This window comes from Populus nigra, chromosome 11 (genome assembly GCF_951802175.1).
Source record: "Populus nigra chromosome 11, ddPopNigr1.1, whole genome shotgun sequence".
Taxonomy (NCBI): domain Eukaryota; kingdom Viridiplantae; phylum Streptophyta; class Magnoliopsida; order Malpighiales; family Salicaceae; genus Populus; species Populus nigra.
In genome coordinates, this window is record NC_084862.1 from 10,136,046 (window position 1) to 10,280,224 (window position 144,179).

Sequence of the window (144,179 nt, forward strand, 5' to 3'; positions counted from 1 at the left end):
CAATGACACAATAGACAATAACTTTTAGACACCAGAATCAGTCGCATACACCACTCGAAAACAGTAAAATAGTTAACATTTGTAATCTTTTTTTTAATCAAATTATCCCTTTACCATTATGAAATGTGTTGTCAAATGATTATAGATTGATAAGTGAAATAGGAATTCATATCCCTGTATTAGGCCACTCATTAAAGAGAGGCTGAAAAAACTGGTTTTCCTACCTCATAGATTCTGATGAACTAAACTCCCTTCCATAAAAAAAAATAATGTCATTAATGTTGTTTTGACGGTGCATCATCAACAGTTTGGGGCTCAAAATACTGCAATGTCCGTAGTTATGGGTTAGTTTTGAGGAAAAAAACAGCATTTCTTGATTATGGCATAGGTTTTTTTTTTAATTAACATGAATGTCCGGGTTAGTTTGCGTGCACCTCGACTAATCTCACGAGCCCTGAAGTTAACAACCATGTAAACCTCTAGTGGCCATCATATAAGCAACCACAGGGCTCGAATCTAAAACTATAGAGGGAGCAAACCACTTAGTTCCAAGCTTTTACTATTGGGTCATCTCTTAGATAATTGATATATGGTTTTTTACATGGACGTGAAATGTGATGTGTTGACAATTCATAAATTAAAGATTCAAAACATAGAAAGAAAAATAAATGTCAATTTTAAATATTTAATTCATGAATTGTGAGCACCCAAACAACATGAACTCAAGCTCAATTTAATTATTTAATTCATGAATTGTCATGAGGAAGTAGCATGAGCATTTCCTGGTCTAGAATTCATAAAGACAACCTATCCTCTAATACCAATTTTATTATTATTATTTTGTCAAAGTCACATCCGTCAATCCATTATGATAATCCATAATGAATTGAGGCATGCGTATAATAATTTTTCCATATATTTCAAGTTCTTGTAATTAGAGTTTGGTTTCCAACTTGTCTTCTCTTTCCAACATCAAAAAATTTCAAATTTTGAATTTGTTTTCTGTTTTCACAAAACCTTTAAATTTTGGATTTTGCACATAACTATACAATTTTCATGTATTTTATTATATCATGGTAAATATATAAAAAAAATTAATTGCTTAATAAATAAAGGTATTATTCAACGTCTAACCAAAAAAACTAGTTACTAATGTTATTAATCTAGTTAGCAATTTTCAATTTCATCTTTCTTTAACTTTTTTATTTGTTAGTTTCGGTACCTACTCTTTTAACAAACTTGAAAAAAATATTAATAAGTTATTTTCTAACTTAATTTTTTATGGCATAGCCACTAGAAAGTAATTTCTAATTCATTTTCCATGACACTACCAAAACATCAAAAAATAATCCACTTTTCAAGAATCTATTTTCCATGAAAACACTTTAAAAGAAATTGATTTTCAACAAATAAATAGGGCCTTAGATCTCATGATCATTTTTATTGTATGTGAACCACTCTACGAGCATTGTTTTATCAAATTAAATCTCCTTATAAAAACGTTTAACAAAGTATCATTTGAAAAAATGTAGTGTTGTAATGATAAATAAACTTGCAACACTTCAACTAAAAGGTCACAAATATGAATGGGAAACTTCAAAATTTTCCAAACTACTTCATATGGATATATGAAATGGCATTTAAGGTAGGCTTGTATCTCATCGTGGTTTTATTTTTCTATAACCATTTGAAACCTATCAAATCCTTTACTCATATATTTGAAAAAAATATTTTATCACCATTGATTATAAACAAATTTCTACATTGATATAAGCGTTATATTGAAAAAGAAGTTTTTTATTATAAAGCACAATATAATTATTTTAAAATCAAGTATCTCATTTGAAGTTTATTCCATTGTATCATTATTTAATTTGGGTAGAGAAACAAAGTGTTTTCTTATAAGGTCATAGAGATCATAATTTAGCTCTTCTTTTAGAGGTTTGTTCTGTGTAAATTTCTACATTGATTTAGCTATTAATTTGCAATTAGGCATAAGTAAATTATATTTGCTTAGAAATGTTGCCAATATATTTAACAATATCTCTAGCTAATAAAGAATGTAATTTTAGATCTTATGATTAAAAAAATATAAATTTAGTATTCGATATAAAAGTGCTTTATCCTGTAATAATGTCATTATACATATAATGCTAAAAATTTAAAAATAATGATTTTGATTAGTAACTTCATAAAATAAAATAATGCTAACAAAAAGTTGCCACAATTATAGAGATGAAGTTGTTATAATCACCTTTTATAACGTTGTAGCCAATTCTTTATCATTTTTAAATAGGCCTAATGCTTTGCAATATATTGTTATTTTGGATAAAAAATACCTTCAACCATTTTAATATGGTTAAAGCTCAAGGCTCCTTTTACATGACCAAACATGAGTCGTATAAAATATAACTCTTTAGTAGTTAAATAGACATAAGCAGTTCTACTAATGGATCTTTCTTTTGTTTGAGTGCTCCAAACCTTTTTGTTTTAGATCCCAAACATATTTAAATAGAGATTTTGAATAATAAAGATTTCAAGCATCATGATCATTTTTGTTACATATGAACCACTTTATGAGCATTATTTTGTCAATATTAGATCTCCTTGTTAAAAGTTCAACAAAAGTATTATTTGAAAAAACAATAAAGAGTTGTAAGGGCAAATGAACTTCCATAGTTTCAACTAAAGGATCACGAATATGAATGGAAAACTTCAAAAGTCTTCAAACTACTTCATACAGACATATGAAATGGATGTTGAGGTATGCTTGTATTTCATAATGGTTTTGTTTTGTATAATCATTTGACACCTATCAAATCCCTTGCTTATATATAAAAAGATATTTTATCAATATTGATTGGAAATAAACCTCTACATTGATATAATCATTGTATCCAAGAAGAAGCTTTTTATTATAAAGTATAACACAACTATTGTCAAGTCTAATATCGTCTTTAACAACAAAGTTTTGAGAGGAATCACATCGTTTATAACAAGCAAAGCCATTATCATCAAAAGTTGTTTAAGATTTAAACCATTTAGAAAAATATTTAGAGTAGTGGTTAAATTTCATGTATAGAGAGTTTTCACCACATGATCCACGTATCATAAATTAAGAAACAATGACATAACAAAGTGGATTATTCTATTTATCTAGTATTTTAGCTTAAATAATTAAATCCACATCTTTTATTGTTCAACACTTGGAAGTCATATTTGAGTCAAATACGAATATGATAATGAGAAAGGACTTTTTTTTTTTAAGTCGATGGCCCAAATATCTATTTAAAAGTATATAGAAAAATATATTAAATAATTGTTTTTTTAACAAAAATATGAAAGAAAAGGCTTGAAAATATTTATAAGTAGAGATTAAAAAGAGATAGAAAGGAGCTTACTAGCAATGATATTCCTAAAAGGTTTTTTAGATTTAATATAGAAAAGCATGTTATTAAGTTTCACTCAAAAAGATAGGATATTATATCCTATTTGTCCTCATGTTTATAGTTTCTTTTATTTTTTAGTGTTATTTGAATCTCATGACAATTAAGATTGCAAGTAAATTTAATGAATAAATTTGGATTACCATAAGTGCGATAAACTATCATTGTATCTTGCTACAATTGTGTGGGTTTTTTTCTTCTATCTCACATGTTGAATTATCATTTATATTCAGAGGGATTTTAAATCTTAAACGAGCTCTTTTACCACCAAATAATAACAATAAAATGATTTTGGATGAGGCAACAACAAAAAAACAAATCCTTCAGAGTAGATTTGGTTGATTATAGTAAGCCATAAAAAAGGTTTTTCTAGTGCCATTGTACCCATTAACGTAAAATAGATTTGATTTTTTAAAAAATGATAACATTGATATCATAACATATATATATATATTTTTAATCATTGTTTTATTTTAGTAGAGAAATATAGTGTTGTTTCTTGAGATCATTGAAATCATAATTTAGCTTTTCTCTTATATTTCTATTATATGTTTCATCCATTAATTTTATGTTAGGTTTAGGTAAATTATGTTTGCTTAGATATGTTGTTGATGCATTTAACCATATTTCTAGCTAATAAAAAATGTAATTTTAGACCCCATGATCAGATATATGCAAATTTAGCATTCAATGGGAGGCTCTTGATCTTGTAGTTATATCATTGTGTATATAATGCAAAAAATAAAAATAATGATTTTGATCAGAAACTTCACAAAATAGAATAATGCTGATAAAAACATTGCCTCAATTATAGAAAGCTATTATAATTTCCTTTTACAATGTTTCAACCCATTCTTTATCATCTCCTAAGAGGCCTAATGCTTTACATGCTGCTTAATATGTTGGATAAAGAATACCTTAAATCATTTTAAGATGGTCAAAACTCAAGGCTCCTTTTACATGATTAAGCATAAGTCGTATAAATTATAGCTTCCCTGTAGATGATAGATATAAGCAATTCTACCAATGGATCTTTATTTTGTTTAAGTGCTCCAAACTTTTTATTCTAGATCCCAAACATATTTAGATAGAAAATTTTGAATAATGAAGATTTTGAGCACCATGATCATTTTGTTACATATGAACTACCATGTGAGCATTGTTTTGTCAATATTAGGTCTCCTTATCAAAAGTTCAACAAAAGTATCATTTGAAAAAACAATGGAGAATTGTAAGGATAAATGAACTTACAACATTCCAACTGAAGGATCATAAATATGAATGGGAAACTTCAAAAGTCTTCAAACTACTTTATATAGACATATGAAATAGATGTTGAGATATGCCTGTATTTTATAATGGTTTTTTTTTCTATAACCATTTGACACCTATCAAATCCGTTGCTCATATATATAAAAATATTTTATCAGTATTGATTGGAAATAAATCTCTATATTAATATAATCATTGTATCGAAAAAGAAGGTTTTTTTTATTATAAGGCACTACACAACTATTGTTAGGTTTAATATCGCTTTTGACAACAAAGTTTTAAGAGGAATCATGATGTTTATAACAAACAAAGTCATTATCATTAAAAGTTATTTAAAATATAAATCATTTAGGAAAATGTTTAGAGTAGTTGTTAAACTTCATATATAGAGAGTTTGCATTAGCTTCACTATATGTCCTATAGATCATAAATTAAGAAATAATATCATAACAAAATAGGTTGGTTTGTCTACTTAATATTTCAGCCAAAACAATTGAATCCACATCTTTTATTGTTTGACAATTACGAGTCATGTTGGAGTCAAATAAGAATATGACAATGAGGAAGGTCATTTTTTTTTGGAATTCAATGACACAAATATCTATTTAAAAGTGCAAAGAGAAATATATTAAATAATTTGTTTTAACAAAACCGTGAAAAACAAAAGATTGAAAATGTTTATAAGGAGAACAAAAGGGATAAAAAGTTGCTTACCAATGATGGTATTCCCAAAAAGCTTTCTAGATTTAATAAAGAGAGCATATCATCAAGCTTCACTTGAAAAAAACGAGACACTATATCTAGTTTTTCTTTATGCCTATAGTTTCTTTTCTTTTTTAGTGCTATTTGAATTTCAAGCCAAAGAAGATTACAAGCAAATGCAATGAATAGATTCAGATTACCATAAAAGTGGAAAACTACAATTGTATTTTAGTAAGAATTGACCATATATCTAATGCTTTTAGTTAAGAAAGAGAGAACAACGATTTTTCCAAAATTAGAACCATTATAATCACATCTTAAAACTACATCATGGATTCCTTTATAAAGTTTAGTCTTTAAGGTACTTTGGTTCTTTTTTATATAATCAAGTCGATCTTCTTTCACGTTGAAAAAGACATCAACGAAAAATCATTATAGCAAATGACCTCATTTTAATATAGTACAAGCTTCATCATTTATATCCTGAATTGAATGATATATGCATAATAAGTATGCATTGTTATGCGTCATATTTTTTGTGAGGGTGAACAATAATTTTCGTTGAGTCTTGTATCATAACAAAATCCATCCTCACCTCAGGGGAAATAAAAATGGGTATTGAGATGACATAAAATTTGGGTGCAATTTGTATATTCATTGTAGTGAATTAGAGCAACTTTCAATGATGATATCTCATTCCAAGAATAAATCATCAACATTGCCAAGTACCAAACTACCATGATGTAGAATTTTTATATTGCTTTGTGTTGTTATTCCTTCTACCAAGCAGTTATAAATGCAATCAATGCTATTAGATAAATGTTTTTTTTCATTCAAAATAACTTTACCAACTCATTTATTGAGTCTAACTCTCAATAAGGTTTTTGACAATAAACATCTAGTGGATTCTTCTATTCTTCTCCACTAAATATAGACAATCTACTAGAAACTTCATCCATTGTATCATAGATATAAAACAATATAAATCTTGGTTGCTCCTTTTCTAAAGGAAGAAGTAAACCCATTGGATAGAGGTCATGGCCATTACTTTTAAAAACATATGAGTTTGACACACTATTAACAAAATGGTCAATTTAGCTCCTATTGATATAAATGCAAATATGTTAATTTAAACACAAATATTATTGTGAAATGTTCTAGATATGGAGCCATTATCTAGATTCAGTAAATAAACTAAAACTAGAAGAGTTGGCTGAGATTTTGGAAGCTTAAAATTCCATGGAAACATCAAGATAAAAATCTTGGGTAGTAATGTGATGAGGCAAAAAATTATTCTTGAAGCCAAAAAGTGTACCACAATATTTACATGCAAAATTTTTATCTTCAAATCAATGTATTCACCATATGGTCCTATAAAGCGACTATATATATATATATATATATATAAAGGATGAGATTGGATGGGTAAAAATTAAGAGTGAAATGATCAAAAATAAATTGGAAAGTTGCAAATTAAGTAATACTAAAGACAACCAACAAAGAAGAACGGAAACTATGAAAGAAGAAGAAATTTTTTTTAAAAGAATATTCCAAACTCTTACTTGTTCGATTCATATGGTAAACATCTTGGTCAGATGAATAGCCTAGATTCAAAGTCATATGCATTCCACACATGTTTTCATTAAAAAAATAACATGTTATAAAATTGAACATTAGATTGGTGTCGCTGACAAATATTTAAAAAAATAGATCCAACCTCAAACATTTGAAAAATAGGAGAAGAACCAAACCAAATGTATAGTTTTATTTCTGGTATTGTATCTAATTCCACTAGAATAGTTGATGCATCATTCTGAATTAAAAACAACATTAAAAGAGCACAAGAAGGCTCGTTCTACATTTGAGATTTCATTGATGTTTTTTATTTTGATTGGAACATCAAAAACATAAAAGTGGAATCTAAAATAAAGTTTGGATGTTCAATATTGAAAGTTGTTTAATTAAAGATAGTTGGATGATGTGTTGAAATTTAAAGAAAAGAGTGTTGGGATAAAACTGACAAAGTAATAATAGAGGGTTTGGTTTCTAAAGGATGTGAAGTCACATGTTTCTATAATTAAAATCAAGATTATAGGTAAGCCTATGTTTATAAATGACATTAAACAACATCAAACAAAGTGGTTAAAAGGACTTACTCAAGTCCTGGTCTTTGGCTTGGAAATTAAGGCTTCACTTTGTTCTTTTTCTTGAAATGGTAGAGGATTCTGAAGTTCAATAAGATCAAAATTATTTGAGGATCAATCTTAGGTTGTGACATTATATATAGAAGTGTCATGAAAACATAGATAAACAACAAACCACGATAAAAAAAAATAGTTTGTAATAATTGTCTTACTAGAGCCTTTAAAAGCATGACTTTTTCTCAATCTAGTGGAAAGGTTGGTTAGGATTCTTCTCTTGCTCTCTTACTTACATGGTTGATCATAAAAGAAATTTAATATTGTGTCTTCTAAAAGAGCATTATATAAAAAAAACCCAAGGTTTATTAAAGATATTAATAAAGCTTAATTGATGACTCATATTGAATAAGAAATTCATTATTTGGCAATTATTGAGATGGTATTTTGATACCTCAATAACTTTTCTTACTTGGTCCAAATTGTTTAAAAGCAATATGTTTGGACATCTCTTATTTAAACCATACAAGATAGGGAAATGTAAGCCTCGGAGGATTTCCAATTATGTAGTCAATAGGTGAGGGTTTTAAGACTTGTAAGAACTAGAATTGTGTTTTAGAAAGGATCTGTTACTAGTATGAAATGAAAATATTTATAGGTTAGGATGTTTTTCCAAACTATAGTGTTTTTAAACCTCTCTATATTTGACTTTTGGTTCTCTTGTAGAAGTATTTATTCAGGCCTTATTTTAGTTGATGCCAAGGGGTATATAGCTAAGTTATTCCTATTATTGAGGTTTAGAAAAAATTCTACATATTCTCTAAAATAGTGTTTAAGAAAAGAGGATGTTAGCTAGCTTCTTCTCTTAAAAAAGAAATTGAGGTTAGGGTTCATTCTTATTTGTTTACCTTATAAAAATAGGTAATTGGTCATGCCTAAACCCATTTGAGTATCCCATTTATGTTTGAGCTTGCCTTCACACCTGGTTTGACATTTCTCTTAAGATGCTATACCTCTATAGATATGACTTAAAATAAAGGTACTTAAAACTATAATCTTACCCTCTACTAAAACTATTGTTTATCCCTATAAATATGACTTGATGAGATTTTTTTAGATTTAAAGCAAATTAAGTACTTGCATACCTAGTATAACATGAGGGCTGCATGTTATCTAAATGAGAGGGGTCAATGTCATATTTTCCTTTTTTCATGAGTTTTGTAAATTATAGTGTACCTTCAACTAAGTCTTTAAAAAGACTGGTTTTAATTCTATAGTTTTATATAGTTCTTCACTAACTAAGTAAACACCACCTATTATGGCTAAGTCATAAAAAGTAATGTTCTATAATTCATACTTAAATATAAAGGTGAAGCTGGATTTAGACAAAAACAAGGAAAGGGCTACCAAAAGCTCTTTGTTAGGTTATGATATAACCTTTGATAATTGAATCATAATAAAAATCTTTTGGAATCTCCATTATGTGCTGAGAAAGTGTTGCATTCTATCCATCTTTTTGATATAATTTATGAGAGAAACATTCAACTATAATAGGATATTCTTTTTCCAAGTATTTGAATTTACATAACTATCTTGAAAAGTGATTCTTTCTTTTTCAATGTCCAGGGCAAAGAAAAAAAAATCTTCCCCATCTTTAGGTAAAAAAAAATCTTCCCCATCTTTAGGTATTATTCTCATGGAATGGTTCAAAACATTCCTCTTTTTGTTTTTTTTACCTTAAGTAGCACTCATAATAAATTATTCAATGTAAGAAAATCAATCTATAAAATAGTAGTAGTAGATATAAAGGGCTAATTTTAGAGTGAAACTTGAACTTACCATTCTAATCTTAGGAGGAAAAGAAGTGCTTAGGGTCCTTGATAGAAATATTTATAGAAAAACCTCTAGGGCTTTTAGAAAATTTAGAGATTTCCAGTAACATATAAAAAATTAGGTGCAATTTAATAAATTAAAATGTCATTTCTAAAATCCAAAGCACATATACTTTTTAAATTAAGTTTATTGGCTAAAACATTTAACACAACATATATGTTTTCAATCATGGTTGACCAATTTTAGATGAATAGTATTATTGACAACATCATACTTAGTTAATTTGATTAATCAATTTTATACAAGTGTGATGAGGTTAATATTCCTTCATTCAAGAAATAAAGCAATATAGAGGCATTGTTTATATCTAAAATAAATATACAAATGTCAAATATAGACAATTATGATTTCTCACCATAAAATAGAAGAAGAGAGATGAAATAGAATGTGAATTGAAAGAATTGAATGAGCTGAAAAGGTCCTTAATTATGTAGGGAAATTGGAGTAGTTGACTAAGTAACCATAAGTTATTATTGATAAAAAAAAAAAAAGATGTGATCAACCAATAGAGTTTAAACGACTGCACAACTAAAAGAGGCATTCCTATTCAGAGCAAGAATCCTTATAAAATAACTAATCAGATGTTAGAGATTAGACTAATGATGTGAATCTCGTGATCACGTAACTCACAGTCAAGATTGAGATCTGATTCTAGAAAGCCAAAAGAGGTCTGATAGAAATGTGACACGATGAAAACCTGTCTCAAAACACCAACTCTATTGAAATAAAATCAAATGACACCACATGACACCACAAAGTCATTTAATATTCGATAAATCAAATTCAGTTCGTTCAAAAATCATAAAATACAAGAATCTCTCTCATACATTAAACTGAAAAGTTCATAAGTATTATTCAATGAAGGTGCCAAAATTTAGGCTTTACATGTGTTTGAATAGTTCTAAAAAATTAACCATAAAGGATCTATCTTTGTGGGCTGAATTGATCCACTTACAAAAACTAACTCAAAACCTTTATTAGTAAGCCCAAACCCTAATCCAAACAAGCCTTGAATACTAACTGAAAATAAAGTATTAATTAAGCCCAAACAAGCCTTGGGTTATAGCTAACAAAATAAAAATAAAACCTATAAGTCTAAGTCTTGTTTTGTCGTGAAAAAAGAAGAAGAAAAGAAAACATTATAGGTATAATACAAGACTTATTTATGGTCTATATTGGTGCCGAATAATCCTAGGAACTAAAGGAGTAGTTGTAACCCATTTGGTTTTCAAGTTAGAATAGGATTTTAATCTTAACCTTGTATTTATCCTTTTTTAAGGAAAAAGATGTTGCATTTAATACTCCTTTTTGCCATCACATTTGTTTCCTAAGTTAGCTTGGATTCCTCATTTTCTTTAATATGTTTTCTCCTCACCACACAAGAAAAATAAAATAATAAATCCTAATATTTAAAGAAAATGATTAATTTTCCGCACATAAAAATAAATTCAAAACTAGTTAGGAATCCACAAAACACATGGAAACATCATAAAACAAGGCTGATCGAAACCGATACAAAATTGACAGCTTTGTTGTTGAAATTTCATAGTCCAAATAAGGGTGGAGTGGTTCCCTCTTGCACATGGATTAAATGTAATAAGGCCTTCTCTTGATGCTTTAAAAGATCCCCAAGTTTAGCCAAGGTCGAAACTTGTACAACTAGTCCATTGAATGCTTTTTTCAATGCTTTCGTTTTGGACCTTGTGATGGCCTATTTGGAACATGTAATGATTCCTTGGTGTTCATGGGTTAATCCAAATCATCTTCTTTCTTTTTAAAAATATTCGACTTCGAATCAACACCTGTGTCAAACAAAGTAAGATCAACAATATTAAAGGTAGCACTAACATCATACTCACTTGAAAGATCAACTTTGTAGGTATTGTCGTTGATCCTATCTGAAACTTGGAATGGACCATCAACATGAGGCTGTAACTTTGATTTCCTATGGTTAGGAAACCATTCCTTATGCATGTGTACCCAAACCGAATCACCGAGTTGAAAAACAACTTGTTTATGCCCTTTATTTGCTTTAGAAGCGTATATCCTGTTTCTTTTCTCTATTTGTAGTTGAACTCCCTCAAGGAGTTATCTCACCATCTTTGCTTTATTTTCACTATCTAAACTTATCATTTATTCCAAAGGCAAATGAATTATGTCCTTAAGAGTTAGTGGATTAAACCTATAAACAATTTCAAAAAGAGAAAAGTTAGTGGTCGAATGCACAATTCTATTATAAGCAAACTCAAAAAAGGCAAACATTCTTCCTAACTTTTTTTATTCTTTTGAATAACAACACATAAAAGTTGTGATAAAGTTCTACTCACTACCTTAGTTTATCTATTTGTTTGAGGATGAGAAGTTATCGAAAATAAGAGTTTAGTTATCAACTTTCCCTATAAAGTCTTTTAAAAGTAACTAAAAAATTTAACATCACGATCTAAAACTATACTCCTAGAAATGCCATGTAAACATACAATCTCCCTAAACAATAAGTTTGTGATATGAGATACATCATCAATCTTATGACATGCAAAGAAATGCATCATTTTAGAAATTCTATCAACAAAAAAAAAAATAGAGTCTTTACCTTTTTTTGACCTAAGTAAACCTAAAGCAAAGTCCATAGAGATATTTACCTAAGTTTCAGTAGGTACATGTAATGGTATATAGTCCATATGATTGTACTCTAGATTTTTTCTTTCTACATACAATGCATTGTTTACATATTCGCCGCACATCCCTTTTCATCTTTGACCAATAGAAATATTCATGTAATATATCTAAAGTTTTTGCAACCTTAAAATGACCCATTAAACCACCCTCATATGTTTCATGAAGAAGCAATTCACGCAAACAACTAGCAAGGACACATAATTGATTTTTTTTGAATAAGTAACCATCCATAAAATAAAACTTACAAAAAAGTTGAATGCCCACATGCATTATATATTTCAGAAAAGTCAAAATCATTAGCATACAATACCTTCACATATTCAAACCTTATCAATGTAGTACTCATAATGTTTAGAAGAACATACCTACGTGAAAGTGCATCAACCACTATATTCTATTTGTCTTGCTTATACTTTTTTTATTATTATCAAAATGTAAGTATATTAATAGATAAAAAATATACAATGTAGGAGAACCAGCAAGTTCGTATACAATGATTTACAAAAGTAAGGAACAAACTCCCTAATAAAACTTTACATCCAAGTCAAGGGAAGGAAGCTAACAAGCTAAGTTTAACAGATAATGGTTATGTGAGGAACCATAAATTACAAGTTTCCCAACCTAACACAAAGCAAAAGTCAAGACAAGTAGATGGTCTGGGCACCAATTAGAGCAGGAAACACAAAGTATATCAAACTAGGATGCAAAAAACACATGAGTACCATGCAACACAACAAATCTTCAAGAGAAACAGCAACAACCAAAGACCAAGAAGAAACATATATAATGTGGCTTGAAGGGCTGTAAACCAAAGAGAAGACAACTTTCCACATGAGAGTTCATCCAGAACAACCACCAATAGAGTTAGCTGACATTAATTTAAAGGTGATTGCGCTCATGAAAGTGCAATATCATGTAAAATAAAACTTGAAATCTCTGAAATAGAGATTCAACCAATGTGCAGAAGTTCTCAAAGACTTTTTTATTCCTTTCTTCCCATATCAGGTAGACAACAATGCTGAGGGAGACCCTTTTCATTTCGACAATAACGTTTTTCCCCTTGAGATTGAGGCCCTAAACAACATTACTAATGGTGGTCATACCCCTGCAGAGCCGAAGCCAAGATTTAACCTTCGACTACAAGAAGGATTTCCAACTGCAACCAAAGAAAAGGTGACTATGGCTTTTCTCATGATCTTGATAGAAGACATAGCTAGCATTAGTATCAACAAAGTGCAACCTGTTTCGAGTTCTCAGCCTCCAAAGTAAAGCAAGCCAAAGGATGAAACTATGTCTTGGTAAACACTAAGGTTCCTAAACAACCTTAATCCATGACACCGAGGTTCCTTTGGATCTCAAAAACTCATAAGCATAACCCGAGAAAGGCTTAGAAATATTATCCCAACTTTGCATCATGAAGATCACTTCTGATTGTCCCCCGCAATCTATAAGGAGCTGATCTCGAAGAGTAATTAAGGACTTCCATAGGGGAGAGGAGGTTCTTTAAAAAGGAACCAACCAGATAGTACTATCCTGCAAGTAAAAATGATGCACCCATCTAATCCATATCGAGTCAGTTTTTAAATGAATATTTTATAGCTGCTTTACAATGAAACAGTTGTTCTTAGCCTTAATGTTATAGAGCTCAAGGCCGCCCTCATTCTTTGGCAACATATGTTCTTCCAGGCTAATAAGACAGACTTGCTTTTAGTTGTGTTACCAGTCCACAAGAAGTTCCTACAAATGCATGTAATTTGGTTAATGACAATATCTGGCATACGAAAAATGCTAAGCCAAAATTGCACCATGCTAAAGAGAATAAATCTAATTAAATCCAAATGCCTAGCATAGGATAAGTGCTTGCCCATCTAGCTTTGTATAGCAGATTCAAGTTTATACAGGAGGGGGGAAACTAGCTAGTAAGAAGCCTGTGGGAAATCAAGGGAACACTAAGGTATTTAAAGGGGAAATTACCTTTAAAAAAAAGGAATTTTAGAGGATACCCTGTTTCATATTGCCTCTAACTCCTTCAAAATATATGAAAGATTTCCCTGAATTATGCAACTGCTCTAAAAGAATCCGAATAAAAAAATGTCATCAGCAAAAGCAAGGTGACAGATGTTATGAAATGCACACTTTAGGTGATAATGGAAGCCTGGCTGTTGAGATGCTATCTTCACCATACGTGAGAGATATTCCAGTAAATTAGAAACAAATAAGGAGAGAGAGGATTACCCTGCCGAACTCCAAACCTCCTAGGAAAAAACCCATACAGGCTGCCATTGATAGCAATAAAGAAAGAAGTAGTTTCCACATATAACATAATTAGATGAACAAAACGCTGAGGAAAACCCAGCAGATGAAGAAGCTTTCTAAGAAAGACCTATTGCACTGAATCAAAAGCTTTCCTGAAATCAATTTTTATGAGGCACCAGGGAGAGGATCTCTTCCTGCCATAATGCTTGAGAAACTCTTGAGCCAATTTAATGTTATCAATCATATTCCTCCCTCCAAGAAAAGCATTCTAAGCTGGACCAATAATGTCTTGTAGGGCATGACACAATCTATACTTGATTATATATAAGGAAAAGTCTCAATGAATTCAACCTATTTTGCATGTCTTCTATTTAACTTACATTGTCCTTTCAAATGTTTCAAGGACTCATGATCTGAATGGAGTACAAACTTTTTTGGCTTCAAGTAATTCTACCATGTCTTAAGTGTTTTTACCAAATCATATAATTCTTTGTCATAAGTGATATATTTCAAAGTTGCTCCACTTAACTTCTCACTAAAATAAGCAATGGGTCTTCGATCTTGTATTAACACAACTCTTATTCTTATTCCAGATGCATCACATCCAATCTCAAATGTTTTTGTAAATTCAGGTAAAGTTAAAACAGGTGTAGAACATAATTTTTATTTTAAAAAAGCAAAAGTCAATTCGTATTTCTCCCTTCTATTTAAACTCAACTGACTTTTTAACAACTTCATTAAAGGGTGCAGTTAATGTATTGAAATCTTTCATAAAAACCCTATAAAAACTAGCTAACCTATGAAAACTCATTACCTCACTTATCAATTTTTATGTAGGCCAATCCCAGATGACCTTAATTTTCTCCTCATCCATCTCAATACCCTGTGCAATTACAATATAACTAAGAAACATAGTTTTCTCCATGCAAAAAGTACACTTCTTAAGATTAGCATATAATTTCTCACTACGCAACACACTAAGTATATTACATAAATGATCAAGATGCTATTTTAAATCCTTGCTATAGATCAGAATGTCATCAAAATATACAACCATAAACTTACTTATAAATGCACGTAATATATGATTCATTAAGTGCATAAACATAGTAGGTGCATTTGTAAGTCAAAATTGCATGACTAACCATTCATACAAACCATACTTAGTCTTAAATGCAGTTTTCCACTCATCACTTTTTTTCATCGTAATTTGATGATACCCACTTTTCAGATTAATTTTAGAGAAAATATATGATCCATGTAACTCATCTAGTATGTCATCAAACCTAGGAATGAGATGTCTATACTTTACTATTATATTGTTGATGACTCGACAATCAACACACATCCTCCATGTTCTATCATTTTTAGGCACAAGTAACATTTACACAAACTCTCATGAATGTATCTCTTCTCCATAAGCTCATCAACTTGCCTTTGAAGCTCTTTTATTTTCTTGGGATTACTTCTATATGTAGTTGATTAGGAATCATAACCCTAGGTACAAGATCAATATGATGTTCTATTCCTCTTAAGTGTGGTAATCTGCTAGGGATATCTTCAAGAAACACATCTTCAAACTCTTACAATAAAGAAATAGCAACACTAGGCATAACATGATCAAGATCATTATTATTGAAGTAAGTCTCCTTATACAAAAGTAAGTCATTAGCTTATTAGTGAAAAATATAGACTTAATCACACTCTCTTTAATATAAAAATTGAGCTGTTTCTTTATTTTTTCCACACAATTCTCATCACACTTGTTGACTTTCTTCACTATCGTTGTCTTACCTCCATTCTCGACTATATTTGAGTGTTTTTGGGTAATGGCTGAATGGTCTGATTTGTTTGGAGTGGCCGAATGTTTGTTTATATTTGGATGGGTGGTTGAATGGGTTGTAGTAGTGTTTCAGGTTTTGGTTGACTCTGATGATCTTCTCTCCCCTTGTTCTTCACCTTGATTTTCTCTCCTCATAGCCTAATACTCACCTTTTAGCTTTATTTGATCACCATACACCTGTTTAGGTGTAAAAGGTATAAGAGTGATAGTTTTACCATATTTTTACAATGGTATATCTATTTTTAACCCTATCATGAATTGCTTTCCTATCATATTGTTATAGTCTCTCCAATAAGATGTGACTTGCTTACATTGACACCACACCACATAAAATTTCATCAATATACTTTCCAATACAAAAATAAAACTACAACTTGTTTAATCATTTTCACTTCACCACCACTATCATTTAGTCATTGCAATCTATAAAGTCTAGTATGCTTAACAATACATAAATTCAGTTTACTAATAAGAATAATACTAGCCATATTAGTACAACTTTTGCTATCTATAATTAAAACTACATATCTTATTTTGTACATAGAATTGCATATGAAAGATGTTTTCACTTTACTTATCAATGTTATCTTCTTTGACCCGAACTTGAATGTGTGCCTTATAACCAACGACTCCTTAACAGGTAATGCCAATTCATCCTAGGTACAATCCTCTAATGGTGGCATGTCTTCACAATATGATTTGTCACTCTTAGATTTTACATCACCATTAACTCTCGTCACTATTATCCTCTTGTTTGGACACTCTAAAATGTAATGTCCAAGCCTTTGACACCTGAAATATTTAACATCATGAGTACATTTAAGTTGAGTGTCAGATTTACCTTTAAATATTATTTTATTTAGTACCACTCAAAGTTTCTTTGGTCTTTATTTTTTTTAATATTAGCAAGCATTCTTTTTGTAAAGCCTATCATAATTGATTTTTAATTTAAATTTTATTATGTTTTTTTACTAAGAACATCTATTTTTGTTATCTTATAATAAGTAAAAAATAGATTTTTAAAATAGAGTTGTTAAACTCAATCGCGTCTATAACTCAGGTCGCGGACTTATCAGATTAGCTTGAGTTAAAGTGGATCGATCCAATATATTAATTATATTCTCAATGTAAAAAAGATGTCAACTTGAATTTTTTTAAGTCAAACTATTTTTTTTATCAATCATTTAAGATGAGTTTTGATTTTTCAAGTTGATCTGGTCACATCAATTCAACTACATGATTTAATTTGAAACCGGGCTAAAAAAATCAAGATATTTCAAGGTTGACCTATCAATTCAAGTTTAACTATATTACCAAAGAATTTCCAACTACAATGCTATAGAATTGTGTTATTCTTATGGTTTTTAAGACAATTATATAAAAAACTATTATAATATCTTTTGCAATAGTAGAATCTTGTATAAAAAACAAATAAATAAATAATTCAAACTTTTGTTATAAAAAAAAGAAAATTATCCCCTTCTTCTTTTTTATATTTGACTCACATATTAAACTTTTGTTGTGGATGTTTTTCCATCTAACGGTTTTACCATGTTAAACATTCTTATATTTCTTATTTTTATTTTTTAATTGCTTAGTTGTAGTGTTGATATTCTATTCGTGTGTATAAATTATAATTATTTTGTTGGATTATTGATTTAATAGCTTAACATATTACTTAATTATACGGTTTACTATTTATAATTATTATACTACTATACTAAAACAACTAGGATTTTTATAGGGCTTCATTGTTTATATACACCTTATATACTTGTTTAATTAGATTGATAACAATTACCAAACAAATTAAGGTTGTCAATTTCATTACGGTAGGTGTTTTATTTTTTCAATTGGAATGAAATGTTTTGGTTTCGAAGTATTTCAACGTGCCGTTTCGGGATTGTACTGTTCATATATATATTCAACAAGCATAATTCAAATTCAAAATAAATTAATTATAAATTATGCAATACAACACAATGTCAAACAAATATAATTTTAAAATTTTAAATATTCCTAAATAGTCAAGATTAAATAGAATTTTAACTTAAAATAATTCAACTTAAATAAAATACCAAAATATTATGAAAGTAAAATGTTTTAACACAAAAAAAACATAAATAAAAAATCATCTCCGTTATTAACATAGAAATAAGGATCTTGATCTTGTGATGATATGTAGGGGAAGTCATCAACTAAACATTTCAATAGTTGATCATTTCTACCAAGCTCATTCTCGTTATCAAAATATATCTCTTCATCCTCTAAAGTCAAAGTAGACAAATATGCTTTAATAGTCTGCCAACTTATATCCTTTCCAACAAGAAGTCTATGTTATTCATAAATTCATTCATTCAATATGTCAATGTTATCAAGGCTAATGAGATCTAAAGCATCCCTTGGTTTACTCAAATTCCTACAAAATATAAACATGAAAAAAATACATAAATATAAACCATATATATTATTGATAAATCTAATTTTCAAATATTATTATCATTGTTAATGAAAATAGTAATAATCATTTTTAATATTATTATTAATATCATTGTTATTGAAAATAGTAATAAAAAAGAACTTTTTATACCTGAGTGGTTTAATTAATCAAATTGAACCGGGTTCAATTTGATTCAATGGCTTTTCAAGCCCAGAACAGAACATGTGAAATGAAACCAAAACATTCCGGTCGAAATTTATCTGGAAAATCCAGAACGGACCGAGATTTGAAATGAAATGAAAATTTGTTCTATTTTGTTTTGTTTTTTGAATTGGTATGAAATGTTTCGGTCATTTCAGATAAAATAGAACGGAATTGACAACCTATCCAAACATGAAAACTTCACTCCTTTATATATTTATTTATTTTATTGACACTTTAAATTTTTTTTATCAGATTCGTTTTTTTTTAATTTTGATATGATTTTATAAAATTTTATTTAACTTTTAATTATTATGTATATATAAAAATATCAATATTAACAATAAATTATTTATACAAATTTGATTTAAATTGATTACAAATATAATTTTATAATATTTATAATTTTTTTTAGTTTTCAATAACAGATAAAACAAAATAAAATCTACAAGAAATCAAAATCAAGAATATTTATTGAATGAGTGGAAAACAGCAGTGCATTCAGAGAAACCAATGGTGGAGATTTAAAAATAAAATAAAATGAAAGAGTTTTGGTTAGATTAGCATTTTGCAAGAGTATTGGCCATGTTCATATTCTAAAAACACTAGAGGAGGAAATCTATACTCCTCTCCTCCCCTCCATCGACTCAGTAGTCGTTAATAAAAAGACAAGCGAAGTAACGGAACTACAGCTCTAGAGAGACAGAAAAAAGAAACAGAAATGGATCATCATCATCATCAGCAACAGCAGCAGCAGCAGCAGCAGCAACAATTGCTTTTACAACAACAACAACAACAACAGGTGCAGCAGCAGCAGCAGCAGCAGCAGCATCAGCAGCAACATCAACAACAGCAACAATTCCTCTTGTTACAGCAATTAACGAAACAAGCCCAACAGCAACAACAAGCTGCTGCTATTTCTCGATTCCCATCGAATATTGATGCCCACTTGCGTCCACCATCTATTCATCGCCCACTCACTCTTCAACAACAAAACCCTAACCCTAACCCTAACCCTAACCCTAACCCCACCCCCAACCCCAACCCTAATTTGCAGCAGCATCAGCAGCAAGGTTCCAATTTGGGGCAAAATGCGCAGCATTCACAGAAGCCGCAACAGCAGCCGCAGCCGCAGCCGCAGCAGCAGCAGCAGCAAAAGGGGATTCGGCCTCAGGTGAACCAGGTGGAGATCCAAATGGCTTACCAGGATGCTTGGCGTGTTTGTCATCCAGATTTCAAGAGGCCATTCGCTTCTCTTGAAGATGCCTGCGAGAGGTTTTTCTTTCTTTTTGTATTCCCTCTCTCGTTTTTGTTTTGTATACAACTCAAATTTTCATTTCTATGTGTGTTTTGCATTTGGGTATTTCATTTTCTGTCTGGTTGTTGTGGAATGTGGGAATTTGTTTATTTATGCGCTTTTTGGTGATACTGTGACTTTTTTGTGTAATTGTGATGTGTAATGAGATTGAGATTGGGATTGATAACATTTTAATAAGCAGTAATGGTGCAGTTGCCTTTTTGGGTTGGATTTTGCTGCACTGCAACTAGTTAAGTTGAAAGCATTAGAGTTTGATCACATTTCATGTGGCATGATGCAGCAGAGAACCTGCATTGTTTGACCATGATCACCTAGATTACCATTTTGTGTGGTAATGTGAGAATTGTTATTTGGTTTGATTGTTCAAAGATACAAATGTTTTTGTCGGAGATCAGTTCTTGATTATATGATTGATTAGAAATTGATAGACTTTATACGCATAGACGGAATAAATTGATGGGAGTTGCCATGTGGCGCTTTCATCCTGATGATCAGGGATGCTATTTGTGCTTTCACACTTCATTACATGTGGCATAGAAAGAGATTTAATTCTTCATCACGGCTTCCCAACAAATTGAAGATAGAATTAGATATAAGAATAATTGTTATTTATGTTGTTTGGAATGTATTTGCTAAATGGCATGTATTTGATATGAATTTGATGAGATGGATGGGAGTAAACCAAGGGAAATGTTGAAATAGAAATGATTTTCCAATTTTATCTTGTAGGAATCCAAAGAAAGTTTCTCTAGATTATATAAAACAACTCTTTTTGCTAGCATCTTATGTTTTCTCTAGAGGTTCTTAAATGATTCTATAATTCATGTATGTTTATAGTGACTTATAAACAGTACACAACGATGTGCTTCCTAACACTCCCTCCCAACCTTCATTTATGCACAGCGAAACAAAATGCAAAAACAATATACATCAAATTTATGTTTGCATATACTCTGTAAATTACAGAAATTCAATATAAGAAATCTCTTTGGTGATGTGTTGCTTCCTCAACCTGTTCTATGCACAGAACATCTGCTATCCTGTAGTCATATATATATTTGACGTCCTTTTCTCAAACCAGGGGGATATATTTTATTATCTACAACAAAAATTGGTCATCTTATTTTATTTGTTGTTAGTGGAATCCACCTACATCCTTTGATTTTCCTCTTACTTTGCACTCTTTTGGCATTACAAAGTCGTGAGCATTTTTTTGTAAGGCAATACTAAGTGGTTGGCATGAGTGAACTTTGTGTTTTATATTTGTATTGATGTATTTACCTTGGAGTATCTAGTTGAATTGCTTCAATCCCTGGCTCCTTGAGCTACCAACCATATACAGGTTTAGTTCATTAAAACTTAAAATCAAGTGAGGGGGAGGGGATGTGCAGGAGAAGACAGTTCATAATACACAACAGTTTTTGTTGATTTATTGATCTTTATGATTTTTTTACCTAATTCATGTTAGGCGTTTTTGGCAGATAGTTTTTCAACGCAATATATGGGTGTTAACCCCCTTGGAACCTTCTTATTTATGCTATTCCAGAACTTTTTTTTATGATGTGAAATTTCTGTTATTCTAAATTATCTGAGTCAACAAATGGAAAAGGAGTGCCAATAGTTTCCTTGTCTTATGAAACATGTACACCTGCAAACTTCTAGTCTTTCACTTCTATATTTCCTTGTGAGAAATTAGATTCTGTTTAGTGTTAGCCTCAAAGATAGGTTAGTAAGCACTCTGATTCAAGGATTAACATTGTGATTTCTAAATTTTTGTTTGGCAAATTGATGAAATTTAATGTTTTCTTTTTTCAATCAAAAGGGAAAAGAATTAAGGAAGTTATGGGAGCCCTCCATTACTTGTTGATGGCACTTCTCCTAGACTCCACTGACTTTAATTGCGGTTTGTAGTAGTACAGTTCAGCACCACTAATTGAATGAATAATTACCACTATGGCTTTCAAAAGTTCTGCATTCATTTCATCTTTCCCCTTGCACAACATATGCAGATTACTGCCTTACCATGTAGTAGCAGACTATGAGGCAGAGGAGGATGATAGAATCCTTGATTTAGACACAACAGGTCAGATGCCATCTCGTTCGCAGCAGTGGGATCATAACATTGCTGCTAAAGTTGCTGAGTTCACAGGCACATTTGAGAAACAGGCCTTAGCCTTCAACATAATAACCCGCAAGCGTTCCTTGGGGGAATTCCGATCTGAAGAGAGATTGATGATTGAACAGGCTCTCCTCCAAGAGGAGAAGCGACTTTTGCTCAATTTGAAAGCTGAAATGGATGCCAGGGAGAAGGCCAGTCGGGAGGCTCAGTTAAGAATGGCGGCTATGTTTCAGGCCGAGCAAGCTCAGGCAGAATCACATGCTCATGCTGAAATGATGTCTCGAGCCCCGATAAGGGCAAGTGCACTCGGATCGCAAGGCAACAGTGTTCCGATTGGTCATGACATGGGAGAGCAGGAGCATGGTGTTAACCCAGATGAGATGATGAATGGGTGGGGAGGCAATGCCCTGAGAGATGAGAAAGAGCCTTCTGAAGATTTCTTGAATGATGAAGAAACTGAAAATGGGAACACAGCAGTACACAGTGAGTGGAGAGAAGTGGGAGAATTTGATCTAAACACTAGATGAACCATGCAGAAATATTGGCTGGAAAGAATGCTGATAGTCGGTTTCTATCTTCATGGGATGAGAATGACTGAATGACACCTGATTTGTGATTCTCTTTCTGGAAACTATATCCAGCTCCAAGGCAACCGGGTAATACAATGTTGTAATCTAATGTTCTTCCATGGCCATGTAAGGCAAGCTTGTTCAAAGCACTTGTAAGAATCACCTCAAAGTACCCTCGTGTATATTTAAGGGGGCAACACTATTTCCATGCTAGGCTAATTCTAAACGTTTCCAATAATTTCAGTGATTCTTATGGAAAAGGTTGGTGTTTCTGTTTATTTCTTTGTTCCTTTTCTTCTCCTTGGTTATTGCAGATGTGTCATTCGACGTTTAAAGGGGAATTATGGGATATGAAAACTTCCAGTTTCGTTTAAGGGTGTTTTGATGAAACAGGACTGATTTTGAAGTGTCTGAATGAAACATGTAATGACAGAAACGGGCGGTTCACTGGTTGTGTGGAATGATGAGTATAAAGGACGCTTTATTGCTTTTTGACATCGGTTTGATGCCGTACAGCAATGAATTGAAAAGGAGAAAGAAAAAGAGAAAAAGAAGAGAATACGAGAAAAAGAAGAGGTCGAAGACCAGAGAAGAGACGAGAAATATACAATTAAATAATATAAAAACAAAGCTTGATGAAAGCTAATATTCCACTGAAATAATATGAACAATGCTCAATAACAAAATTAAATAGCAGTCCAATAGAATTGACTTGATTGTGTTCCAAGTATTGCTGGTCATCTTTAACCATACAAATGTTGCATGAATTTGATGTCTCCACCAACCTTTTCAAGGTTGGAAACACTCGACCTTGTGAGTATAACTCTTCGTAGCTCTAATGAAAAGTTTTTATTCATATGAGCTTGCATGAGATGTGATTGCTCCTGGATATTTCTAAGTACATTAGTTTGAGTTAAGTCCATAATAGATATAGATTTCATATGAGCATGTAATGGCTCCTGAATGTTTCTAAGTGCATTAGTTTGGGTTAAGTCCATAATAGATATAGATTTAAAGTTGGATATTAGATAACCACAATGCAAATGCATGCAATATAATTTTAAATATGTTTTTATACAAAAAATGAACTATCCATGTATCAATCAAATATGAATAATAATGGTTCATTATACATTTTCAACTAAATAGAGAAAATAAAGCTAGGATCAACCATCAACTAGTAGAATTGATCATTGCCCAAGAAATGTATAGTCCACCAAGGAGATTATGAAGCGATCAATCATAAAGATTTAAGTTCATATGATCAGTTATAAGACCAAGTTTTATTTAGAAAAAGACTTAATCTTCTAGTCAATCACATGAAATCAAGTCTTATTTAGAATAAAACTGAATAAGATTTGATCTTTTAGTTGATAACATGAACTTAATAAGTCTTATTTAAAATAAGTCATCAATAGATTAAATTAGAAAATATTATAAATTAATTAGAATTCATATAAATGCTAAAAAAAAAGATGTATTGGTAAGAATATAGATTGTATTAGGATTTATAATGTAAATTCCTGAATTGTGATAGATAGTTTATATAGGTCATCAAGATTAAGTTTTTAATAGTAGTTTGTCCTTGCTAAAAGAAAGGAGCAAAGAACAAATAGCATATTGATTAATGATTCAATATGCTATTTGTTAATGAATTAATGATTGATCAACAAATTGGCATATGATTTATCATCAAGATTATTTATTAGATTAACAGATTTGCATGCATGATATGATTAATTTGTTAACACCATAACAACTTAGTAATCATGTATAAAAATCAATCCCATAAAAATATCATTATTATGATTAAGTAATAGTTAGAACGTGCATACAAAGGCCGATCTTATGGCTATGAAAAATAAGACAGCCACTCACCAATACAGGGACCAATTGAGTAGCTCTTATTAGACATGTCATGAATGACTCTTCATTTACTAACTCTTCCACCATTCTTAACCATTCTCAAAGTCATTGCCTTTACTAGCTTTTAGAAGGTATGATGACATTCCTACATCTTCTACATAACTTCTTTTAAGGGATTAATAATGTAGTTAAATGGTCACAATCAGTATAGCCAAACTCTAGTCAACCACTAATATTTTCTCTTGAAATAATGTTATTTTATTAGCAATATAAACTTGTTTGATGCTAATTAAAAGGTCATCCAGTTAGAAATGGAGAATACAACAAAAGCAATTTACCATAATAACATTATGGTAGTCAATAAAATTAAGTAGTCCATGATCGACTAGTTTGAATACACACACAACCAAAGAGATATAGTCTTATTCAATATAGAAGCCTTAAAAAAATAACTAATTCACATGTTTATCAATTAAAAAGGAATTTAGCTTGTACTAAGATTCAATAAACCTCACTATTTAATACCAATAATTATATTTAGGATTAGAATTATTTATGTAAATAGGATTCAAACTTTCTAACAATATAAATAGAGCCAAGTCTACTATAAATGATGGCCGACCTCACATATTTATTTTCAATAAATTTATGTATCTTTCTTTTTCCCTCGTAAGGTTTTTTATTACTTTCTTTTATTATTTTCATTTATTTTCTACATTTTAATTCCTACAATATTTTTTTTCCCTTGAGATCCAATGCTTTTTTTTTTTTAACATGATGGTGCTTTTAGAATAGGTCAACCTTAATAAAGGTTTTAGTTTTGAAGTTCCCCCTTTATTTAATTATAGATAGTTGTCGTCTTTCATAAGTTCAATTCTAAAGATATTTAATTAGCAACACACACACCTCTATTTTAGATGCTTTTGCTATCTTAAGAGGGATAAGATTTTTTAAAAATTACAAAAGGCTTTTCCATATATTTTGACCAGTTAACTTTGTAGACTTTTATGATAGAATGTTGTATGTGTTCTATGATGGCTTGGATGCTAAGTATGTTCATTTCTTACCTTAGTAGCTCTAAAATCTCTTTAATAAAGTTTTTTCCTTGTTGATTATCTTTGAAGTTTTCTTTTGAATTTGACATTTTTCATGCAACTATAAGATCATCTAAAGTATCTTAAAAAGAAGATACTTTTTGTTAAAAGATTGCTCAAAACTTTATAAAAGCGAATCATACTAACAAGAATGAATTATCTTCTAACTAGAGATAATGGAAGCCAAGATAATTTTCTCAACACCCAAGTCTTGCTCGAGTCTTATTGATAAAAAAAGATTAGCTTTTGAAGGGGTAATAACTTAAGTACTTTAATAGTTATTCTTACTGGATGGGAGGAGGCATAATGGTTGGCTCTAATTCTTTAATGGTAGGGGCATGCTCTACTCGATTTCCTTTTATATCTACTGTTAGAGAATAATATAAATTATATTCTGAAACTTCACCTAATAACTTAAGCTTTTGGGGTGAATTGACTCTTTGACATGATATCAAAGTCTTAATGACTAAATGGTTACGAGTTCAAATCTCACCATCCCTTTTTATTTGATAAAAATTAAACACAAGGTAAAGTGAGCCTGTGCAAATTTTAAGTTCAAAAAGCTTTCACTTAAAGGGATGTGTTAGAAAATAATATAAATTATAACCTAAAATCTTATTTAATAACTTAAGTTTTTGGATTGAATTGGTTCTTTGTCATCTACTTTTTTATTTTTATGACACGATAGTAGTAGCATAGGTCCATTCTTATGCATCAGGGAAACTATAATACTGACAACCACTACTTTAAAGCCTATTATTTTAATAGTCGTGTTTTTACTAAAATCACTAGCTGACGAGGATGAAGTTAACATTTCTTCCAGGATCATGTATAGGTTGGCTTGAGAATAGTTAGCGGCCAATTAGCAAAACTCTGAGGGGTTCTTCTTCGTGAACTAGAGGAGGAACATCCACAGGTTTAAGTGACCAATGTAATGATGAATAATGGGATCTAGCTTTGGCACTTGAGGGGATAACTAGAGAAGTAGGAGGAGCAGTTGCAGTTGCAGTGATTGAAAACTCACCCAGTAATGGAGATTGAGACATAGTATAAGAACTTGTTAGAATGATAGGAGCAACATGAAGAGAAACTCTAGGAATTGTATAGAAAAGTCTTGTATAGACGATATCCATAAAATTTTCTTCTCTCTCTCTCTCATCTCCAACACGCGCACTTTTGAACAAACACGTAAAATGCATCAAACATTCTAAACTAAGTTATGAAAGAAATTCTGGAAAGAAAGGAGAAAAAGGAAGCTTCTCCCAAAATTCAGAATGTAGAAGTAAAATCAAAGAAAAGAACGAGGAAACAACCAAGAATACACATCCTACCAATGCCTACAAAATATTAGGGAGCTGTGAATCCAATCTGTGCTGCAATTCCATAATCTTCATGGAAAGCTCTGACTTCTGCTCCTTGTAGCTCTGCAACAAGTACTCTTTCCCTTCTATCACTTCCTTCAACTCACCTACTTCTCTCTTCAGCTTCTCAATCCTCTCGACATCTCCCCTTCCCTTTTCCAATGACTCAAAATTGCTGTCTCCATCAAGATATCCATTTGCATGGCCATTTCTTGCCTCAGATGGCCATGTTGTGTTTGCTGATGGTTTGTCATTGATGCCCACATGTTTCACACAGTGATCAGCAATTGCCTTCCTCAGCCTCTGGATTTCCCTTTCAGAATCAAACAAATCCCTGTTAGCTGCATTGATCTGTGATTGCAAATTTGAAGCAAGTGTCAGCTGAGCATTGAGCGAATTCTGTAATTCCAGAATCTGATCCTGCATTTCCAGTATCATGTCGTCTCTCCTCTTCAATTGCTGCCTTAGCTTCTGTATAACTTCTCGTTTGCTGAAGATGTCAGAACCAGATTCTGAGACACATGGTGAGTCAGAGCAGTTTGAATTGTGGAATGGCTTTGGTGGCAACTCAAGGCGATCAGGAGATGATACCCACATAACACCATTCTCCTTGGTGAATTCTGCAGCAGGAACCGTCACCAAAGGTAGACCAACATCGGATTCAGACAGCATCTGGTCGTTGGACTGATGCTTCATATCTGCAATGCCTTCATTCCCTGTTCCAAATCCAAATTCACATATAAAATACAGGGAAAAAGTCTTCTGATAACATGGATACCATTATACAGTAACATATTATATGATTGTCAAAAAAAAATAAAAAATACTCAATGTAACAACTTAACTATGTCTCAAAACCCAAACTAGCTGGATAAAGAACAGTGATCTATTTTACACTATTCTGCATAAGGCACTTCTTGTCTCTGGATCTGTGACATGGCAAAGGAGTATATTTTTTGGGTAGATATTTCATATCTGCAAATACCTTGATCCCCTATTCCAATCTACTGTCAATTTTCTGAGGACTGACATCCAATGTTTATTCATCTTTCCCTCATACTAAAAAGAAAATCACAAAAGATGGGTTGCAAGAAAGCATTGCAAATTTAGGGGGGAATACATGTCAAATTTATAGGAAGAGAAGCATGGACCATGATACAAATATTTTGCGCCTTATCCCTTATTTGTGCCTTATCCCTTATTTGTACGGGAAAAGGAAAAGAATTGCTAGACAAACAAGTGTCAATCCAACAGAGAAGAAGGTAGGATATGTCCATCATGTCCACATAGGATATGAACTGCAATGATGCACGCACAAAAACAGACAGTTTACTGTTCATCATTTCCTCTCACCTAATAGTAACATTACTATCTCACAATCCCTCCCCTGTTCCACAGTCCAAGGCAAGTAAACAATGAACATATATCCAGAAGCTGAAGGAATTTGAAATGTAGATGCAATGCAATGCAATGTCATTATGCAGCTACAACTAGCTAACCACCTGAATCTATAAAGCCTGTTTGACATTGTGGCGGTGATTACTTTTCAAAATATTTTTTGCTTGGAAATACAACAAAATAATGTTCTTTTTATTTTTGACTTTAGTATATCAAAACAATCTATGAGCACCGAAGAAAATTAATTTGAAGCAAAAAAAAAATATTCAAAATTTTTCAAAAGCATTTTTGCACCGCAAAAACAAACGGTGCGGCGCATAACAAGATATCCAAAAAACAAGGAAACCAAACAGAAACTAGCAAACATTTGAATTGAAGTATCAATATACGTTCTCTTTAACCCTTTGGCAGCTTGAACAAGAAGAATTGTCATACCTGGAATGCAGTTGTAGCAACCATCATCATCTTGTGTGAAGGAATACATGTTTGAATGCATATTGCAACGTGGTGACCTCCTCCTGTCAGATGATTTCACATTCCCTGTATTGTTCAAACTTCAAAAGTTATGGCCAAGTTCATATTAAAGGAATCTAGCTGATGCTATAAACAGTGCAACACCTTTCAGACTATTACTAGCATTTGCCTGTTGCCTTGAGTCCAGTGTCTGCTTGAGCTTGTAACCAAGGCGAATTGACAATGTACTTAACAAGGCACCACCTGCAATAAGAATCCAATTTCGTCCCTCCCCCTGAAAATTCTGTGCCTTCTGACCTCTAGAAGTCCCATTAGTTCGTGGTTTCATTTTAAGAGCAACTAAGAAGCTTGAGATCACGCTGGATCATCCAAATACAACCTACATTAACAATGCATCAAAATTCCATTGTTAATTAAACAAACATGATAGGAGAAATCACATCAAGAAACAACAAGATTACTAGGTTTCAGCATTTCCTATACACACGTGTCATACAAAATTAAATGCATATGTAAACGCGCATGCTTGTGCATGTGTAATTCAATTAAAGCAAAATGAGAAGCACAAATCAAATATAACAACGACAAGATGTCCATAAATTAAATGCTAATAGTAGTTCAATACGATCAATGCTATGTTAAATGCCATGCCATCAGCACTAGCCTATAAAGCACATATCCACATACATGGGCCTCCAAAAATCCAACCACATATACAGTTCCAAACATATTAAATGTTTGTTTATTTATTTATTTTCATCTTATGCTGGAAAGTTCTCAACTAATGCTTTAAACTGTGACACATGTTCTGTCAAAGTACCAAACACGCAATAATACACGAGTAAATGGAGCATACATACTGACCTACTGCTTACAAATTGCTACACATTAAACACATCAAGTTCCTGACAAGCTAGAACATTTTCCAACTTCCAAAAGCCAAATCCATATGAATACTCATATTTACATTGTTTTAGAAAACAGTATACCCTGGATAGGACCATCCTTACCTTAAGCCAATCCTCACCCGGAACAACGAATTTTCACACTTGCAGCATGAAAAGACCATGTAGCACATAACAAAAGCCTCTTGTGTGCCAATGGAGGAGGAGAAAATAGAAAAAAAAAAAAGAAAAAAAGAAGAAGGAATGGCATGCTAAGGCTTGCATGTGTTTTACCTCATAATTGTTCTTAACAACACTCCAAACTTTGCAAATATTCATCTGCATCATCTATGGTCTATCTTTTCTATTTCCAACAGGACATTTTTCCTTCATATTTCAAATGCCAATTCCCTAACATCCCTCATCTCCTAATGAACCACGCAATCTGCTCTTGACATGCAAGATTGACGTAATCTAACATACAGCTAGATGTTCTTAAAAACCCTATTGGTATTCACTTCATAAAATAGAGTTAAAACCTTATTCATAAGATTGGATTACCTTTAACTGGCTACGAAAACAAGCAAATGACATGCACAGCACCATGAGCTATTGACATTTGAGCACCCAGGTTGACATCCCAAGCATCAGATTTCTGATGCGAAATACTAACACTACAAATGCAAAAGCAGTCTATCACTTTTATTACATTCTTAAAAAAAAAAACACAAAAATTTTATTAAAACCAACAAATATGACATGATTAAACGGAGAGAAGTGAGACAACATATCTGTCGGCTTCATACACAGGGAAATAGTAAATATTACTGAAGAACGACGGACACTTCATTTTCAAAAATAGGCTTGATATGCGATAAACCCATCTCAATCCAAATAAAATTAGGAGCATCAGCACCTTAATTAATAACAAAGGCAAGTAGACACTTCATTCTTAAACCCAAAAGAGAAACAAATGAAAAGAAACAAGAGGCAATCAATCCGTTACATTACAAAATCGATAATCGCAAACTGAAAACACAAAACAAAACAAACCTCATTCAATCAAACAGATTAGGGTTTACTCATTTCTCTTAAGAATCCGTTGAAACCGCCCTTTTTAACATCTTTTACCATTTCACACTGTTTTTGTTTTTTTGTTACCCTCTCCACTAAAATGTAACGCCAACACTAAAATACCTGACCTCACATGAACACACACTCAACCAAAAAAGACAAAAAAGGAATTGTAATATTGTTAAAATATGTTGTCAAATATAATATGTTGTTAAAGTGTATACTAGGGTATTAATGTTGGTAAATTATAAATAAATTGGAAGGAAGTCCAAAGGTGGGGGAAACTTGACAAGTTTAGATCACAGGGAGATAAAAGTAGGAAAATGAGTTTTCATACTATTCATTGTTTTAAATTGTATTAAAACTTGAATTCAAACTCATTAAAATGATTTTAGAATGATGAAATTGGAATGAATGTTTTTAAAAACATAAATGTTGATTTTTGGCTATTAATTCAAGAAAAAAATAATGATAGGAATCATCATACTAAGTGAAAGTGTGCTACGTTCAAGGTTATATAGTGATATAACTTGGATAAAAGGGGTTGGTTTAATGAACTTAAATATCTAAGGCCCCGTTTGTTTGCTGGAAAGTAGTTTTTTTTTTAAAAGTGAATTTCGGGAAAGTGAATTATTTTTTGATGTTTGGTAGTGTAATGGAAAATAAGTTGGAAAACACTTTCCAGTGTTTGGTTATGTTATGGAAAATAAGCTGGAAAATAACTTATTAATGTTTTATTTTTCTCAAGTTTATTAAAATAATAAGGAACAAATCTTACAAATTAAAAGATTGAATGAGAATGAAATTGAAAAAAAAATATAATTTCATAAATTATCTCAAATAAAATAAATAATAATCAAAATAAAGTTAATATAAAAATTAAATTTTAAGAGATGAAATTGAAAAATAAATATTCAAAACAAAATATATATAGCAATCAAAAGTTTGAGAATCAAATTTGATATAATCAGCAAATAATAACATTTCTAAATTTTTCACAACTTCCGGAAAGTGTTTTCCGCCTAAAGTTTCCAGGAAAACACTTTCCTGAAAACCAAACCAAATTTTTCTTTGGCTGAAAAGTGTTTTTCGTTGACCAACTTTTCTAATGGCAAACAAAGATATGAAAGTTTGAAAAGTGGTTTCCCGGAAACCACTTTCCGGAAAACAAACACAACCAAAAGGGAAAACACTTTCCTGGAAACCAAGCCAAATTTTCCTTTGACTGGAAAGTGTTTTTTGTTGACCAGAAAGTGTTTTCCTTTGACGGGAAAGTGTTTTTCTTTGACCGGAAAGTGTTTTCCGTTGATCACCTTTTCTAATGGCAAACAAACACAGGAAAGTTTGGAAAATGATTTTCCATAAACTACTTTCCAGAAAACAAACATGGCCTAAGAAAAGAGGGGTATGTTAAGTATAAAAATTGGTTAGATTTGGGTGCATCCATGTTAGCTAATGTGTTTGAATGTTTGGTTATGCATTATTATATGAATAAAGGAACATACCTTAAGTAAATAGTAGATGTGGACCCTTAAAGATGATTATGATATTTGAAAAGTAAGGATGAACATTAAATCCTATGAGTTACTTTGTTATTGATTTATAAACATGAGTTAAATGAGATTCAAAATAAGATCCCTAGGTCATATTGATGTGGTTATGGTGGATTGTAACCTTGAAACATGAGAAGCTGCTAGAGTTAAAGAACAAATTGGAGCGCCGAGATATATTCAGGCTCCAGGTAGATGTCCAGCACCTCGACTCTCAGAAATTTCAAATATCATTTAAGTAATTATTATTTCTTGTAGTGTTGTTTATGAATAATGAAATAATTGTTTTGTGAAAAGAACAAGTTAATGAATATTAGAAAATGCAAAGTATGTGTTAGTTATGATATGAGTTATTGGAAGGAAATACTTGCATGAGTGTTTAATGTGAAAAGTCAAAACGTGATGATAAAGGTTGTAACTGAAATGGTATAGATAAGGTATGTTAGTGGACGTTAAAAAAAGTATCGATTCATAGAAATGAAATGTATGCGTACATAGCGAAGTGAAATTATGTATTCACAATATAAGCGTTAGATTTCAAAAAGGAAACGTCATACTTGGTAGTCAAAATTTAGGCATTTTGAATGGGTAGTATTGCAATACTTGGTTGTAAAAGTAGGCATACAAAGAAGAATGATTACGCATGACTTAAAAAAAGGATAATAAAAATGCAATAACATGATTTATGTCTAGATTCAAGACAGAGAAATTGTATAAGTGTAAATACAAAAAGGTATTGAGTAAATAATGAGGTGAGAATGATAGGTTTTGGGTTAGGGTAACCTAGTAAATATATAAGTTGTTATGATGAATAAGATTTTGCTTTAAGTGGGATGATTTGTTGGGTATGTTACCAAGAACGTGTGGAGAACTTGGTATAAGAGGTTTAAGAGTGATGTTTCATTTGTCTTCCACTGTATGGAGACTAATGACATTAGTGGTAACTAATGATCAACATTGTTTGATTAGTCTAGCACTATATGGAGACTAATGGCATCGATGGTTACCAATGACAAACATGGTTTGATTAGTATGACATTGTGTGAAGACCAATGGCATCAATGGTTACTAATGACTAACATTGTTTGATTAGTCTATCATGATGTGGAGACCAATAGCATTAATGGTAACTAATGATTGACATTGTCTGATCTAATTAACCATATGAGTAGAGGCTAGTTTATTAAGACCCCGTTATATGGATAAATGATTGATAGTAAAAGTATAAATGGTCTAATGGATTATCGATTAACCCAAGGATAATATGATGGAAGTCATTATAGGTAATGTATATGAAAGGAAAAATCATGTAGTGACAGCAACACATGATATAGAAGTTAAGTAGATTTGAGGAAAATAATACATTGAAAATTAAGGGCCATTATGATAGCTTAAGAATGTCAAGTTAAAAAATTTATGTGAAGGCCAAATATAGAAGATATTGGACTGTTGAGAGATTTTTGATGTATGAAAGTGAAAGCTTGTATGTTGGGTTATGTACTTAAATAAAATTACTTATTGTATGGAAATAGATAAGCATGATTGTAGTATGTGCAAGGTTTAAACCTTATAGAAAGTGCATTAATGAGTGAAACCTTTTTAATTGAGTTAATAATTTGAAATTGAGTAAGACTCTGAATAGAATTATGATAATAAATTATTGAGTTAATAGTTTTGGTCCTCTTAATGCTGGAAAGGTTGTGGAAGTGGAAGGGCAGCAGTCAAGAGTAACTAAGCATCTACAAGCTCCAAGAAGGTGCTCTGTACTTTTTGTACTGTTATAATAATTCCATAAGTTTTGTAACTGTAAATTCTTTAAATGTGAAATTGTATTTTTCATATTAATAGTATAAAGGGTAAAAAAAGATGAGTTAGATGGGTTTATAGGCATTCGTGAAGAATGACTGGACTAGTTGATGTTTATAAAAAATAGATGAATTTTTGGATAATTAAATAGGGTAGTCAGGTTCATTGGTATTCTTTAGAAGGAAAAGTTAGAGTAAGAATATCGAGTAGAGATCAGTCGAGACTAAGTTGACTTTGAATACATTGACTACGTGATTAATTGTTGAATTTAAGATTTAGTTAGAAAAAAAACAAAGAAAAAAAGGAATTAAAGAATACTTTGATTGAATATTATATGCCTTTTAATGTTGTACTAACAAGTAAATACATTTTAATGTTTATTGTTAGATTTTAAGTTCATCATGAACTTGTCGGAAGTAGCTTAAAGTTGTATTATTACTATTGTTTAACCTTAAGTAATGGACTTTGTACTTTATATGATTGGTTATGTAAAGTAATTTGAATTGAATGTAATATAACTTATCACTTGATGATATGTAACCTAAATAGTTCAATTTTAAATGTATGTACTTAATCAGTAAAAAACACTTTTAACTTGTATTGTTATGTGTAATATTTCTATAAGCTATTATGATATTGTTTTAGATTATTGGGAGGATTGATTGTGAAGAGTTGATGATGATGAAAACCATGTGGTTATCATGTTATGGTAAAATAAATGATCCAAGATGATTGAACCAAGAATTGAGAAACTATTTAAGAAATGTGCAGCTGATTGTTGATAACCAGTTGATTTTAAACATTAATACTATTTTGAAAATGAATGTGGATATATAAAAAACTAAATTGATATATGATGTGTTGCACAAACTGGTTAACTGTTTAGGATTATCAAATGATTTGATCGACTGATTGATAGGAGAAGTAGTGAAATTAACTACCATCTAATTCAGTCGATCAAATAGATTGACCGATTAATTGTGTCAATGCAAATTGGTCAACTTTTTTAACCGACAGTGAACTATTATTATTTAAAAAAATATTATTCTAGTTTTCAATGAACCATAACTTGTTATGAAGTATTAACCGTTCATGCACTTTAATTCATGCAATCTCTCTCGCTTTCTTTATTAGTATATCATTTTCCTTTTGTAGTGCAACTTGTAGCAAATCACTTTTTTTCTCAAGGTTAAAAGTCTTAGTTCTCTACATTTTACTTGATTTTATGAGGTTATGATGCAGGTAGAAGCACAATAAGACAACAACATACACAAAAAGATAGAAATTAGGCAAAATTAGGGCGAAAATACATAAAAACCTAAAACTTTATTTTATTTTTGAAATATCAATTTGATTAAGTTTGCCTCCTAAAGAGGTTTACAATGTCTTTTATAGGCTAGGAAAATCGACTTAGACTAGGAAACAAAATCAGAATCCTAACTTATATAGAAAATCAACATAAAATCCTAAAATAAACAATAAATCTAAAAATATCAAGGAAAAATAACAAAATTGGACCAAGCAACAACTTCTTGGCTTAATTCTAAAAACTCTAATGGTCGAATAAGCAATAAAGTGGTTTTTTTTGTAGGAAAACAACCTATAGAATCTCCAGTGAAAACTTGAGCCTGATCCAACAATCAGTTCTCTTGTTATCTCCATTTTAAGTCATTATTATGGTCTGGCACGATCTGGCCTTTTATTAGACCTATACAAGTCTCATCGGTCTATAAAAATATTTCTTCGGCCATTCATAAAACATGGTTAGGATAAGTCCCCATATAACTGCTTAAAACCCCAAATTTCTGCAAACCTAGTTACATTAGTTTGTTACCTTCTCCTTTTAAATTTTAAGTTCCTATTGTGTAATTTCTCCTTTTTAAAAGGTAGAAACCATTAACTAGTAGCATATTGATTAAAAGAATATCTAATTGATTAATAAATCAATACATTTGGTGGGAGAAGATTAAACATTTGTTATAGAAACCAATAATTATACCTCCAAAGAAAAATACAAGTAAACTCATCACTACTACACTAGATGAACAAGCAGAACAAATAATGGAGAGAGGCCAACTTCTTAGCCATGAAAAGCCTGGCAATCCACCATCTCTTGAAAATTTGATGGGTTAACTAGTAGTAGACTTGCCTAGAGATGAATCTTTATCATCTAATTCACCATTACAATATAAAACTACTTTTAGACACACCTTTAGCATCTCTATGCAGTCCCTCACATTTTTATCTATTTTAATGGGTCAACACCATTAATCATAGATGGGCACATTGGTGTATTCAAGCCTCATACGCAACCATATGCATATCTGTTTTATAAATCTAATGGTAATGTACAATAGTCACAATCAGCTATGGTAAGTTCCTAAATAGTGGAAATTTCATAAATAAAGTGAGAAAATTCCTCCTAATTTTTCCAAGTAGAAGCTAATGACATTAAAAAGAGAAAAACATGAAATTGTGCTCTTCTTTCTTCATTTTCCTTCAATTCCTCACAATTTTTAGTGATAAAATTGGGTTTTTGGTAATTTCTATTAAGGGAAGCTAACTCAAAATAGAGAAAAGCTTGTATAGAAAGAAATGATGAGTTTGGGTGTATAAAAAGAGAAAGTTTAGAATTGGAAGAAAGGAAAAAAATTCTTGAAATTGTTCCAAAAAAGCTATCAAATTTGATTAATTAATATCAGTAAAGTATTTTATTTCAACTAAATCCACTTCTTTTCTTGTTATTGTTTAAGAGATTGAAAATTACTAAATTTAGGGATTTTAGGGTTTATGTGATTTGTTAGGAGACTAATGAATTTTTGTTAATTATTGATTAATTATAACGTGTATTACATGATTAAGGATTCAATTAGAGAAATTGAAGGCCAATCATGTAAAAGTTAAAAATTTTACTGGCTAACCATAATTAGAAAATTTAGGAGAAATTGAAAATGTGATTAATTTATATTGGTTTTGGTATTTAAATTGTAACACATGAAAAATTATACATGCAAAATAGCTTCCTTAAGCCTTGACCTCGGAAAATCAAGGTAATTGTTTTTCCACAGAATGAAAGACTTTTATGGTCTAATTCTTACAATTTGATCTCTTTCATTAACCATATATATATATATATATATATATATATATATATATATATATATATTAGGAGAAATTGAAAATGTGATTAAATTATATTGGTTTTGGTATTTAAATTGTAACACATGAAAAATTATACATGCAAAATAGCTTCCTTAAGCCTTGACCTTGAAAAATCAGGGTAATTGTTTTTCCACAGAATAAAAGACTTTTATGGTCTAATTCTTACAATTTGATCTCCTTTCATTAACCATATATATATATATATCAAAATCAATTATAATTTGATAATTAAAAACTTAGTTTACACATTATTTCCTTATTAGCATATACATATGTTACACAAATCAACTTAACTATTCTCAACTTCTTTGTTTATGTCCAATCCATTATTTGAACCCTTCACACCAAATTTATATAGATATATTTATATACCCCTTTTAAAAGAAAGGCAACTAGTCAATTCAAGCGTATCTTCACTTTGTAAAATCTTTGGCAAACAAAATCTCCCTCATAGATCACCCTATCTCTAAAGATAATCTAACGCTCTACATCCTCAACGGCTTAGGAACTGATTTTCATGAAATTGCAGGTCCCATTCGTGCACAAGAATGTCCACTTGCATTTGAGGAACTTCATGATCTCCTTATCAATCATAATGTATATCTTTGTCGTTGTGAAACCTTCTCTCATCAACTAATTCCCTTGACCAATTACATGCAAAGTTCCAACTCACTATTGTAACACTAGAAATCAAAGAGACAACAACAAAACTCATGGCCCACATCGTTTTTCCCCTAAATGTGTGACCGTATGGACCATACTGCAAAACATTGAAATCACATTCAATTAAACACACCAACAACCAATTGCACTTCCATCTCACCAGCACAGGACACAAAATGGCTTATAGATTCAGCAGCGTCTCATAATATTACCGGTGATCTTGCTAATCTATCTTTTCACTCCGAATACAATGGTAGTGACAAAGTTGTCATTGGTAATGGTTCTGGTTTGCATGTCTCTTATATTGGCTAACTACTTCTTTACTCCCCTAACTGTACTTTTCATTTATATAATACTCTTTGTGTTCCTAATATACAAAAAAAATCTTATATTCGCTCATCAATTTACTCGTCAAAATCATGTTTTTGTTGAGCTTCACCCCTCTCTTTTCTTGTAAAAGATCAAATCACAGGAGCAGTTCTATCCCAAGAAGCGTGTGAAAATATCGTATACACCCTTCCAAAGTCAATGGTGAACTCTTCTCCTACAATAGTTGCCAACGTACATGAAAGAATCTTCATTGATGGGTGGCACAAACGTCTTGAGCATCCATCTCATAAAATGATCACTCACCTTATCAACTCCTTTTTCCTTCTCATAATAAATAAATAAAAATCTTTCTTCGTGTTCATCATGTTCTATTAATAAAGCTCACAGATAACCATTTTATCAAAATAGTCTCTCTAATCATGCTCTCCTTAACTTACTTTACACTAATGTGTGGGGTCCCTCCAGTGCAACTAGTATCACCGGGGCCTGTTACTATCTCATTTTTGTTGACCATTTAACGAAGTATATTTGGTTTTACCCTATGGAAACAAAATCTAGTGTTCGCACAATATTTCCCTAGTTCAAAAATCTTGTTGAAAACCAATTCCAATTAAAAATCAAATCTGTCTATTCATATAATGGTGGTGAAATTGTTGCTTTAAAACATTACTTTACAACCAATGAAATCAGCCATTACACCAAAACCCCTCATACACCGCAAAAAAATGGTGTTTCTGAGCAACATCATCATTATTTAGTAGAAACCGATCTTACACTATTACATGATGCCTCTCTCCCGCTATAATATTAGCCCTATGTTTTTTCCACTACCACATACCTCATTAACCATCATCCAACACCTCTCTTTCACCATAAATCCCCATTTAAAATTTTATTTACACAGCCTCCAAATTATCATAAGCTAAAAAGATTTGGCTGTCTTTGTTTCCTTCTCACCTGACCATATAACACAAACAAGTTACAACCAAAATCTATTCCTTGTATTTTTGTTGGCTACTCATTAACTCAAAATGCCTACAACTGTCTTGATCCCCTAACCAACAAATTATATCACTCTCGCTATGTTCTCTTTAATGAAAACAAAAATGGTCTCTCTTTCAGCCAAATATCCATCTCCCGCCCGACAAGTGCCTTCTTTGTCCATGGCGATTCATCATCACCTCCTGAGCCTTCACTAGTGACTTCGGCAAGGGCACCCATTCTAACCGCATCCTCAAGTAATAAATCTCCCTTTTTCTCTTTTAATTCCTGTAATCTCACATCTACATCTTCACTTCCAGAATGCTCTGTTTTCAATAATGTTGTGCCATCCCAATCTCAGCTGCATGTTTTTTGTCACCATCATCATCAATCCTCTGTGTAGATTCCCTTTTCTTATCCCATCATACCATGAACTCTGCATCTACCCGTACTCACTTAATGGTTACCAGATCAATGAATAATATCTATAAACCCAAACAGGTTCACACCACCATAAAACACCCCTTTCCTAACACTGCTTAACCAATTTGTGTGGGACAGGCTCTACGTGAGCCACATTGGAGGATAGTAATGTATGAGGAACTCACAGCTCTCATGAGACATGGTACATGGGAACTGGTACCGCCACCTTCTTATTACAAACTCGTGGGGTGTAAATAGGTTTATCGGGTAAAAGAAAATTTGATGGTTCTATAGCTCCGTTTAAAGCACGACTGGTTGTAAAAGGATATAATCAATGATCTGGATTGGACTATAATGAAACATTTAGCCCTGTTGTAAAACTTGTCACCATTAGAACTGTTCTCACCATGGTTGTCATGAAAGGCTGGTCATTAAGGCAACTAGATGTTAATAATGCTTTTCTGCATGAGAAACTGCATGAAACCGAGTACATGACACAACCACCAGGGTTCCAAGATGCAACTAATCCACATCATGTCTACAAGTTAAACAAGGCAATTCATAAACTTAAGCATGCCCCTCATGCTTTTTACTCTACTATGTTATTAGTTATTATGAATCTAGGATTTCAAAAATCAAAAGCTGATCCTTTATTATTCATCTATCACAATGAAACTGTTTTGTGTTATCTATTGGTCTATGACGATGATCTGGTCATCACTGGAAGTAATTCATCATTTCTAACTCATGTGATTCATAATCTTGGCATTCAATTCTCTTTAAAGGATATGGGCACTCTTCATTACTTCCTGGGATTGGATGTCATACCAACAACAACTGGGCTGTTTCTATCTCAACACAAATACATACGAGATCTTCTCTCCAAAACCAACATGCAAGGTGCTAAGGATGTATCCTCTCCTATGTCCACTACAATATAACTAAAGATTAATGATGGAACAGCTCACTGCAATAGCACTGAATTTTGAATTATCATCGGTGGTTATAATATATATCCCTTAAGTCCTGATATTTGCTTTGTTGTTAATAAATTGTCACAGTTTATTCATCAACCCACAATCACTCATTGGGCAGTTGCAAAAAGTCTTTTTTGTTACTTGGAAAAAATGATTTTCCTTGGCATTCACATTAATCATCAATCATCCTTTGTTGTTACCACCTTTGTTGATGTTGATTGGGTTGGGAATTATGATGATCACACTTCAACTTCAGCTTACATTACCTTTCTTGGGTTAAATTTTAAAAAAACAAAGCGTCGTCGCCCGATCGTCAACTGAAGCTGAGTATTATTCTCTCACCACTGCTACAGCTAAAACTATATGGTTGTTGTCCCTATTCAAAGAACTTTATCTGCCAATCAACGCTCCACCATGACTACTAGCTGCTAACGACTGCTATGTGATAACCTAGGAGCCACACACCTCAGTTTTAATCCAGTTCAGCATTCACGGATGAAACATATTCAAATTGACCTCCATTTTGTACGCGATATGGTTTAGAAGAATATTCTTAATGTCCATCATGTCAATACTCACGATCAGCTAGCAGATCTGCTAACCAAGCCTCTGTCGCGATAACGTTTGCATTATCTACTGCTCAATATTGGCTTAGATGATGGCTCATCCATCTTGCGAGAGTGTATAAAGAAAATCATCGTAGATCAAGCATATGATTCCTTGCCTTGTGCATAGAATCATGAAACCGTCATGCAAGCCTAACATCAAGCCTGTAACATCAAACAATCCTTAGTGTAAATGCAGTGTAAATATTAGGCGTAATCTCAGCTTTGTTTCTAGATTAAAACCTGCAATCCTGTGTGTGTGTGTGTGTGTGTGTGTGTGTGTGTGTGTGTGTGTGTGTGTGTCAACATTAGTATTATTCCAAGAGTGGAAAAATATTATTTTAAAGATTATCAAGAGCTTTACAAATCTCTAAACTGTTCAACTTTCATCAGAAGACTCATTTCTTGACAAACATAAATGATATCATATATTTTTCAGTGATTCAAGTTTTACACTTAACAATTTAAAATTCTTGTTCTTCATACCCTTGGTCATTTAACGCTGATTTGTTTTATGACACTTGATTTTAGTTGCATTATCATTATTTTAAACTTGTTAAATAATATCAGCACCATTACCCCATCGTTAATATATTTGCATACCCTATCATTAAAATATTTGCACCCTACTGAGTAAAAACATATTCAAGGTTTATTTCACCTTTCAGCTTAGTTGTCCATTGCATCACATGATTGGAATATTATTGCATTTCTTTTTCTTTATATACTCATGTTTTAAAAATTTTGAACAACCATTACTTTTTTTCTATCTGCGACCTTTGTCCATTTGTCCTTTTTTTGTCATATATTCTTATAACAGTTCCTCCCCTTTCAAGAACCAGATAAGGTTATCTCTAAATAGCCTTAAGTTATGCCACACAAGTCATTTTAATTAATTTTTGTATTCACTTGATTATGTTATCATAATAATCATAATTTTTTCTATAAAAAAATCTATACAATACAACCTTACCTTATACTTTATTTGACTTCTCAACACAGTCATGGACTTAATCCCTTTTTATCTCCAAGTCATCCTTGATATGATAGCATCATCTTCCTTATCATAGTGGTCGTCCTTTTTATTACTTTTTGAATTTGCTAAATTATCTACCTTTTCATGCATTATCTACCTTTTGAATTTGCCACTAGCCTATTTTCGAGTACTAGTCCCATTACTGGGTAACTATTTCCACAACATAACACATTATTGGGCACTAGCCCTATTATCGGGTTACTAGTTTCACAACATAACCCATTACCAGGTAACTAGTTTCCAAATATAACACATTAATGGGTGTTAGTCCCATTACCGGGTTACTAGTTCTACAACATAGCTTATTATCAAGCATTGACCCCATTATCAACACTTCAACCACTAAGTATCATTCCATATTTATTGTTATAACCTATTTTTGGGTTCCCCCTCAAATGTACCTTTTTCCTTTTAAAAATAAAAAAAAAATCAAAATCAAAATAATAACAATAAAAAAACTGGTAACTTAGTAAAAGTAGGTTAAAAAGGGTTTCAAATATATAGAGGAATCAAGCTAAAGTTTTGGACAAAATTAGGAGCCCAATCGTACCCCATTGTACCCAAGACTGAAGAGATAATGCAAATTCAAGGTGAAATTAAAAGATTATTGGATGAATCTGTATAAAAATTAAGTTTGGGGATAAAATTGATTGAAATTAAGGATAAAATTGCAAGAAAATCAAAGTTTAGGGTCAATTAAGGGTCAAATTGAAGAAATTCGCAACCAATGATCTTTTTTAAAAAGGCGATAAACATCAAGGACTTAATTTGGTTGAAAACAGGGGTGAAATTGAAGTGAATTGAAATTTAAATGGTCAATTGAGGATCAATTTGTATAAATTCAAAACCAATGATCAAAATGTAAAGGCGTTGAACTTCATGGTTGATATATGAGTTTGATAAGGGTAAAATTGCATAAAATTAAAAGTTTGGAGTCAATTAGGGATGCAATTAAAAGAAATCAAAAGACAAAGGACTGGATTGAATTTTAGTCAAATCCCTAATTAAAACCCTAAATGTGTCAAAATGACGTCGTTTTATTTAAATAAAACGGTGCATTTTAACTAAAACGGTTTGTTTTGGTACAAAACGATGTTGTTTTGACCAATAAAAAAACAAAAAGAAAAGGTGTCAGACGACTTGTTGTCTGGCCACTATTCATCATTTTCAACCTTTTATACCTGAAAATCTGCTCGGGTGACTACTTTTCAAGGGCATTTAATGCCTCGTCTCTCTACCAAACAAGACATTGCTCTCATGACCTGACATCATACTATACCTTAGTGTAATTCTTGTCGGTTGATCACCTTCATAGCTGCCTCGACGCCCTTTAAAGAGGTTGACCCAATTATCCTTTGCAGCCAAATTTCACAACTTGTGATGATGAATTTTATCTAATAGTTGGGATCTTTTCCATTTGAATTAAGGACCAAGATTTATTCCTAATATAGACCAGATCCTCTTTCATTCCCTATAAATAGAGGTGAATTTCGTGCATTATGGAAGAAGAAATCAGAAGTGAAGAGATAGCCAAAAAACCATTATTTACACCATTTTTTTGTCCCTCTCAACTCAACCTTCCCACATTTCCTCTTCACCACCAAACCATCTCCCTATCATTTTTTCCTTCACCAACATCAGCCTCCTACACCAACAATTGTACATCTCCTTCACCAGCTTCTCTCTTCCACTTCATCCACGAACAACAATAACAGTAGAAGAGATTCTTCTTCATAGCAGTAACAAGAGCACCAGCTATCTTTCTAATAGTCTCGCCAACCATCATTTCTTCCATCAAAGTCTCCATCATTCTCACATCAAACCTCCCAGCAATGAAAACCAAAATATGAATTATAATTCAAGTTCTGCAGTTTACTACACAACTTAGTCATTGAGTTGGGCCAGTGACTAAGTTGTGCAGGTTGGACCCTCAACCCAACTTATCTTTTTTTTTAAAAAAAAAAAGAAATTATTTGGCTTTCAGTTGACCCAACCTAACCAGACTGGGATTAGGTCTCAAGCCCGATCAGCCCAGCCCCTTAGACTAAGAAAGTGTTTGTAAAACACACCTTAATGTGTTTCCTTTAGTTTTTAGTTTGTCTTTATTTTAATGTTTAAACAAACAAGCCTAATAAAAAGCCGAAAAATTCAAAAAAATTCAAATACCATTTTGAAATTATTTGTGGGTTTATCGCGTGTTTTTCCAATAATTTTGTCTAATATCATGTAATAGACTTATACTATAAGACATACCCAATATTAAAAATATTTGATTTTTCTCAAAAATTTCAAAAAATCCAAAAACATTAAAAAAATCCCTCATTTCAAAAACACAAAAAATATTTTGTTTTCGTGCATACGACTAAATTCTAAAGGTTTTTCATGCATAATCTTTATCATGTTTTATAAATGCAAAATGGATATCATAACCAGTTTATGATTATCCATTAGGATTTAACCAAAATCTCAAAAATCCACAACAATTAGTCTTTTAATCGGAGTGTTAGGATTTAGTTGAAGACTTTAATATTTATGAGTATAAAATTACACTGTAAAGTATACCATCAAGTATTAAAAATAAAATAAAAAATAAATGCAATGTTAAAATTAAGACCTTAGAACGATTAGGATTCAATCTAACAAGGTAGAGACTTCCTCATGAAGAGAGATCTGCTTTGAACTGTAGATTGGACCGACAAATAAAAATGTGCCTTAGATTAATAATCAATCAACAATGTAGCTTACCATAGGTAGGATGCACTAGGGGTGATATGTTTTTTCCTTGCACAACTAGCCCCCTTACTTAGACTCTCACAGACCAAAAAGTTTTCTAACGACCATAATACTAGGTAATGACTTTTGAACCCTTTAATTATAACTTTATAATTAAACCCAAAACCCTTTCAATTCCAGGAGATAACTCCATCATTCGACGTCGTGCACGTCACGACACTTATCATATACTTAATTTAACTGTTTCATCATGTTTCCCACACACAACTTCATTTCATTCCAAATATTTACCATGTCCATCCAACTCACAATCACATTAACACATACTTTTACTGTATCCAATCCAATTTACAATCTCATTAGCACATAGTTTCATCAAATACAATATCAAATCATAATCATATTATAACATAACAATTTTGAATTTTATAATTAAAAATTATATTTAATTTATAAAAATACAAGGTGTCAAGCACCCACCAAGAATATGTGCACGTGTTGCCACTCCATGCCATTGTCTAGTCCCCACAGCCTCTCTTATACCTCAAGGGATTCAATTTTCATCAATAATACAATCAACATCACAACTTCATTTAATTCTTATTTAACTATTATTTTCAAACTAATCACAAGAAAAATCCTTAACATCTCATACTCTTACACATTTTCATTTTCATATTCATTCTTATATATTCCAATGTCAAAATCATAACTCAATAGCAATTCCAATAAAAGATTAAAAATTATCTAATTCTGGTCGATTTAGCCTAACCAACCCAAAATATTATTTAGTGTTTTAATCATAACTAAAATTGTAAAACTCATTTTTGGGCATAAGCACTGGATTAATAAAAGTGGTAAATTATAGAATTGAGTATTAGATTAATAAGAATTTTATGATTGAGTCCATGATATAGATAATTGAATTAATTAATGCCTAACCTTTATGAAAGATAAAGACAAAGATTGTATCAACTAAGGAGAATGCATGGATGGGTAGATAATTTAGCAAATTCAAATAGTGATAAGGAGGATGACCAGTATAATGAGTAAGATGATGTTATCACATTAAGGATTGCTTGGAGATAAAAAGGGATTAAGTGCATGACTATGTTGGGAAGTCAAATAAAGTATAAAGTAGGGTTGTATTGTATGGATTTTTTTTTGTATAGAAAAATTTGTTATTTAATGTGATAACGTAATCAAGTGAATATAAAAAATGATTGAAATGACTTATATGGCATAACTTGGGCTATTTGGGGAAAACCTTGTATAGTTCTTGAAGAGGGAGGAACTATTATAAGAGTATATGATAGAAAAAGGATAAATTGATAAAGGTTGTGTATATCAGAAGTACTGGTTGTTCAAAATTTTTAAAACATGAGTATATAAAGAAAAAGAAATGTAATAATATTCCAATCATGTGATGCAATGAAAAACTAAGTTGAAAGGTGAAATAAATTTTGAATATGTTTTTACTCATTAGGGTGCAAATATGTTAATGATGTGGTAATGGTGCTGATATAATATGACAAGTTAAAAATGGTGATAATACAACTAAAATCAACCATCATAAAACAAGTCAGCGTTAAATGACCATGGGTATGAATAATGAGAATGTTAAATTGTTAAGTGTAAAAGTCAAATCACTGAAAAATATATGATATCATTTATGTTTGTAAAAGAATGAGTCTCTGTCATGTTTATTTTTATATGGATAATGTTGCCTATTAGCATATAGGTGGAAAAAAAATTGTTTATTCGATGACATTATAAAGGTATAGAATATATCTATATAAATTCAGCGTGAAGGGTTCAAATAATAAATTGGATGTAAACAACGAAGTTGAGAATGATTTCAAATAATTGATTGGACTTAAACAACGAAGATAAGAATGATTAAGTTGATGAATGTAGCATGCATATATATATATATATATATATATATATATATATATATATATATATATATATATGTTAATAAAGAAATGATGTGTATACTAAGTTTTGATTATCAAATTATAATTGATTTTCAATATATATATATATTGCTCCCTAATAATTGAAATGTATAAATTATAATGAACACTGTGTTTGCAGGTTGTTTGTTTCCTTGTACTCTAGCTTAATAAACGGAGATCAAAGTGTGAGGACTAAACTGTAATAGTTTTGTATTCTATATAAAAAAAAATTACCTTAATTTTTTGAGTTTTCAGGCTCAATGAAATAATTTTTAAGTGTATAAATTACAAAGTATTACAATTGACAATAAAGCTCCTTAAGTAGACTTGTAAAAGGACAACAATGAAGAAGAAGGTGATAGGAGTGGATTAATGATGACTAATCTAGTGCTTAATATTTAATAATGATGTGATCAATACTATGATAATATGCGTAGCATTTGTGATAGTATAATTTCAGTATCAAAAATATTTGTTTGTAGTAAATTGAATGTATTTGTTAAGAAGGTAATGAAATAAAAGGAAATGAAGGTTAGGAAACCATATAATGATGGTTGTTCTTAATAGCATGCAAGGATGAATCGAAGGATTTTATAGTAATAAGAAAGTGAATGAACTAGATAAATTAGGATTATATAAGTATAAGAAATCAAAGATGGATATCATAGTTGAGATTGACAAGGTCGTGAAAGGTACATACATAATAATACAATATGGATTATTTATTAATAATATAAAGATGAAACTTTAAAACAACTTTAGTTTGATATTAAGAACAAATACATGTGGAAAATTTAAGGGTTTTTTTTTAAGGATAATTTGCATATGAGGATTGAATAAGAAATTTTAAATTCTTTATGAAAAGTCACAAATTAACTATTTTTATATTAAAAAACAAAACTTCCAACCCAACTATTAAATCATACTAAAATTTTATCTAGATTCTGTTGATAAGTTTTGTCTTGGTTAAAAATTTCGGTAAGATAACTCATAATTTAAGCAGAAAACTGAATAGTTGACGTGAAAAATAAATATATGAAGGCATAAATGAGGGACATGATTGTGCTTTCCCTTCCTTACAGTGATGGCGAAGCAGCATGGTTCAGAAAAGAAAGGCGCGTGTCGTGAAGGCGCTCCCGTAGCTCCCACCAGGGCCACACATGCCAAGTGCCATTACCACTGCCACTAGAAAGCTATCAGCTTATGCAATTTTCTGTCCACGAGCTTCAACAAGAGCAACCAATTTTACTAACTAGGACTCCAGCACATACACCAGTACTCTTGCTTGCTCTTTGGGTAGGAGGCACCAGCAATGTCATCAGCTGTAGTTGCAGGAACCACCTCCACTTCTTGCTTTGCCACCTTCAGCAAGAATCACTCCCTTAAAACTACCACACCTACCTCTACGAAAGCATTCATTTCCTCTCATTACCAGGTTAATTTTGCCCAAGTCTTTTATCTGGATTTGTGTTTGTTTGTACTGGTAAGTGAAAAATATTAATGATTAAGTACAATTCATCTCTTTCTTTCTCAATAGAAAAGCAACTTTCAAGGCCTATCACTTCAAGATGGCAAAAGGGGTTGCTCGGATATCTTCATGCCTAACAGCAGCTGCAGTACTTTGATCAATGTGAGAACAGGGCTTCAGGTCACTGCCAGAACAGCTGGGGCTGCAAAGACAATTGAGGTTGAGGTTGACAAGCCACTGGGTCTCACTTTGGGTCAAAAGTCTGGCGGTGGTGTAGTCATAACTGTGAGTCTCCTTGTAATTGTATTCTATATTTTTGTGTTTCTGGTCTTTCTTTTGTTGCTCATGAAATTGACATGATTAATTAGGGCGTAGAGGGGGGTGGGAATGCCGCCAAAGCAGGGCTAAAATCAGGGGACCAGGTGCTCTACACTAGTAGCTTCTTCGGGGATGAACTTTGGCCTGCTGATAAGCTGGGGTTTACTAAAACTGCCATCCAAGCAAAGCCAGATTCTATTTATTTTGTTGTTAGCAGGTATTCTTTCCTTACTCCTCGTTTTTTGCTTTCATGATTCATGTATTACATATCAGTGATGGTTTAAAACTAACGAAACATCTCTCTTAGAAAGAGATTACAGAACATTTATGTAAGATTCATCAATTAACTTGTGGGAATCAAGAAAATAAGCACTCATTTACCTTAATTGCAGTGTTTTTTTTTTTTTTTCACTCCAGTTAGCTGGACTGGTAACCATAAAAATTAAGTTTTTTTTTCTATAAAAACAAAAAAAAACTCTAGGCTTCTAGCATAGAAGGTAGTGTTGTTTGGATTGATGACATGGAAAAAGACGAAAAGATCTTCATGGGCACCAAGTTGAGTGAAGAGGCAGCACAGGTAAGCTAAGAAGGATTAATTACGTTTGATGAAACAAATATTATAGAAAAATACGGATCAAATTAATTGCAGTCTCTGTGTGAGGAAGTTCCTAGTAGCAGGTGAGGGATCAATTACAATAATGAAAGCAAGTAGATATAGACAATGGCATATAGCAAAAGTGAAAGATAATTGTATATAATAGATATAGGGATTAATTTTTGTAGAATTAAGACTCGTCTTTGTTAGATGTTTGGATTGGTGCTGAATGAAATATCTCATGTTTGTCTCGTAAGCAGTGATTGCATTCTTCATATAATTGTATTAATCTATCTATATAGTATACAAGGGCTGAGTGAAGAGAAGAGAGCCAACGACGTCTTTGTTATTAAGGGTATGTTCATCCCACTTTCAAGCACTAGCAAAGCAAGTTTTGATAAAGAGTTCTTTTTTTTTGCTTCAACTCGGGAGCTTTCCGCCCTGACTTTTTTTCCGTAAGGTTTTATCAATTTCAAGCGGTAAGTCAGAGAATTCTGTAAGAGAATTGCTCTTGTAATGATAGATTGTGGTAATATGGCTGCTACATGCTGATTTGCAATCTATGTCCGACGAAGTCCCAGTTTTTAAACTAAACTTTGATCAGATTGTTTAACTCCTTTCCAAAAATACCAAGAATTAAAACATGTTATATGCATAGGAATAGGGCTGGAATAAAACATGCATAAGCTCATAATTCATTTTGCTGTAGTTATATGTGTTTCAAAACTGACAGTAGGTCAATCTTTATTGCAAAACAGAGGCGCAGAAGTAGATGTCAAACGACTGCCTAAGCGTCCTGCTCCTCCCCGCTTTGGAAGGAAGTTGACTGAGGCTCAGAAGGCATGCTTCTGTTTTTTTCTTTATGTGCAATTCCATATATTCCTCCATTTCAAATTTAGTGTGTTGATGGTATGAAATTACTTTTTACTGTCATGTCGATGAACACTAATGGTGTAAAGCTCTTTGCAGGCTAGAGCAACTCACATATGCATTGATTGTGGATTCATATACACCTTGCAGAAATCCTTTGATGAGCAGGCACGTTTGTCCCCTTTGCATAGAGAAAGATCTTACATTTTTCTTTTTCCATCTAAAACATTAGCACATTGCGTAAAAAAGATAGCAGAAAATAGATTTCTGGCAAGAAGAGGTTTTGACCAAATAAGAACATGTCAATATAAATGCATGTACACAAATTTATTTGTTCTTTTCTTCTTGTTTATGCAGCCGGAAGCATACGTATGCCCACAATGTAGAGCGCCAAAGAAGAGATTTGCACGATATGATGTGAATACTGGAAGAGCAGTTGGTGGCGGATTGCCTCCTATCGGAGTCATCATTGGGCTAGTGGCTGGCATTGGTGCAGTTGGTGCACTGCTTGTTTATGGCCTTCAATGAGGCAGTTGCTTATTATAACCTAAATTTTATCTCCCTTTGTTTTTTCCTCTCTCAAATTTTACTGTCCAGTCTGTTTAATCGTAAACATCAAATATGCCATTAGTATTTGTGTTACCAGAGAGAGTTCATGTCCTGGGATATATTTTTTTTTTTTCTGTCAAATCAACTCAGAATTACAATTTACAATTAAAAAAAAAACTAAATATTTGGCCTTTTTGCTCTTCATCAATTGCAGATCCTCTTCTATTTCACTGTTTTCAAAGCCAATGTTTTTCTTATTGGTCCTTGAAATTTTGATCCTTTTTTGTTTTGATTATTGAACTTTATTTCTTTTCAATATATCATTGTGAATTATGTTGACATGTTTTTATCTATTGTTAAATGTTTTTATTTTCATGTTCTCATCTACCCAATATATCGTTAAATATTCCAACATTTAATTAAAGAACAATTTTACAAAATGAATTTTAGGTTTTACTTGAAAAAAAAATTTAAAGATCAAGGATCAAGATAAAAAAAAGTTCAATTTGGTCCCTCAAGTTTTACTTTTTCATATTTGGTCCTAATTCTTTAGGATTTTTATGATTCTCTTAAGATTTTTCTTGCATTTTAGTCCATAAATGTCTAGATAAGAGAGAGAAAATTCTCATATGGAAAAATTATGGCCACCAATAACAAACAATTTTGGTGTTTTTAAAGTTATATTTAAGAGAAAAACTTAATGGAGGTGGATTACAAGACTTTGTTTTTTAATTTGGTTTGACTTTGAGTGTTTTGAACAATTAAAATGTGTTTTGTAGTTATAAATGAATGATTTGAAGGTCTATAAAATTATTATTTTTATGTTTTGGGGTCGTTCAAATTGGGATTTTTAGAGTCTAGAAGTTGAATTCTAATTCAAAAACTTGAGTTTTCTTGGATGATTGAAAAATATTTGTAGTTCGTTTTATTTTAAAAAATATTTGTTGTTATTTAAAAAAATACACTTTTTTTATGAAAAACATATGTTTTGTAAAACAAAAGAAACCAATGAATAAGAAAAGGAAGTTTTGATTAGAAAATTATATTTTTTATTCCTTATTTCAGGTCAATATTTTTTTTTGAATTTATATTTTAATTACCTTCATTTTTTTCTCAATAAAATATATAAAAAAGGATTTTTTAAAACAAAAAATAATTATACGAACAAGAAAAGATAATTTTGACTAAAAAATATATTTTTTCTCTAAATTTTAAATCATTGTAATTATTATAAACCATTTTTATTGTCATACAACTGGAAAAAAAAAACAGAAAACTAACTATGTTATGGTGTCAAATATTCATATAAACATATATTTTATGCTTCTTATAATAAAGATTAACTTTTCAATTTAGTCTTTAATTAGTGGTTAATAACTTTTTATATGATTTATCAGTTTATATTTTTTTTAATTTATTTTATAAAAATCACAGACTATCTTTCGTTCTCATAGACCTCTTGTTTTTAATTACAAATTAGATTGGAATCATATCTATAATATAACGTGGGGTACACTAACTAATTTAAGTGATAGGAAAACAATGTTTTTAATGATCAAAATGATTACTTTAAAGTTTAAACGATTTTTGTTTCAAATGTATTTTATTTTGATCTTATTTTCATATATACTCATAATTTTAAAATCCAATTATAAGATTGATCCAATGTAAGGTCTAGGTCATAAATTGGGATAGTCAAACCAGGTTGACTCCAATTTTATTTAAATCAATATCATTTTGACTCAATTCTTTTTTCAAAAAAAAAATTAATAGGTTCTTGATTGGCTTTTACCTAAATTAGCTAGGTTTCAAGTTAACCTATATTTTTAATCGAGTCAGGTTGGGTCAATCATTTTTTTATTTTTTTTAAAATTGAATCGATCCAAGCTCCAGGTTAACCGAATCCCCAATTGACTCATTAGGATGGTCATTTTTTTATAACTATGTATATACATGTACCAATAAAAGTGTTGAGTCAATATTTAATTACTTAAATTCATAAGGACTCACAACCAATATCAAGTTCACCAACCATTTTTTCCTCTCAAGGTTTATTAGGTTTCCCAAAACACATACATGTAGCAAAAACTGTAAATATAAAAAAAATTTAAGAGTTTCAAGAATCTTGTTAAACAAATCTAGAGTTATTTAGGGTTTATGCAAAGATAACCTGAAAATCAGATGTTCTTTTCGCCTTTCAATATTTGCTTCAAGGCTGGGTTGTTGCAAACCACAAGTCATTCAAATATTCAGTCTCTGATGATAAATTACATGAACCACCAGTTAAAAATTTTCTAAACCTTTTCTGTTATAAATAACCATTAAATTGAGTTTATTACATGTTAGAAAAGGCTTAGATATCCTTTAAGCCTTGAGAAGAGAAAAGAGAGGGAGAATAGCGTGTAATTATTCTTCTCTTTTTTTTCCAAATTCATGGCATAGTTGGCGGAGAGAGGATGATAATCCTATTAAAAATCTACACAAACATGTGTGTTTAGAGAGAAAATGAAAGCTTAGAGTGTTTTGGTGAGGGAAGTTTCAAAGAAAGAAAAGCAAGAGGTTTGTTCTTGATTCTGTTAGAATTAACCATTAAATTGAGTTTATTAGATGTTGTAAAAGGCTTAGTTGTCCTTTAATTTCATCTTTGTTCCTTAAATTAGTAAAGGAAAATAAAAGCCCTAAAGTTGGTAATTAGTTGTATAGAAAAGAGGATAATAAAGTTAGTAGGAAATTGAAGGCGAAATTGTTAATTATGATGTAATATTGTGTTGTTATTGCTTCGAGAATATAAATTGATGATGAAATTGTTAATTAGGGCAAGCCTTTGTGTTGTTGTTATTTTGTGAATATTAATTTATGATAAAATTGTTAGTTAGAGCATGAATTTTTGTAAAATGTGTGTTATAATAAGGAATCATATATAAAATCTTGGTTATGATGATTGTATATTGAATTGGGATGTGTTGTAACATTGTGATATGTTTTGGAGGGATGGATATGTGAAATTTCTATAAATTTTATGGGTTAAATTATTGCCCCTCGTGTGTTTGATAAAATGTTAGACATGGATTTTTGTCATTGAAAAGTGTAGATATTTAGATATTAAAATTCATCAATGAAAAGTTTAGAAATTTAAACAATGAAATTCATCGACAAAAAGTTTAGATGTTAGGTTTAGCTGATGAAATAGTTAGATATTGAATAGAATTATGTAAATGATTGATGTAATGTATAGATATTGAATCATATTATGGAAAATGGTTACATGTAATGTTTAGACATTAAATTGGAATATGAAATTAGTTGATGAAATGTTTGGACATTGAATTTGAATATGGAAACAGTTGACAAAATACTTAGACATTAAATGGGATTATGAAAATGAATAAAATAAATAAGAATTAATGAAATTTGTAAACAAAAGTGGCATATCTAAAAAACTTTATTACAAAAGTGGAAAAATGATATGTATGTGTAGTTGTGATAATGGTTGGAATAAATCTGGGTATTGATTTGGATACCTTCTTCAATATTACGAGGGTGACACAAAAAAAAAAGCACAACAAGAGCACCAGGTAGGTGTTTGTGATCTTTCTTTTATTTTAAAAAGTATTTTTTTTAATTATGTAAATGTGAATATGATGTGAGTATACGAATGAAGAATCGGTGAAAAGTAAACAAATATAAAATCAATGAAAGTAAGTGATTGAGAAATAGAGGCGAGTAAGTGAATATAATGCCAATGTGAGGAATAATTATGAGAAATAATGAGTAAATGAATTATAAGCATAAAAATAATGAATAAATAAAGTAAACAATGAGTATAATTAAATATGATATGTGAATGTGAAAATAATACCATATGAAGTATGCTTTCAAGATGGAAAAATGGTATCAAATGAAATATATTTTCGGTACAGCAAAATGATACCATATGAAATATGCTTTTGGGATAGGAAAATGTTATCAAATGGAATATTTCTTTGGAGAGGGAAAATGATTTGTAAATTAGTTGGTCGCAATGGTAAAGGCTATGATTTGAAATTAAACCAACTGTAATGAAAGGGTTTATATGAAAAAAAATTATGCCAGCCATAATGGCTGGGGTAATGAATTATTATTAAGACAACCACAATGGGAGGCCTATGAAGTGTTTTTGATCCGAACCCAATGACGTGGGCTAAAAAGTGAAGATAACTTATTAAAATGACAGAAAGCCAAATAACATTTTGAAAACTTGTGTCTAGATAACTTAAAAAGGTACAAGTTAATGTTATAAATGAGAACTTAAGTGAGAATGTGAAGGCATGTAAAGTAAAATAAAAAGTAGGGAGACTTAATTGTTGATTAATAGAATAAAATGAACTGATGAATGTGGTTTACATAAAGTATTAGTCACGAATATTGAAAAGAATCAATGAATGTATAATAAAAAAAAATACAAGTTGTATTTATTGAAATGACAAATAAGGTTGATGTTTAAAGCTTGAGTTACGGGTATCGAGTTAAAGCATTATTAAGGTTGGCTTAAACATGAGTTAACTGCATAAATAGATTTAATGAATCCATAATTGAGTTAAAACCTGAGTTATAGGCATTGGATGGATTAATAAACCCAAATAATGAATTAAAACATGAAGCAAAGACTTTGATTCATATTGATGAATCCATGGTTAAGTTAAATCACAAATTGCAGGCATTAAGTTACAATAATGAAAATGACCAATCTAGGGAAAAACTTTTGATCTCCGAAATGAATTATGAATCCAAAATAAAGTATAACTATGAGGGATTAATTGAATTAATGAATGTGATTGTTACAAAATGGAAGTTATGGTCATTAAGAGAAATTAATGGATTCAGAAATGAATTAGGACATGAATTAGAAGTCTCAAATCAAATTAAAGCATATGAATTACAAACACAATCAACTTAAAGCATTGGTCATAACTACTTACTGAAATGGGTCAATAAAATAAAGGTTTAAGTATTGGATAATGCAAAAGAAATTATTTATGCGTCAGTAAAGTTGGATGGAATTGATTAGTGATGGTAATGCATCCATAATTACCATCACAGAAAGTAAAAGAAAGTGATAGAAAATACTCTGAACCATAAAATAAATATTATGGATAAATATTATAATATCATATTTAAGTAAAATGTTTAAAATTAAGAATGGTAAGGTTACAATTATATTTGAAATCTGAAGAAATTATGGTTGATACAAATAATAAAGAGACTAGTATGGTGGGACAATATTTTAAAAGCTCTTTTGAAGGATATCAAAGTAGAAATGACAAATACTTTAGTGGTATATCATGTATGAGAAAAGGTAGAAGGAGTATATTTTAATGAAAAGAATGAAATCATAGTATAGTTGAATATACCTATGAAAAAGGTCACTAGTTTTAGGGATTATTACTAAAGTTGTTAAAGATTGTAGTAATGAATAAGTATATGATAAGATCTATGATTATGTGTTTGTTCTTAAGATCACAAAAAGCTATTTGGATTAATGGATACATATATGCTTATTATGTATGTGTTTTTATAGGCACATCCCATCCAGCACCACACCATGATACAGTGTTATTACTTTACTCAGTTTTTTCTTATTAAGTAGACTTTGATGTAAACTAGATTTTGTTAGGTAAATAACTTTATTACATATGTATTTAAGAACACCATATGGATTGGATAATAAACCATAAAGGAAGGATGAATTATCTTTTATAGTGGATATTGTATGCTTTCAAGTAAATGTTGTAGTTTTTATTATCATGAATATAAAGCGAGTAGAAATATGTTTTTAATGATACTAATGGATGGTGAGCTGGAGACTACCTTTTTTATGACAAGTTGTTGTTGGGATTTGTTGGTAGAGCTTTTGTATAAGTGAAACTTTGCCAAAATTTTATTGAAATGAATAATTTATTATTAGATATTCATGTATGTTGTATGATGGTGTCATAAGTTACGCGAGAAATTGATTGGAATAAAATATGATGGAATAAGATAAGGACAAGGCGACTCCAAAAAAAATAAAAATAAAATTAGCCTATTTTATATAAACTGGACCATTTAAAATATTCTTAAATGATATCAAATTTCTAGACGTTACAAAAGGTACATATTATATCATCACCGATCCATCATCAACATAACAAGTGATTGGCAATAATGATAAGAAAAGACACTTAATGAGTGTAATCAATCCATAAATGTTTGTCAAGAAAGTGGATAAGAAGATGGAATTAGTATTGTGTTGTCAACTTTTTTTTGTGATTGAACTTAAATCATTTTTATCCTTCTATTTAAAAAAATTGAAACTTTGATAGAATCACTTCTTTTAAGAAATTGTATTTTTTATGCCTTATTGTTGCTAAGAAACTAAAATATGTTTATGTGAAAATAATATTTAGCATCCACGATTAGATAAATTTAATGACAAATTCATTGATCAAATTCCGAGATATATCATGCAAATGCTAGGGGAAAATATTTTTTTTTTGTGGATCTTAAAATCTCATTTTTCATCTTTTATACATCTTAAAAGTGTAAAGTCTTGATAATCCATCTTTTTTAACCTTGGAATTACCTTTTTCCATACCAACAAAGCACCTCAAAAGGGAATTTTTGCTTAAAAAATGGTTTGATAACTTAAATAATGATAAGTAGTATGTATTCGGATAACCTCGTAACCCTTGAATAAAGCTAAGATTTATCAACATGAATAAATTTAGATTTAAGATAAAGAAAGGTCACTTTTGGTATTCTCTTCACTGAGATCACCCTCATACTAAGAGCATGTTTCGGTTGTTTTTAGTCGATGAAATTCTCTAAATAGAAAAGAAATGAGAAAAAAATATGAAAGGGAAAAAAATGTTACAAGAAAGAGAGCAAAATAAAATGATAACAAAAAGTTCTGTAAAGCGTCCCTAACTGAAAATAGTTGTCAATGATGAAAAATGAGATAAAACTTAAAGAATTAAGGTTGTAACGAGATCAATCATCAGGATATTAAAATTAAGGTAGAAAGTCTAAAAGATCTTAATGGATAAGAGATCTTATATCTTGACACCCTTAAATACCTTTTGAGCATTATATATTTCATTCTTTAGCACACATGAATCTTGGCTTACATTATGTGCATTTAAAAGTGTTTTATAATAAAAAAAAAAATAATTTGATCTTGTTGATGAGTGTTAATCTTTAGAAGGAGAAGAAAAATGTTTTTCAAGTAAAATCGTGAATTGTTTGTGTGATGAAGCTTTTTGGGAAAATAGATATTTTTCTTTGTTAATATTTTTTTTTCTATTTTGTATTATTATGCTTTTCTGATTTCTTTTTCTATTTGAAGATAATAGTTTTTCTAATTTATTTTTTCTATTAGGTATTACTGGGATTTTAAGTTTTTCCTATATAAATAATTGTAATAACCTTTTGATAAGTGAGATGAATAAAAAATGATTTTTTAAAAAATCTTTCTATAGTTATATTGTTCTTCATCTTTAAGGATTTTGACTTCCAACGAACCCCGTCATTCTTCGCTTCTATCTGCATTACTTTTTATGGATGTGTTCAGCTGGTTTTCAAGGAAAGTTCTTACACTTGAGGTTCCTGTGATGGGAAGGATTTCTATCATCCTGTGGGCAATCTGGTACTGCTGCAATCAAAGAGTGTTTCAGGACAAGTGCATAAATAACAATGACATTCTTGAGATTGCTGTGTCAAATCTCTCTTGATACCAGGAAGCTAACAAGAAGCTCAATCCATTTACTTCCGCTTCCTGCAATCAAGGGCTGTCTAGATGGTTGCCTCCTGCAGATGGTTTTATAAAGATGAATTCGGAGCAGCACACGTTGCTGTGGTTATCATCAAGGCAGAGTTATGTTATCTGTACTGTTAAGAACTTCATGGTGCTCCTTTATGTATCAAGATTGCAAGGAAAGGAACAAAATTGTTAGCGCCATTGTTGATAGAATTTCCAGCTTTATTCGACTTAGATTTTCAGGAAACAAGAATTCTGCAGGAAGCTATTGTATGTAAATCCCAAATATGATTCTCTTTGCAAGAGCTGGAACTTTCAGTAGTTTGCTTTTGTTTATACTTTCATTAGCTGTTGTCCAAGGTTATATTGCTAACTGCCACTGTTTATGTCTCGTTTTGCCTTGTCTAGAGCTTCAAAGATCCAGCTATGGCTGAATGTGGTTATGGATCAAAATTATACAGAGAGTTCAATATCACCAAGAATTGAAACTAGTGTGTACGGTGATCTTCAACCCTAGAGTTGGGAAAAAAAAAACTAAAACTTTCTTAAAAAATGCTCATAAATACATAGGAAAGCAGTTCCTGATATAAGAGGAGTTCAGGACAGATGATGATGCACTTGTACCAGATCTGCTGCCAAGCAATACACACATGGTAGCACGATAATACAGATTACAAATGAAGTAAGAATAACAGAGCACAAGAAGATAAGCAGCCTCATTAAATTTTTTTATAAAAAAAATTAAATAAAAAACAACTCCAGCTGATGAATGATGTCTACTTTTGAATTATTTATTTGCTTCCTTCACGCACTCATCCTTCTCTTTCAACCACATCTCTGCAAACTCACAATGCTTCCATGCCTCGAACCATGGGCCACCACGAGTATAATGTATTGCTTTAGGAAATGTTGTTGTGTCACCCTCCACAACTTTGTTATGACCCTCCAGGAAATTCCACACAAATGGGATGGAACCAATTTCTTCGTCCTCAAGCCATTGAAACCTATGAAGGAAAGCACCAGTTTGGGTGTTCACAACCTCAGGCGTCAGAACCTTGTTCTTCGGATGCCCACAATTGTACAGCACCATGGAAGACCAGTTCTTCCTTGGATACACAGTTTGCACCGCCCCGTCCATTTTTGTGGTCTCTTTCGGAGCATAGTCATGATGCACACACATGATGGCATACTTATCATCAATCAAATCCCTCAATTCCTTAATGTCAGCTAAGTAGAGGAAATCACAATCAACAAACATTGCCCAACCATCATAGTTAGCCAAATGCGGGGTCAAAAAACGAGAAAAAGAGAACTCTGTGCTCTCAAGCTGGCCTCTCTCACGCCAATACAGGCCTTTCGTTCTAAGCTCTGATTGCACAATGGGGGTGATGTCGACAGGGATCGAGGATCGTTTCAAAATAGAATGGCGACAAACCTCATAGGCAACATCTTCACATGGATCGTAACCCACAAAAATCTTGAAGGGCTTTTCATTCGTAAAGCCTCCGTTGGCAGTCACTGAATGCACCTCCCCATTGGTCGCGGTCATGGTCACACTAGCTGGCTCTGAACTGTGAATCTGAATCAGGATCGCAGATATGAGCAAAACAAACAAGCAAACAGTTTATAGTAGCAATTACAACTATTTAGACCAGGCAGACATATCATAGATCTGTGTAAAACACCAATCAAACAGTTCATGATAAAATTCATCTGCTCAGATTACTCTTCGAAAATAAACAGAATAAGAGTATGGTTTTAGTCTATAATTATCAAAAGGGTGGCCGGATTAACCACAGGTAAAGAAGTCAAATCAAATCATAGAAACAAGAATAAAATCCAGTTGTTGGAGCTCAGTTGTATCACCCACATTTTGTCAATCAGTGATTAACAGAGAACCCAGGTCACTAAGTAATCATCTCAACAAGCAGAACGAGACGTGTTTAACAGACAGGTCTCAAGAAAGAAGAACAAAATACATTGGGCCAGCAGGAGATTTGAGAGTACCTGGAGATCTTGAAAAAGAGAAGAGAATTAAAAAGAAAGCGTGATCTGGGTTTGTAATGGACTTGAAGGGGAATTGAGTTCCTTTATATTCAATCTGTCCAAGATTAAGCGGTGGCTGTGAGCAAGAGACAGGGAGATTTATGGAAAGCCCACCGTTTTCTGAAATGCATATATTCTTTAATTTTGAGATGAAAATGTCAAATTTTCCTTTTCTTTTCTGACTTTAACTTTATATCTTTTACTTCTCAAGTTATGGCTAATAATAACGAGTGAACGGAATTAGAGGGAATGAGAAAGAGAGTTTCATTCCGTTTGGTTGAAAAGAAAAGGAATGAAAATGAAAATTAAACATAGTTTCTTTCTCAATTGTAACAAAGGAATAGGAATGAATAGTTTTATTTTTAGAATAATATGCAATTGAATTTTTTATTAACGTGAATGTCCGGGTCAGCTTACACGTATCTCAACTAATTTCACGTACCTCGACTAATTTCACGAGATCTAAAATTAACGACCATGTAAATCTTTAATATGTTATTGTTATTCATTACATATTAACTATTTTTTTATCTCATTACTGTTATTATAGTTATCTTTATTTTTTTTTACTACTATTGATCAAATTATTTTGTAATCATTATTTATTTTTATCTAAAAAATAGCACTTAAAAATTTAAATTTTATATCAATTTCTTATTATTGTTCTAAACATAACATTAAAATTGAAAATATCAAACCAATTCCTTCATTTCCATTTTGACTCTCTCGTTCCGATAATGGACATTAACAAAAAATAATAATAATAAAGGCATCGCACTTTTACTGCATACACTCAATTTACTATGGATTCATATATAAATTTAAGCCGAGTTTGAGACAATTTAGTCTGTTTTTTTTATTATTATTATTATTAAGCCAAGTTAGAAACAATCTAGTCTTCTTTTAAAATTTAAAAATTATTAAAAAGAAATTATTGACATGCGTTAATATATAGGGTGGCTCCACGGTGCTCTACCAGTGCATGAGCTGTGTTCTGGTGGAGGAATGTCAGCTTATGCGTGTGGCGGTTACAATGATGATTTATCGTCGGCCACCCCTTCTTTTTTTATTTTCTTCTTCTCTCTATCTTCCTCCTTGAATCTCGTGCTAACTATTAAAAAAATTAAGTTTGACCTCTTATTTTATAATATTTCAAGTTTGGGCTCTAATATGTGGATTTTTAATTTAGATTATTAACCTTTTTGTCAATTTTTTATTTATTTTCAATTTTATTTTTGGAACCATAATCTTATTTTTAAATTTGATTTTTATTCTCTTTATTTTTATTTGTTTGAATTCTTTTTGTGAATTTGATTTTTATTTTTAATTTTACCCTTTAATTTAAAATTTGATAATATTCAAGTCAACCCACTGGATCTAATAGAGTTTTCAAATAGTAGTTTTCCAGATGGGATGCTTTTGGTTTAGTTATTAACTAGGGTCATCGATTTGAAAAGTTAACATGTGTTGACATTATTTTTTTTCTCGATTACATCCTTTAAAGTTGTTCGTTTTGAAAAATAAATTTCGTTATTTTCTTTGATTTTCTTTCAATTTGGCTATCTCTATCTCATGATGATTTAGATAGCAAGTTGGGCCAGGTATTTCTTGAGGTTATTTTTTTTATTTTTTTTAATTTCATCCTTTAAAATTTTATTTTTTTTATAATTAAGTTTTATCTTTTCCTTATTTTATCTTCTATTAGGTTATCACATTCTCATAATCCTCCTTGTGATTTTCAGCGACCTTACATTTCACTATTTTATCTAACATTTCTATATTTATTCTTCAAAGTATTCTTTCATAATAAAGAAAAAAAAAAGATTTCTAATACACAGGACGAATGCAAGATGACTTTTGATAAATTAGACTATCACTCGACAATCCAAGTATGAAAAAAAGAAAAGTATCCATTCTAATTTCTTGCGGATAACAAATTGACTGGGTGTCCTCTCCTTATACCTACCAAAAAACTCCTTTCTCGCGCCTCACTTAACGGGAGATGATTGTGAAGTAATAGTTTTTATCTCGGTGTTTTGGAAATCTTTTTGGAAAAAAAAATTAAAAATTATTTTTTTATTTATTTTAAATTAATATTTTTAAATTATTTTGATGTATTAATGTTAAAAATTATTTTAATATATTTTAAAATAAAAAATATTTTAAAATATAATTGCTACAGCCCTCGGATACACCGCTACCAAACAGTGCAGCGAGCATGTCGGCCACCGACACCAGTACACGTTTCGTATAAATGGTTTAGACAGCTGTGATGGTGACGGGTAAAAGCAACTGGTGCAGAGGAAATAGGAGGTTTTCTTAAATGATATATACCAATCACCACAGATTCCATGAGTGGAGTTGATGGTTTCTGATCCAGGATAATAAAATCTAGTGGGGATCGGTGTTCCGTGCTAGAATACCGCGTGCTCATCTAGAATCTTCAATGGAGCTTTAAATTAAACTGGCTCCAGTACGATTCTATCGACTTGAAAGGTAAAAAAATAATAATAATAATAATAAGATAAAAACTGGATTTGATTTTAAAAATATTTTTAAGATAATATTTTTTTAAAAAATAAGATAATAATATATTAAATTAATCTAGATTAGATTAGGTTAACCAGTCAAAATTACAACATGGAATAAACGTTTAAGCAAAAATAAACGTTTGCAAAACCGAATGCCAACTTAATACTAGGATGGTTTTTCTAAGACCATGATAAACTTATAAAAAGGATATTGAAATAAATCATGAGATCTAATTCTCAATAATTATATATTTTTTTTTATTTTTTATTTAATAATATAATAGAAAAAATATACTAAAAAAATGAGCACCCACTAAATGTCGGTATGTTTTTCTAAGATCGCAACAATTCCTCCTAGGAAATGAATTAAGTGAATTTTGAATCATAACCCTAGAGTTTTATTCATCCTTTGCTGAAATAATATCTCGGGATTTGCAGTGATAATTTGGTATATCTGGAATACGACCATTAACTAAAATATATCCATGGTTAACTAATTAGGGGCTCGAGGAATAGTTGATGTCATACCTAATTGAAAAGGGATGTTATCCAAATGCATTTCAAGTAATTTTAGTAAAACCGGGCTTGTTGACCCTTAACTTTTGCGATGATACGAACGTATTTAAGCAATTGTCATTCTACAAGACCATAATGAAAACATAATTTTTATTATAGGAAGTAAATCAAAATTAATTATGAAATTTAATTTATAATAATTTTTTTAGAATAATTTTTAATAAAAATAAGAAAATGAAAAAAATGATAGTAGGCGAATCCTAAAAAAAATATTTAATAAAAAATAACTATAAAAAATAAGCTATCACTATTATACTTAAAAGGAGAAGAAAGAAAAACTCATTGAAGAATCATTGTCACTCCACCATAGACATCACCCATCACTGGAAAAGTTCACCAAGATGGTTCAAACTCCATTGCAAAAGAATACGCGACAACACCAAAGGAAGCAACACATGCCACTAGAGCTAAGACATGTAAAGCACGTCAAATAAAAACATCATGAAGTGAGCATTTCATACGTACATTCAATCAATTAATTCTATTTAATTCAAGAATATTTTTTTAAAAAAAATAAATTTAACAAAAAATAACAAATAAAAAGACTCAAGATAACTCAGTTAAATTAAAAAAATAAAACAAATGACATAGAAATCAGACAAAAAAAAAAAGCTCAATCTCCAATTAAACAAATATGAAAGATGTAATTGAAAAAACATTAGCTTACAAAAATGATAAAAAAAAAAAACCCCAGACAAACCTGGACAAATCTCCTAAAGCTGAGTTAATTTTCCAAACTTGAAACTCATGAAATCCTAGACAATAGTTCAATCAAGAAGCTTAAACCCAAACCAATTTTATTGAAGGATGAAATCGGGGGGAAATCAATTTAAAAAATCTTCCAAAGTAAAAATCTGATAGAAAAATAATGGAGGATTAAATCTAAAAAAAACTCAATTTTAAAAATTAGATAAATAGCAATTAAAAGAATATGGATAAATTTTGGGAAAAAAAATTGAATGAGGATGAAATTGAAAAACAAATTCTAGTTTTATAAATAATTTTATATTAAATAAATAGTACTCAAAATAACAAGGACTAAATAGAAAGGAAAGAAAAATTGAAGAGTTAATTTGAAGAATTGGAGGGTAGAGTTTAAAAATAGAGGAGGGAAGAGAAAAGAAGGGAAAAAATTGACGGTCAATGCCACCACGATGGTCCTTTGAGTACACGTTTCGCCAATTCATAAAGGAACTATTGAGATGAATCAGACATCGCTATGGAATCATGTTTTTGAACATTAAAATTAGCCATACGCGTTGTTTGAAGATCGCAGAGCAACTATCTCGTGTAATGTACACATCAACTATTTTTTTAAAATTATATATTAAAATGTTAAGTTGCTCCTAAGTAAACCCGATAATAACAATAAAAAAAACAATAATGCAATGATAAAAATGCTTTTTGACCCAATGTATCAAAATTTAAACTTTAAGGTACTGTGTTTTTGAAAGTGAAATAATGAAAACACCTCTTGTTGCAAATTAAAGGTTTTTTTTATTTGTTATAAAAATAAATAAGCTATTTTACTATGTATTTATATATATAATTAAAAAAAACCTATATAACCGCCTTATAATTTCTTATTTTTAAAAGAATTTAAGTTATTTTACTGTTCCAATAAAAACCAAAACATTCATCGATCAATGCTAAAATATCAAAACGGTACTAACGCTAAACAATTTTAAACTCAAGTATTAGCATGTGGGATTTATTTTTTTTATCTAATGGTTTGCGTACTGAAACAAAAATCACAACGATTGTGCATTTTCATGGGGTTATAAGAGAAAAAAAATAGAATAAATAATAAAATAAAATTTAGTAAAAGCACTTTTGAAAAAAATTGAAAATTTTTAATTTTTTTTACTTCAAATTAATATATTTTTAATATTTTTAAATCAGTTTTTGATATTAAAAATAATTTTTAAAAATAAAATAATTTTATTTTAATATATTTTTAAATAAAAAATAATTTAAAAAACAATCCCAATAATAATCACAACCATATATTACTTTTTAACTATTTTTTTTAGGTATGCTGACACGAAGATATATAATTACATTCATTACGTATATTACTTTCAGGTAAAAAGTCAAAAAGGGCTTTAACTGACTTTAGTACAAAGGCCAGGCCACCCTCTGCACATAATCAGGGCGTCTCTTGCCAGGAATTATGTATTAAAAAATTAAAGATAAAATTATATTTAATAATAATATATAAAATAAAATAATATTCAGCAGTGATATCTAAAATAAAATAATAATTTTTATATCTTATTTGTTTATAGTAAATAAAATATAAAAAAGTTTATTTTACTTTTAATATTTATTGTTATCAAATTTATATATTTTAAAAAATAATTAGATATTATTTTTTTACTTTAGTTTATATTAAGTGTTGAAATTAATAGTATTATAATAACTATAATTAAATCTATAATTGACTTGACTGGTTAATCCAGTACCTAGACTTGTCCAAGTTTAAGAAAAAAATAAAAAAAAGACGAACCCGACCTAACACGGTTAAAAACTTAAGTCAACCTAGTATAAAATATAGGTAAAAAAAACATTGACTTTAAAAAAAAACTTTGGTAAAAAACAAGATTGATTTGATAATTTTTAATTTTTTTAGATCCGTCGGGATAACCTTCTTGATCAGTGACCTAAACCTTGCATTAGGTTAACTCTTGAATCAGGTTTTAAAATTATAATAATAACAACAATTTTTATTCATATATTGACTTAGGTTAACTCATTCTGATCTTCTTAACTCATAACTTAAGCTTTGCTATGATTCATCACTAAATCAAGTTTTAAAACCTCTTATAATTTTTTATTTTTAAAAATATTTAAGTTATTTTACTATTTCAATAAAAACCAAAACATTCATCGATCACAGGTATTTTAAACTCAATTATTAGCATGTGGGTTTTTTTTTTATCTAATGGTTTGCATACTAAAACAAAAATCACAATGATTGTGCATTTTCATGGGTTTATAAGAGAAAAAAAAATTGAGAATAAATAATAAAATAAAATTTTGATAAAAACAGTTTTGAAAAAAAATAATTTTTTTATTTTAAATTAATATATTTTTGATATTTTTAAATATATTAATGTTAAAAATAATTTTTTAAAACAAAAATAATATTATTTTAATATATTTATAAATAAAAAATATTTTAAAAAATAACCATGATAACCTTCAACCACGTATTACTTTTTAACAAAGACTTTAACTGACTTTGGTACAAAGGCCAGGCCACCGCCTGCACATAATCAGGGCGTCTCTGGCGAGGAATTATGTTTTAAAATATTAAAGATAAAATTATATTTAATAATAATATATAAAATAAAATAATATTTACTAATAATGTCTAAAATAAAATAATAATTTTTATATCTTATTTATTATGATGAATAAAATATAAAAACATTTATTTTACCTTTAATATTTATTATTGTCAAATTTATATATTTTAAAAAATAATTAGATATTATTTTTTTTATTTTAGTTTATATTGAGTGTTGAACTTAATAATATTATAATAACTATAGTTAAAACTATGATTGACTTAACTGGTTAATTTAGGGACTAAACTTGTTCAAGATTAAGAAAAAAAATAGAAAAAGGACGAACTCGACCTAACACGGTTAAAAACTCAAGTCAACCTAGTATAAAATATAAGTAAAAAAAAACATTGACTTTTTTTTGAAAAAAACTTTGATAAAAAACAAGATTGATTTGATAGTTTTTAATTTTTTTGGGTCAGTCGGGCTAACCTTCTCGATTAATGACCTAAACCTTGCATTGGGTCAACTCCTGAATTATATTTTAAAAATATAATAATAACAACTTTTATCCATATATTGACTCAGGTTAACTCTTGCTGACCCTCTTAACCCATGACTTGGGCCTTGTCATGATTCACCACCGAGTCAAGTTTAAAAACCATGATAATAACAATTTTTATTCTTACATAGACTTAAGTCAACCTAAGTTGACTCTCATGATACAGGACCCAAGCCTTACCCAGGGTCAACCTCCGAGTCAGGTTTTAAAACTATGATAATAATCATTTTTATTTTTATATTAACTCGAGTCAATGCTCAACCTCACTTGTGACCCAGCCTTGTCTCGGGTCAACTTCTAAATCAAGTTTAAAACTATGATAACAACTAATTTTATTCTTATATTGACCCGTGACCCGAGCCCTTATCAGTGACCTGGCTTTGCCGCAGATCAACGTCTAAGTATGGCTTTAAAATATAACAATAACTATTTTTATCTTTACATGTTTTAATTGAACAATTTTAAAATTAAAAATCTTTTATCAGGTTATTTTAGTAATAAAAATTAATAAATGTTATTTCTAAAAACATATCTCATCTATATTTCTTGTTTTAAAAATACAGAAATCCACTCAAAAATTATATATATCTAGCACATTTATGTCTGAGTATCTTTATCTCTTTTTCTTCCAGGACAATAACCAAGCTACTTAAATGCACTGCAAAAAGGTGCTCCATGTGGGGAACAAGCTACGAATCTACCATGCAGAATGATCTATTGTTAGATGTGATGGCAATTGATAATCAATAAACCCACATTCAATGATCAAACGGTCATCAATTGCTGTGTTTTAAGATCACTATATATATTTTTGTAGTTTTGCTGGCCCATTTTATTATACTAAATGACAATGACAGTTTTCTGGTCAAAATAATAAAAGACAATTTCCATGGGAAGTAGGAATTGGCCCCCTCTATTAATTACTTACATTTTTTAAAAGGAGAAAATATTCTTTTTATTTTTTATAATATATGGAAAAAATAAATTAAAAAAGTTATAATTACAAGAAAAAAAAGTTAAAAAACATTTTATATACAAATTATTATGATATTAGTTGGAAACAACTCGATTTTTTAATTTTTTAAATGCCATAAAAAAGCGAAATATTTTAAAATAATGAACAAGAGCAATTCGGTTCTTTATGTATTAAAGGCATACATACAGTCTATATATTAATATTCTTGAAAGTAAAGATAATTAAACTTGTATTATTCTTGTTATGGCAGATGATTTTGTAGAGGCCCAGGCGCACCTGGGACGTCATGCATGCATGAGAGGACTTACTACACTCACAAGGTCAGACAAAAACCAGAACAATCACAAGAATCTAGGATTCAAAAGATGTCTGATAAAAGAAAAGGTGACCAAGCATATTAAGCTGGAGCTTGGCCTGCATCTGATCATATACACCTACCACAGGAAGCACAGGCCTAGGAAAGGCAATGCAAAACTGGCATGAGTAGCCCAGTACACAAAGGTAGATTCCCAAATGAGAGTGGCATTCGACTCATCTAGGTTTTCTATTTGGCAGTGATAAATATATAGCCCACAACTTTTTTCAGATCATATGGTATAGAGCAGGTTGCTAATCATCTAGATGGGGGGAATTAGGCATTTTCTCCTCTCGGGGGTCACACAGTATGCTTTTCCGGGCCTTCTCATACACCAGTCTCCTCCTATATGATAAGATCTCTTTGCGGTCTCTAAGTGAATTGGGAGGATGATATGAGATTTTCTACAATCTAGAACTGGGGATCATGAGAAGATAACTTGGTTAGCTATTAGCCTAAGCCCTAGATTCAGTTCAGAAAAATATACGCCTAATGGGAAATGAGTCTGGCAATTTCCCTAAGAAATCAACTGATTGACAAATAGGTTATCTGCATGAAGCGCGGCCTATAGCTGAATGGTTCGGGTGCTCAAGGCTAGAACAGCTTAAAAGAACCTAAAAGCACCATCTTTTCTAGCAACAGTTTCAATGATCCATCTGCAATTCTATTGATAATATCCTCCTGAATTTTCTTCTGGTTATGAACGATGAAATCTACACATTGAAAATCGTAATGCTTTAGCAGTTTTACTCCATCTAAGCAGACTACCCCTCTTGCTTTCCCAAACTTGAAAACTTTTAGCTTACCTCACTTCTGGTTTCGCCTTAATTTGACAAATTTATCATTAGCAAACAGGATGCTCTGTGAGATATGATCTTGAATACGGGTAGTCAGTTCAACAACAGTCAAGGAAGAAATACCGTTCGAGGCAATTCATCGGTGCGGCTAACTCTAGTAGGTAGGCAACCAAAATATGTGGATACGGATATTCATCGTGATCAAGCCAAAACGATAGTATTTTCTAAACCCATTATCTCTAGCATGGACCCTCTTTATGACAGGAAACCTGGATTCCAAAACGTTAGTTACCTCATCTTTATGATATTGCCGACGCTTGTACCAAGATGCTCCAGAGTCATTTTCTAAGCCCTCGCCATTGTCAGGAGCCCCTTGACTTAGGGCGGTGTCTTTGATATACTCTAGTGACTGTTTACTGTTTACTGTTTATGAGCCTTTTTTGCCCTTTATATTGTTGGATTTGATTTATCAATAACTGTCCGATAGATAATTTATTATATGAATTGCGGGCGGTTGCATCTAGAAAGATGCATGATAAGTTTTGGCAGGCGTTATTGTTATTGTTATTTTTAGAGTAGTTTGAGTAAAAAATTTATATATAATTCCTTAATTAATTTTATAAATTTTAAAATTAATAATTATATAAGTTTTTTTTTTAAGTATGGTTGGATTTGATTATGTTCTTATATGTGTGATTCTAGTGTTTTACCCGTTCTTTCCTCTTTTTTTTTTTGAAATTTATGTTGAAATATTTTTTGAAAATATATTATTCATAAAATTTTTAAAAAATCATAATTTTGAACCAACTAAATTATATTATTTCTCGGAAACTTTTTTTATTTAGACTAATTTACCAAATGACACTTCTCATGGAAAGATAACGCGCGTGTTTCACAGTTTATTGTATTGTGAATATAAAAAATCCATGTGTTTTTGCTTTGCTGGGAGATCAATCAAGAAGGCTGCTGCAGATTGATGATCTTAGCTGGTTTCATGATTTTAGGGATTATATTGTGACAGAAAAACACGAGGTTTTGCAGCTGAGATATTTAATAGCAATCACCATGGCTGGACATTGATGCCAAAAATCCCATGCGACCAGCCATTTTTTCGCGTTTTCTAAACCAGAATTCTGAGAGAGCCTAGCAAACGACGCTGTCTACTTCTTCTCCCCCTCTTTAGGTTTCAGTTTTGAAAACGACGCTGTTTTTCTTTCTGGGAGAGGCTAAAAGTTTCTTTCATTCCTTTTTTTTTTGAACTTTGCTTTTTTCTTCTTTTTTCCATTAAACTTTTTTTTAAAAAATTATCTTTGTTGATTTTACTTTTTAAATATTGAACTGGTTACTTTGTAATTTTTTTTTTAAAAATATTGTGGATTGCGACAGTGTTTTCCTACATAGTTTCTCTATTTTATTTTTTTATTTTTTCAAAATTATATTTGTCAATTTTTTTATATTGAGCCAATTGACAATTTAGTTTTATAATTTTTTTTAAAACATTGTTGATTGCTACAGTGTTTCTCCGCATGGTTTTTTTTGTTTTTTTATGATTTTCTCCAAAATTATCTTTTTTTATTTTATTTTTTAATATTGAGCTAATTAAAAATTACATTTACAATATGTGAGGAAAACACTGTAACTTTCCTCGCAAAGTACTGTGGATTGCTACAGTGTTTTTCTCATATATATATTTTTTTGTTTTGTTATGTTTTTCCTAAAATTATCTTTGTCAATTTTATTTTTTAAATATTAAGCTGGTTAAGAATTGCAATTACAAGTAAATATAAGTTTTTCTCACAAAACACTATGGATTGATACAGATTCTCCTCACATGGTTTTTTTCCAGTTTCTTTTGTGTTTTTTTTTGTAATATTTTTTTTCAAAATTATCTTTGTCGATTTTATTTTTTTAATATTGAGTTGGTTAAAATTTAACTTTATAATAAAACTTAATCATGTGGGGAAACCACTGTAGCTTTCCTCACAAAACATTATTGAAAATTACAATTACAAGTCATTACAAATAAGGTTAAATCATGTGGGGAAGCACTGTAGCTTTCATCACAAAACACTATGAATTGCTACAGTGTTTCCAACATGTTTTTTTTCTATTTTTTGTGTTTTTTTTAATATTTTTTTTTCTAAAATTGTCTCTGTCGATTTGATATTTTTAATATTGAGCTGATTAAGAATTTAGCTTTATAATTTTTTTCTTTAAAACACCATGAATTATTGTAGTGTTTTCCCATATTATTTTTTTTCCAAAATTATCTTTGTTCATTTTTTTTTTAATATGAAGTTAGTTAAGAATTATAATTACAATAAAACTAAATCATATTGGGAAAGCGTTGTAATTTTTCTCACAAAACACTATGGATTACAGTATTTCTCTAAATGGTTTTTTATTTTATTTTATTAGGGAAAACACTGTAGATTTCCACACAAAACATTGTCAATTGCTACAGCTTTTTTTCTCATGGGCTTTTTCTTTCCAAAATTATCTTTGTTGGTTTTTTTAAAATTAAATTGGTAGAGAATTTAGCTTTGTAATTTTTTTTTGCCTTTTATTAATAGAAATGCTAAATCATGTGACCAAATTACTGTATCTTTCCTTCCAAAACACTATGAATTGCTACAAATCATTTTGTTCAGTCTCTAAGTTTTGATCACCAACACAACTTTTTTTTCCCATCATGAAATATTGGCTCCATCATATCTTTAGTTTATATTACTTATCTAGTGCTGGTTCATAATTATAACACTATTAAATATATTTGTTTTATAAATCTTCAGTAGCGCACGGGCATGCATCTTGTAATAACCTAATACTCCTCCTTTTTATTTAAAAGAAAAAACACTAGTGTCCTTAGAATCTATTCTTTGTTTTTTTTTTAATTTGAAACTAAAATTTCCAATCAAAATTATGATATTAAATTCTATTTTTAAAATTTAAAATTGATTTTATAGGAAAAAAATAATAAATTGATTAGTTAAGTAAAAAATATTGAAATTATTTTAATAGTTTTAGATAGGCGAAGAATATTTTTTAAAAAAATCAATAAAAAAAAAAGAAAAGGAAAAGCTTATGTACCCCAACAACTCTTTATGAGCTTTTTGTTTGCCAATGTTCGATCGGGGCCTTATGTCGAATGTCACCTGCATTCCGGCAAACATCCGGTACGTTTCTGAGTGGTTTACCGGGAATTAGAGGTTTTCTCATCAGGCAGGTTGTCTTCTTATTCTTTTTCTTGGGCCCGAAGGACTCAGTTCCAATCCAGCCCATCAAGTGAGGGTGCTGTCAGCTAAAGGGGTGGCAGTAGGTGGGTGAGGGGACAACAAATTATAAAGGGTTTCGAGGAATCTTTTACTTTTATATATATATATATATATATATATATATATATATATATATATATATATATATATATATATGACTTCTCTGGAATACTCTTGATTTTCGCGTGAGAGAATGACGAGATCGAGATGGTTGATTTTGTTTGGTGATGTAGATTTTCGAATGCTCTACTTTATTTTATGTTTCTCCATTCTCTTTTGTTTTTGTTATTCCATTTTAAATTTTTATTTTATTTATTTTAATTTATCATCAATACCCATCTTATATATATTATAATAATCAGATTTAAAGATAATTTAACTGGTAAGACTTTCGATTTGTTTCTTGATGGTTATAAATTTAAGTCCTCTTAAAACCATTGAAGACTTATATGATTATTAACTTCAGGAGCCATAAGGTTAGTTGAGATGCGTGCAAATTAATCCGGACACCTACATTAATAAAAAAAAATATAATCTAAATAATTTTTCTCATTCAAAGTTAATACCCTTTTTATTATTAAAATATAATATAAATAATATAAATAAAGATAATTATATTAATTAACAACACTTCTTGGTCACATGAGTTATTTACATCACATATTTTCTCTCAATTTCAATTATGTGATGTAACTAGATTATTTGTTTGATTTGATATATTATTTTTTCTATGATAAGAAATGTTTCGATTTTGAAGTTATTCTCTATTTTATTAGATTGATTTGATTTTATTAATTAAAAAAAATTAGAATAGATTTAAATAAGAGAAAGAGGTGTGTATACACTTTGGTACTTGACATTTTATCTTTGGTCCCTAGTTTTTTAGAGTTTTTTTATTTAAATCCTAAAATTTATTATTTTGCGATTCACTCTTTGAAATTTTAGAATAGAGAGAAAATCATTGGAAAATAAAAATAAAATGATTACTTAATAGAATTTAAACAAGCAAATAACATATTATCTGCTTATACAAATAAGGTGTCATCTAATTTTTATTTTTAGCATTATGTTTAAATTATTATTAATTTTTTTCATATTTTTTTTAAATAATATTATAGGTTTTATAAAAATGTTAACAATCTTTTTTTTTCAATGAAAAAAAAACAAATGTTTATAAATTCCTTTTCTTTTATTAAATATATTTTTGGCATGATTTTATGACATTAATTAATTTTATTTTTGCCTTCAAACATATACAAAATATTGAGGTATTATTTTAATATTACTTTATGAAAACTTGGTTTTGAGATCATGATAGTTTTTTATTTAAAAAACAATGTTTTTTAATTAAAAAACATATTTTCTTTTAAAATAAATAAATGCAATAATAAAAAAATAAGGTTTAGATTGAAGAGATAAATTTTTTCAAATAATTAAAATTTTTAACAAACTTTTATTTCAATTACTGTTGCCTTTCATTTTAAAATTTTTGTGCTAATAAAAAACCAGGTCATTGTTTTTAAGAAAATATGATGCTATGTTTCATGATTTTTTCTAACCAATTTTTAATGTTAAGAATTAGTTTTTTTTTATATCAATTCCACTTATTTATTAGCTTGGGCATAATAAAATACAGAGTGAATTGTTTTGAATCCATATTCTTGTGCAAATTGCTTCATATCTTCCTACTTTTGGTTGGTGGTGATAGTTTCTAAAAGTTTAAATTTGTGGATGATATGTTTTTTTTAATGAATTTGATTAATGTTTCTTGATTGATTGATCATTAAGGAAAAGCTTGACTCATTTGGTGAAGTAGTATGTTGCTACTAGGATGAACATGGTTTGACATTACATGTAGTTCAATAAAAGAAAAATGTTGGATTGGATCACACTTTGGACATTTTTGGCATCTTTATGCATAACTAATAGAATTCTATGTTATGAAAATATTGGTTGTTGAATAATCTTAGAGGGAGAAACTTTAATATATATATATGCAAATGTTACTATTATTGTTAACTCAATAATGGAATTGCAGATGTATTATATTGGTGATATATTATATTTATCGATAGATAAAAAAAAATATCAATGACATTGCATATGACTTTCTCTGTTGATAATATGTTAAATTGACCGACGGAGATATCAACAAAATGAAGGGGATAAATTAATTTTTTGGCATACTTTATCCTTCTATAAATTTATTAGTATATTTATTACTTACATGCTCATTGACAAATCATAAATTATCGATGAAGTTTTTTTCGACGAATCGTAAACTTGTCGATAATATACATATCGATGAACTGTGAATGTAAATATCAACAATGTTAAAATTTATGTCTGTAAAATTATTAAATTTAACTGTGGTTTTTCTATAAATATTCTACTATTTAACTATATATTTAGTCCAGGTTTTTATCATTCCGCCAAATTTAGCTAAATATATTAAAATATTTTTTACAAGGTTTTTATCTATCTCCATTTCGGATATGCATGAAATAATAATTAAAAAAAATAAAAGAAAAGGTAATTGAGGCCTTGCCAACCACTAGATCTTATTGTGGGTCCAAAAGCCATGCCATGCCATCAAACCTACGTTCTGGCAAGGGAAAGAGAAGCAGTAGACATCACTTCTCCAAAAAGAAGAAAAATATACAGTTGGGTCCCGCTGCCTGCGTGGAAATCACCTTCGCATAAGAGAGAATTACTACAAGAATCACTTACCCGAGCCTCATGGCTTCAACAACTGAGTGAGAGGCAGCCTTGATTGTTACTCCTACTACTCATCACAAGTATTAATGCAATACTTGGCCTTCAGGATCCCCTCCTCTACACAACAACCACTCCACGCTCACTGAGACTACGACACGCGCGCGCGCACATATACACGGGCACTCATTGTTATATATATATATACATACACTGGATGGTTCAGACACGGCCTGATCTGTGTCCCGTGTTTCTCCTCATCCCTGTCACTCAGCGCCCCATTTTGTTTTTAGTTTCTGCTAATATTGTGATCACTAGTTAGTACAGCAGTAGTGGTATTATCAGTAGCCAATACGAGTAGCGGTAGTGGTGGTGGATATGAATAGTGGTGGTGCAGCAGGGGTGACATCTGGGGGGATGGGGACAGGAGTGATGACCATGAGGTCGCCATTTACAGTATCGCAATGGCAAGAACTGGAACATCAAGCTTTGATCTATAAGTACATGGTGGCAGGTCTGCCTATTCCTCCTGATCTTGTGCTCCCTATTCAGAGGAGCTTTGAGTCCATTTCTCATAGATTCTTCCACCATCCCGCCAGTAAGCCAGCTCTAAATATTCCTTCACACATATACATTTATGTGTATACTGTAGCTTCCATTTCTTGTCTACTGATTTAGAGTCTTCATTGGGTTTCTTCTCGATTTGATTAGGGGATCGTGTCGAGTATAGAGCGCCCTTTCCCTTGTCCTTCTGCTTCTTCTTGTTTAAACACTGAAACTTTGCTTTCAACTGTATACGTTTTCTTGTTATGGATAAGTAATTTCAAGCTTACACATGTTATGTTGTTTTCTTGATTATCATGGAGAAGTATTTCCCTTTATTGTTATTATTACTACTAAGTGCTATGTTGATATATATCTGGTAGATTTGGATTTCAAATGCTGGCTATTCTTTTTAATTGATTTTAAATCTGTTGGAACATCCTTTTTTTATTTCATTTTGATCACAGTCGAGGTTTGTGGGCTACTAATTATTTGGTCAATATATCAGCTTTCAAGGGCAAAAGATTTGACATTTTTCCACTTCTTCAGAATTTCTTGAAGAGATAAAATTGTAATGTCAATCATCTAATTGGTTTTGTGTGTTGTGTCGATGCAACCTTTTCTTGCCATGACCGTTGCTTTCTCCAAGGATTTGATTCTCTCTTTCATACTTCTTTAGTCATGTGATATGGTGATTAAGAGATGCCATATCACTTATTTTATAACAAAGTCTGACACTGCTGATTGTAAAGGCTGTACCGTTCTTAATATAATGAATTATCATGTTCTCAATGCTGTGTATATTATATTAGTTGTGGCATAGTGTGTATCTCTTGCTTGTCTTGTTGTTGGTATGAAATTGTTTGTGATAACATTTTCAGCATGATTTTGCAGTGGGCTATTGCACTTTCTATGGGAAGAAGGTGGATCCGGAGCCAGGTCGATGCAGGAGGACCGACGGCAAGAAGTGGAGGTGCTCCAAAGATGCATACCCGGGCTCCAAGTACTGTGAGCGCCACATGCACCGTGGCCGCAACCGTTCAAGAAAGCCTGTGGAATCACAAACCATGACACAGTCATCGTCCACTGTGACATCACTGACTGTAACAGGAAGCAGCAGTGGAACAGGGAGCTTCCAGAACCTTCCACTGCACACATATGGTAATCCCCAGGGCACTGGTTCTGGACCTAACCAATCCCATTATCATATGAACTGCATTCCCCGTGGAATCCCAACTAAAGATTGCAGGTATCATCGACTTTTTATTTACTGGTTGTGTGCTTATTCCAAGTGATTTGCTAAGCTTATTCCAAGTTATATGGTATTTAAAAAAGGGAAAATAATTTAATCCAGATACGTTCTTCACTGTATAGATTTTGGTAATTATGCCTAGCACATTTCATTCCTTTTTCCCTACTCGTGGGCTGTGGTGATGCGAGTAGTGGAGATGTCGAGAAAACCTTTCATGTTTCAGTTGGGCTCTGTTGTCTAATAGGATGGAGAAGAAGTACAGAATGACATTTATTTTTGTTTGTCAGGCTTCCTCCTACTTTGATTTGGTTCTATGTCCATGAAAACTAATCCAACAACTCTGACAGCCATTAGAAATTGTCTTCAGTAAGTAATTGGCTGTAAATTTAATTCACTCTCTGGTTGAAAAGATTATAGAGAGACAAAAAAGTTTACAGCTTTTTTATGGTCAGGGATTGCCTGAGATTCCCAGAGGAGAAAGAGTTGTCTGGTTCTACCCAAATTTTGGTGGTTCTGAAGATAGTTACACGGCTCAGGCTTTATTTATGGGTTTTTATTTTATTTTTAATTTTGAAATGTTCATGTCTCTCTGCTTGGTGATTAAAGCTTGCAGTACAATTCATGTGTGTGTATGCAATAAGTGCGGATTTCTTATTAGATGCTTCATGTTGCTTTTTTGTGTTCAGACAAGTTTCCCTGTGAAATTAGGGGCCCATTGATAAATTGTATGGAAGACCTGTGATCTAGGTAGTGTATGTGCAGCACAAACTTTTCATTTTAGCCACTCGCAGACTTCTGGGCCCTGGTGTCTGTGAGAATAGCTGTCAAAATGTGCTCTTTGCTTTGGGTCTGCTTTCTTCTGTTAAGTTTATGGGGGGAATTCTGACAAGCACTTCAATATCTGTTTGGAAATTCGGTTAAAACTGTATTTTTTAAAAATTTAATTTATTTTTATTTAAAATTATTTTTTTATGTTTTTGAATCGTTTTAATGTATTAATATGAAAAATAATTTTTTTTTTAAAATAACATTATTTTGATTTATTTCCAAGCAAAAAACATTTTGAAAAGTAAAAACTACCCTAACACTCCTTAAATTGTGTTTTTATTTTTGGATTCGAGGAAACCCACCTGAACCCCTAAATTGTCTTGAGCATGCAAACTTGGCAGTGGCGGAGCCACATAGGGCAAGAGGGGGCAATTGCCCCCCTCCCCCTTTCCAAAATCAGATCCAATTCCTTTTTCTTTTTTGTTTTTAATATAGAGTTTTGGGCCATGAATTCTATACATAGAGAGGTATAGAATGAGGCGGCTGATGGGTCTGAGAAAAGAGTACTCGGCTTGCCCAGCAGTTATATTTTTTATACTTGTGCTGTTAGAAACTTTACTTGTATAGGGTGTGGTTGTCATTACTTTTTAAAGTGTTTTTTATGCTGAAATGCATTAAAATATTTTTTTTATTTTTTAAAAATTATTTTTGAGATCAGCGCATTAAAACGATTCAGAACATACCAAAAAAATTAATTTTTAACAAAAAAATAATTTTAAATTTTGAAGGAACGCGGTTTGCACCGCGTTCCCAAACGCTCACTTCATCTCTTCCTGATAGGTCAACCAGATATGGAAGCTCCAAAAATACTGGGTCTACATCTCCAAAAATTAGTTATTGAAAATGTTAAGATTTATAATAATTTATGGGTTTGTTGAATTAATATGTGTATGAGTAATATTATATGCTAATGGATATGAATTGAAATGAGTTTTGATGAATTGATAAGTATTTTGTTATGAATTTTATATGAAAAATGATGATAATAAATTTACTAATGATTAAAAATGAAGTACAATACAACTAAAAAAATTAGGGACATAATAGATAAATTACAAAAAAAAACATTTAATATTTATATTTAATCCACTTGTACAAAATAACAAGTCAGTAAAAACAACATCAATTTGTAACAATCCTTTTAAGCTATAATTTTAGATATTATGTACCATATGTCAGCATAGAATTGTTGCCAATAACTTTCCTAGTCCTTAGAAGATTTAGAAATAGATAAATGAAAGTTTGTTGTATATATTGAGAAATATATTTTTAATGAAATTAAAAATAAAATTATTATGAAGTAGTTTTAAAATATAAAATCTCGAAGAAAATAATTATAACATAAGTTTTTTTTATTTTAAAAGTATTCTTAAATTAATTTTACTTAAGATGAGTTGATACATGTATTTCAAATTAATTTCTATATATAACATATGTATGTATAGCATATAATATCAAATATTTGTTAATAATTTGTCTCCTTATTTAAAAAATTCTGGCTCCGCCACTGAAAGTTGGTATCTCATTGAGTTTCCGTTGAAAGGGTAAAAGATAGGAGGGTGTGTTTTGGGGTTCTGCAGAAATTTATGTTAAAATGATTAGCTGCTGCCTGGGATCTCCTCTGATAAAAAGTGGGGTGACATCCTTACAGTTTTATCCTGGACATGCATTCTTAAAGACACCTGTGCATGTACTCTCTTTACTATCTGCCAACAACATGTTGCCCTCCTTGTGATAAGCTAGTTCCGTGTCTAGGTGTTGTCTCCTTTTGCTCCCTGTGACTCTTATTTTCTTCTTGTTCCGAAAGACTTTTCATTTTAAATTAAAAATAAATAAAATAAACTATGAGCATGCCTGACATTATAGTGTCATGAACTCTTACCACGCTGCTATTCCTACTTTGATCCCAAGATTCGCTTAGTTTCTACTTCCTGCTGTTATCCTGCTAATCTGTATCCCTTTCTGGACCATATCATGGTTTTGTTTCTTTAACTTTGTTGATGCTGATGCTTTTTTTCTCCCCCTTCAAATGGAATGAGCTTCTGTTCTATTGTGTCCATGGAACAATTATTGAATGGCACAAACCATTTTCTTTTTGTTCGTGGATTCATTAACTCTCTTGGAAGCTGATTCCTGACATAGGTAAATCATGTTCATTAAGGTATATGGAGAAACAGGACCACAATTGGAAATCTAATATTATCCGAACACAAAAGAATAGGATTTTTTTATGAGATGTCGCATGTGTTTTCGCCAGGCCAATGTTTTCAAGGTTCCATAAATGATTGACACCCCATCTGCCAGCATTGCTGACTCTCCTCGTGATTTAGTTCTTGTCAGGAAATTGTTTTCTAGGTTATAGTAAAAGATGATTTCTATCAAGGTTCTAATATTAATGCTAAAATAGGTATCTTCAAGGACTGAAGACTGAGGGTGGCGAGCATAGCTTCTTGTCTGAACCTTCAGGATGCAACAGGGGTCCCCAGAAGGACTCACAGCTAGACAATGCCTGGTCTTTGATGCAATCCAGAGCCTCATCATTCCCCACAGAGAAATCGACTGACGACTGGACGTTGAAGAATGATTATCCCCAGCATTCATTTTTCAGTAGTGATTTCACCACCGGACAACCCGTGAAACACGAAGGGCAGTCTCTTCGACCCTTCTTTGACGAGTGGCCTGAGAACCAGGACACGTGGTCTGGCCTCAAAGATAATAGATCCAACTCCACCTCATTCTCTACAACGAAGCTGTCGATGTCCATTCCCATTGCCTCATCTGGCTTCTCCACAAGTTCTCGTTCTCCACAAGGTGGGTTTTTTCTTTTAAGATAATCGTGTATGTTTCTATGTGATGTCCATCTTTATGTGACTCCAGACTTGGATATTTTGCTGCAGAAAACTGAGAGCACAGAATGAGAATTTACAAAGCACGATCAAAGGTGATCCTCAACCAAAGATTGGCGTGTTAACTTGAAAACTCCTAATTCCCCGGGTTTCAAATCAAATGCAGGAGAGTTATTTTGATGAGACCGAGATCAAAATAAAAATAAAAAAAATAAAAATTAGACTTGTGAATTCAAAGACAACCTAAATTATTAGGTTTTTTGTTCTTTCACATTTTTTTTTTTGTAATTTCCAGAGATATGAGGGATTTTTGTGTTTTTTTTGTTGGATAATTAATTTTTTATTAAAAAAAATTGTTGATGCATCCTCATTATATATTAGCGAGTGAGTGACATCCATCTTATTTGTGCGGTGCGTGAGACACCACGTGGTGGTCGAACCTGCCTTTTTGTCATCTTTAGAAGCGTCATCGTGTCCTTTTTCTCTTAATGTGGTGCGTGATGGCGGATGATGAGTGGCTTATCATTGATGGTTTTTTTTTTCCTTATTTTTTATCTCTCCAACCTGAAAAAGCGCGCAATTGTCCTCTTTGTTTTTTGGTTTTTCAATTTCAATCCTTATTTTTTTGATTTTTGATTTTTTTTTAATTCTTTCTATAAAAGTTTTGTTTGTTTTCAATTTAGTCTTTCAATTATAATTTGTCATATATTATATTTTATATTTTTTGTCTTTATTTTTTTTATTTCTAATTTTTTTCTTAGATTTTTTGTTAAAGTTTTATTGATTTTCAATTTCATTATTCATTCAAAGTATATGTTGTTTTATTTTTTCTGATTTGGCCCTCATTCTTTTAATCTTTTTTTTTGTTAAAGTTATTTTTCTTTTCGATTTAAGCCTCCAATTGAACATTTTTTGTTGCTTTCTAATTTTTTTTATTTTATTTTTCACTCTCATTCTTTTAATTATAATTTTTTATTTTAGATTCTTTTGTATAATTAATTTTTTTCCTGATTTTATCATTTTGTATTTGATTTGATGAGAATTGAGTTTTATGATTTTTCGTTTTTAGTGCTTTATATGCAATGACTTTAAATTTTTTAATTTATACTTCAAATTTTTTTATGTAAAAAACATCAAAACAACCTACATACTTGTTTATTTGTTTTTTAGAAAAAACTTTTATGACCCGTGATGGAGGGTATGTTAAATAGCTAGTAATATAATATAACGAGAGAGGGCTATCTTTATTCTCCAATACAAGATCCAACCATCGTCTTGATTGCACGTGTGTGGTGTCGTAATTATTGTCCTCTCGGATGTGGGTGAAAAAAACAAGGAATTCTTGTTCTTTATCAGTTAAAAATGATTTGAAGTCATTACCTAGTATTTTGATTACTAGAAATCCTAACTGGTTTTTAGAGTTTAGATAAGAGGACTAGATATGTATAGAAAGAATAATATTACCCTTAGTACATTTTATCTAAGGTAAGTTGCATTATTTATTTGTTTGATTACTAAGATATTGTTATGTTTTTATAATCGTCTATCTATTAGTCAAAGTATGTCCATCACTCTATTCTAGTAGAGTGAATCATGCCTTTATAGATCGCGCCTAGCCATTCTAAAGCCCAAACATAATTTTTTGTGTTTTGTTTTTTAATATTCAAGAATACATCTTACTTATAAGTTCATAATCAATAGTTAATAAAATATACAAGTTGATTTTTTTTTTGAAATGTAGGCTAAGTTTTTATCGATTTAATAAACTTGTTATTAAATTCAAAAATATATGCAAAGATATATAAAAACCATTTTTCTTGAATTTTGATATTTTTTAAAAATGCTAAATCTTTCCAAGTATTTTTATTTGTTTTATGCAAATATGATTTTTATTTGAGAGACTAGGTCAAATGAAATTGAAATGTTTAAATGTATTTTTTTTAAAAAAACTTATTATGGTTTTTTGTGGAAAGAAATCGGTTTATTTGATATTGGATAGCGCCTCACATGTAGGTCACAATTTTAAATAATAAATAATAAAGAGCAAAATATGAGAACCATAAAAACTTTATTGCAAATAGATCTTTTAAAGCCATAAAATTTTATTAATTAAAAAAAGAACTATGTTTGGCAAACACTAAAATAAAAAGAAACATCGCTGGAAAATCAGTAGAATGTGTTTGCCAAACACTCCCTTAGTTAAAAATCATAGACTTAAAATTTTTCTTAAAACCATAGTTGACAAACATACTTTAAGAATATAAAAAAAATAATTTTATTTTGAAAATTTCTGACCAAACAAATATGCCTTTAACACTGATGGACTTAGCCCAGTCATGTGGGCTGGACTTTCCATTCCAAGCCCAAAAGGCCCAAAAACATGACACACACACACACAGTTATTAAACTTGGACCGGCTTGACCCAGTAGCTGGATTGGTCCGAATTAAACAAAAGACCAGACAATGCAAAAACCCGGTCGACCCGGGCAAACCCGGGCGAGATCACCCCCCACCACACACACACACACACACACACACACACACACACACACACACACACACACACACATATATTTGAAGGGGGCTGTTGATGATAGGTGTTAGTGTAAAAGATGGCTTTGTGCGAGTGGTGTTGATGGTGGAACTGAGATGGAGAGAAACCATAAGTATGGGATGAGGAGGAATGGGCATTTATTGTTTGACCGAAAATGAAAAGGCTAGACGAATTGATTGTCCTCTTCGTGTGTGAAGACAATAGTGAAATAAATGAGAGAGAACTCTCTGTTTTTTGTTATGTGAATGGGAGATTTGATGGAGGTAAATGGAAAAAATGTGGAAGGTCACTTTGTGTTTGGAACTGCCTTCTCTTTTCAAAAAATTATTCATCTAACAACCCATCTGAAGATGTCTATTATTTTCAAATAAAAAAAACCATTAAGAAATGGATGTATTATTATGATAAGTACAATTATTCACGGTATATCCATCACCAAAGTTTTAATCTGTTTTATGGATTTTAAGTTTGGATGTTGTAACATGATATTTATGATGTTAAATTATTTATTTTTAGAGTAATTGATTATTTTATTATTCTTATCTTTAATATTTTTAAATTATGTTAAATGTTTGTTTATTTGAAGAAAAATGTACATTTTAATCTATTGATGCTAATTAATTATGTTAGTATATATGTTAATGTGATATTTTCTTGTTAATTATGCTAGCATATATGTTAATGTGATAATTTATGTCAAAACAACTATATTAATGTGTTTCTTGATTCTTGATCCGGATTAACCCGAGTTGATCCACTAAACCCATGACCCGATCATTTTACCAGGTCAATTACCGGGTTGAGTTTTATAACTATGCGCGCGCGCGCACACACATATATAAAGATCAAAAGAAATTTTCATTTTGAATCTCGCCAAGAATACAAAGAATAAGTGAAGAATTCAGAAATCAAATTGTAAATTTCAACCAAGTTTTGTCAAATAAAACACACAAAAACATGGAGAATGGAATATTGCAGCATAATGATGCATTAGATAAGAAAAACAAATCAAGAATGGCTTGTAATCAAACCCAACAACCAAGAACATAAACCTTGACATTCAAACTTTCAAGGATTGATTGGTCCAAAATAAGTAATTAATGGATAAAAAAAAAGGCAGAGAACAATAACATACAAGTTAAAGCTTCAATCTAAGCACATCAAAAAGGTTATAAAATCAAACTATGAGAAATCAGAAAAAGCTCAAGAACATTCAAAGGGAAAGAACCTAAAAATTCCATAGAAACCCAAAAACAACTCAGAAAGGGCTTAAACTTATAAACTGACTAAAACCACAAAAGCTTATGCTATCAAACTTACTTCGAACATGTTTATGTTAACCTGCTAAAACATTCAAACTAAAAGAAAATAGGTAAAAGAAACAAACCACAAATTCATCCATTTTATCAACAAAAAATCAGAAATACATTCTAAGATCCTTTAACAATATTACATAAGTTTTAACATTTATTTTTCATCATCTTTAACATGTATAAAAGTTTGAATAAACCCAATATCACGTCAAAGAACAAATTAAGATTATAGTCTTAGCAAATCAAACATCCATTATTTAAATCAAAACAAATCCAAATAATCAATTCGGACTTCAAAGTATCAAAACTAATAATGAAACATGTTATCATCATTACATTAATAATCTCAAATCATCAAACCATGCATTTAATACCATCTTGAACATATATTCCAAAACATGCATATTAGTTCAAAACATGATTAGATACATTTAAACATAAATATTATCCATTAAACTATAACTAATCATAATATATACACAATAAATATTCAAACAAGAACTTGAAAACAATTAAAAGGGAGGGGGTATGCTCATTAAGCTATACCCCCTTATCAAAGGTGGATACATACCTTTTAAACTCATTGTTGTTTTCTTCATTATTGATTCCTTTATTGAAGCTTATTGCCTCTTATCTCCTCGTTTTCAAATTCTAATCTTTAGCTTAAATGCCCCCCCTTTTTTTTCTCTTCCCAACTTTACACACAATATTGTTTCAATTTTGCTCTCAAACCTTAATAATTTTCTTTATTTTTTAATGTAATTTTATTTTGTGTTTCTCCACTTTATTTTTCTCTCTAAAATGGATTTGCTCCTTTTATTCTTAAGAGCACTTGCTTTTTATAAGCAAACCAAAACATGAAGTTACAAAACCATAACAGTTTCACCAAGAGGTTTATGGAAGATTGTTATTCTATCTCCTGAAATCTTCCTCTCCAAAATTGATGGTGCCTAGTTTTCCTTTTGTCTTTTTAAAAGCATGAAAAAACAGCCTTTAAGTCTTTTCTTTCATGGTGAATTTGTTCTTTAGTCATAGCTGATTGGGTTGGGTACTTTGTCAAGATTATTCTAAAGATTGAGACATAAACATACCATTGATAGACCTACATCATATAGAGGGTATGTGGATCTACCATTGGGAACAAACCATACTTTATATAAAAGTCTATAACTCTATATTCATTGATCGGAAGGTGGCTCTCGATTAGCTTGAATATGACAATGCAGGAGTGGTTGATTGGGGACAAGAAGTTATTAAGCTCATTAAGCCAAATAAGGTATAAACATTTGATGAGGATAGCTGATCCTTGTAGAGGAACTTTTTCTTAGTTGATTGATGTTGATTAGAGCCTCTGAAATCATCGGGGATGCCATGTTCATTCGTCTAAAAATGGCATCTCAATCAACCTTTCGGTTGAAGAGGAAGACATAATGACTAAACGACGTGTCATTCATTTCTTCATTAAAGTATAAGTGACATGTCGTTCGTCTGAACACTAAAAAATAGGGTTTTTAAAAAGGATTTTAGGAAATTTCAATTTAGTCCATGTTTTTCCAATTTCAACATATGCACCTTTAATTGATCCAAAAACTTTTTAATTTCTGCAATTATATCCCTAGAAATATTGATTGAGATCCTTTTATTCTCGCACCTTTAACAAATTAGTCTATGGTTTATAGATTATATAATTTGACCCCTATTTCTCATTAAACTTTCAATTTGTTTTAATCTGACCCCTGATTTAATCAATTTCAGTCCTTGGATGTGCACGCCTCTTTCATATTAGTCTTTGGTTTTATAATTCTTCAATTTGGTCCGTAATCAACCTTGAAACTTTAAATTTCTTTTAATTAAGCCCTTGATTGAGTCAATTAGGCCCTTCAAAGTTTCAATTGAGTCCCTTTTCTTTAAATTATTATAGATTAACCCAAATTAGAACTCCAAACTTAAATTTTCTTTAATTAAGTCCATGATTGAACCCATAAAACCCTTTAGAAATTTAATTAAGTTCTTAGACTTAATTAATTCTTTTGATTTTTGCCAAATTGATTTTTAAACTTAATTTTTGCTTCAACTAAATCCTTAATTAAGTTAATTAAACCCACTAGAAGTTTAATTAAGTCCTTAAACTTAATTAATTCTTTTGATTTTTGTCAAATTTATTTTTAAACTTAATTTTTGCTTCAATTAAATCTTTAATTAAGTTAATTAAACCCACTAGAAGTTTAATTAAGTCCTTAAACTTAATTAATTCTTCTAATTTTAGTCAATTCAGATTTCAACCTTAAACTTTGTTTCAAATTAAGTCTTTCTTTAACTCATCTTGTCAAATTATTAGAATCTGACTATTCTTTGAACATTTTGACTTGTTGTAGCCCAATGACTTATCTCTTCATGTCCTGGAAATATTTTTGAATTTTAGATTTTTTATTTTTTTTGATTTTTTAAATAAAAAAGAGGAATATATATTTTTTATAAAAGAATTTTAGGGGGTCCAAAATTAGATTATAACACTCTCAATATATAAATAAAGAAAAAAACAACATATATGATTTAATTTTTTATTTTACTCTTGCACATTTTATAGAGGATAACAATTTGACATAAATACACACACACAATTATTTTTAAAAGTATAAATAATTTATCTAAGATATCCATAATCACTAGCGCAATAAAAAATATATTTTTCAAGGTGGCAGAGTGATTGATATAAAACCTTTAAATGTTAATAACAATTGTTTTTTAACAGAGAGTGGAGAATTTTAGAAATAATTTATGAAAATTATACATAATTCATCACATTACATTTATTAAAAGTAACAACACTAAAAAGCAGATGCCAACTCGTAAACACCAATACAGTTTTGTAAGAAAATGAATATATTTGTGGACATTTGGTTGTTCTTATAAGTCCTAAAAGATAAAAATGGTATATAAATATAAAGAACAAAGCAACATTAAAAAGACAAGAAATAAAATGTTATAAGATATTTTTTTTTCATCTCAAAGTTAAGTGTTACTATATGTTTCACTAATCATAGTATAAAATAGTATCTGTAATGATAACAATTGAAAAACAGATAATAAGTTTAATAATAAATGAAAATAACTCTCGTAGTAGTGAACAAAATAAAAGGAAAAGGTAATATTTGTTTATCCCTTGCATTACAATACCATAAGGTTCCCAAAGCCCGAGTTTTACTCTTATAAGAAATTCTTTCTATATAATTGCATATGATGTGAATTGTTTAATTCAAAAGCTTATCAATAAAGATAGATAAAGGAAATCAAGTTACCATAAGATGAATCACTTTGTCGCATGAACCTAGTATTTATGAATGGTGTACTTCACTTGCTCACTTGGAAAAGAGACATTTCATATTTGATGGGAACACATAAAGTTGAGTGTGAGTTGTTTCCAATTTCCCTATTAGTTTATGGACGTGATAAAGATACAAAGATCATGATTATTGAGTATGAAGGAAAACTTGTTATAACCTGCATGGATGATAAACATAGCTTCATGAAATTGTGGGTCATGAAAAGTTACAATAGAAGAGAATGACACAAAAGGTATATGGTAAACATGAATGTAACAATGGGGAGGGGACCTCATATGATCCCTTTTGTATTTTATGATAACAACATTGTAGTAATGAGAGGATACTTATATGGTATAATGCTTTTCAATTTCAAAACCGGAAGCATTAACATGGTGCAACTAGGGAATGAACTACTTCATGCATGTTACATATCCTGGACCATTTCCAACATAGCAAACAAATGGAAAAAATATTGATGAATGCTGAGAAGACACTAGTGTTGCTAAGAAAGCTAACTTAAAAAAAGGGTGTTGCATTGTTAGTCCTTTTGTTATAGAACTTTGCTACTCTTGTTTTGTTGGGATTTCATCACATCTTTAAATGAAATATGCATTTTCCTTATCTCTTTGTTGTTTTGAAATCAAGAGATGTTGTTATGAAAATAATATTTAGTATTTTATTGTTATTCATGATTGGATAAATATAATGGTAAGAATGGTTGAACCCTAAGGTATGACATACAAAACGTTAAAAGACAATCCTCATCCTTTTTAAAACTTTTTGACCCTCATAATTTATTCCATGAAACTATTCAAAACATTGTGACCAAATCAATTTTGTAAAAAATAATAAAAACCTTTTTCCAAAATATTTTTGAAAAAATTAAATTTACTTTTTGATTTCAGGAATAATTTGATGTTTGCTTAAAATAATGTTTAAACACCTTTTTGTAAGGTGGCAAACGAGTCATTCAAGCAATTTTCATTTTGAAGTGACCAAATAATTTTGAACCAAAACATGAAAAATAAAAAAAATCATGTCTCATGTCTTTTAAGCCATAATTTAATTGTATGCATAATAACATGTAGTTCAATTTGTTAGTTATTGATTCACAAAAACTTAGTTCTAAACCATTACATTGGACGGGGATAAAATTTATCGGCTCTGACCACTTGCGCTTGAAATTATGAAAGACCATCTTTGTTATCCATTCATGTTTTAAAAATATAACCCTTATGGTCTCAATTGGAGCCTGATTAAGTTTTTCTTTTATAAAATTCTAACTATGATCACACCCCACACTAGGGGATAAGAAGAAATTTAAAGATCAAAATCAAAAAAAAGTTGTGAAAAGCTAAAGAGCCTGAGAAATCCAAATGTTAGGAGGCATGCCCAAATGAAAAAAAAAAGTTAAGGTAAAATAACGATGCCTCACCAAAATAAACAAAAATAGGCAAATCAAAGAAATACAATTGAAAGATATAATGATAGTGATCCTAAGTCTTTAAAACCTTACAACATTCTTTGAGCCTACAAATCTCTTTCTTTCATAACCAATATTTATAGCTTGCATTACGAGCTTTTAAAAAGTCCTTTCTAATCAAACAATCAAGCAACTTAGGACCAATAAAAGGCATTCTGAACATGCAAACTCCTACCTCCAGGCTCTATCTTTTTCTCTTTGAGTGCGTTTTTAAGCCCTCCTCCCTCAGATAGTGCACATTGAGGCCATATCTTCTTCTTTTTGAGTACGCATTTGAGTCATCATCTCTCGTGTAGTGTGTTTTCTAATTCTACCTCCCTTTAAGTGCGTCATTGAGCCTTTATTATGTGTAGTGTGTTTTCTATCCCTACCTCCTTTCGAGTGTGTCTTTAAGCCTTCATCCTTTAGAAATTGTACCTTCATACCCTATCTTCTTCTTTTCAAGTGCCTTTTTAAGCCTTCCTCCCTGAGATAGTGTACCTTCGGCCTTATTTGTCTCATTTTGAGTGTGTTTTTAAGCCCTCAACCTTCATATAGTGCATATTCAAACCCTATCTTTATCCTTTTGAGTGTGCATTTAAGCCTTCCTTTCTCATATAGTGCACATTCAGGCCCTATCTTCTCCCTTTCAAGTACGCCTTTAAGCCCTCGTCTCTTTTGTAGCGTGTTTTCTAACCCTATCTTTTTTTAAGTGCACATTTGAGCCATTGTCTCTCGAGTAGTGTATTTTCTAACTCTACCTCTTTTTAGATGCGTCTTTGCACCCTCATCTCTCAAATAATGTATTTTTTTAACCCTATCTCTTTTTGAATGTTCCTTTAAGCCCTTCTCCCTCAAATAGTGTGCCTTCAAGCCCTACCTATTTTCCTTTTAAGTGATCATTTGAGCTTTCATCTCCTAGATAATACAACTTCGAGCCCTATCCTATCGGCCCTTCAAGACATCTCTAGTGAAATCTTTTTTTCCTGAGCAAGTCGCCCATTAAAATTAGACCACTTTGAAAAATCTTTATATTTTTCCACCAGGATGGGTCACCCATGATAATTTGACCATTTCAGAATCTTTAAATCCTACCAGTAGGCAGGTTCTTGGTGCAACTATACCATTTCAAAAGGTTTTTACAAACCTTATCTCCTTTTCTTTCGAGTGCACTCTCCAGCCCCTGCCCTTGGGATAATGCGTTTTCTAGCCTTATCCATTTTTCTTTGAGCGTGCTTTTGAACCCTCACTTCAAACACTTTCAAAAGAATTGATAATTTCTTGATCTGGTGAGTTCGTGATATCTCATTCTTTTTTCTACTTTACAAAACTTATTATCTAAAGTCTTTTACGAAACTTTTTGGCATAAACATTGCAAAGAGGGGCAATTGTCATAACTTATTTTTGGGTTATTCCTCAAAATCATCTTATTTCTTTTCAAAATAAATAAAAAATAATATTAAAGATTATAATAAAAATAATAGCAAGAAGGCTAGTGTTATAGCAAAAGTAAGAAAAAATCAAGCTACAATTTTAAACAAAATTAGGAGTTTAATTGTGCCTCATTTTACTTAAAAAGGAGAGATAATACATATTTAAGGTCAAATTAAATGAGTATTGGACAAATCTGCTTAAAAATTAAGCCGAAGGACTTAATTAGATTTTTAGTAGGCCAATTTGATTTAATCATGGGCCAAATTAAATTTTCATTATGTTTAAGAATTAATTTGGGTCTAATTAAAGGATTTAATTAGGTCAAATTATACTTTAAACAAGTCAAATTAATTTTATTAGGGGCTTAATTGGTGAAACATTAAGTTTGAGAGTCTAATTTGGGCTTAATTAAGAAGATTGAAATTTTAGGAGACCAAATTGAAATCAGGGGCAAAATCAAGGGTTAATTAGGGGCTAAATTGAATAAATTCATAGCCAAGGACTACTTTGCTAAAGGCGTCAAACTCTAAGGACCCAATTGGCTGAAATTAGGGATGAATTGAAGAAATTTAAAAGTTTGATGGTCAATGAAGGGTAGAATTGCATAAATCCGAGACTAAGGATCAAAGTGAAAAAGGCGCTGAAATTCAGGTTTTAAATTGAAGTTCATCAGGTGTACAATTGTACAAAATTGAAAGTTTGAAGCCAATCACCTGTGCAATTAAGAATAAATCACAAATCAAAGACTAAAGCGTAATTGGACTAAACGATGTCATTTTATTGCAACTGTTCATCTTCTTCTATAGAAAATTCGCTCGAGTGTCCTACTTCCAAAGGCATTTGACGCTTTGCTTTTCCACCAAATCGAACAAAACTTACACAAAAATGATCACCAGACATCTGACTACACACTAGTGTGGTTAGTTTTGGCCAACTAATGCCACAGAGGTGGTGGCACCACCCCAAAGCGATCAACCCGACCAACCCTTCCTCTACAACAAATCTAACAGCTCGTTATGCCTACTTTGAACCAACGGTTGATTTCCATGTCGATCCAAGGGTTAATATTTGACACAAGTGAAGACCAAATGTACCTCTTCCAACCCTTATAAATAGATGAGGATTTCATGTCCTGAAGGAGGATAAAATTGGTTCTAAAGTCGATAAAAAAACCAGCTTGCTCCTCGGTTTTTTCCTTTCCCAGTCGACAATTCTCCTTTTTCTTTCTCTCTTTGCCATTACCACCACCTCTTACATATACCAAAGACAACCACTAATAGACCAACTCTTCCCCCTCAGCACCATCGTGGTCCAACGACATAAACCATCATTACAACCACCACACGTTTCCCCTCTCCTCTACAATTTTTGGTTTCTCCCCCCTACAACCGACACCGACCATAATTTCCTCCATCGAAGCCTCCTGAGGGTTGAACATCCTCACCACTGTCGTGACCCCCAAGCTTGGTAACCTTCTCCCCTTTCTTCCCCTTTTTCTTCTTCCCCCTTGCAGGGTTGTTGCTTGCATGCAAAACGAGAATTCATTCTGCATGTAGGGGGAATAGTTAACCCCTATATGGTCCGGCTGGACCTGTTTTAGCCCAGCCTTACCGGGTCTAGCCTAGCAAAAAAAAAAAAGAAAGAAAAAAGAAAGAGAGGAGCCTAGATCTTGTGGGCCACTGTCGGCCCAGCCCAGCTGGGTCCCACCAATATATTTAATAATAATATAATATTATATATTATAAAAAAATAAAATCCAAGGGGCATTTGAAATTATTTCTGATTTTCTCACATGTTTTTCTATCAATTTTGTTTAATATTAGGTTGTATTCTTGCACTGTAAGATACAAATTTGGTATTAGAATATCTGATTTTCTCCGAAACCTTTCTTAAAAAAATTAAAATAAAAAAAATCTCAAAGATTTTAAATTAATTTTCCCTTTTCAAAAACAAAAAAAAATATTTTGTTTCCATGCATATAACCAGATTCTAAAGAGTTTTCCAAGCATATTTTCAAAAACAAAAACAAAAAAATTGCATCTTTCTAAAAAAGCAAAAAATAGATATTGTAACCAGTTTATGATTATCCATTAGGATTTGACCAAAATGTCAAAAACCATTTACCAATCATTTTGTTCATTTTTATATTAGAGTTTAGATGTAGACTTTAATATTCGGGGGGTATATAACTACATAATAGAATACACCCTTAAGTACTAAAAATATAAAGTGCAAAATAAATATGATGCTAAAATTTAGACTTTAGAACGGTTAAGATTTCACCCAATAAAGTAAAAACTTTCTCATGAAGGGAGATAAGAACTTAGACCTTAGAAAAAGACCAATAGATAGGAACTTGATCTAGAAAAATAATCAAACAGCAATGCATCATACTTTAGGTAAAGTGTACTGGGGGTGATTCCCTTTGCACAACTAGTCTCTTACTCAGACTCTCGCAGACTATAGGTTTCTAGTAACCATAATATTAGGTGCCGATTCTTAAACCTTAATCATAATTTTATGATTAAACTCAAAACCTTTTTCCTTCCTAATAACATGCCTCTTATGGAGGCACATATGGGAACCTTCTGTGTTGATCCAAGTGCTAAGATTTGACACAAATGGAGACCAAACATCCCTCTTCCAACCCCTATAAATAGATGAGGATTTCATGTTCTGAAGAAGGAGAAAATTGATTTCAAAATTGTTAAAAAAACCAGTATACTCCCTGATTTTTTCCTTCTTCAACCAATAGTTCTCTCTTTTCTTTCTCACTCTCCGCCGCTGCCACCACCTCTTACATCTACCGAAGACAACCACCAACAAACCAGCTCCTCCCCCTCAACATCGTCATGGTCCAACAACAGAAACCACCACCACAGCCACCACACATTTCCCCTCTCCTCTACAGTTTTTGATTTCTTCCCCCCACAGCCGACACCGGCCACCATTTTCTCTACCGAAGCCTTTTGAGCCACCGATCGAACATCCTTACCACTATCGCGACCCCTAAGCCAAGTAACTTTCCCCCATTTTCTTTCCCTTTTTTTTCTTCCCCCCTGTAAGGTCGTTGCCTGCATGCAAAATGAGAATTCATTCTGCATACAGGGGGAAATAATTAACCCCCCCTAAGGTCGGGCCGGACCTATTTAAGCCTAGCTTATAAGGCCGGGTTGGGTCTAGCCTAACAAAAAAGAGAGAAAAAAAGAAAAGAAAGGAGCCCAAATCTAATGGGTTGCTGGTGGCCCAACCTGTTGGGCTGCTAAACAGCCTAGTCTGGCTGGGTCCGGTCCAGTTAGCTGGGCCGACCCGGCCCATATATTTAATAATAATAATATAATATTATATATTATAAAAAATAAAACCAAAAAATTCAAAAAATAATTCAAAGGCCATTTCAAAATATTTCTGATTTTCTAGCGTGTTTTCCTACCAATTTTGTTTAATATTGGGTTGTATTTTTGCACTGCAAGATACAAATTCAGTATTAAAATACGGGGTTTTCTCTGAAACCTTTCTTAAAAAAATTAAAATTAAAAAAAATCTCAAAGTTCTTAATTAATTTCCCCTTTTCAAAAAACAAAAAAAATATTTTGTTTTCATGCATATGGCCAGATCCTAAAAAGTTTTCCAAGTATATTTTCATAAAAAAACAAAAAAAATTGTATCTTTCTCATGTTTTAAAAATAAAAAAAATAGATATCATAACCAGTTTATGATTATCCGTTGGGGTTTGACTAAAATGTCAAAAATACTTTATCAATCATTTTATTCATTTTATATTAGAGTTTAAATATAGACTTTAATAATTATGGGGTGCAAAGCTATACAATAGAGCATAGCATCGGGTATTAAAGATACACAATATAAAATAAATTTGATACTAAAATTCAGACTTTAGAATAGTTAGGATTTAACCCGATAAGATAAAGATTTCCTCATGAAGAGAGATCTTTTTTAGACCTTAGACGAAACTAACGAATAGAAACTTGACCTAAAAAAACAATCAAACAACAATACAACTTACCTTCGATAGGGTGCACTAGGGGTGATGCGTCTTCAATCTAATATATTGTTATTTCAATATTTTTTTTTATAAAAAGGATGCCATATTAAAATTTATTTTTAAAGCATTTGATTTATTTTGAATTGTTTTTTGTGATATGTTTTGTTTTAGTTTATGTAGGATTACTTTTGTTCTAAGTCGTTTTTTATAAGAATATCATGGTTTCATGAACTAGATCACAAGTTTAGCAAATTAATGTGGATTGATTGAATATGTAGCCATCTCAATATTTTTTAAAAATATCATCTTGACTTTCTTTCTTTTGAATTTTGTTCTTCCAACTTCATCGATTTACTTTTTTATTTTGTTTTTTATTTTTTTAATCGTATATTTAGGTAATTTTTTTAAGAAAATATTAAAAATTTATGATTCGAATCGTGAATTTGATGAGTTAGGCTATATAAAATCTGGATTGATTTAATATATTATTATCTCAATAATATTTTTTTAATAATTTGATTTATTTTGAATTTATTTTTCAAATTTAATCGGTTTTTTATTAGTAGATGGTGTAAAATAACTAATAGAATAGGAATTTAAAAATATCAAATCGAGATATCGAGTTATGAAACCAATTAACAAGTTTTTGTTAAACCACAGGCAGTCACTTATAAGTGCTTGGTGGCATTTCGTTGGGTGTGGTGAGAGAGAACAAGAAGAGGAGGATATAAAGGTTTTCTTTACCAACAAGAGAACAGAACAGCATTCAGAAAGCAAGAAAGCATAGAGGACAGTGAGTATGAGGGAGATCCAAGATAGCATGAGAGAAGGGCGGGTGGGGATTTCTTTGAAGAAATTGTGGTGGTTGGATCACTTTGCCTTTGTTTCTTCAGCAGAAGGCTTTACAAAGAATACGAAGAGAAAAGAGCATTTAGTTCAGATCATTTTCAGTGCCGTTTTTGCTTTCTCTTGCACTCTCCTTCAACTCGTCCTCTTCAATTGAGACTTGTATTGCAAAGAAGAAGAAGATTGTCCTTTCTCAACTGGAGATGGAACGAATTCAGGGATCAGAGGAGGTTTCTTATCTTTCTATTTTTCTGATTATGTTTCTTTCTTGTGCATTGTCATTGCAGCATCAATTTTTTTTTTGAATGGAGTAATGTGCTTGGATGAGATGTGAATTCAATTTGCAATTTACATTATGCTCAGTAAAACGCCTTAAAGTTATCAAAGCATCTATTTCCCAGGGAGACATCATGCTTGAAGTAAACAAATTTTATAGTCAATCATACAATGCAGCTTTAAGATTGAAGTAAATCTGTAAAAAAAAGAGAGGAAAAAGTATCATACAGCGAGCACCACCTATTAAACAAATAATTGTGCTGAAAACTTACTTCGTTGTTTATGTAATTCTAAAGTTTAGCTCGTGAAAACATATTTAGAAGAGATAAAACTAGAAACATGGGCACAATTTTAATCAATGTAGCTCAGAAACAAATATATTATAATAAGTCCTGAGCTTATCAATTTGAGTGAGTATAGGAAGACATTATAATACATGAAAAAAAAAAACGAAAAAGAAAAAGAAAAACATAATTTTGACATGCATATCAAACAAATATGCTAAGTTAGGGGAAGAATCGGGTAGATTGTTACTGCTCGTGGTTGTTGTTAAGAAAAATATATAGCATTGTTTTAATGACATCAAAAGATTTCCAATCCCTTCCTGGAGATGTTAAATCCGAGTATAATTAGTTGCTATTAGTCCACAAACTTGGAAATTCGTTTGATACCCTAAGGGAGTTCTAGTGGATAGCAATATATGTTTTAGGAAATATTTAAGAGATAGCTTGGACTAATTCTGCTTTACATGATATCTTATGACTATCAATTACGTAAATCTAGAAAAAAAAGTTCATTTCAAGACTAGACATAACGAGGCTGGTCTAGACATTTATTTTACACCAGATTTAAGGAAAAAAGTTTAAATTCAATTGAAAAATAGAATTAGACTGGATAGTTTTTACTCCTATCACTAAGGGGTATTTATACAGGATACGTATCAATCATTTAGGTAAGTCAACTATACAATTGAATAGGTTACAATCTAGGAGCTAAAAGTTAGGTTATAATCAGCTTACTAATTGACTGCAATCAGCTAATTAATTGACAGTTGTGTACACCTAATATATATTAACTCTCTTCCTCAAGTTGGTGTATAGATATCATATATGCCCAACTTGGATAGCAACATATGGAAGGGACCAATAGTAACAACATTAGTCATTATGTCAGCCAACAAATTCACACTCATAATATAAGTAATCTCAACTACACAAGAGTCTAGATTGTCTTTAATGCAATTCCTATCAAGTTCAATATCCTTTGTTTGTTCATGTTGAACTGGATTGTTGGTAATCTCAATAGCAATTGAGTTCTCACAAAAGAGTACCATCGGTTTTCTTAGGTTGTACCCAACTCACCCAAGAGAATTTTAAGCCAAGTTATGTAATCGCATGATGGTGGGCACAATACTCTTCTTCCGCACTAGATAGTGATACTGCATTCTTTTTTTTTTTACTCCCAAGTTAGTTACTTCCCATATGTGACACATACTTACAAGTAGAATTTTTTTTTTTCTAATTTGGATCCAGCAAAATCAGAATCAATATATCCCACAATATCAATGTGGTAATGTCAAGAGAATATAACACCTTTATTTGGAGAGGATTTTAGGTAAGCCAAGTTGTTGGGAGAACATAACACCTTTTACCTAGAGAGAATTTTAGGTAAGTCAAGATACGATTCACTGCATCCATGTGTCAGTTACTTGAACTATGCATGAATCGGCTCATAACACTAATTGCATATGATATGTTAGGTCTAGTATGAGCTAGACAAATCAACTTACCAACCACTATTTGATACCTCTTTTTATTCATTAGAACTTGATTCAAGAGAAAGCAAGACCATGGTTAATCTCAATAGGAGCATCCATAGGTTCACAAGGCGGAGTTATCAGTTTTGATTAGAAGGTCTAATATGTATTTCCATTAAGAGAGAGAGAGAGATTCTTTGCTTGGATCAAGATACTTCAATGCCTAAAACATATTTCAAAGTTTTGAAGTCCTTCATCTCAAATTCCTTGGCCAATTAGTTTTGAAGCTACTAGAATAGAGTGTGATATGCCAAGGCTTGCTTAAAACCACACTACTTCATTGGCTCAACTTGTCGAACCAAGCCCGCGATTGATTAAAACCACACTTCTTCATTGGCTCAACTTGTCGAACCAAACCCTCGGCAATTGATGTAGTCCATGTTGTTGATCTGTCAGATAATCTTTTGATCAATTATGCTACCAATTAATTGTTTCTAACTTTTCAAGGAGGAGAAACTACCTTTATAAGAACTTATCCCAAGAGAAGGGCTAGTAGTAACCTTGCAAAATCAAGCAGAATGTGAAATACCAAGATTTTGGAACTTCAAAAAAGCTATATCTACTCCAAACAACACCACATGTAGAAAAGAACTGGTGTAGAAAGGAAAAGGAAATAATTGAAGTTATTTTAAAGTATAGGAATTAAATAAAATAGTAAATAAAGTTGTAAAGGAAAGCAATAAAAACTGAAAGAAAGATAAATTTTCTATATGATCCTATTTGTATCATTACAAGATATTAGAGTTTTGCGTAATCTCTTAAATCTAATCCTATGTAGGTTGTCCATATTAGATAAAGAGTTGATATGATGAATCCTAAGACAAACTATATTCTAACTAAATCATAGCTCTTTTTTTTTGATAAACATTTGAATTCTAACCTGTTAAGTAACACTAACTAACTTTACATGTTGAGGACTCATGTTTTGCATAAGCCTAGATACTTTGGTTGATCACATAAACCTTGTTTTTGTGGTCGATTGCTTTACCCTAGTCTCCTTTGTCTCTGATCGATCATACTATTCATGATCGATTTCAACTTATTTTTCCCTATAAAAGAGTGAATAATTAGAGTTCTTACATGACTGACTCGTGGATGTTTATTTTTATTGAAAACACATACAACACCTTTTTCCATCTTGCATTCTTCACCTTCTTCTGGCATTAATCCTTGAGGAGGGTCCATATACACCTCTACTAGATCATCGTGAAGAAAGGTATTCTTCACATCAAGTTGTTGTAATGGCTAATCTATGTTAAATGCAAAAGAGAGTATGACTCTAACTGTGTTCATCTTAGCCATGGGAGTAAAAGTCTCTCTTGAGTCAAGCCTACTAGTTTGAGTGTAACCCTTAGCAACTAGTCTAGCCTTGTACCTATTAACGATCCTATATGATTTGCACTTCATCGAAAACACTCATTTACACCCTGTTGCTTTCTTTTTTGAGGTAGCTCGACCATCTCCTAAGTAGAGCTTTTCTAGAGTACCTTCATTTCCTCAACCATAGCAGACCTCCACGTAGGGTCTCCAAAACCTTCCAAAAAATCTTGAGGTATAGACATAAAGGACAATTAAAGGTCAAAAGATAAGTGAAACTTAGACAAGATAAATGAGACTTGACAAATAATGATAAGAGACAAAATCAACAAATGATGATAAGAGACAATCAGACATGGGATAAATGGCATTAGATGATTTGAAAAATCCAAATCTATCAGTCTCTTTATAGACATGAAGGGGATATATCCTTTTTTGACCTCTAATTTGTGAATATGAGTTGGCGGACCTTAAAGATACATGTTATGAATCTATAGAAGAAGGGACATGTATCTCAAGGTCAATCTTGTACGAGTCAATCGATGGTATGGTAATATCATCAATTGGAGTACTGGAGTCAAAATGAGGTGGAGGCTTGACAATTTCATTTTAGTTCCTTCTTGTACAACCCTTTTGGAACAATTGAGCGGACCTTTTATCCATACCCTCTTCAAGTTTGGATACAACTTCTTTTATAGGATCAAAAGAGATCTCCCCCTTAACCATAATAGCTTGATCCTTCCCCTCACTTGAAATCCACAGTCTCTTTTCTGCCAACCATAAATGTTCTTCTTCCTTGCTACTAATTTCTCCTGGAAGAGGAACAAAAGACACATTCCCAGAAAAATAGCATACTTTTCCATAGAACCAAATGTCCATGGAAATGTAGTATTTACCCGTAGAGGATGAAAACACTCATATCCCTTTTGGGAATTAGAGTAACCTAGAAAGACACCAAAGGGCACAAGGATTAAGCTTATCCCTATGAGAGTGAATATGAACATAACACAACCAAAAATCTTAGCACAAAGATTGAGAGTAGAAGGAATAGAGTGGAAACTTGATAACATCCTCAAAGAGGTTTAATAGTCATAATACATGCATGCATTATTTAATGAGGAAGACACAGTCATGACAAAATCAGCCAAGAAACATTTAGGAACATGCATAATAAAATATAATGTCCAAGCTACCTCTAAGAGGTGCCAGTTCATAGATTATGCTATGTCGTTCTGTTGTGGTGTGCAGGAACACTATCTAATAGAGGATGCCATGAGCCTTGAAGAAATCAATAAGAGATTGATTCACAAACTCATGACCATCGTGAGAATGAAAGGCTTGAACTTGAATATGAAATTGTGTGACAATCATTTAGTAAGATTAAGTAATAACACGGATAACATTACTTAGATTTTAGTAAATATACCCAACTTACCTTGGTGCAATCATCAATAAAAGAAATAAAACATTTATGTCCTGAAGTAAAAAGGGTAGAAAAAGACCCCAAACATCAGTATAAACACATGGAAAAGGATTTGGACTTTTATTGTAAATGACTTCAAAAGGAACACAATGATTTTTAGCATAAATGCATTGTTCACATCATAAGCTAGAAACAAGAATATCACAAAATAAATGTTCTAAGTAGGCAAATGAAGGATGACCCAAAGATTTTTCCCTGTTAGACTTCCCTTTCTTTACTTGAAGACAGTGGCTAGACTTGGAATCTAATGCTCCAACTCTCTCCTTACTAATGTGATGCAAAAGGTTTTTAAGAAAAAATAATTTTCTTTAGTTATTTTTCTTTATTTTTATTTAGTTTAGGAAATTAAATATTATGCTTAATAATTTTATTTTTCTTAGTATATTTAGGATTTTTATTGCTTTTCCTTTATTTTTAGGTTTTTTAGTTTTTTTAGGTTGGTTTTTTAGTTTTTTTAAATAATTGTAAATCTCATAGAGAAAGAGACTACTTGAAAAGAAATATTTAATGATAAAACTTCAAATTAGAAATTAGGGTTTATGGTGTGACCCTTTGTGACAAAATTTTATGTTGTTTGTTTTTGTTGTATTTCTTAAATTGTTTATGTCTGTGTCACAATGCCAATCGTCATCTTCAGGAGATTGTCCAAAAACACAGTGGGTAGAATAAAAGATTACATAACTGTTAAAATGTTTGGTAATCTGGCTAATAGAGAGAAGTTTATTAGAAAGTAAGAGCAAGTAAAATAGAAGACATGGAGAGAGTGGTGGAGAGTGTGACATTCCTGACTCCAGTAATTAGCATGGAGTCCCATTAGCAACCATAGTAGACTTGACTGGGGAAGATGTTAATGGATCAAATAAGGAAGAATTGCTAGTCATATGCCCTGAATCAGTACCCAAGTGTTATTAGTAGAAGAAATAAGAGCTAAACTAGAATTACCTCCTTGAGAAAAGATACATGGAAAGCAAAGGATTGAGATGTGTCAGCTGCCACAATCTAGGAGGACTTTTTTTTTTTAATCTCTTAGCTTGATTAAGCTTAAACTACTCTAGATAGCCATGCTTTTTCCAGCATCTCATACATCCTTTGCCGAGAAGCATGCTCCTTAGGTCGTCATTGTTTTTTTTAGTAATATAACCCTTCTTCATCCCACTAGCAACACATATTTCCAGAATTTTAGACAAACATGATAATTCATACCATCCAGTTTAATATGGATTTGAGAGAAATTCTCTTGAATAATCATGGCAGACAACATCTTGCTGTTCGAATTTACAAGGGCCTTGTCACTGTTGGACATATTTGCTTGCTTGTCAAACATAGAAGACTAGGGTTGATTGAAGTGGCTCTAAGGAAAAAACAGCTAGAGAGTGTCAACAATGGCTGCTGGTTAAAAATGAAGATTCATACAAATTCTCTTCAAGGAATCGAGTTAGGACCTTTAATCTAAAAAACTGATACCAAATTGAAGAATAGAATTAGGTTGGATAGTTTTTATTCAGATCATTAAGGGTTATTTATATAGGATACATATTAATCATTTAGGTAAGTAAACTATACAATTGAATAAACTACAATCTAGGAGCTGAAAGTTAGGCTAAAAATCAGCTAACTAATTGACAGTTATATACACCTAATGTATTTTAACTAATTGTGCTGCAAGTTCTTTTCATCAAAGTTCTAACTTTGTAAGAATTTCTTCTTAGGATTAATGGCAAGGTGAAAGATAACTTATTTGTTGAGGCCAAAACTAGATGCAAAAATGAGTTTGCTAATCATCTCACATTTTTATGATATAACTAGGCTCACTGTCCTATTTGCCCACATGTTTTGGCAAGCTTGCACATTGTTGTCAAAATTGCGAGTTGACTTGTAAAATCAGTAAAACCAAACTGAGTTTACAAGTTTATAGGAAGAATAAGATGAGTGATTTTCTTGGTTTTGTATGAGTAACTGGTCGACTGGTTCTGGGTTTTCCAGAAACCGGTTTACTGGTTACCCTGCTATTTATAGTTTTCTATATATTTTAAGGTGCTTGAATTTTTCTATTGTTTATTTCACTTTTGTTTTAATTGTGTTATACTGTTATTTACTATTTGGTTGTAATTGTCAATATATAATTAGTTAAAAAAATTTACTTCCTAGTTTTACGATTTTATGTTTACTGTGTCATGTCAAAAAAATGTTTTTGACAACCTTGAGCTTGCATGTACATGCCCTCACTTGTGCAAATGCACAAACACGTGTATATTTATGATTCAAGTACAATAACCTTTTCCCCCTGTTAAATACGGACATTACAGTTTTTATTGCTAATAATCTTTAGAAATCGTTGCACTTAGACATTTCTGACATGAGGTTGTATGTTGCTAGGTATTTCTTCAAATGAATAGTTGGCACGGTTGTATGATCTGTTCAAGATGATCAAAAGGAGCAAGGTTACTGTTGTTTACCCATTTTTAGTGATGTTAATTTTGTTTGATATGCTTTTTTTGGGGAAATTCCTCAACAAAAAGATATCTGTTTTCCACAGGCTATAAGTGCATCCATTCTGTTTGTTACTTTGTTTGTATTTTACTTTCAGAGGTTAATAAATTTGTAATCACATGATGTTTCTTTTCAGAAATCATGTTATTACTTCCAGTTTTCATCTAGATTTTCATGTATGAGGTGTTGCAATTTTTGTGAATTGGTGATGAAGATTTCTATTGAACAAGGTGGCTTAAATTACTGAGTAGAGTAGTTCCTGTCTTGAAAATTTCCATACTTTTCCTGCTTGTATGTGGTTATGCACACATTTTCTTCCCCAATATAGCTTTTGGAACATGTGTTTTGTCATTTTCATTATCCATACTCTTAAGCTCCATTTATAGCTTGGAGTTGGAGCCTAGGAAGGGGAAATATCTAAAATGAAGCTCAGAATAAAAAATAAAGATTGAGTGAGAATTTTACCTTTTTTTCCATAACCATGGGGGTATAGTTTTGACTGCTAGGATACTAACTTGAGCACCTCTACTGCCACCACCACCACCACCGTACAGCTGCCATCAGTGGGCGCCATCCTACCATCACCACTTCCACATCCTTCCCTGTCTGAAATCCCACAACCAGCATGCACACCGTCCCCCCCCCACACTTTATCAGCAATCCAAGTTGTATATCAAATGCAGTGATGGCCTTCATTAATTATTCTCATCAGCCCCATTCTGCCTCCTGCTTCTGTTTTCACATCTCCACTCCCTTTTTTTTCATTCCAGTTAAAATAGGCCATTAAAATTTTGAGTGAGTCGTGCATTCTGTTTTACTATCCATGATATATATGAGCTTTTATCATTTAGCATTTAGTTTGTCCCCATGCTCCATATGGTTCATACTTACGGTGTGCTTTTTTTTTCAGATATTAAAACCATGGAAGCAGAGGTTCATGCTTTAGAGGAGCTTTCAAAGCAGCTATTTTTGGAAATATATGAGCTTCACCAAGCTAAGATTTATTTCTAGTATATGCTCTTTGACTCTAGGAAATCCACTTCATTCTCAATTTTTTACTAGCTCATGGATAAAATATTTTTTATTTAATATGTGGGATAATTATGAGCTGGAGTTACAAAGGTCATCAGGAGAGTACATTAAATGACATGCTGATGTCTAACAGGTCAAGCAGTGGCTTTTAGATATCTTGATTGAGCTATTTGAATGAGGATGTTCTGTTTCTTTGATGTTTTTTTGGGCCTGATTTTGGAGATAGGAAAAAATAGTGCATTACGTTCAGAGAAAGGAGTTTGGTCAGTTGAAGAGGGAGATTTTATGTGTCTTGATGCAGGGGTATTTATATGACTTGGTGGATGTGTTAACTATTTCCATTTTTTTCTTAAAAACAGAAAAACAAATATTCTATAATGTTTTGTTTCCCCTCATTCTGAACAACCAGCTCTTATATCTTCTGCTTTCTTAACTTTGCAGGAGGCAGCTGCTTTTTCTCAAACTTGGAGGGGTCACATGCAGTATTTACTTGGCTATGCATGCTCTGTCTATTATGTGTACAAAATGATTAAAGTATGGTTAAGACATTCTTTGATAGAAGAATGAGGATCTTTTGGATGCCTTTTGTGTGCAAACTGATTTTGCAAAATTTGTTTAATGTGAGTTTCAGTTTCTATCTTGTTTGTCTCTTAGAATAAATTCCACATGCATGGTTAATAAAATGCTGTCTCTCATTAATACTCAAGTTTTTGAGGGCTATGTGTGGGTGCTGGGGGTTTGAAGATAAATGTGATCTCAAGTTCCATTAGAATTGTCTTAGGTATGTGTGTTAATTTCTAGGTTTGATTTTTATTTAGGGGTTGATTTCCTAGAAAAGATATTTGTTAGAGAACTACATATAAATTTTTGATTGGGAGGATTTGCCCTGGGAGCTTAGCAAAACCTTCTTACCTCTTAGTGCTTGAGCTAGACCCAAAAGCGTAACTCTAATTAGGTTTTCTTAACCAGTACAACGTTTTGGACACTTGTAAAAAGATTTGTCTTCGGACATTCTCTAAGATTTGTCTTCCTTGTGAAAAATGCCTCCATGTGCTGTTAAATTGAATTTCATGCTTACCAACAAAATTCTGATGGCTTTGATGTTCATTGCAGAGTGCTGGAATTATTGACACTTTCATTATTGCCAATTTTGTTTCCACTTCTGCTTTTTTCAGAATCCAAGTATCAAATGATAGTCAGACATCAAATATGAATTATGTTTTTTTTTTTTTACTCAATTCTTCCTTTGGTTGACATCTGATTAGTTTGAGTTATCTCTTTCATACTCTTGAATCCATCAAATTTTTATTTTTATGCAATTATTAATTATTGTTCGGAATTATCCGCCAAATCTTGCACCCATTTATTGAAGGATATCGGTCATGCAAACTTTTGATGTTATGGACACATTGTTCAAGAAGTACTTTATGGAGATCTTATTTTGAATTGTGTTTTGATCTTTTTGAGTTGAGTGAATTCCAATGATGGGTTTGGTGTGCTGAGTCCGTAATCATTTACTGGATTTATGGGTTAGGAACTAATCAACATCCTGCAATAATGTCATTACATTTACAATATTAGCAACCGGCATCAGCTTTAGGGAGTTGCTTTTCTGGATGTTCTACTTTTTCTCATTTGAGATGGATTATTTATGCTCTCTGTGGTACCGATGAGAGATTAGTGGAAGTCTGTCACTTAACGTGAAAACTAAGTTTTCCTTCCTTTAACTGAAGAAAACAATACTAAGTTTTACCTCCTTTAACCGAAGGAAACAATGATCTACCCTTAAACTAGAAACCTCCATTTTAGTGTACGCAATAATTTTGTTTGTAATTCCTTCAACTGTTTTCAATTTCAAAAGTCTGTTGAATCTGATGCAATAATTTTTTCTATTGGCAATGAATGAACTATTTTAGGTGTCCGTTAATATACTTTTCATTTTCTAATTTCAATGCAAGGCATGAATAAAGCAAGGTGACTGAATACTCTATTTGCTTGGTGCAGTCTCTGCAGAGTGTTATTTTCAAGGAGGTAATTTACTGCCCCTCAATGATTCCTTCTATTGACATGCTCAACTTTGTAATTCAATGCATGGTTTCAAATCAGAAAATCATTCATTACTATCATTTTTATGTGATTCTTATATAATACTGTTTTTTACAGGCTGGTTCAGTTGATCCTGTGACAAGGACTATCAGCATATTTTTACAGTTCTTTGATATAGGAATTAATGCCGCATTATTATCACAGGTTAGTTATGAATGTTACTTGTAATAGTAAATAAATGATTACTTGCATGTTAATTTCATTATTCAAGATCCTAGCATGTAACCTGCCACCTTTTGTAATGTTAATAGTTTATCATTGCATTTATTCATGTTTGTAGGATCTCTTCTCCTGTCACTAAACTTAATAAATATAGTTAGTTTAGTCAAATTCTAACTAGACAGAACCACAAAGTTGATCTATCAACAGTTGGGTCTGTTGTGGCTGTGATGCATTGCCAAAAAGGTCTTCAGTTTTATGGTAGGGTGTTAGGCACTTAAAACATGTTTTTCTATTGGAATTAACTGAAGCGAGAATGATAAGGTGAACTTGCAGGTTGTTGACAAAGTGTGGCAATACGAAGACAGTAATTTAAAGTAAATTGCTTGGTTTTAAAATGATGAGAATTGGTTTGATTGTTTTCCCAGTATACCTCCTCACAAAATTCAAAGATTATTGGTGCCTTCCACATATAAACTGTTTGCTCGCAGTGGATGCTTTAGATTATTTTAGAAAAAGCCATATTCATGTGACGTGAATACTGCTTGACCCTCAACTAAAGTTAATTATGTGACTACTTGCATGTGTAAAATTACTCTGATTTTCATACTCTATTTACAAGAATTGTATTTTTTGCATGCAGTCTTTAGAGTTTCTTTTTAAACATAATTGTGTCAAAAGAATTGCATGGCTGAAGCTGCTGTCTTACATAAATTTATGGTGTGCAGTACATTTCCCTGTTATTCATTGGAATCTTGTTCGTTATATCAGTTCAATGATTTTTAACAAATCTTATGAAGTATATTTTACTTTCAATTTCCTTTTTGTAATTTGTATATTAGAGATTCTTCTTTTCTTATTTGCTAGTCATGACTTAATTTTAATAGGACATAAACTCTTTGAAGAGAGAAATCTACAAGGTGCACCTGTCTTTTGTTTTTTCTTTTTCTTGGTTTATTATCTAATAAGTAAAAAATATCGGACAACAAGGAATCTCTGAAAGAGGGACAAATTTGAGTCATGTTGGATTACTTAAGTGTGTTTGGCATTGCGGCCAAAACACCGTTTGCCAAAAATTTGACTTTTTTTTGCTTAAAATTATTATTATTATTTTTATGTTTAAGTTTTTGGATTATTTTGATGTGCTGATGTCAAAAATGAATTTTTTAAAAATGAAAAAACATTATCTTGATGTATTTTCGAGCGAAAAACACTTTAAAAAGCAACTGCTATTACAATGCCAAACATGCTCTAATCTATGAATGACTTTAATTAGTCCAGCTGAGTGCTGAATTCATATGACAAAATGCTTTCCAAACTCTATGAGAGTTGATAATATAATGATTAGCAACTAGACTGGTTGTCCTCACCTGAACAATAGATGCACTAGCCTAAAATAGCAGTCTTTTGACATGACTGCTACAGATGCATGCCTGGAGGTGTTCTCAACTAACTTATAGTAAAAATCTTTTGAAGCTGATGGTTTTATAGATTGGAAGTGAGAAGTAAGAAGCTTACCTTAACAACGTATAGTGTTTGGCAATATGCAGTGCTTCTTTGCGGTTTCTAGAGTTGGGAGTGGATCTTCAAGCAATGCTGTACTTTTCCTGTCTGAAATCATGGGAATGTACTTTGTTTCTTCTAAACTACTGATAATAAAAGGCTTAGCAACTGAGTACAGGTATGGTAGTTTTTGATGCAAGGTCAGATTACTGATTCTGCACATGAATTTTTGTCAACAATCTATTTGTATTTTCTATCCATGTTTCTGCAATTGCTTTGAACATGCTATTAATTTTTAGCTTTCTAGTGGACGCCTTTCTGTAGAACCAGAAATTGTTTCAATCCCTATTGTCAGAATGAAAAGATAACTTAATCAGCGTGGGAAAGTTGTAGAAATTGCAGTTGCATCACGTCGCAATTTCCCCGCAGTTGGAAGAAGAATATTTGCAGTGCATGATCTGTTGTTTAACAGCATGCTTGTCTTCAGCATTTTTTCCTCTTCTGCGTATTTGTGAAGGAAACTGTTGAGCATCTTTTCAAATCAATTTGATAACCCAATTTCCTGAATACTGAAATGTCCTTAGTTTATCCCAAATATGTCTTAAATGTTGTTGCTGAAATTGTCTTGCATTGCTAAAATATGCTATCTTGAAATCCCCATTTATTTTTTATTGGCTCAGTTCAACTAGGGGATAACATCTGTTTCCGAAGCTTCTGGGAAGTCCTCATGTTGAACATTTCATTTTTAGAAGAAAGAGGGAAAACAAAAACTGTTACTGAAATAAGACCACATGCACTCAATACTGGATTATTTATTGTCAGACATAAGTACAAAAATGGTGTTACCAGGCTAGAATGTCAATTGTTTTTGCAAGGTGATGATTCCTGACCCTGCTAGGCAAGTTTTTCCAGTATTTCAGACAGCAAATTCTTAATAGATGTGTAGATCTTTTGTTCATTCTCTTGAAAATATAAGTATTGTTTTCTGGTTAATTAACTTGCACAATATCGATGTGTAAGTAGATTTGTTTGTTTTCAGTTTACCACAAATTTCGTACTATGAATTGTTATGCTCTGCATGTAACCACACAATCTTTGACTTTGTTTGGAATTGGATGATCGAATCCTCTTAGTTTCTGAAAATTTACCAAACCAATCTTCTTTCTTAATAAATGCAAAGCTAAAAGATTACAAGAATGCAGATTAATTTGTGGCTACTTGTTATTTATTCTTTGCTTAACTGGGCTGCTTTCAACGTATTTTTGATTTTTTTGAACTGTTATCCCTTGGCAGGATAATCATAACGGAAGTCTAGGTGGAGAAATTCAGTTTGACTTCTATCACTGGTGTTTTGATGCAATCTTTGTAGCAAGTTCTTTCCTTTCACTGCTTTTGCTTTCTGCACATTATAAGTCTTGCCAGTCTCATAAACACCCAATCGATTGATGTATACTTTGTGCAAGTATGTGCTAATTCAATCATTTCTTTTATCCCGCGTTATTCGTCTCATCAAGCTGATTAAAACCCAACTGTTTATTGTTGGAGTTTTTAAGAAACTACAAATTTGACAGTCAAGACATTTATGAGGCTACGGACTTCAAGTAGTGTCATGATCATTTATGCATAACATATGCTTGGTGCCATTGGATTTATGTAGTAGACTTGCAATGAGAAGAGTTTGAAAAATGCCATAATGCATGGGTCAAATCAATTGTTTTCTGTCATCTCATGTTTAAAGGAAGAGAGTGTTGTCTCTCTTCCTTTCCCATCACTAGTCCTTACCTAGCATCACCTGAAAGCTCCTATTGTTGGTTGAAACCCTCCTATGGTTCTTGCTTATACAGTAATCTCGTCATCATTGTGGATCATTAATTATCATGCAAGTACTCTATCAGCAGACCACTTATTTTGCTGTTGTGCGTCTTTCATGCAGGAAGCATACTTGTAAGATGATTACTACAATCCAAAACTAGGTACCTGCTACCTAAGGCTCCTTTTCATTTAAACCAATTGGCACGCCTTTTCTTATTTATACTGTTCTAATAAAAAGTAGCTTATGAATAACATATAACTGCTATCTGACTGCTAACTGCCTAGGATTCGCTCCAGCTTTATCATGAGCACACTAGCTTTCAGTATCTCATGTATTCCTGAGGATTACAAAAATGACCTAAGCTAAAACAAACTTGAGGAACAAAGGTGAGCTCTGTTTTGAAATTTGTTTCAATTTTCTGATAATGTGAGTTGTGCTGGAATTAGTGAATGGATTTGGATAGGATAATGGTGAAACAAGTCAAACTGAATTCAGATGCCCATTGCTATGTGAATATTTTACTGTGTTGCTGATTTTATCATCACAAATGGGATATTTAGCCATACCATTGGTTATTCACCATGTCAAAGGTTAGATCAGTTATCTACCTGATTTTAAATCACACTCCGACCATTTTCTTGGTTTCATTCCCACCATGCTAACCAAGAGAGATTAGTAATAGTTTTAGAATCTCGATGTGTGGGACCTACAGCCCCAAAATGCAAGACGAGGCAAAACCGTGCTTTGATTATTTTTGGAGGATATCTGTTTCCGACAGAAAGGCCATTACAGTGTCAGAAACAAAGGTCCATAGTGGGATGATATCTTGACTTGTAGACCTCAGCAGTTTGCATGAAGTGGCTCTAAAGGTTTCTTCTGTTCGATCTTCAATGACACCTAGAGATGAGTCATAGTAAATTGATGCAGTGGTGACTGGCATGCAGGATTCTACAGTAAACTTTGGGTTCTGTAATATGGCAGTTTGGTATGTCAAGATGACATCGGCTGCTAGATATTATACGGGTAGCGGTTTACTCTGGCAGATTCCACCTTGATGCTTTATTGCTGAAGGGCATAAAAGCCAAGGATGTCTCTTGGATTCTGCATTAGCAATGCACCACAACTTGTGTAATTAGAATTAGAAATAGAAAAGGTGAGTATGAATGCATTAAAAGAAAGGCGACGATCACCAATGGAGTGGTACCTCTATTATTCACCAATTTCGGTTTCCTCTTCCAATCGTAATTAGTTGATGCAATTTTCCTTTTTCTTTTCTTAACAATTATTTCTGGGGTGATTGCGAAATGTTCAGGCTGTGTAGTCAAATTGCATTCCATTGATGCCTTTTGGAGAGATGCTCAGATTGCTTTAATATGTAGATCTTTTGAAATGCTTGACCATCTTTCCTATGTTCACTGCATCTTGCCTCGTTACAGACATTTATGTTGTTTTCCAACTCCAAGAAGACTAGGAGAGTGACGGTTTACAGGTTGTTGCAGGTTAAAAATATTGGAAGACATTCGAGACAGATTTTCTTACAAGGTCAACACCAGCAGCTCTGTACCCCTGTAGAGGGTTTTGGAAAAATACACGTGTAATGCTAGTCAACTTTGTGAAGGATGGTGCTGATGTAAGGTCTGATTATTATTATGATTTTTTTTAAAAAAAACTTGTGGCTGAACAATAGGGGTCACTGCCAATCTTTGAGCCACTGTGTTTGCCTTTTTAACTGGAAGAAACTGTATCTCATATTTTTTTTATTTAAAAATATATTAAAATAATATTTTTTATTTTTTAAAATTTATTTTTAATATGATAAAATTAAAACGATGTAAAATATAAAAAAAACTATTTTTTTTAAATTAAATTTTAATAAAAAAATATATTCAATTATGGCATTTAACTTAAAGCTGTGTTTCGGCAAGTGATGTAAATTATGGTTTTTTAAATTTTAAATTTTTTTTAATATTAATTTTTTTTATATTTTTATATCGTTTTTATATATGTTAAAAAAATTATTTTAATATATTTTTAAATAAAAAATATTTTAAACTATAATAGCCATTATAATTCCACAGACTCACGGCTCTAACAAAGGACCGTTGGCAGAGGGCATTCCACCGCACTCAGTTTCTTGCCACTTAACAACTTAGGCCAGCCAGCAAAAACTGAATTGACAGAAGTAGCTAAAACCAAAATAAATGAGGGACTCTGTCACGGCATCTGATACCTCCTTTGAAAAAGGCTGGTACGTAAAGCAAATGAGGATCTAAAGGGTGGTGGTGTCATCAGATCAGATTTGGCAGTGGAGTTTTACGCAGAGATAGCCACCCACCACCACCCCAATCATTATCTTCTGAGAGGGAGGGTGGACCTTCCTCAACCCTAAAAACATGAAATGCGGGACATATTTGAACTTTGACTTTCCTCAAACAGTTTCAGGCAAACATTTTATGGATCGTTGAACCTCTAAGATATCACTGTCCTACTGAAAGGACCTTGCTCTGGTGAGGGAAAGAGTCGCAAAAGAAACAAGCCTCAAGATTAGATTGTGCATAAATGCATTAAAAATTATGAAGAGCACCAGAACTTCCAAGGTTAGCAGACCTGCATCGCTTCCTCCCGTAAAAATAAACCGATTCCCATCTAAAATGGAAAGAATCATACTGTACTTTGTGCATATTTGTCAAAGCAGTTAAGCCATGTCCATGCTCCCATGGAACATTAGTGAGTCAAAATCAAGAAGCCTCACCCGTTGTGTATTTCTAATCTCTAAGCAAATAACCAAGGAACCAGATAGTGAGGTTTAAGCTACACTCTGCTTTACTTAGAGACCAGACAGGAAGCATCATGTCCAAAGCCAATCATCTAGATTTGTAATAAAACAATGCCTTAAACCTCTACCAGGCAAGAAAGAGGGTGTTCAGATCCTAATGAGGTTTTCCCAGATCTTAAGTTTCAAGTAATTTCTCCCCGGAGGCTGGAACGGCATGAGCTTCAAAACCTGAAATTTAGCGTAGGGCATCGGAAGAGCATGGCCACAAATGCAAAGCATGAAACAACCATAAGGATTACTGCTACATTATAAATGAATAGAGAAAATTACTAAAACTAAGAGAATCAACTGTGAGAATTAACAAAATTCAGAGCACATCAAAAAAATATCCACAGAAATGAGCATAATGAGATCTAGACCATATCATATGACTTTCAATGTCAATGTATGGTCATTTATGATCATCTGAATACCTTTAACAACTCAAATACAGGAATGTTACAAATACATAATTATGGGCTTACAATCACATGGTATCACGTGTCCAGGTTTTAGTCTTGAAGAGCAGCCACTTCAAATAAAAAAATTCTGAAGCATAGGACTGCCTTCAAATTCTTCCTCTCAAGGTCCTGCTTTAATGGAATCACAACAGGATAACGACCATCTTCTATGTTCCATGAAATCAATATGCATCAAGATAGAAATAAAATACAGGTTAACATCATAAAGTTCGCGATGAAAATGATAATGACAAAACAAGTGTCACCTTCCCAATCAATTTAACATTTGGTTTTGTCCGTAAGTCAAAGGTTTTGCACCAAGGATAGGAATGAAGCAGAGCATTAACATCCCATTACAGCACAGTTTGCCACAAAAGCACCCGCTCGCTCCTTGACAGCAAGAACATTCCATTCTGGTCTGTCTGTGCTTCTGTCCTGAGGATCCCAAGTATGTAGCACAATAACTTCACCTTGAGGACCTCTATGCCCTCCAATCACCAATAAGCAGGTACCGCATGCTTTAAATGCTAATCCCCAGCCATTAGAAGAGTCAGCCCTAACTGGCAACCTCTTCACAACACTCCACGAATTATTAGTTTTGTTGTAGCTCTTTACCTCATTGGTTGCTTGATCAGCGGAATAAAGTTGATTATTTACAACAGCGACCAGTGGAGGAGAACGCATGGCAGGATGACCTGCACTGGGAAGAGGGTACATGTTCTCTATCCTCCTCCATGTCCTTGTCTCAATGTTATACTCTTCACCACAACTTAAACAATCAGTTTGGCTTGACATGCCTCCGATGACATAGAACTTCCCATCCATAAAAAAGCCAGAACACAGTTTCCTGGGCAAGTTCATATCTGGCAAAGTTACCCAAGTACCCAGTTCAGAGTTATAAAGCTCAGCAGATCTCATAATACATCCGTTCTTGTCGCTTCCTCCAGCAACAATAGCAATTTCCCCGAGGCTGCTTGAACCAAACAAACAACGGGGTAAGTTCATTGGAGGGCATCTGGACCAGTCATGGGTAAGCAAGCTATACATCCAAACAGCAAATCCTAACAACTCACGCCCAAAAACAAGTAGCTGAGTTCCTACTGCAAGAGACTCCTTATCGGCATAAGTGAAGCATTCGTCGCAAGGCATCCTGGGTAATCGCATCCATCTCTGCCTTGCAGGATCAAAAGCTTCCCAAGGCATCAAAATACAAGCTAAATAAATCCAGTGTTCAGTAACACCAAGATGCCGCCTCACTTTATATAAACACCCACTTTCAATCAGTGCTTTGAATTTCTTATTCAGACAAGCAAAATTGGGGTAATCCGATCTGCAACTCCATGCCAAAATATCTATTGCAGCGTCATCATAAAGACCAGGCAAGAGACTGTCTTCGGATGCTTGCCCATCACGATTCTCTCCCGTATCCATAGGTTCATAATCAGAATTCAAACTCTCTCTTTCCAACAAACCAATTCCAACATTTTCCGAATGGTTATTATTTCTCTCTGAGAGAATATAAGCCAGTAAATGCAAATTCTTCTGGAAAAGTCCCAAGTCTTGCTCTACGTTCACGGGAGACTGCAAAATGACGCAATTTTGCAAACCAACCATAACAGATGAATCACAATCTGCCCTTTCCACCTTCACCTTTGGTTCCTTGATAACATCTCTAAAAACCATTCTTCTTTTTCTTTTCTTTTTTTGAAAAGAGAGAGAGAGAGAGAGAACTGGGTTGGTTTTCCTTCTGCAACACCAATCAATTAAAGCAGATAAAAAAGAAAAAAAACAATAAACTGTCAAAACAAGTTGTTAATTAATTAACATAAATTGCAACTAAGTAATAACATCAACTTCATGTGGCAACAGATTGGACATGGACAAAAAGAAACATCAAATCTAACATGCGATAAATCGAGATGCAAGGACAAGAAGAACCCAGAAAGGATACAGATCCAATCATGCAATGAAGTCAAAGGCATCAATCCTTAACCAAAATATAAATTCACCATCGAATCAAACCAGTACAAATTTCATTTCAATAAAGAAAAAAAAGGAAGTCTCTTTGCTTGTGGGTCTCACCTTGAATGGCTGAATTCTCTCTCTCACGCAGAGATAAAACTGGAGCCGATCAGATCAGTTTAAAGAAGCAGTAGTTTCTCTCTCCCTGAAAAGCTCAAATCTTCAGATTTTCTTTTTCCTCTTTAAAGTAAAGCAGCTATATCTTTCTCTATCTTCTATTCATCCATGGTTTTGGTTTTGGTTCTGGTTTTGGTTTTTGTTTATGATGGTAAAACATGAAAAAGATTAGTATTGTTCTTTAATGTTTCTCTCTCTAGAGAGGGAGAGGGAGAGGCTTGAGGAATTCTGATGGTGGAATCGATCCATCCATTGATGTTATTAATTAATTAGTTTTTCATTAATAAAAATAATAAAAAGCAGAGCAAAGCAAAGGTTGTTGTTGCGTTGTTGGTTTTTTGTTTTAATTTTTAACGTTTTGTTTTTCATGTTTCACTGCCTTTGTAACTTGCTCTCCTCAGTTTCTTTCTCTCTTTCTCTCTCTCTTTTCATCTTTGACCGAAGAGGCGAGGAGGGAGGGAAGGAAGGAAGCATGCGTCGAGGGAGAGTGCTTCTTCTCATCTTCCCTCTTATTTTGCTTCCTTCGTCGTAGTGATGTGCACGTGCTCCTTCTCATCTGCCCTTTCTTTCTATAAATAATATATATAATGAAAGTTTGATGTTGGAAAGTGATCGTAGTTGTTTTTTAAAATATTTTTTATTTAAAAGAATATTTTTTTTATTTTTAAAAAATTATTTTTAATATTATTGTATCAAAATGATTCAAAAATACCAAGAAAATATTAATTTAAAATAAATAAAAAAAATTTAAATTTTTTAAAAATGATTTTGAAACGTAAAAACAAACAGGGTCTCAATACATTATTCCGCCTTAATATATTATTCCTTCTTCTTTTTCTATTACTAAAATTGCATTTATCATTACTTATGAAAAGTAGTTTTACATAACATTTAAAATTGTTTCTATCTAAATATATTTATCTTTTTTTTAGTTATATTTTAAGTTTAATTTCAATAATTTATAAAAATCATATCAGAAAAAACATAAATTTTCCTTATTTTTCATATTCGTAGTAGAGGATTGAATTTCAAATACTATCACATTAGTAACTTGTGTCTTGTGGTTTATCTTTCATATAATTGTTTCTCCTTTTTTTTATTAAGTTCATAATTTCAATTCTTTTTTTTTTCATTTTATTTACCTTCTAAATTCAATGATTTTCAAGTTATGAAAAAATTCATGGTGTTTAAACCTTAGAAAATGGTTTTATTTATTAATATACAATGTTATTAAAAATTCCAATAAGTAATATTAAAAAAAAGGAGGTTTTTTCCCTCTCTTTTTCATCCAATAATGAGATAGCCACCCTCCTCCCTCTCCCCCCACAAAACCAGTCACCCTCGTCCCTCTCTCGCGCGCGGTGCAATCTTCCCTTTCTCTCGCACGGCACAACCAACAGCCGCCCTCCCTCCCTCTCGCATGGCGCAGCCAGCCTCCTTCCTCTCATATACGTCAGTCCCAAAACAGATTCTTACTCCTGCATTTTCAACTGCAATATGCAAGATTTTGTCAGTACGGAAGATTACATTATTACATGGTGTTTAATTTTATCCGTTTTGTTTGTTAAGGATTGTTTGAAATCCAATGCGGGTTGCTGTTGAAGTATCAATAGCATCTAATTTGATTGGAAAAATTGGGACTTGATCTGATAAAATCGTACTATTTCATTGGACTAACATGGGAGAGATCTTGTTCAGAGTTAGAATGGAATGTCATTCAAAATATCCTCTGATGATATAATCTGTTCTGGAGAAGCTTAGAAATCTTATCAAATACATTCACCTGATCCATTTGCTTACTTCTCCCGGAAACAGGATCGAGAGGAAGGAGGTGAGGAAGAAGACCCCGTTGATGTCTTAAAGGCTGTAGGTGAAGCTGGGAAAGGGCTTGTAAAGAGTGTGCTTTCTTCAAAGGCTGATGAATTAAGCCTTACTTTTCTCCAGGCCTAGAACAGGAATCACGAAATTCCTTGTAAACATTCTTGTTTTCTTTTCGATATAGTAGGCAAATCTGACACAACAGTCGGACAATTTTGAAGAAACATGGTGGTCTGTATCCATGTTTGTTCTAGCAAGTGTAGCACAGGAGCGAGGAAGCAGAAACATTGTATGTCATCAGTGTTGATTTAATTATATAAACGTGTTTGAGTGTATCTAGCTCTTAAATTCTCATTCTTGTTAGCCATCTAGTTATATCAAAATATGAGTTTAATTCTTAGATTGTGTCCTGTTTGTGACCATGTTTTTGTCTTGGTAAGAGCTTCCAGTTCCACCATCTATACTGCAAGAAAATGCTGGGTTTGTTGAATATCATACACGGAGTAAAAATAATAAAATAAAATTATTTGAAAGTTTTTATAATTTTGTTAGACAAATCTAAAGTTGTTTCTTGAAGATATGATCTTTTGTTTGGCTTTGAATAATTCTTTAAATATTATGTTATCGCAAATCACAAGTTATCTAATTGTTCGGCCTCTAACGGTAATCCACACGAGCCATTAGTGAGAAATTACTTAAATCTCTATTTAGAAAAGAGGGATTGCTATGCCTAAAATGCTAGCTCTCTATTCTGTGATTTACGTAGTTTTTCTGTCTAACAGACAACCACATCAAAAATAAAAAGCATGACTTACTATTTATAGAAAAATCTGAAAAAACCCTATAAATTGACAAAATATCAATTTGCCCCATGAATAAAATCAATATGTTAATCAGGACAATTTTTATTAACTCAATCAAGTCTTTACTTGATTTTTCTAGGTCTAAAAATATAATTCATGTATTAATTATATTTGATTCCTTAATTTCTAAAATATATTTTAATCAAGTCATACTTAATTAAATTATCACAGTTTTATTTCTGACTAATGGTTCTTAATTTGTGTGACTCATTAGGTTTCTAATATGTTGGCCCAAATATAAATTATAATTATAATTAAATAAAATTAAACAATTTAATTTATTATCAATTCAACAATTGATTAATTTATATTTGAAGATCAGGTGCATTGTCTAGTAACGTGTCATGATCCCCTAAATATTAGAAAAATCATTAATAGTTTGACTTAACCTTTCAGTGACCGGTTTCTCAGTATAATTAATATCTTTTCATCGATAATGTTCTAAATTAATATTAAAGCACGGAGTATGTCTGTCATGTTAAATCATGTTTGTTCTCTACATAATAGTCATTGATCGTTTGAATTAGATTTGAAACTCTTTTCAAATCTCATTTCATCTTGGCTAAGAATTTCTCAGTCAATACTATTTGAGAACAAATGGAATATTTTTTCTAATTCACCTAGGGTGATGAATCCTCTCTTGATCATTTATAGTTCATGTTATACCTAATGTCTGCCCCTTCGTTGTCTCGAAGAAGATAGCACGTAACATGATCAAAGCATAACATTCTTTATATAAGATAACTTAGTGATCTCAAGTTTAAGGATCATTTATACAATCATCATGTGAGCCTTTCCATAGACATAAGTGATTTCTCCATATAAAATTCTCATGTGGGTCAATTCAGTATACATGTCTTATGACAAGTACCTACATATTAGTTTTAGGTATCCCTTATACATAAGCTTATGAGAACAACTGCTTTCTTTGATATGGAAAAAAACATAATATGTATCAGTCTTTATAACTCTAATAAATATTCAATATTTAAGAGAGCATCGATTATGAACATTTTAGGAAAATGCTTTGATGCAATAGGAATCCTATAATTATAAAAACTTTATAATTTTCTTTACAAAGCATTTTTGTCTCATAGACTTTATTTTTACTCTAGATTCATAAATCAAATATTAGATTCATTATAATAAATATGTATTTACATGAATATAATAATACCATGTGTAACCAACTGATTGGTTATAAGGCATATTAAACTAATAATCTCTCACTTGCACTAAGACCAATCACTTATGTATCTAATATCATATTGCTTCATGTAGCATTAATGCTTCTGCATGGATAATGACTTAGTAAAAGGATTTTTTAGATTTTCTCTAGTGAGTACTCACTCTATCTTTACATTTTTTTATTTTATTGATTTATCAAATCAAATGGAATTTTTTAAGTACTTATTTGGATCATTAATAAGCATTGATTTATTTACTTATGAAATGACTCCATTATTATCACAATACAAGGCAATTAGATCAACAATTCTAAGAACCAACCTAGTTCATTGATAAACTTTTTTATCGAAATAACCTCTTTGTTTCCTCAAACGTGGAGGTATAGTCATATTCAATTGTAGAATCAGTTGTACTCTCTTGTTTGAAACTCTTTCAATTTAGAGCACTACCATTTAGAGTAAAACAAATATTGATTGGTATTTACCATTTTTCTAACATTTCATTGAGAAAATCTTAATTCAAATAATTTTGAACTTCTAATTTATCTTTTTCATTGATGAATCCTATAGCTAAGTATATGATACAATTTCCATCATATTTAAATCAATTTATGTCCTAGAACACATGTCTTTGGAGGGACATGTTTCATGCAAAATAGATAAGAATCCAATCTTAGATTCTTACATGCTAAGCTATTTTAGCATCTAGTCTATATGTATGGAGTGAGACAATCTAATCAATGTTTTAGATCTATCTCTATAGGTCTTTATATCCAATATATAGGTTTCTTCTTCCAATTTCTTTATGGAAAAATTATTGGACAGCTAAAACTTTACTGATTAAAGTAAAGATATATCATTTCTTAAAAATAATATGTCATCTACGTATAATATTATAAAAACGACACCACTCCCATTAACCTTTTGTAAACATAAAGTTTATCTATATTTTTTTATGAAATCAAATCTATTGATTATATCGTTAAAATCTGATATTCTCACTCCTTAAAACTTGCATTGTACATTTGTACATTACTTTTCATGTTAGTCTTTCTTTTAAAGAGCCACTTATATCCATTTGGTTTTATCCCTTTAGGTAGATCAATCAAGTTCCAAACTTGGTTAGTACATGAAGTTCATAACTTCAAGTCATTTCTTGGAATAAATATCATATATTACTTCTAAGTAATTGGTAGGCCCATCAGTTATGAGCAACATGTCATTCACAGTTTCAATAAGAGATTCTTATCTTATTTATGCATGACATGTCTTACCAAATTTATAATGATTTTGTGTTTCTTAAGGTTCAGGCTAAACACCCAATGTTTTAGCATTGAGAATATATTTCATATAGATGTAGTATTCTAATAGGTGTAAAGAATCTCATTCTCTTTTAGATAACCCTTGAAATAGTTGGTCAAATATTAATCATTTTAATCCAATCGAAGTTTCTTAATACTTATTCCAATCTGTATTTGAATTTTATTGCAGTTTATATTGAACTTTGACATTTTAAACTTAGATATATACAAACCATTCGTATAATTACTGGATACATAAAAACTTCATTATTATAAAAGAACAACATTTGTCCTCAATAATAAAATGGAAACAAATGTTTTAAAATACTGGAACAAAATAACAATTATAAAGTTCTTGTATCAGCCTATTAGGTAAAACAAAATAACTAGTTTCTACAGCTAATGCATAACTAGTTTTTACAGCTAATACAACAACTCTTACTTCATTACTGAGTCGTAAATTCACTTTGCCTTCAACTAATCTTCTACTTTTCTTTAGTTCCTGCATGCAATTGTAAATGTGAAAACCATATTCAGTATCCAATACCTAAGAACTACAATACAAAGTAATAAGATAGTTTTCAATTATAAACATACATGAAGTATAAGCTTTATTAAGCTTCTATGTCTTCATGATTGCAAGGTGTTCCTTGCAATCCCTCCTCCAATATTCTTCCTTGCCACAATGATAACAAGTGCCCTTGTCTTTCTTGATGCTTCCAGTAGGTTTGTTTGCTCTAGAGATAGTACCCTTATTTTTTTTATCCTTCTTAGACATTCTAGAATATTGAACTAGAAGAACTAGGCTTTTTTCCTTCTTAAGGGCCCATTATGAATTGCAAAAAGCTTTAGGGTAATGAATGCAAATCCAAGTCAACACTTAACTCATAGTCTATAACAAAACTCAATTGACCCAATCTCTCAATATAACCAATTATTTTCAAAACATAGGTGTTCACTGAGGAACCTTATATCATCTTGCAGCGGAACAATTCCTTAGAAGTCTCATACCTCTCAGTCCTACTAGCCTTATCAAATAATTCTTTGAGATGCATAATTATAGTATGGGTATCCATATTCTCATGTTGTCTTTGAAGTTCAAATGATATACTGGCTAACATCACACATACAATTTGTTCATCGATATCAACATAACACTGGTATTCATTCCTAACTTCTTCTTTAGCATCCTCAGCAGGGGCATTCAGAATTGGATTTTCTAGAACATACAACCTTTTTACTTATTTAATAACAATTTTCACATTTCGGTGTCAATCCGAGAAATTTGGTTCAATCAATTTGTTAGCATCAAGTATGTTTTGTATGGATATGTTATTACTCATTTTGATATACCAACCTATTTATATAAATATAGAGAGTATTAGTTTCATGCATACATTATTAAATTTTAATTTTAGATAAGGTCTTTAATTCTAATTTGGTTTCTCATTATTTTCTTGCAAATTAATAGCCCTTCCTATTAATTCAATAAATCTTGCTTAGATTTTTCTAGTGGGCTATGATCCCATTTAATTTATCTAACCTTGAGTAACTCAACAAATCAAAATAAATTAAATTAGGTAGATAACATATTTTATCAATCACATCTCTATGTGACTTCTAAATCAGTTAGATGACAACTCTTTATCTAAACATCTCTAATGTGTTTTGCCTAACCCATGCCTCTAACTTCATATGATCATGAGTGACTCATCCAAATTATATAGGTTGGTTAAGTAAAACCCAATTTTATAGCATTAAACATATTTGATTAACAGTAACCTTGAGTGACTTAACAAGTTAACCATGAATAAAACTATGGTTTTATGCATATAAAATTGGAAGGAAACTGTTCATGTTCTTAACATATCCTTAATATATTAATGCGGGATTTATTATCAGTTAATTAGGTCTTATACATAACATGACATAAAAAATATACATTTCATAAATAACAATTTATATATAAACATACACCTCAGTATGTTATTCTAATTAGATGATTATGGACATATCTAAGCTAATTCCCTTAAGTCATTGAAGGGAATTAGATGGTCATATCCTAAGTAGCTATAGCAATTTTTCATAAGTTCATTGCAAGCACCTTTGTTGTCGCCTTCATCGCCAATTTTTTTTATCTTGAATTACATAATAATTTCCTATCTAAATTTTTATATTTAAAATTACATAACATTTATATAATTAATTAAGAAAACTAGAATTACATTCGAGGGAAATTAAATGAGAAAAGAATTACAATCCAGAAGAAAAAATAGAGATAAAGCAGAACATACAAGTCATATTTAATAAAAATTACAACCATTCAACAATCAAATAAAAACACAATCACATTGGTCTTTAATGTATATAAACATCCATCATGCATAAAACATTTTAATATGCATAATAAAATTATTGCATGCTTTAATTATAATTATTGGCTTTATATATATAAAATTTAAAATAATATTTCTAACACTTAGAAATATAAAATTCAAATCCAATTTTGAAATTTCCTAAATATAATAAATTTTATTTAATATAGAATTTTTTTTGAAAAAACAATTTTCAAAATTTAATAAGAAAATCAATCATGTTAAAATTCTTATTAATATTTTAAACTATTTTATGAGCAATTAAATAAAATTTAATGACACAATCACATTGGTTTTTAATGTACAGAATCACCCATCTTGCATAAACATTTTAATACGCATAATAAAATTATTGCATGCTTTAATTAAAATTATTGGCTTTATATGCAATTTAAAATAATATTTTTAACACTTAGAAATATTAAATACAAATCCAATTTTGAAATTTCCCAAATATAATAAATTTTATTTAATATAGAATGTTTTTGAAAAAAAATCAAAATTTAATAAGAAAATAAATCATATTAAAATTCTTATTAACATTCTAAACTATTTTATGAGCAATTAAATAAAATTTGATGGCTTAAAAAAACTCTCTTTATTTTAGAAAAATTATTTTTCTAAACATAATTTAATTAAACATTTTAATTAAATCCTAATACAATTAGGATATTACAAAATACAAAAGTTTTGAATTAAATATTCTAATTTAATATTACTCCTATTAGGAAAATTAATTCCATATAATTTATTGTGTTTTAGATGTATTGTACAATAATTAAGATGAATACTGAACTTTTAAAATACATAAAATAATAAATAAAATTGATCAACAAACATTCTTATCCTTATATGAATAATGATAGATATTTGTATATAGTTGTCATGTTCATGGCTTAACTATGCTAAAATTTAGAATATTAAGAAATTGGAGATGCATTCCATCCACCAAACTGTTTAAAGAAATTCCCTAAAATTTAAAATATGCTAGATTCTCACATGAACTAAGAGATTGAAAAGGCTTGCTGGAACAATAAAAAAACCAAACATAAAATCCACAAACTAAATCCAACAATTATAATCAAAAGTTTGATTGATAACAGAAAATACTAGCTAGTGACTCGTGTTACACCGCGGACTCATCTTTAACTTCAAAAAAAATTAGAAGCAGAACCCAAGCCTATTTGGGTTCTGCCAAGCTAAGTTCCAAGCATATCGGGTTCTGCTGCGGCCAGGACTCAAGGCTATTTTGGGTCCTGGCCAACCTAGCCCAAGTCTAGCCTTGAGTTAGCCTTGGGTCAGGCTGTGCAGGACCCAATGTTAATTGAGTCATGTAAATAGCAGGACTCAAGTTTATTTTTGGGTCCTACAACTATTAATTTGTATGTAATTTGTAAATGAAAGTAAATGTAAAATTAAGTGTAATTTGATAAAAAAATTATTCCAATACATTTGGTAAAATTAGTAAATGATATAACATTTTCTGTCAAATTTATCAATTATTTTATTAATAATATTAATTACATTAAAATATCCTCTTAAAATTTTTACTGAAAATAATAATATTTATAATACAAATCATAATATTTTTAGTATTAATATTATTAATTATTATAAAAATAACATTATTTATAACTCCAAAAATAATAATATTTTTGAGATTAATACTATTCATTATACTAAAAACAATATGTTAAGAAAAAATATAATAATAATTTTAATATTAATTATGCCAAAAAAATAATATTAAGAGAACAAATAATAATAGTTTTGAGATCAACACTATTAATTAGACTGAAAAAATAGTAATATTTTTAACACCAATACTATCAATTATACCAAAAAATATATCAAGGAAAAATATAATAATTCTTTTAATATTAATTATACTAAAAAAATAATATCAACAAAACAAATAATAATATTTTTACTATTATCATTCCAAAAATTAATTATACTAAAAAATAAATATTAAGAAAACTAATAATAATATTTTTAATACCAATACTTGTAATTATAGTAAAAGTATGGGCAGCCCAAGCACCACGTGGCGCTTCGGCTGCACCCAACAGGAAGCAGAGCAAGCGCCAGGTGGCGCTTTGCTGCCGGCTAGTGGTGGAGATGCCCAGGCGCTAGGTGGCGCTGGGTTCGCCGGCGACCAGCACTCAATGTTATTTTGGGTCTTGCTCTGCTATGCTCAAGGCTAGCCTTGGGCCATGCCTGGCAGTGCCCAAGTTAAAGCACCACCGACGCTCGGATTGCTACACAGAGGAAGCATGTCAAGCACCACATAGTGCTTAGGTTGTCTGTTCTCAGGAGGGAACCCAAGCGCAACATGTCTCAACATTGTTTTTTTCATAGTAATAACAGTTTAATAATGATGATAATAATATTTACTCTTATAAATTTTAATGGAAATAATAATATTTATAATACAGATAATAATATTTATAATAGCAATAATATGAATTATTATAAAAATAATATTATTTATAACACCAAATATAATACTATTTTAGAGACTAATACTATTATTTATACCAAAAAAATAATATTAAGAGAACAAATAATAATAGTTTTGAGATCAACACTATTAATTAGACTAAAAAAATAATAATATTTTAAACACTAATACTATCAATTATACCAAAAAAAATATTAAGAAAAATATAATAATTCTTTTAATATTAATTCTACTAAAAAAATGATATCAACAAAACAAACAATAATATTTTTACTATTAATACTCTAAAAATTAATTAAACCAAAAAAGAATATTAACGAAACTAATAATAATATTTTTAATACCAATACTTGTAATTATACTAAAAGTGTAGGTATCCTAAGCACCACGTGGTGCTTGGGCTACACGCAAGAGGAAGCAGAGTAAGCGTCAGGTGGCGTTGTGTTGTCGGCCTGGGTAGAGATGCCCAAGTGCAGCGTGGTGCTTGGTTAGCCCGCGGCCAACACCTAATGCTATTTTGGGTCCTGCCCTGCCACGCCCAAGGCTAGCCTTGGGCCTTGCCTGACAGTGCCCAAGCTAAAACGCCACCTCGCGCTTGGACTGCAACACAGAGGAAGCATGCCAAGCACCATGTGGCGTTTGGGCTGTCCGCACACAGCAGGGAACCGAAGGGCCACGTGTCCTAACGTGGTTTTTTTTATAGTAATAGCAGTTTTTTAAAATTTATTAATGATGATAATAATATTTATACTCTTATAAATTTTGATGAAAATAATAATATTTATAATACAAATAATAATATTTTTAGTAGCAATAATTTGAATTATTATAAAAAATAATATTATTTATAACACCAAATATAATAATATTTTAGAGACTAACACTATTAATTATATCAAAAAAAAAATATTAAGAGAACAAATAATAATAGTTTCGAGATCAACACTATTAATTAGACTAAAAAATATATATTTTTAACACCAACACTATTAATTATACCAAAAATATATATTAAGAAAAAAATATAATAATTCTTTTAATATTAATTATACTAAAAAATAATATCAACAAAAGAAAAAATAATATTTTTACTATTAATACTCTAAACATTAATTATACTAAATTTTTTTAATAAAAACTAATAATAATATTTTTAATACAAATACTTGTAATTGTACTAAAAGTATAGGCAGCCCAAGCACCACAGGACATTTAGGCTGCCCCTAAGAAGAAGCAGACCAAGCGCGGGGGGAGTTATGCTGCCGTCCTGGGGGGTTGCTGCCCAAACACCTTGTGGCTCTTGGTTTGCCCGCGGCCAGCGCCCAAGGCTATTTAGGATCCTACCCTGCCACACCCAAGGCTAGCCATTGGCGTTGCTTGGTAGTGCCCAAGCCAAAGCGCAACATGGCGCTTGAACTGCAGCGCAGAGGAAGCATGCCAAGTGCCACCTGGTGCTTAGGTTGTCCTTCCTCAGGAGGGAACCCAAGCGCCACGTGTCAACATGGTTTTTTCCATAGTAATAGCAGTTTTTTAAAATTTATTAATGATGATAATAATATTTACACTCTTATAAATTTTAATGAAAATAATAATATTTATAATACAAATAATAATATTTTTAGTAGAAATAATTTGAATTATTATAAAAATAATATTATTTATAACACCAAATATAATAATATTTTAGAGATGAATACTATTAATTATACTAAAAAATAATATTAATAGAACAAATAATAAAAGTTTTGAAATCAATACTATTAATTAGACCAAAAAAATAATAATATTTTTAATACCAATACTATCAATTATACTAAAAAATATATTAAGAAATAATATAATTTCAATATTAATTATACTAAAAAAATAATATTAACAAAACAAACAATAAGATTTTTACCATTAATACTCTAAACATTAATTATACTAAAACAATATTTTTAATACAAATAAACTAACAGTATAAGCAGCCCAAGCGTTGTGTAGCGCTTGGACTACACCATGCGAAAGCTCTCACATCCATGTCAAACAATGCAGTCCACAGTGAAAGCTCTCACAGTCCACAGTGAAAGCGCTCACATTACATCCACAGTGCAGCATAATGCAATCCATAGTGAATTCACTCACAGTGAACAGTATTCCACACTACAATGAAAGAGTGATTGGTTTTAATTATAATTAATACAATTATAATATCTTTGAACTATTTTTCATGAGATAGTACAAATACATGTTTTAACTTAGTGTTCTCACTTCAATTTCATTTAGGTAATGATTAGTTATACCCCAGAGGAGTGATGGTGGTTGCATTTAGGGTCAAAACCTTTTTATATCTTATTTTTTACCCTATTTATAACATATTTTTTAATATAAAAAAAGAATAAAAACAAAAAATTAGAGAAAAGAGGGACCAAAATAATGAGGAATTAAATAATATAAAGGAATATTACATTGATGAGAAAAAGGAAAAAGAAATATTCAAGCAAAATTAAAAATTATAGAAATAGAGATCCTTCAAGATAAAATAAAATAAACTTTTACCATAAATTTTTAAATTATAAATCTTCATATAAAAATCTTTCCGATATTATTTTCTATATTGACAACAAGCTTGTACAACCCAAACTTTTGGTCCAAACTCAAGCCCAAGTTAGCCCAAACCCAACCTAAGTTAACTTAGGTATATAAGGAAAAGTTGCAGGAGAATTAATGTTCTTTCTTCTAAGTCATGTGGCCGTCGTGACCCTCTCCTTATCAAACCAAGGATTTCAGTTTTTGATTTTGAGTTTTGGGTTTAAAAAAATTGAAAATAGCAAGTGATTCTCTCTCATGCTACTTTTAATTATAATTTGTTGATGGAAGGATTAGAGAGAGAGAGAGAGAGAGAGAGAGAGAGAGAGAGAGAGATTTAAGGATTAGAAGTTTATGTTGTTAAGATTGATTTATGATTATTAAGGGTTTAATGTTAGGTGATTAATTAGAATGCTGTTAGAAATAAAAATTTATGAGTTGATTTGTTTAAATTAATTTTTATGGGTTAAGAAATTCATTTTAACCTTGCTGGAAAAGCTTGACAGAATGGTCTTGAGGTTGAAGATGACCAAATTTTATTTTGGTCCTTGATTTATGAAAATTTCAGTTTAGTCCTTAACTTTGGAAAAATTACAATTTGACCCCTAAATGTATTTTGAGATTCTGGACAGTGTTATTATGAGGTTAAGGATGATGAATCTCAGTTTGATAATTGATTTGGAATATTTTTAGTTTAGTCCCTCAATTTTGGGAATTTACATTTTAGTCCCTAAACTTTATAAAAATTGCAGTTCGGTCCTTGGTTCGTTCTAGACAGAATTGAGGATGGTTTGTGGGTGAAATTTCAGTATGGTTATGTATTTACAGTTTGGTCCAGTTTTGGTAAAATTACATTTTGGTCCCTGTTTTGGATAATTGTTGTTTTAGTCCCTAAACCTAAGAGACTAAACCTGGTTTTCTTTTATGCATTAGAATCTTTTATTTGTGTTATTTTTAGTTGCTTTTGAGTATATTTTGTATATTTATTATAGGTTTTCCTAACAATTCTCAATAGGTTTTTCGTGTCTTTCATATGATATTCCTTTTAATCTATATTCTTTTGGGTAAGTGGAATAATCTTTAATATGCATATAATATAAATAAATATGTACATTGACTATACGATGAGTACAACTAGTTAATTTCTTGAATATTTATATATTTTGCTTTATTTTCCGAGTACTCATTTATTCTTGAATTTGCACTCGCAATCTGTCGAAGTAAATTCTATTTGAAATGATAGACGTTTCTTTTATGATTATATGAATATCTATTATGCCTTGATATAAGACTTGTCAGTAACTCCATGCTAACGGAGAGTAGTTAGTCTATGTGCACATAGTATTCTATATACTTAGCTAGTGAGAGGGGCATCGGCCAGTGACGATTGATCATCCCACAGTGGTCATCTTCGGGTGTCATCTTGTCACCTTCGAGTGTCATCTTGTCACCTTCCAGTGTCATATGATCTCTGACATGTATTCCACTACGTTATGATAATATGTTTAGTATGTATATGTATATGTATATGTATATGTATATCAAGATAAATCGACTTGCAACTATTAATATTAATATCTAAAATGTATATTAAATATTATTCCCCACTGAATTGGTTGAACTCACTCCTCATTCTTAATATTATTTCAGGTTCTTAGTTTATGATAGCAGGTGAACTTTGTTGAATGTTCTTACTTCTTCAGTTTTGGTCAGTATGTCTTGCTTATTTTGCGAGGCTTTCTTTTTAGTTTTGATTCGATGTTTTAGATGCTCCACTATTACCTTGTTTTAATTAAGTTTGGATTTTGACAATATAATAAGTATTATGAATTATTGTTTTTATTTTAAATACTGATGAGAAGTTTTGAACTATCATTTGGTTTCATTAGTTTTGAATAATATAATATTTTCTTAAGATTATGAAATGCTATATATTTTTAAATAACTTGTAATTTTGATATGTTTATTTTGAAACTTAGCATAGATAGGATATTCTTTTGACATCATTTCTGTGTTACCGGTCATGAATATGAAATTCAAGTAGTGACAAACCCCCCAATATAAATAGAGAAGAAGAAAATCGTGAAGATACGTAGACAAAACTTTAAAAAAAAAAAAAAAACCCAGCTCATTCATCTTTCCCCACCCGAGCCAACCCGAACAAGAGGCCATTGTGCCATTATCGTCTTCTCCATCGCTTAAAGCCGACCTGTAGTCTCACAACCAAAGTCCCTGACCGACCCACTATCTCTCCTTTCTTTTTGCTAGAAGACCTGACCGGCAAGCCCACACCAATCAACCTCACCACCTCGATGGACCACCAGTCTACGCCATTAATTAAATCTAGTCAAATACCAAGAGATCATCATTCATGAATCTTCCTCCACATCGCCACCTTACCACCTAAAAACCCAGTTCACAACCCCCTCACTTCCCTTTCCATCGGACCAGATGTCCCCTAAATCACTGTCCAGTCGAGCTCCAACCCACAGCCCAAACATATTCATCGATCATCACCATCCATCACATCGCAGCCCTTCCCTACTAACAACCACGTAAATCAGCTCTCCCGCTTGAAATTCCAGCAAAAAAAATAGACGACAAAACACCCAAAAATTAAATCCCACTTGGGTTTCTCTGGATGTCACACTAAGGGTAATCGATCTCATTGTAAATATTGATATATATGGTGTGTATTTTCGTATTTCTTGCTTTCATGGATTTGAATTTTTCTCATGACTTAAAATCAGCCCAAGAATTATAAATCTTAATTAGTTTTGTTTTTGGGTGTCGCATTAAGGGTTGGTGAGTCAGCTTTCTATGTGAATATTGATTATTTTTTTTCATTCTCTTGCCATATTAAGACTGGCACAATCAATGTGGACGTCAAAATTGTAGGGTGGAGGTGGAGGGTTTTCATTATCAAGCAATGACGGCGAACTCTCTATATCGTCGAAGATGTGAGTTATAACAAGGTCATGGTCTCTTCTTTGCCTAGCGGTGGAGGGCGGTGCACCTGGAACTGTCGAGTTTGATGAGGTTCTTCGAGCATTGAGTCTGGCATAATACAATAGCTAAGGATATTACACAGTGCTCATATGAGTAGCAGAAGCATCTCATTAATACATCTCCAACCATAAGCATTGTTGCTTGTCGTCTTCGACAATGCATGATTTTTTGAATCTGCTAAGTACAAATGTTGTTTAAAATCCTTCTAAAAACTTTCTGACATACAAATATATAAGTTAATTATTCAGATATAATATAATTAGAAAAAAAAAAAAAAGAATTTTAGACTTTTAGTACTGTTAGAGTCGCTGAGAAGGTGTTGACGTTATTTTTTGCGGGATGGCCATGTGAAAGACGTCACACGTTTGTCACAACGGCAAAACAAGCTGGATACCACCTCCCATTATGATTATCAATGCTTGATATAGTAATTTGATGGTGTAATAGTTTTCTTGGTGTTGTAACTTAATTTTTTTATTTTTGTTTTTGTGAATATTTTGAAAAAAAAGTAGAAATACAAAAAATATATATTTTCGATAAATTTAGTTTATTTTAATGATTTCGTTATTTTTATTATTTTTTATATATTTATGTGTTAAAAAATAATAAAAAATAGATATCTGAAATTAAAATTGAATCAACAATTGATAGCATCGTGGGCAAAAAAATAAGGTTTGAAAATTTCTAGGTCATAATTTAGGGTTAAATTCAAGAAGAAATTAAGGGAAAAATGCTTAAATTGATTTAATCTAGCTAAAATTCAAAGAAATTGAGATTTAAAGATGACTTTGAAACAAATAGTCAAGTTAGAAAAATCAAATAAGAGCTTGATTGAAAAAAAAATCAAAACTAGGAGTCAATTTTGCTTAAAAATAGAAAATTAAATAATCAAGGATTTAAATGGAAGCCCGGAAAAAATAAAAGGGCCTAAGGTCACTCGATCAGGGGTGAAATTAAAAGAAATTGAGGAAAGAAGATGAAAATTTACAAAAATAAAACAAGAAATTAAAAGACCATGGACCGAGGAGCAAAAGGCACTGACATGGAGGGACTATGCTAAAGTTTGACGCAATTAAACCAAATAAGAAACCAAATTCTGCTAGAGAAACAAAAACGACGTTGTTTCACTCAAAGTGAAATTGTGCGTTTTACTTGAATTAAGGAAGAACATGTTGTTGAAGATCAAAAGGAAATGACAGTGTCTCATTCATATTCTTTGCAAGTTTCTCGAAAAAGAGGGAAGGCAGAAACGACGGTTTTTCATGCAACTTTAGGGCTTGATCTTGGTCTTAATTAAGTCTCGTAGTGGCGCAGAAACGAAAGAAACATGTCTTCTAACATGTCAACTACAATCTTGGTGCAAGAAATCAGGGTTTAACTTCCAAGATCCACTACAGATTCTGAATCAAACACACCTCCTTAGTCGGCCAACCTAACCTTTTTCTTTTTCATTCTGGTGCAAGATTTGATTTTCAAATTTTAATCCCCTCTCCACAAATCAAGCAATGAAATATTGACGGTGATCTATTTCCTTTTCAAGAAAGATTGAGCTCATCTCTAAAAGGCAGTAACAAGTCCAAAAAAAAAAAGAAAAAAAAAAGGAGAGATCAACAGGAGAGACAAAGAACAAGAAACAAAAAAGCACAGAAGAGAGAGGAGGCGAGTGATCTTGGACAACAGTAACAGTGCAGAGGCAATTACAGTCGGTTCCCACTACTCTAGTTCAAGTTTAGTATAAGAATGTGTGAAGCTTGCTATGGTCTGCAATTGTCCGTCGATTCTTAAGGTATGAATGTGTGTGTGTTAAGAATCTAAAATCTTGGATCTGACTTTATAAACTGGGATTCCCTGTGATTAGAGGATGATTGCTTGATAATCCTTGAGATTGACTTATAAAATATTACAGATCTTTGTTTACAAAATAAGGTACGTAGGAAAAGGAGTGCAGGAAAAAACAAATTGAATAGAAAAGAAAAGGAACATTAAGTAGCTGGTATGACCCGTTCAAACTGTTTACTTCTTTTAATTTAGAGTTTAAATCACGTTGTAAAAAAAGGGCACAAAAGGAGAATATTTGCATCTTGTTACTCTTGGTAATTAGGGCACAGAATGAAAATATGTCTAGGGTTCAAACTTTCATCAATAAATTTCCTTTTTTTGGAAGACAAACCTCCTTTCAAGGGATCAAGAGCCAAGTTTTTATAAACAATCATATCGACACATCTTCTATTTTTTAGATTGATATCAAAAAAAATTTCTTACCTGAATGTTTAGAATCAATGCATGCCTTTAGAATTCCTAGTTCCTCTAATTGCTAGGTGACGACTTCAGTTTTTTTATATATTTAAGGTCATCGCGATGTCTATTGAGCTGCGACACTTGTAACAAAATAAAATACAATGTGTAGAAATAAAGTCATTGTAGTTTAATTTGAATGACATAATGATTTTAAACTCTTATAACCCGAGTTTCTTTTGTCGATAAGAGGAGAAGTTCTTATAATATTTTTCTTTGATGTCTATTTAAGTGATCATGAAAATTAAGAATTGCCATAATCTAATTTTGTCATATCACACCCCCCCTACACACACACACATATATAAAACTCTTTTTGTTATAAAATCTATAATTATATATATTGAATACATATTAGAATCTCTTAGACTTCATAACTCTTGAGTTTAGTCTCTTGTTTTTCCATGACACTTGGATTTTCTAATGTTCTTTAATGTTTTCATTTTGTACTCTAAGCATTAAGAAAAAATATACATTAAAAGGTATGAACTTCTCTTTTAAGTTTTATTCTGAATATGTATTCTTACTTGTTCTTTGTTTTTTTTACACATTATCAGTACGATAACTCTACTTAATTTATATTGAAATCTTAGCATATATGAACTCCTATGTTACGTGGCTGGTATCAATTTTAATATTTTTTTCTCTCTTTTCATTATTGTTCATACTTTATAGAATATATTTGGCTATGTAAGTTTCTGAAGAATTAAATACAGTTCTTGAAGTATTTCTAAATAATTGAATAACAATCTTAAAAGACTAATTTTTTTTCTTTTTTATTCATGATTTTATTTAATAAATTATTTCTTTTCTATATAGATAATGTCGAATCTAACAAAATTTAAATTTATCTCTCTTGATATATATGGAAATAACTTTTTTTCATGGATTATTGACGCTAAGATTCATTTGGAAGTTATGAATCTTAGAGAGACCATCAAAGAAGAAAATAACGCATCCTTACATGATCACACAAAAATAATGACTTTCATTTGTCATCATCTTCATAAAGGATTGAAAGTTGAATATCTCATAATAAAAAAATTCTCTTGTTCTATGGCCAAATCTATAGAAAATATATGACAACCAAAGATTTACCTTACTTCCTCAAGCTCATTATGATTGGTTATACCTGAGGTTGCAAGATTTTAAATCGGTTATGAATGTAATTATATTTTTGTTTAAAATGACCTCATAGTAGAAATTGTGTGGTAAAAATATCATAGAAGAACAAATGTTAGAGACAATATTTTCTACTTTTCATGCCTCAAATATTGTCCTGTAGTATATAGAATGTATTAAGAGGTATTCAAAACTAATTTCATGTCTTCTTGTGATTGAACAAAATAATAAGCTTTAGATAAAAAAAAAATCATCAATCCCATCCCACAGGTTCTATACCATTCCCTGAAGTGAATGGAACTTGTGTCCAGAAGAGAAAAATGAACCAAGTGTATAGATATGAAAAAAAAAATAGAAAATGAGAAGAGATAAATAGTTCAAAAGACAACTCACCACCATACCACAAGAAGTGGAGACACAATAAACCCAAACAAGAAAAGGGAAGAATTTGTATAAACTTGAAGATAAGTGTCATAAGTGTAGTATGCATGGTCATTGGTCTTGCACTTGTCGAACGCTAAAACATCTTACAAGTTTATATCTAGCCTCTCCAAAACAAAATACAGTTGAGACTAATTTTATTCATAAAGATAATTTTAAAGGTCATAATGCTTATCTTGATATTTCTGATTTCTTTGAAAACCCATAAAAAATAGATAATATACTTAGTGTTGGAATCCTTGAGGATGATTAATATTTTTATTTGTATTAGGATATTTTTCAATAAACAATGTCAATTTTATTTTAGTTAAATAATAAACTTTAATTATATTTAAAATAGAGGCAAGGCTTATGGAGATTTATGTCTAGCAGACAGTGCAACAACACACACAATTCTCAAAGAAAAGAAATACTTTGAATATTTGATATTAATCAAATTTAATATCACTACAATATCACATCACCAAGCTAGGAAAAGGTGATTTCTTTTTGGGGGTGAATGAATGTTTAGAGTAAAACACATATCAGTACTGTTCTTTTATTGTGAACAGAAATTTGATAAAAAAATACGAGAAATATAAACTCCATGGAAATTTCTTATTGCATTCATGTTAGTGTTTAATCAATTCAATCCATGTGGCATCAAAATAATTAATTCCCAAGTTAAAGGAGGAACTTTAACTTGGGAAATTTGACTTATAAGTCTCCTTGCAATGCTATTCTTGCTCATTACAGGCTAATTTACTTTTTTGATTTCTTAACACTATTATTGTTGCTCATTTTTTTTTAATTTCATATTGTTGAACCCATTATCACATCACAATACTTATTTGCATTTGGAGTTGCCAAGTTTTTGGGTTGTGCATATTGAGTCCTCCAAGTTTGTCAATGTAGCTTAAAACTTTTTATTAATTTTGGAAGATAACTTGGTTTATAGAAAAATTGCATGGTCATTAAATCTTGGCCTCTGTCTGCTAATAATGGTGTAATTTGTCTCCAATATGTTTTTTTGTGTGTGTTTATATTGCACTTATATGAAAGAGAAGCTATAATATTTATGTTGTGCAGTTCAGCGACCATAGATTAGATAGGCATAATCTTATTTTAGTTTGTGAGTATTTCTTTGTTTAATGTTACAATCTTAGGTAATAAATTATTGATCAAATAAATTTTTAGTAGTTGGTTAAAAACAATTATGGCATATGTTTGCATGAAAACTTCATTTCTACAATATTACTTAACAATGCAAACAATTATATATATTTTTTTCATAGAAGAGTCTAGATTACTAAAGCTGAAGAAAAAAAATGATGGTGGGAAATAATGAACAGAGCAATTGCATGGTGTATCCTAATTAGCTAGCTATTATGTCTATATAATTTTACTAATCCATAGGATAATCAAAACAATATATTATCTTTTCCCTTTTCACACAATTCCAACTATTTAATTACACTTCAACTTCATGCAATATTCCAATGTTGTTCTCTTTTCTTTTATTGCAAGTTTTCATATCTTTTCCTTTTATAACTAATGAGCTAGTTATTAATGAATTTATTTTGATAATTTATTATATAAATTTTTAAATATAGATTAAGAAATATATTAAATAATAGATTAAGTTATTTTGATAATTTATTCCAATGCAGGTGTATGGAGATTTATCAATTTTGTATTTACAATTGATGAAAATGTATCTGGAGGTAAAATTAGATATCCTTGTGTTAGGTGCAAAAATCAAAAGTTTTTAATGGAAGAAGATGTTTATAAGCACATGTTTTCAAGAGGATTTTTACCTTATTATGAAAATTAAACCGTACATAAAGAGTCTTATGTTTCAGAACCAATAATTGTTGGACCTTCATCGGTTGGGTGTAGTCATATTGTGAATGATGTTTTTGAAAAAAATTCATATAGAAATATGGTTCTGCATGCAATAGGGGTTAGTGATGCATACTCTAATGATATGATTTCTAGTCCTATGGTAGCAGAGGAACTTCCAAATCCAGAGACAGATAAATTTTTTAAATTACTTAAAGCTGCAGAGGAGTCTTTATAGAATGGGTGTACCAAGCAATCTAAATTATCTGCTTGTGTACAATTTCTTAATATGAAGTCAACTCTAAATTTGACTAAGACTGCCTTCAACAAATTTACTGAATTTACAAAAAGTTAGCCTGATAATGAAAATTTGGTTTTAAATTTCTATGATGCTAAGAAATTTATGCGGCCACTTAGACTTGGCTATGATAAATATAATGTGTGTTCTAATTATTGTATGTTGTACTATTAGGTAGATACAATAAAAACCAATTGTGACTTTTATAGAAGTTTACGATACAAACCTAGAAATCCCACTAATAAAGGTTCTAATAAGTTAAAGAAATAACTTTGATACTTTCCATTGACATCAAGACTTCATAGGCTACTCATGTCTTCACATCATGCCAAAGATATGACATGGCATCATTTTCATAGGTTAGATGATGGAGTTATGGTGCATCCATCTGACAAGGAGGCAGAAGTTTAATTAAGACCATCAAGACTTTGCACCCAATCCATGAAATATTCGGTTAGGATTATGCACTGATGGTTTTAGTCCATTTAACATGTCTTCAAATGTCTACTCTTATTGGCCAGTAATTATGACTATTTATAATTTGCCTCCTCAGAAGTGTATGACCTGATCATTCATGTTTTTGTCAATGATTATTCCTGGGCCGAAGAATCCGGAGGAAAAGCTTGATGTTTTCCTTCGATCGTTAATTGATTGAGTTGAAAAAGTTATGGCTGGATGGTGTTAATACCTATGATATATATAGGAAGGAAAATTTTCAATTAAGGGCAACTTTGATGTAGACCATCAGTGATTTCCAACTTATGGTATATTATCGGGTTGGAGCACTCATGGCAAGTTGTATTGTCCTTAATGTATAGAGCATAACAAAGCTTTTAAATTAAATTATGGGGGGGGGACAACCTTTTTTTACTTTCATCGACGATTCCTATCTATGGATCACCCATGTAGATATCAATTATATAAGTTTTTGAAAGGAGTAACAGTATGGTTCCCTCTTATACCTCATCGATTTGGTTCAGAAATGTTATTTGAAGTGTTTAATTTTATGGAGGGACAAATTAGAAGTTCCTCTCATAATGATAAAATTTCAGGCTTTGGTGTTAAACGCAATTGGTGAAGAAAAACATTTTCTTGGATCTTTCATATTGGCATACAAATTTGATTCGTCATGATTTTGATGTCATACACATTGAAAAAAATTTCTTTGACAATATTTTTTATACAATAATGGATTGTCCTAATAGAAGCAAGGACAATTTAATAGCTAGGTTAGATATTCAGTTGTATTGTAAGAAGCCAAAACTTACATTTGCAACATGATACAAGTGGTCAATTTACAAACCTAAAGGCATTTATTATCTCTTCAAGAAACAATAACAAGAAGTGTTGTCATGGATGAAAAAATTGTCTTTTCCTAATGGTTATGCTTCAAACATCTCACGGTGTGTAAATGAGGCACATTGTAATGTTTCAGGCATGAAAAGTCTTGATTGTCATGTTTTTATGGAAAGACTTCTTCCAATTGCTTTTCGACCTTACTTGCCTAAGGCATTGTGGGAGTCATTAACTGAATTGTCAGTATTTTTTCGAGACATTAGAGCTACAAGTTTAAATGTCTAACACATGGAGTTGTTACAGATGAATATCTTTGAAATTATTTGCAAACTTGAAAGATTTTTTCCTCCATCCTTTTTTGACTCCATGGAACACTGGACAATACATTTACCTTATGAGGCAAAAGTCGGAGGACCTGTTCAATATCGGTAGATGTATCTATTTGAACGATATGTTTTCATGTCATATTATTTTTTATTCTTTTCCATTTTTTCCCAAACTAATTGATATCAATGATATAGGTATATGTTTTATTTGAAGAAAAAAGTGACCAATAAAGCTAAAGTTGAGGGTTCCATATATGAAGCATATTTGATTGGTGAAATTATCAATTTTGCATCTTATTATTTTAGCGATGATGTGCAAAAATTATGAAATCAAATCCCAAGAAATGATCAAAATCTGCAAGAAATAATCGGCTAACTGAAACAAATGGTAAATTAAGCACTCATTCTGGAAGTACGGTGTCATTTGCATCATATCAAGCTAGAATGGAGAAGATTGTTTTTATTTGTTATAATGGACTTCAAATTTTTATATTTATATTTTTTAATATTTTTTGTTTGTTGATAGCAAGAAAAAGCAGGTGGAAAATAACCTCTATGAGATGATGTGTTTTTGGTGTTGCATCAGAATACCAAGTAGCCTGAAACCTTCATAGATAACAAATCTAAAAAAGTTGTTATAAGTACTTTTTCTATGTAATTTAATTATTATTTAAAATTAAAATAAATTTATTATTATATTTAATTTTATTGTAGGAGAATTACAAAAAAGAGATAATTTTAAGATATGAAACTAATCGGGAAAATCATCTTTCATTTGATGGAGCAGTTTGGTGTGTGACTATACAAGGAGTTACAAATGGTAGAATATATGGTGCACCTAGTATGCTGGAATTCATGATTAGTATGAATGGTTCATAACAATCCTATACGATGGAGTCAACACCTCTTAGCTTATCAATTCAGGCATTGAAAAAGCAAATAAAGGAAAGAGATTGTCATATTTTATCACTGTAACAGGAGATGACTTATATCAAAAACTTTCTTAGTAACATGGGATACCAAGCTTGGGCATCAAATATGGACCAAGGTATGTCGGCACCTATAGATTCATTTATGTCGTCACATGTGGCTCTACAAATGACGACACTTATGTATCCTTTTTCTAATCCAGTATACCGACCTAGGCCTAGACCACCATATACGGGTCCTATCTTATGATGGTCAACATTGTTTTAGTTTGTTTCCACCATCACCCCAACCACCGCCTTTATGATAGAACATATTTATTAAATTGTGACTTATCTATTTTGATTTAAGTTTAACAATATTTAGAAATTTATATGAAAATTTATTTTTATTTGACTTATTATTGTTGATAAAATAATTTCTAGTATTAATTTATGTTGTTTATATATTTATCTATAATTTTTGAAATATTCACAAATAATTAAAAAATTCAATATATAGTAAAAATAATTTAAGAAATTCATGTTTTAAAAAATAGTTATTGGACAAAACAGCAACGGATCAACAATAAAGTTTTCATTGCTAATTAACAACATATCAACAATGAAATATTTGTTACTGATCAGCAACGCAATATCCGTTGTTGATTTATACAATCAACAATCGAATTTCAGCAACGAATAATTTGTTGCTAAGCAAATCAGCAACTGAAAATATATTGCTAAAAAATTAATATTTATTATTTGTATTTGAAATTATCTATTGCTAATTTCATTGTTGAGTTCTATCAGCAATAGATTTTAATTTTATTTGGGTCCTTTTTTATAGTAGTGAATTCCCTAAATTTTATTTTCAAATCAACTTTCATGCATGATTATCAAATTCCATAATCCCAACGTATCCTCTCCATTCTAAAGCACTAAAACAAACAGATGAAGGAGAAGGGACCTACACAACCTAAAATATCAAGAACATTGGAAATTTCTCACAAAACCTTTTTTTTCAGTCAAGCAAAACCATCATCAGCAATCTAGTAAGCATCTCCACCATTTTCATCTTCAACACATAACCAAGAAAAACTAATAGCCCCTTTGTTCACCCCAAAAACAGGCTCAACCTTCTCTCCTATCTTCACCTGATCAAACATATTAAAACCTAACCACCACTGTACAGCCCACAACAGCACCCATATCTCCTTCACCCACAATCAAGACTTATAGTCACCGTTGTCGTCCTTTAAACTATAAGCCAAACCTTCCCTTTTTGAACCCATCAACAAAACCCACATCATCACAGATTGAACTAGCCACCCACAAATCCACACCATCATAAGAAAACCCTACAAATTACATCTCGTTCCACGTCAAGACTGCCAGCCACATCAACACCATCATTGCCATTCCCTCTAGACTTCCATCACCAATAACCCACACAGTCATCCCATCTCTTTTTTCATACTCAACACCAGCTCTGCCCAAGACAACCCTATCTCTTATAAATCAGCCATGCCTATAGCCTCTCTCCTTCCAGATCAAAACCTTTAGCCCCTACTTAACGTTGAAATCAGCCACCATCACAACCTCTTCTCTTAACCAAACCAGATACATGTTAAACTATGAAAAACAGAAAGAATATCAGCATTGGTAGCTCATAAATCGACCAACCACCACAATAAAGAATTCTATACTTGATTAATGGAAGAATATGCAAAAATTTATAACATAATTAAAACATGTCATCTGTAAGAAACATGAGGACAAAACAAAACAAGCTATGTAAACCTTATTCTAAATTACTAAAACACTTTCCTGAAGAACAAGTTTATTCATTAATGTAAATCAATTTACAAGAAACAAACTTCTTAATGCAATTCTCAAAAAGTAATCAGAGTCTATCCTACTTGCAAAAGCTATTCAATTTTGAAATTTAGGAATATAGTACAAAACAAATCTACTATAAGAGTAACAAGAAATTTCCATCAATTGCTCTCTTCTAGGCACTTGAATTACCAGCATTGGTCCAGTTGCCTAAAATCATCAATTTATGAACCGTAACCCTAAAAATTAAATTGGGGGTTTTGATATATTTTCAATTAAACATGCATAATTTCTATCCATCGCTCTCTTCCAGACACATGAATTACCAGCATTTGTCCACTTGCCTAAAATCATTCAATTTATGAACCGTAACCCTAAAAATTAAATTGGGGGTTTTGATAAATTTTCAATTAAACATGCATAATTAGGTTACAGATCATGGTAAAAACATTTCATAAGCCCTTATATTATCAAATTAATAGCCTAAAACCATTATTCAAAGTATCGATAAAAAAAATTTGTTACCTGTGTTCTTGAGTTATAGGTGAGCGAGTTGAATCTACACGACAGAATAACACCTGAGATTGAGAAAGTTAGGTTAAAACTTTTTAGTGTAAGTTAAATTACAACAGAGAAAAACATAAATTCTAAATTAATTACCTGAATTATTGAAGAAAAGAGTGCAAAACCCAACCCGTTTACAAAGAGAAGGGGTAAATCAGGATGTTCGATGGTGATAATGATAGGTCTGGTGCGATGTTGCCATGGGTCTGTGTTTTTGGTGGTTTACAAAGAAAGATTAAAACTGTTAAGATGAAGGAGAAGAGGATGAAGAAAAAAAATAGGGATGTTGAAGACAAATGAGAAGAGGATGAAAAGTTTGGAACAGAGAAAAATCAAATCGATGAAGAGAGAGTGATTTTTCTATAGTTATAGATGTTATTAGGGATGAAGGAGATCCACTAGAAGTTAATTAATTTTCAATTATTGGTTTCTTTGTTTTTTGTTTACGTTTCTAAGGTGTGGTTGGAGAGTATTGCAGGTGTAGAATTAGCAACGGCAGTGAAATTAAAAGGTTGAGATTTTATCATATCAAAAGTAATCAACGATCTATATAATTTTGGTTTTATATTAAAATTTAAATAATTATTTTTTCAATTAGCAACAGATAATCCGTTGCAAACTTTGCATTGCCTTTAGCAACGGATTTTCCATTACTAAAGCCTGTAGCTAATATTAAAAAAAAATATGCGTAATCCGTTGCAAATCTGTTACTGAATTTAGCAACGGAATTATCCGTTGCTAAATTCAAATGCTAATAGCCCCTGTTTTTAGTAATGACAACCACTTTCATAACCCCTTCTTCTTTTAGACCACATCTACCTATTTTCAACTGAAACCCAAGCTTCTCTCATCTCCTCCAACCAAACCATGCATCCTTAACACTTTTTGGGCGTTTGGCACTGCGTTTGAAAAGCGCTTTCGAAAAAATTTGAATTTTTTTTTGCTTTAAATTAATATGTTTTTAATATTTTCAAATCATTTTGATGTGCTGATATCAAAAATAATTTTTAAAAAATAAAAAAACATTATTGGCATACTTTTATGAGTGAAAAACATTTTGAAAAGCAACCACAACCACACTCCCAAACACGCGAACAACCATCACAAATCCATGGCAGCCCTCTTCTTCTCCAATCCGTGACAGTCCCTCTCTAGACCTTCCACTACACCTCCTTTATTTCTGGCCAAAACGACAGTCGTACCAAACAAACCTAAACAAAACTCATAAGCCCATCGGCCTTTTCTCTTCACACGAATTTCACAAAAGAGGAATTAGGTTTTCTATCTAATTTTTTCACTGTTTTGCAGGTTATATGAACGGCTCGTGAGTTACATGTGTGAGTTGCTATAGAGGTTTCAATTAGACAGTACGTGTGTATACACACACGCCACGTGACCAATCCGTTTTTCTAGCTATTTTCCTTCTTTTTTTTTATGTTAAAGTTCAATTTCAAGCCCTCAAAATAAATTTTTTAGTTATTTTTATATTTAATTTTACGTGCGCTGATATTTTTATGTTCAATTATATATATATATATATATATATATATATATATATATATATAAACAATAATAATAAGTAAAAATATGCTAAACTTTTAAAGTAAAAAAAAATATACTAAAGATTTATGTATTTTTAATTAATACTTTTTTTAGTATATGAAATAATAGTTTAGGCAGACCAAAGCAATCTCACTTACGCTTAAATAAGTAAGAGTAACCCAATCAGAATCATTTTAGAAGAAATGAGGTTAAAGTCTAATTTTAACCATCATCACGGCTCTAACTCTCATTTTAAAAATGATCAATTCAACGAGTTTTCTTTTAAAAGAATCAATGTTGAATTTTCTCATGTGTGGTCGAATTATTAGTCTTTTTATTTTAAAACTAACATAGTCTTTAACTTGTTTTTTAA

General features: G+C 31.2%; 7 protein-coding genes across 49 annotated transcripts; 4 read left to right on the forward strand and 3 right to left on the reverse strand.

The window, feature by feature from the left end:
• Nucleotides 1–19,421: 19,421 nt before the first annotated feature.
• On the forward strand, nucleotides 19,422–23,151 carry LOC133668555 (uncharacterized). Its single transcript, XM_062088481.1, has 2 exons — nucleotides 19,422–20,142; nucleotides 22,195–23,151. Exons 1-2 carry the CDS (start codon nucleotides 19,589–19,591, stop codon nucleotides 22,829–22,831), a joined length of 1,191 nt encoding a protein of 396 aa, XP_061944465.1. The 5' UTR covers nucleotides 19,422–19,588; the 3' UTR covers nucleotides 22,832–23,151.
• A 3,762-nt stretch (nucleotides 23,152–26,913) lies between these two features.
• On the reverse strand, nucleotides 26,914–31,189 carry LOC133706259 (uncharacterized). 4 transcript variants are annotated; one of them, XM_062131754.1, is made up of 6 exons: nucleotides 31,004–31,189; nucleotides 30,757–30,866; nucleotides 30,512–30,624; nucleotides 29,211–29,445; nucleotides 29,028–29,132; nucleotides 26,914–27,910 (listed from the first exon to the last, which is right to left on the reverse strand). In XM_062131754.1, the coding sequence occupies exons 4-6, from the start codon at nucleotides 29,392–29,394 to the stop codon at nucleotides 27,171–27,173; spliced, it is 1,029 nt and encodes a 342-aa protein (XP_061987738.1). In that variant the 5' UTR covers nucleotides 29,395–29,445; nucleotides 30,512–30,624; nucleotides 30,757–30,866; nucleotides 31,004–31,189; the 3' UTR covers nucleotides 26,914–27,170. The 4 variants fall into 4 exon arrangements, with proteins under 4 accessions (XP_061987738.1, XP_061987737.1, XP_061987736.1 ...); XM_062131753.1 differs by lacking the exon at nucleotides 30,757–30,866; XM_062131752.1 differs by lacking the exons at nucleotides 30,512–30,624; nucleotides 30,757–30,866 and having other exon boundaries at nucleotides 31,004–31,188.
• Nucleotides 31,190–48,462: 17,273 nt separating this feature from the next.
• LOC133668820 (uncharacterized) lies at nucleotides 48,463–51,144 on the forward strand. Its single transcript, XM_062088833.1, has 6 exons — nucleotides 48,463–48,686; nucleotides 48,789–49,004; nucleotides 49,088–49,254; nucleotides 50,391–50,472; nucleotides 50,602–50,670; nucleotides 50,860–51,144. Exons 1-6 carry the CDS (start codon nucleotides 48,564–48,566, stop codon nucleotides 51,028–51,030), a joined length of 828 nt encoding a protein of 275 aa, XP_061944817.1. The 5' UTR covers nucleotides 48,463–48,563; the 3' UTR covers nucleotides 51,031–51,144.
• Nucleotides 51,145–59,344: 8,200 nt separating this feature from the next.
• On the reverse strand, nucleotides 59,345–61,082 carry LOC133706330 (protein CDI-like). Of its 3 annotated transcripts, none has more exons than XM_062131835.1 (2): nucleotides 60,833–61,082; nucleotides 59,345–60,396 (listed from the first exon to the last, which is right to left on the reverse strand). In XM_062131835.1, the coding sequence occupies exon 2, from the start codon at nucleotides 60,372–60,374 to the stop codon at nucleotides 59,613–59,615; it is 762 nt and encodes a 253-aa protein (XP_061987819.1). In that variant the 5' UTR covers nucleotides 60,375–60,396; nucleotides 60,833–61,082; the 3' UTR covers nucleotides 59,345–59,612. The 3 variants fall into 3 exon arrangements, with proteins under 3 accessions (XP_061987819.1, XP_061987818.1, XP_061987820.1); XM_062131834.1 differs by having other exon boundaries at nucleotides 59,345–60,404; nucleotides 60,833–61,080; XM_062131836.1 differs by having other exon boundaries at nucleotides 59,345–60,404; nucleotides 60,696–60,836.
• Nucleotides 61,083–76,009: 14,927 nt separating this feature from the next.
• LOC133668297 (growth-regulating factor 4-like) lies at nucleotides 76,010–81,787 on the forward strand. Its single transcript, XM_062088073.1, has 4 exons — nucleotides 76,010–76,546; nucleotides 77,386–77,740; nucleotides 80,979–81,382; nucleotides 81,469–81,787. The coding sequence occupies exons 1-4, from the start codon at nucleotides 76,327–76,329 to the stop codon at nucleotides 81,474–81,476; spliced, it is 987 nt and encodes a 328-aa protein (XP_061944057.1). The 5' UTR covers nucleotides 76,010–76,326; the 3' UTR covers nucleotides 81,477–81,787.
• Nucleotides 81,788–96,125: 14,338 nt separating this feature from the next.
• On the forward strand, nucleotides 96,126–112,010 carry LOC133668731 (GPCR-type G protein 2-like). Of its 38 annotated transcripts, none has more exons than XR_009833783.1 (11): nucleotides 96,126–96,589; nucleotides 103,628–103,692; nucleotides 104,652–105,393; nucleotides 106,732–106,804; nucleotides 106,937–107,023; nucleotides 108,589–108,719; nucleotides 109,222–109,416; nucleotides 109,835–109,906; nucleotides 110,475–110,514; nucleotides 110,639–110,740; nucleotides 111,854–112,010. XR_009833783.1 is itself a non-coding variant. In XM_062088699.1 (11 exons), the coding sequence occupies exons 3-8, from the start codon at nucleotides 104,948–104,950 to the stop codon at nucleotides 109,854–109,856; spliced, it is 489 nt and encodes a 162-aa protein (XP_061944683.1). In that variant the 5' UTR covers nucleotides 96,132–96,589; nucleotides 103,628–103,692; nucleotides 104,652–104,947; the 3' UTR covers nucleotides 109,857–109,869; nucleotides 110,475–110,514; nucleotides 110,639–110,740; nucleotides 111,854–112,010. The 38 variants fall into 38 exon arrangements, 31 of the variants coding, with proteins under 31 accessions (XP_061944695.1, XP_061944696.1, XP_061944668.1 ...); XR_009833782.1 differs by having other exon boundaries at nucleotides 104,652–104,751; nucleotides 105,215–105,307; nucleotides 109,835–110,514; XR_009833784.1 differs by having other exon boundaries at nucleotides 96,127–96,589; nucleotides 109,835–109,887.
• Nucleotides 112,011–113,528: 1,518 nt separating this feature from the next.
• On the reverse strand, nucleotides 113,529–116,249 carry LOC133668447 (F-box/kelch-repeat protein At5g60570-like). The gene is made up of 2 exons (XM_062088303.1): nucleotides 115,713–116,249; nucleotides 113,529–115,377 (listed from the first exon to the last, which is right to left on the reverse strand). The coding sequence occupies exon 2, from the start codon at nucleotides 115,311–115,313 to the stop codon at nucleotides 113,973–113,975; it is 1,341 nt and encodes a 446-aa protein (XP_061944287.1). The 5' UTR covers nucleotides 115,314–115,377; nucleotides 115,713–116,249; the 3' UTR covers nucleotides 113,529–113,972.
• Nucleotides 116,250–144,179: the final 27,930 nt, after the last annotated feature.

Coding starts and splice junctions, on each gene's coding strand:
- LOC133668555 (XM_062088481.1), top strand. CDS start 19,589: ATGGATCATCATCATCATCAGCAACAGCAGCAGCAGCAGCAGCAGCAA. Junction 20,143..22,194: donor CTTGAAGATGCCTGCGAGAG/GTTTTTCTTTCT, acceptor CAACATATGCAG/ATTACTGCCTTACCATGTAG.
- LOC133706259 (XM_062131753.1), bottom strand. CDS start 29,394: ATGAAACCACGAACTAATGGGACTTCTAGAGGTCAGAAGGCACAGAAT. Junction 29,133..29,210: donor TGCTAGTAATAGTCTGAAAG/GTGTTGCACTGT, acceptor TGAACAATACAG/GGAATGTGAAATCATCTGAC. Junction 27,911..29,027: donor TTGCTACAACTGCATTCCAG/GTATGACAATTC, acceptor GATTTGGAACAG/GGAATGAAGGCATTGCAGAT.
- LOC133668820 (XM_062088833.1), top strand. CDS start 48,564: ATGTCATCAGCTGTAGTTGCAGGAACCACCTCCACTTCTTGCTTTGCC. Junction 49,005..49,087: donor GCGGTGGTGTAGTCATAACT/GTGAGTCTCCTT, acceptor ATGATTAATTAG/GGCGTAGAGGGGGGTGGGAA. Junction 49,255..50,390: donor ATTTATTTTGTTGTTAGCAG/GTATTCTTTCCT, acceptor ATTGCAAAACAG/AGGCGCAGAAGTAGATGTCA.
- LOC133706330 (XM_062131835.1), bottom strand. CDS start 60,374: ATGACCGCGACCAATGGGGAGGTGCATTCAGTGACTGCCAACGGAGGC.
- LOC133668297 (XM_062088073.1), top strand. CDS start 76,327: ATGAATAGTGGTGGTGCAGCAGGGGTGACATCTGGGGGGATGGGGACA. Junction 76,547..77,385: donor ATTCTTCCACCATCCCGCCA/GTAAGCCAGCTC, acceptor ATGATTTTGCAG/TGGGCTATTGCACTTTCTAT. Junction 77,741..80,978: donor ATCCCAACTAAAGATTGCAG/GTATCATCGACT, acceptor ATGCTAAAATAG/GTATCTTCAAGGACTGAAGA.
- LOC133668731 (XM_062088681.1), top strand. CDS start 104,948: ATGAGGATGTTCTGTTTCTTTGATGTTTTTTTGGGCCTGATTTTGGAG. Junction 105,308..106,777: donor ATGTGTACAAAATGATTAAA/GTATGGTTAAGA, acceptor TGCTTGGTGCAG/TCTCTGCAGAGTGTTATTTT. Junction 108,720..111,853: donor GGCTTAGCAACTGAGTACAG/GTATGGTAGTTT, acceptor AGGTTGTTGCAG/GTTAAAAATATTGGAAGACA.
- LOC133668447 (XM_062088303.1), bottom strand. CDS start 115,313: ATGGTTTTTAGAGATGTTATCAAGGAACCAAAGGTGAAGGTGGAAAGG.